Raw genomic sequence first — 125,495 nt, 5'->3', positions numbered from 1 at the left:
TGACCACCTAGCCACGCCCACCCAGCTGATCATTAGGCAGATCATATTAGTGGTCCGCGGGATTTAAAATGATGAATTTAGTGGTCCCTGAGGTCCGAAAGGTTGGGGACCCCTGGTCTAACCCACATTTTTTTACTTTATCTAGTAGTAGGTTATGGTCTACTTTATCAAATGCCTTACTGAAGTCCAAGTACATTATATCGACAGTATTCCCCTGGTCCACTAATTTTGTCACTTTGTCAAAGAATGCAATAAGATTAGTTTGGCATGATCTGTTTTTTTGTTTTTTTTTTTATTGAAAAAGTTTTCAAATACAAATTTTTCCCCCTTTTTTTCCCCCTCTCCCTCCCCCTCCCTAACCCCCCCTCCCCACCCATCCCCCCCTGTGACTTCTTCATAACAAAAAAAAAAACCTAATTCATAACAGATTACTTACTCCCTCCTCTAAATATTGACCTTTACTTACTAAAAATATTATTAATATTATGACATCCCCCTTTATCCATACATTTCAGAAAAGAGAAAAGAAAGAAAAAAAAAAGACATTATACTATAACATTATAGAATAACTTCTCCACTTTAAAACTATACGAAAAGTCCTACTTTAACATTTAATCTTCTATATATATTACTATAACATTTCAAAGACTTCCGGTTTGCTGTTCGTCGCTGCCAGACGTTCCTTTGGGATCGTCAGCTTCCACTGCCTGTCAGAGCCGCCTTCACAACGGAATGGCGGCTCGAAAAAACTCCGTTTCCATGAGGAAACGGAGATAGAGCCGGCAGGGGTGGGTAGAACTCTCTGCGGAGTCCCAAAAGTTTTTCCTTTACTTTTGGGACGGAGCGGATGAGATGCCCCGTATCCCCAGCCGCTGCTCCGGGCTTTGGGAGACCTCTGCTAATGCAGAGCCAGGCGTCAAAAGCAAGCCTGCAAATTTAACAGATTACTCAAAGAAAATGTGAGCTGGACCTGTAATACTGAACCGCAAGTATTTTACTGATTTTTTTAAAAAATTACTTAAGAGAGAGGAGGAAAAGAAAGAGGAAAAAAAGCCTTTTAAAATGGCGTCGGCTGGAGGAGAGGCTGAAAGAGAAAGTCCTTCCGTTTTCTATTATTACAATGTAGCGGAATAAATACCACTGGCTACATTTGTAGACAAAACTTCGCTCCTGTGTCTTTTTCTCTCTTTTTCCCTTGGAGACTTGATATTGTTGTTGATTGGAAAGAAGTCTTTTTTTTTTCTTGTTTTTTTTTTTTTTTTAACAAAGCCTGCCAGGGCGGAAACATGGCACTGAGACTTACAAAGTCAGATAAACAAGTAGGGGGGGGGATTCCCCCACCAACAATTTAAAGGAACAAGTCTTAACTCTTCAGTCTCAGAAACCTGATTTTAATATAATAGAATTTTTCTTAGAGGAGATTGAAAGAAGGGAGGAGATTGTGAATCAGCAACTTGAAAAATTTAAGCAGGAAATTAAAGAATTGGTGAAATCTAAGTTTGATTTTTTGGAGAAAAAATTCTCAAAAGTGGCTAATGGTTTTTCAGAATTTATGATACAGTTGGACACAAATACTAATTTACTAGAGTCTAAAATGGAAGAAATTCAAGATAAATTGGACAATAGAACTCAAAAAATTGAAAATGATTTGACAAACACTCAGGATAATAGCTTAGAAGAAAAACCTAAAATGGATGCTGATCAAAAGTCTGATAATGTAGAAAATCTGCAACTGAAGATTGAAAAAGAGATTTTAATGGTACAATATAATTTCACAGAATATGCGATAAGATTAAGAGGTTTGCAGGAAAATAATAGAGATGATTTAAGGAAAATATCTTCTGAAATTCTAGCTGGGATTCTAAAGGTTCAACCTGAGGAAGTGTTTTGTAGGATTGACAGAGTTTATCGAATAAACTCCTGGATTGCCAAGCAAAGGCAATTGCCTAGAGATGTGGTGATTTATTTTACAGATAAAGAAATTAGGAATAATATCGTGCAAAATTCCTTCAATTCTAATTTGCAATTGTATGGAAGAAAGATTTGGATTTACAAGGAACTCCCACCTAAGATATTGATGGAAAGGAAGAAATTTGGTTTTCTGGTGAATGAGTTAAAAAAGAGAAATATCCCATTTAGGTGGGACGCCCCAGTTGGTATTATATTCAGATATCAAGGAGAAAGATATCAGCTAAATACTGTTGAAAGAGCGGAAGAATTTTATCAAAATAGGTTGAAAATGAATTTAACATCTTCAGGTATAATACAGGATAAGCAGAAGGAGCTGGAAATAAAGGTAAAATATCGAATTACAGAGACTGTACCAGATGAATTGCCTTTGGATTTATCGGACACCCCAGCTGGACTATCTACAAATTTGAGAGAAGTGGCATCTAACCTTAATGTGATGACTTATCAAGGCAAGGATAAGCATGGAAACCAATTAGGGGATATACAAGGGATAAAAAAGAAACATGAGACACAAAAACAAAACCAACAAGACCAATCTACAAAGCAGAATGAAAACCGACCAGATGATATACAATTTGTAGAAAGGAAACCAGGATGGAAACCAAACCCACAAAAAGAAAAGAAAAAAAGAAAAAGGTTGCATAAAAATAGAAATTTCTAAATCAAGCAACAGTGAAGCCAGTGACTTTAAAATATGAATGATTATGTGTAAATATAGAAGAGGCGATGTATTGGTTAATATCATCCTGAGGATTGAGGCAGATCTCTGCATGGCCGTAATCTGGGGACGTGAAAAGAGCCTTAAACTGATGGATTTGAATTATCCACTTTGGAATTTCTTTTTGTGTTGATAAACATATTATAATTATCTTGAATCACAAGGCAAGAGAATTATGCTGGGGCATGCAGAAGATCGGGTTGTTACCCACTACGATGATGGGAATCAATAATCCTGATGAAACCCACAATTATTACTATATGGAATATAATTATAATGTCACTCGGGTGGTTGTTTTTACCTTTATGCATATAAGAAGATATTTACTACTGATGGGGGCAGATATGATTGAAGATCCTGAATAAACTGTTGCACCAGCAAGCTATGTTACCCGATTATGGATGTTGGTTCTACCAATCCAGTGGAAAGACCTCAAAGAAGATAATATATGGATTATAAATTTAAAGTCATTGTCTTTTCTTTTTTTTTATTTAGATATAATGGAAAATATAGACATATATTTTTAAGTAGTGTGGGCAGTGAATCAAAGATATTAAGAATTGTTGTGTATGGTAATTTTGCATGATAGTGGGTGAATAAGCTAGTTAGTAGATTGATTAGTCTAAGAAAAGGGATTTTTAAGTGATATATTTAGGGGAGTGGAGGAAATGGATAGAGTGGAATAAATGTTAAACTAGATTTTATGGGGCATGATCTGTTTTTGACAAACATATTGGCTTTTGGTTATTACTTTGTTTGCTTCTAGGTGTTCGGTGATTTGTTGCTTGATTATCTTTTCCAGAATCTTCCCTGGTATGGAGGTCAGGCTGATAGGTCTGTAGTTTCCTGGATCTATTTTTTTTCCTTTTTTGAAGATGGGAACTACATCAGCTCTTTTCCAGTCCTTTTATATTAATGACAGTTACAGTGTCCCAGGGTCTTTTGTAACCTTCTGACAAGCAAAGCCAGATTCACTTAACAACCATGTTATTAATTTAACAACTGCAGTGATTCACTTAACAACTGTGTCAAGAAAGGTCATCAAATGGGGCAAAACTCACTTAACAACTATCTTGCTTAGCAACAGAAATTTTAGGCTCAATTGTGATCATAAGTCGAGGACTACCTATATATTGTAGTAGAAGAGTATCAATCTCTTTCTCTGTCCATTCCCCAGTGAGTCACAATAAGAGAAAAGTCAGAAATCTTTAATACAGTTAAGAGTTTATTCTTTAATATCAATAAATAAGCAGCTAGAAGAATCTCTTCATTTCCTCCAAGTTGAGGAGTTTCATTTGTTTGTTTTTCCTAACAAAAAGTTTCCTTCTGTTTATGTGTGAATTAAAAAATCCAGTCCTTGGCTTGAGGTGAGTTCTAGTCATGAGAAGATGGGGAGGGGGAAACGAACATAGTGTGGTCACTAATGCGGAAAGCACTTGGGACAGTATGTGTGCATGTGCAAGGACAGGCAGGTGGCTCAAAATATACAGAAGCCAAGTCGCTGGTGAGGTTTGTGGGTTGGGTAGAGAAGCAGCTGGCAGGGAACATGGCATGGCAAATGCCAGCACTGTGGCCCACACTAGCAAAGGGGTTAAAGGGGAAGACAGACACTATTAAATAACAGAGGGCTAGAAAAGCAGAGGTTGGGCAGGAGACAAAACAGTGGGGTTTGGGAAATGGGCAGATTTGACGGTTGAGGGAATGACGTGGTTATTTCCATGATGACTCAAATGTTCACTTCTTTCCTTCTAAATTGTCTGTAAAAAGGGAGGAAGAAAACAAAGAATAAAGGTCAGAGAATGAAGAAATCAAGACACCCCCCCCCCCCACTGCAAGCAAGATGAATAACCCAGTGATGGAATTCAAAAAAATTTACTACTGGTTCTGTGGGCGTGGCTTGGTGGGCATGGCATGGCTTGGTGGGCTTGGCTTGGCGGGCATGGCAGGGGAAGGATACTGTAAAATCTCCATTCCCACCCCACTCCAGGGGAAGGTTACTGCAAAATCCCCATTTCCTCCCGATCAGCTGGGACTTGGGAGGCAGAGAATAGATGGTGGTGGGGCCAGTCAGAGGTGGTATTTACCGGTTCTCCAAACTACTCAAAGTTTCCACTACTGGTTCTCCAGAACTGGTCAGAACCTGCTGAATACCACCTCTGGAATAACCTAGAACTACTTCCTGAAAAAATTGGTCTGTGATTGGGTTGGAGAACGCAAGAGGCATTCTCCTCACTTTTCCAATAGCAAGTGGCAATCTAGCAAATAGCTATTGTTCCTGCTGCCCTTTTCTATCTCTATAAATCTTTGTGCCTTCATCTGATTATCAGACATATAATATCATAATCTAGTAGCCACATGTGTTTTCTCCATCCTGTTGGGGAAAGCCATCCCTTCTAATTGGAGAAGGCATGACAAATTCCATGGGCGCATAATCCATTACTTTGAGTTTTCTTCCTCTTCCAATCATCACAATAAACCCAAGCAAGAATGTGTACTCCTTGATATTTGTTGAGGGTAGTTTTTAAAGTGCAGTGTCTCACTTTATGAATTCCTTCCTTACAGCACTTTCTTTTCCTCCCAATCTTTTTGAGAAAAGTTTATGCCTTCTGTATATTTTTATTTCTCATTTTCTATACAATTTTTAAATGGTCCATGGTATACTTAACATCTTCTATTTCTGATTATTGCTGTCATGGAATCTAGTGAATGGTTTAAATAAATGGACTGAAATATTAGACTTCTCACTAGGTTGGAGAAAACTGCCCTGCGTGTTGTCTTAACACTGGAGAGACTCTTAAAAAGAAAACCCATAATGCTGTACCCAGTGTTATGCTTAAAAAATGAGACAAACTATAAAATACAGTAGCTTTCCCCTAGAGGTGGAGACATCTCCTGACATGAATTACCTTCCAGATGTTAATAAAAATGAACCTTTTCTGGGGATTTTTCATAGTTTAAATGGGCTGTTGTTATCACGTGGATCAATATTTTGATATGTTGTTCCAGTAGTGATGTTGATTTAAAGTTTGCTAATTATTTATATAATATTGTGGTATTTTATTGCGGACTATGCTGGGTATTGCTGAGATCTTGTGACTGGGGAGGGATGGGATGGAGGGAGGGATGGAGGGGGAGAGAGAGAGAGAAATGGATAGATAGAAATGGATAGATATAGATGATAGATAGATAAATAGATAGATAGATGATAGATAGATAGATAGATAGATAGATAGATAGATAGATAGATAGATAGATAGATAACATTATAATTAAGCCCCAGATAATTCTACTAAGAACTAATTTTACACACTGAGTGTAACTTGCTTGTTTGACCTTGGAGCCTTAGGGAGAAATCAACAGACCTGGGGATGTTCACTGTCCTGGTTTCATACATTCTAACCCCAGCATAGAAAAGCTCACCCAAAGCTCACCCATCATTTTCTCCACAGCTTTGCCCAAGCATCTTCACCCACCTCTTGAGAAAAAATTGATACTAAAAGCAGCAGGCCTACAGAAGGAGCATCCCCCTATGCTGTCCAGGAAATGTATGGCCAAGCAATGACATAAGTCAGTCATTTGCCTAAGCATGACACAAGGGCAATGAAGGCACAGCTAGGCACAGTTAGGAAGGCTGTGGAAAGCAGAAAAGACTTCTGTACAAACAAAGGTCAGTCCAAGACTATCCTGTCATTGGGCCAAACACAGTGAAGTCAGAAGCACCTTTAAAGAGGTGCCAAGGCCAAGAATGGCCAGGAAAAGCACAATGTAAAAAATGGTCTGACTAACAGAAGTACAATTTGGAATATGGCAGTTAGGGTTCATAGAATCTAACAGATAAAATGGTAAAATGGTTTGCGCTGAAAGTTACCCCCGTCTTTTTGTTTTTAAAGGACCCTATGAATTATTCAGCTGTTTCAAAACTGAACTCTAAACCACTCTAGGATTCTTTAGAAGTTTCTAAGATGTTCCTCAAGGGAAGGATCAGTAAATTCAGGCAAGTTTTCCTACGAAGTAATTTTTCTACCCTACTGAACTTCCTCTGCAACACAGGAACTGCAGAAGTCATAAGAAGTGGTGATGGCCATTCATATAAGGGTCAGTTTTAATGTCAAAAAATGCTCCCTTTTCTCCTGTAATGTTGGTACAGAAAGTAGAGAAAATAACTTTGACAGAGATATGCAAGATCCATTACTACGGCAAAAAAGGGTGAGACATATTTTAGCAATAGCACTTAGACTTATATACTGCTTCACAGTGCTTTACAGCCCTCTCTAAGCAGTGTACAGAGTTAGCATATTGCCCCCAACAATCTGGGTCCTCATTTTACTGACCTCAGAAGGATGGAAGGCTGAGTCAACCTTGAGCCGGTAAGAATTGAACTGCCGAACTGCTGGCAGCCGGCAGTCAGAAGAATTAGCCTGCAATACTGCATTCTAATCACTGTGCCACCACGGCTCTCTTTAAGTTCACAAAAGACATAATATGCAGAATCATACCCCTCTCTAATTATGTCTTTCATATAACAACTGTAGAGAGTATGGGAAATGTATTTGACAGAAATACACAATATCAGGGTGATTAGGCCATGTGTGAAAAAGGTTTTAAGTTCACAACAGACAGATATTGGAAGCAGTTCAAACACATTCCTAAATTACTGAACTATAAAAAAGAGAAGGCACAGCACAATCAGACCTGCAAGTTTCTGTTATTATGGCCAAACTTAATAAAGGTATATTTTTTTTCCTTTCTGTGGTGTTGACTTCTTGGATGTAGTCTACCTAGTGGTGGTGACGTCAATCTTGCAAATCTGATTGTGTTGTTCCTTCTTTTCTTATAGTTCAGTGAATTAAAGAGGGGTCTGTCTAAACCACTTCTGAATATTATGTCTTTTGTGAATATAAAATATGTTTCACTCCTTTTTGCCCTAGTAATAAATCTTGCATATCTCTGTCAAGGTTATTTTCCCTACTTTCTATACCAACATTACAGATACACTGGTTCAGCAGTCTTCTAAGAAATGCTTGGAATTGTAATTTTGCTTATTTGTATATATTCGCACATGAACCAAACTACCATTTCCAGAGTTTCAGTGGACAGAGATAGGAAACAATCAGCAAAACAGATTATCATTGTACCTTTCCTCCTCCTCTCTTCATCACTAATTCATTTATATTCAACATTATGTATATATGTTTCATTGGGGATGAAGCAGAAGGTGAAGGAAGAGAAGACCAAGGATACACTTTCTGATTGTTCATATATTCACATTACCTATGTCTACTATAACAACAAGCCCCAACCTTTTGGGCACCAGGGACTGGTTCCATGGAGAAAGGTTTTTCCGTGAACCGGAGGGGGTGTGGTTTTGCATGCTACTTGCATCCCGCAGATGGGTCTTCACTTGTTTGTGCAAACCAGTTGCTGGCATGCTGTGGACCAGTGTCGGTCCACAAACTGGGGGTTGGAGACCCCTGTACTATAAGGTAGAGTCAATGAGGCTGGTTAGATCAGGCGCCAACCTATTCTGTGAAGATCAGTGGATTAGACATGGTTCTCTCTGAAATATTTGAAGCTTTCTAAGTAGATATACAAAGGTTCCTTGGCAGACGTGTTAGTCCCACCATATTAAAAATGCTAAATTTGAAACCCTCTTGGAAATTCAGCCTGCTCTGTGGGCATTCAAAACATAACATTTATAGTTGATGTTTATTGAAATGGTCATGACCATTATTGCATTCCAACAGGAAGTTGAATTTGTACAACATGGAGTCTTGCACTGATCAGATTACCACCAACCAAACATTTCATGAAGAAATGGTACTCTTGGAATAATTCTCTTTCAGGGAAGGATTTTCTGTCTCTTGCCCTATGAATTTTCTGTCTCTTGCCCTCTCCCCCTATGTGGCTGGGCCCTAGTTTCCTGGACAATGTCAGCTGCAGCAAACAGACTGTCCAAGCAAAAAAGAAACATTTTCCCAGGCTCCCCACAGATATTGCCTATTTTTCTGCATAGATCAACAGACAGATATGAAGGAATTGCCAGAAAACAAACAAGGCATGCAATTGAGGGTTGTACAGTAAGATACCTGGAAGGCAGGATACAGGAGAATAGAGGGGGGAGGAGTTTATGCTACAAGATGGAAAGAAGAAGCCAGAGTTAATAGAGATTAGGAAGGAAGTTCACAAGAAGAGGAGAATATTATTAGTCTGGATGGAATGAGTAAGTAAAATAAATGAATGAATGAATGAATTATTAGCAACCCATAAAGGAGGGAGAACTCTTTAGAATAAGAGAATAAGAGATAGACAAACAACTGTTTCTTCTCTCTTTTGATATATCTTATTACATAGAACTCCCAGAGGTGCTTTTTCAAAAGGCAACTGGACTTTGTTTTTCCTTGAAGACATTTTGCTTCTCATCCAAGAAGCTTCTTCAGTTCAGAACTGATGTTGCCTTTGAAAAACCACTTTTGGGACAACCATGACCTGGATAATTAAGAATCTCCATAGACACCCAGACAGTTTCCATCTACTTCTGTACTTCCTCTGGTCCAACAGGACCTACTTTATCTTCAGATCTAAAAAGTGAAACCAAGGATCCAGAAGCAACTCCACAGCTTGACAAAAGGGACTCTGTCACTGCCTTTATCAGAATTGTAAATTCCTTGGGACTGATATCAGATGCATCTGGATGTGCTCCATGGAGTTCACCAGGAAGGAACCCAAGCGACCAAGGACCAAATCCTATATTTAAAGGTGTGTTGTACTGAATGAGTGCAGATGGGAATTCTAGACTAACAGAGAAAATATCAGAGGAAGGCAGGAATTAATTACAAAGAGAAAGATCAGAAGGAAGGGGACATCCCATTTATCTTCTCCAACTTTATGATTTTGTTTTCATGGATTCCATCTGGGAAATCCACTTCCAGTAAGAAGGAAAAGGCAAAAGACTGGGAAGATAAAGTAGGTTAGAGAGGCTTACGCTCCAGATAGTTCCGGGCAACAAATTTGAGACATTCATCCAGAAAGATGACGGGCAAGGATATCTTCAACACCATGAGCCAGTGATGCAAGTCCAAGTGTGTCAACTTGAAGATCATCTGGAAAGCACAAGAACAACAATGGAGACATCAATAAGAGAAATATGTAGGACTTCCAGCGGCTCCGTAGGACGTTGAGGACGCTCCCTGGGTGAGCGCTAGCCCCGTGACTTTGTTAGCCGCTAGAACAGCAAAAAATCAGCTGTCTAGCGGCGAAGAACCTTCCCCCCCGGGAGAAGAGGGGGAAGTGAGCAGCCAGGTGCAGGGTAGAGCTCCATAAGAGCCCTAGAATTAATTCTGGGGCTCGAAAAGTGCGAGCTCCCCAAGAACCTGGGAAAAGCTCCAAAGCCGGGACGCCTCTGCCAGAAGGCAGAGCAAAACGCCACGTCCGCTCCTGCTTTTAATTGATACAAAGAGAAAATTGAAGCAGGCAGAACAAAAACAGGAGACTACATAATTGCAAGTACTTACACTTTAATTCCTTTGAACATCGTTTCTTTTCGAGCCTATATGAGCGGAGCTGGAGTGGAAAGGGAGGGGAAGATGGCGCTGGCTCGTTAAGACAAAGAGACGAAAGTGAAACTTAAGAAGAAAGTTGTTACAGGCTTGTTAACTCATTAATGCCTACCAGTTAACAACTCCGCTTAAAAAATTTTTTGGATTTAATCCTATATCCTGGACTTTGGGAATTAAAATTTAAAGATCTTAAAGATTTTCTGATTTTTTCTCGCTGGCTATAAGAACTGTTCCTGAGACTGTGTAATTTTAAAATGGCTTCAAAGCAGACAAAATTGGTGTTGCCTAAAGCAGCGAGTGCGGGAAGTTCCCCAGCTCAAACTAGTAGGTTGCAAACCTTCTTGCCTCCGGCAGATACACAAGCTCAATTACAACCACAGCTACAACCACAAGCACAAATGTTAACACTTGAGATGTTTCAGGCAGCCATGAAAGAAATCAAAGAAGGTTTTAAAGAGGACATTGCATTTGCATTTAAAGGAGTCTCAGATCAAATGGAAGAAATGAAGGACATAATTAAGACAAGAAATCAACATATAAGGGAAGATATAGTCTTTGCACTCCAGGGACTGGCAAAACATGTTAGTTATGTAGAAGATAGAATTGATGAGGTTGCTCAAGCTAATGAGATTTTAGATGGTAAAGTTGAGGAATCACAAATTAAGATTGACAAAACAGAAGCTGAAATGTTGTTGACACAATATAAGATGATGGAATTTGCCGTGAGAATAAGAGGCTTGAAAGAAAACCCAAAGGAAAATCTGAAAGAGATCTTTGAAGATGCTCTGGCACAATTTATAGGAGTGTCCAGAGGTGAACTCGAATGGCAAATGGATCGGATCTATCGTGTTAATTCATGGGTAGCTAGAGATTATGAATATAAGATACGGGCATTTGCAGATGATTTGGTTATGACCTTAACTCATCCAGTGGAATCAGCAAAGGTTTTGATTGATATAATAAAACAGTATGGTCAAGTATCTGGGTTTAAGATAAACATTGGAAAAACAAAGATGATAGTTAAAAATATGACAGCTAATCAAAAAGAGGAGTTACAAAGGGTAACGGGATGTGAAATAGTTAAAAAAGTCAAGTATTTAGGAGTTTATATTGCATCTTCTAATGGTAAATTGTATAAGTATAATTATGAATTGATATGGCATAAAATACAAGTTGAAATGGATAATTGGAAAAAACTACAATTGTCCTTGTTGGGTAGAATAGCAGTTATAAAAATGAATGTGTTGCCTAGGTTTTTGTTCCTCTTTCAAATGATACCAATACTAAAAAAGGATGCCAACCTGGAAGAGTGGCAGAAAGGTATTAATAAGTTCGTATGGCAAGGTAAGAAACCAAGGATAAAATTGAAAATAATGCAGGACATACGAGAAAGAGGAGGACTGAAAATGCCAAATTTAAAATTGTACTATGAAGCAGCTGTTTTATCAGCAATTAGTGATTGGATTAATTTAACAAATGGAAGGATATTGAATATTGAAGGGTATGATCTGGTCTATGGTTGGCATGCTTATTTAGTGTATGAAAAAAGGGTGGACAGAGCATTTAAGAGTCATATACTGAGAAATGCTTTATTGCGTGTCTGGAAGAAATATCAATATAAGTTAAATGAAAAAATACCTATATGGACAGCACCCAGGCACGCAATAGAGAATACAAGTATAGAATGTAGACAGGATGTAATTACGTATAAAGATATTCTCATTATGGAGGGAGGTATATTAAAATTAAAATCTGTGAATGTGTTGAAAGAGGAGAAAATAATTCAAACATGGTTTCAATATGTACAATTACAAGCCAGATGGAGAAAAGACCAGAAAACTGGTGTTATACAAAGTGATGAAAATTTAATTAAACAAATTAGAGATCAAAGCCCAATGCATATAAAAAGATTGTATAATATACTGATAGAGATGGACTCGGAAACAGAGCTAGTTAAGGACTGTATGATAAAATGGGCGCAGAATTTTGAACAGCCAATAATGATGGAAACGTGGGAGAAAATATGGGTAACAAATGTGAAATTTACCAAAGCGCAAAATTTAAGGGAGAACTTTTATAAAATGTTTTATAGATGGCATCTAGATCCAAAAAAGTTATCTCGTATGTATCCGAATGTACAACCAAAATGTTGGAGATGTAATTGTGAGGATGCTACTTATTTTCACATTTGGTGGACATGTAAAAAGGTTAAAGCGTTTTGGATTAAAATCTGGTGGATTTTACAAAATATTCTTAAAAAGAGGTTGAAATTTACACCACAGCTGTTTCTTTTGGGTATAGTTACGGACTGTACAGTTATAGAGACTAAATTGATTTTGAATTTAATAACTGCAGCAAGACTGTTGGTGGCACAATATTGGAAGAAGCAAGATTTACCTACAATCCAAGAGTGGACAATGAAAGTTATAAATCTAGCGGAAATGGCAAAAATCTCGGCGTACCTGAAGAATCATTCAAATGAAAGATATTTAAGAGATTGGAGAAGGTGGATAGATTATATTCAAAACAAATATCGGAATAAGAAATTGCAGATAGGTTATGAATGATTATATAGATATTTAGTGTGTCTTTAAGTAATAAGGCTAGGCGGGTAATTAGGGAATTGAAGAAACAAGAGATGTGAAATGTCATAATTGTTTAGATTAGGATTGATTATGATTGTTGAAGTTTATATCCTGTAATTTGTTCTGGGAAGGGGAGGGGGGGAGGGGGGAGGTTGAGGTAGGGAAGGGGGGGGGAATATGTAAACTTTTTGTAAAACTTTTCAATAAAAAAAAAAAAATAAGAGAAATATGTATTTTATTCTACCTTTCCACTCATAGCCAGAATATGTATTAAAATGATGTAAATGATAGGCTACATTAGATGTAATTGGCTGAATCCTGATTAAAGATTGGATTTAATAAATGGGACTTGTTACTCCAAGCAAGTAGGAGTGTATAAATCCTTTGATGGAGGAATTCTGGAATGAATGGAAGAACACTTGAAACATCTCTTTTCAAGCTATTAAAGAAGCTTCTTCTTCTAGAGTCTAGAGTCTGACTCTGCTGCTTTCAGAAGCTACTCTTAGATGTTTCCATGTGAGTGTACATGCATGCATAGCTGGTTCACTTATTATTTTCCCCAGCAAGCAGAGGTGGCTGTGCATATGCACACATGAAGAAGCAGCCAGAAGCAGTTTCTGGAACAGCTGTAGAAGCCTGGAACAGACTTCACCAGCTAGAAGTACAGTAGAACAGTTTGTTTGTTTGTTTGTTTGTTTGTTTTATTAGATTTATATACCGCCCTACTCCCGAAGGACTCAGGGCAGTGAACAGGCACAAAATAAAATACATAGATACAAAAGTTAAAAGACATAATTAAAACCAGATTAAATAATTTAGCCCGAGACAATTAAAAAATCCCAATAATTTAAAACAGATTAAAATTTCGATTTAAAAGAATTTTAAAACAGGGGAGAAAATTAGGCCAGGCTGGCTTGCTGGAATAGGAGAATCTTAAGAGCATGGCGGAAAGTGCGTAGATCCGGGATCCTCCGTATCTCTGGGGGGAGCTCGTTCCAGATAGTGGGTGCCCCCACAGAGAAGGCTCTCCCCCTGGGGGCCGCCAGTCGACATTGTTTAGCTGACGGCACCTGGAGGAGCCCCTCTCTATGAGAGCGTACCGGCCGGTGGGAGGATGCTTGTGGTAGTAGGCCATAAATAACCAGGTCCTAAGCCATGGAGCGCTCTAAAGGTGGTGACCAAAACCTTGAAGCGCACCCGGAAGACCACCGGGAGCCAGTGCAGCTTGCGCAGGAGAGGTGTCACACGGGAGCGCCATGTTGCTCCCATAACCACCCGCGCGGCTGCACTCTGCACCAGTTGGAGCCTCCGGGTGCTCCTCAAGGGGAGCCCCATGTAGAAAGCGTTGCAGTAGTCCAGGCAGGAAGTGACGAGGGCATGAGTGACTTTGTGTAGGGAGTCCCGATCCAGAAAGGGATGCAACTGGCGAATCAGGCGAACCTGATGAAAAATCCTCCCGGTCACGGCCGTCAAGTTATTTGAATGATTTGAAAAAAGGGATTTAAAGCACACTGCTGTGCATTCTGAAGTATTTTTTTCAAAGGGTTTGCATAATCTTTTTCTTGATTTCTGTAGAATTCAGAAAGAACTGGGAGTGCAGTCCTCTAGCCATTTGGGCTATGCCATGCCTCAGATTTGAAGGCAAAAAGGTTCATAGACAGGCATGAATCTAGCACCCATCTGCTATTCCCTGAAACAGCTGGGCGTGTTGGTCATGTAGCTGTCCTCTTTAGGTGCCACATCATCCTGGAAATGATATAGTTGCTTTAAAGAGCTGAAGAAAAGTCTTGCTATATTTGTGCCTCTGCAAACTCCATGGCCCCTTTTTACTTTTGAATCCAAAAGTAAAATCCCCCAGCCCTCGCTGATCAAAAATGTGGTCACTATTACTTACAGGCAGGGGATCAACGTAAAGGATGACAAAATGCAGAGACATGGAGAGGCAGATAGATCCCAGAAGCCAGATGTTCACCCAGGGAGGCATCCGTACCAAGGACTGGTTCTCTGAAAGGCTATATAGGAGACAGAAATGGGAAATTAAATCAAAGTTATGATTTCCACTGTGTTTTTGAAATGAAAGCTCCCAGTCTTAAATAATCAGTCAGTGCAAATATATAGCGACTTGTTCTCTTTAAAAAAATTGAGTATATGAGATGTGAGCAACTTTCCTTTGACCAAAAGGTTAATTAGATAGATCTCAGCTCTGCTTGGAAGGTCCCAGTCCTGGGACTTAACAAATGGGTGTATTTGAGGATTGTGACAAAGTTAGAACACAGTATTGCAATTTGGATGCAAAATTCAATTAATCTCAGACTTCATTTTAAATCATTTTTATGACTTTGAAACATGATCAGAATGGGAGAGCTAGTGATTGGAGGCACTTGTTCTTTGCCCTCCCTTCTGAACAGTAAAACATGAATTAATTATGCAAATAAGTATATGTTTTAAATTAAGGATACTTGTCTTTGGGGCACGACAATAATTCTGCTGCAATAACTGGGAAAGCACTGCTTTTGTGCTAATTAACCTTGGCACATTTCAGCAGGCTGCCCTTCTTCTATTGTGAAGACACGTCCATGATAGATGAGATGTAGGTGACTTACAATGCTATTCTTCAGCTATTCCTTGGTTCCCTGTATTGCTGCAAAAATTATTCTGCCTTACATATTTGCAGCGGCTGGTGTTTTGCATGAAATGTAAATTAACTTGAAATATAAATTTTTGCACATTGCAAAAAAGATGAATTAAAGCTGAATCTCTAATATTCATTTTTTTTGTTGACATGGACTTTTAATTATCTTTAGAGAGTACATGAATTTGTCCTTCCCCATCATCCTGCACAATTTGGAAAGCTGGAGAAAGCGTAAGATTTGCACAAGGTGGAAACAAAGCATGGAGAAATGCTAGTGAAAAATGTGCAAGGCAGTACCATGTATATGAAGCCATCATCCTTCATTTTACCTGTTGAGTGCATTACACATCTCAATGGTGACCAAGACAGACAAAGCCATAGTCATGGGGACAGAGGACTCAAAGATCTCACAGTCCAAGCCTTCAAAGGAAGGGTGGTTATCTGTACATTGCATGAAATGGGACTAGGAGAAGAAAAGAATGGGAAAAAGTGAGATTAAGACTGAACAGGGCTTTTCTGAATTAAGAAATCCTTCATTCCTCGTACAATACTCCTGTTCTTGTCTCCCACAATTTAGAGCAATCTCTAACTCACCAACTGATGGTAAGACACTCCAGGTCCATCCTCAGCATATAAGAACCACCAGGCAGCAGCCCCAACAGTGGCCGCTCCAACGTATACTGTAGGCAAAACAAATATGGAAAAATTATTATGAGCTAAGAAAAGGCCAGTGATAGCAGAAAGGAGTATCTCCTCAAGGATGACCACATTTTTGAAAGGGGAACACAAAGTACACAAGCAGATAAAGAACTCAAAAAACATGGAGAAATAGCAACAGAAGAGACAGTGATACAAAGCGAAGAAGAAGAGAAAGAGAAAGAAAATACAGACCAAGAAGAGGGACTAATAAAAGAACAAAGACAGAAAAGTACTACTAGGAAACTAAACCCTAAATACAACTAAACAAAATGGAGGAAGGAAATGGGATCTTAAAAAGAAGAAAAATCTTTACACAACTATGAAAATTGGAAACAGAAATAATTTGTCTGCAAGAAACAATCAATGGACTTGAAACAGGTCTATTCCGATTAAGAAGGAAGAATCTTGATGGTAGAAACAATGATTAACCAAAAAAAGACATTGATAATAGCAATATACACACCAAATAACAAGCAAGAAAAATTTTACCAAGCATTACACAAGAAAATATTGGAAATGGAATATCAAAATATTTGTCTCATAGGAGACTTCAATGCAATTGTGGATGGAAAACTATATTATAAAAGCACTAAAATAGGGGGAAAAGGAAGAGAGAGATTACCTAAGACATTTTTCAAAATGACAGAAGAAATTTGTATACAGGATGTCTGGAGAGAAATAAATTTGAAAAAGACTCAGTACACATTCTATTCGAACAGACACAAATCATGGTGTAGAATTGATGTCAGGGTTCCAAGGAACACCCCCAACAAAATAAAGCTCTGAGGCCTGAGGTTCCTCAAAGTTCCAATTTATTAGAGATGTCATGTTGGCACATCTGGGAAAACCCGAATCTGAAAGCTTCCAGGTTTTCCACACCCAGATGACATTTCACAGCCCTGCCCCACACCCACAAGTTCATCACATTGTCCAATCAACTCTTCACACTCAACTGGATACAATCTTCAGGCAGTGTCCATCAGATGCAGGCAAAAGTCCTTGAATACGGAATGTTGTTATGACTAACTTTCTACCGCTCCAACAACAACCCCCTCCCAACTTCCCCAGCTAAAATATGTGGCAGTTAAGAAGCAAAAAAGAAAATTGTCTTCCAAAACTGACAATTGATATATTTTGGATGTCCACTGAATTAAAAATCAACATAATTGAGGTGGATATAGAACCTAGCATTTGGGCTGACCATAACCCAGTAAAATTGACTTGGAGAAGAGTAAATAAGAATTTTATGTGGACATTGAACGAATCCATATTAAGAGAGAAATAATTTACAGAACCTGCAGCAAAGGAAATGGAATTTTTCTTTAAAGAAAATAAACAAGAATATACTTCACTCCAGAATGTATGGGATACAGCTAAAGCATTCTTCAGAGGATTAACTATAACCTATATGGCTAAAAAGAATAAAGAGAAAAAACAACAGGGTATGATGTTAAAAGAAGAGCATAAGAAATTGGAGTTAGAACTCCAAAGAGACCCACAAAAGAAAACACTTAAAAGAAAAATGGAGATAATTAAACACAAATTGAACTTAATAGTCTCAGAAGAAATAGCCCAATAAACCAATAGGACAAACCAAAATTTTTTTGAGAATGCAGATAAACCGGGAAGTTGGCTGGCGTATAAACTGAAAAAAGAAAGAGAGAAAAAAGTGATAAATAAACTGCAAGATGAGCAGGGACACATACAATTCCAAAATGAAACAATAAAAAAATAGTCAAATATTATGAAAAGCTATATGATATAGAAAATAAATCTATGGAAAAAATAACACAATATATGGAAGAAGCTAATCTACCCAAAGTTCCAGAAAATCTTAAAAATGCACTAAATGAAAAAATAACAATGTGGGAGCTAACAGAAGCGATAAAAAGACAGAAAAATGAAAAAAAACCAGGCTCAGATGGGCTACCGGTAGAATTCTACAAATGCTTTTCAGACACATTAAGCTTACCACTGAAGGAAGTTTGTAATGAGCTATTATTTGAAGCTAAAGTACCCAATACATAGACAGAAGCGAACATTACATTAATACCAAAAGAGGATGTAGATCTGACACAGATAAAAAATTATAGACCAATATCTTTATTAAATGTGGACTATAAAATCTTTACTTCAATAATAGCAGAGAGATTGAAAAAATTGACTGAATTTATCCACCCAGATCAAAATGGTTTCTTACTAAAAAGACAAATAAAACACAATTTAAGGATTATCTTAGATACATTAGAATACTACAAAATGCACCCAGGAAAACAAATGGCACTAATCTTTTTAGACATTCGGAAAGCCTTTGATAATGTAAACTGGCAATTTATGACACATCAACTAAACTGTATGGATTTTGGAGAAAAATTTATAAATGTAATTAAGATGATACACTATAAACAAACAACCAAAGTTTAAATGGGGATTACACAGAGCATTTCAATATAAAGAAAGGAACAAGACAAGGATGTCCACTATCGCATTTACTATTTATATTCACTTTGGAAGTCTTGAACAGGAATATTAGACAAGATCCAGAAATTAAAGGAATGGAGATAAGAGAGGAAAGATATACATTACAAGCATTTGGAGACGATTTGGTACTTATTGTAGAAGAACCATTGGAGACAATTCCTAAACTATTAAAAAAGATAGAGGAGTTTGGAGAGGTAGCAGGATTGAAAATAAATAGAGAAAAAACTAAATTTATAGTCAAAAACCTTACACAAAAACAAAAAGAACAATTGGCAGAAAAAGTGGACTTGCAAATAGTTAAGAAAGTTAAATACTTGGGAATATACTTAACAGCAAGATGTGCAATGATAAAAGAAGACAACTATATAAAATTATTCAAGCAAATAAAATTAGATTTGGAAAAATGGAAAAATCTCCATCTATCAATGTTGGGAAGGATTGCTACTGTAAAAATGAATATTCTACCAAAATTGCTTTCCCTGTTCCAAACAGTACCTATAAAAATTGAAAAGAAATTCTTTGATGATTTGAATAAAGTAATCCTGAAATTTATCTGGCAAGGAAAAAAAGTGAGAATTAAATTGAAAATGTTACAAGAATCTAAAGAGAATGGAGGATTTGGATTACCAGACTGGCTTTTATATTATCAAGCATGTGTGATAACATGGCTAAAAGAATGGATAACCCTCAGGCATAAGAGATTGTTATATTTAGAAGGACATGATTTACAACTGGAATGGCACGCCTTCTTATGGTACAAGAAGAATAAAATTCACAGATACTTTCAAAATCACTATATAAGAAACTCACTATTATCTGTATGGGGAAAAATAAAACCTACGATTTATTCGAAAATTCCAGAATGGGTCTCAACAATGGAAGCCTTTACATATCCAAATCTGGTGAAGTTCGAAAAAATTGTGACATATAAAGATACTTTGGACACTGAAGGGAAATTAAAATCTAAGCAAGAGCTTGAAGACCAGGGTATTATATTATTTATTTATTTTATTTATTTATTTATTTTCAGATTTCTATACCGCCCTTCTCCTTTCGGACTCAGGGCGGTGAACAGCCAAAATAAAACATTTGTACACAAAAGTTAAAATAGATTAAAATAATTAAATAAAGTTTGGCCCATAATTATCATGGTGGGCTCAAGTGCAAATACAATCTAAATATGATAAAGACATGAAAAAGTATGGCTTTTATAAAGGACAGTCTTTGATCAGATATTGTTGAACTCTGATGAAAAATTAATTAAGAAAATATATATTTTTTTACTAAACTGGAAAATGGAGGACAAACAAGTAAAAGACACAATGACACAGTGGGTAAAAAAACGTTGGTTATAATATAGGATTAGAGAAATGGCAAAACTTATGGGAAAGGAACTATAAATTGACAATGGCAACTTCTTATAAAGAAAATTTATATAAAATCTTTTATAGATGGCACTTACCACCTGCTAGGTTAGCTAAAATGTTTAAAAATATGTCTAGCAAATGTTGGAAATGTAACCAAAAAATGGGCACATATTATCATGTGGTGGACTTGTGTTAAAGCAAAAAGATTTTGGGCAAAAATACATAAGTGGTTAGAAAAGATGATAGGAAAACATGTAGATTTTAAACCTGAACTGTTTTTATTAGGTATAACATCAGAAAAACTTGATAAGCAAAGTATATATTTAATATTGCTTGTCTTAACAGAAGCGAGGATTATATTTGCACAATATTGGAAAAATGAAGGAACACGGTGAGATGAAGAGATAATTAGGAAGATACTAGATTGTGCAGAAATGGACAGACTTACGCTGAAGATTAAACAGAAAGAAGACACAGAATGTTATCAAACATGGACTTTATTTTACCAGTGGTTGGAAAAAAGAGGTGAAGATTAAGAATGTAATCTGTATTGTTAAGTAAATTAAATAACACAGACAACACGTTGTTTATTAAGCACTAACAAAATGTAAACAACAGAAAATCAATAAAATCTAAAAAAAAAAAAAAAGATGACCGCTGAGAAACTGGAATGAAAGGGCTGGGTTGGTTTCTTCCTTGCTCTGTGATGGCATAGTAGTTAGAATGCAGTATTGCAGGCTAATTCAGCTCACTACCAGGAGTTTGATCCTCACCGACTCAAGGTTGACTCAGCCTTCCGTCCTTCCAAGGTCGGTAAAATGAGGACCCAGATTGCTGGGGGCAATATGCTAACTCTGTAAACCACTTTGAGAGTGCTGTAAAGCCCTGTGAAGCGGTATATAAGTCTATAAGTCTAAATGCTATTGCTATTATTTATTTGGTGAATGCATAGTTTGCCCTAACCTAATGGCTCTGTTTGCAAACATATAATAATAAATATGAACAGCATGCAACTGACTGAAGAATAAACCAAAGATAGCCTAATTGTACCAGGCTGGGTCATGCACAAGAGTTGTGCTTGCCTGGGATTTTGGAAATGATACAGATTGCTGAGCTATTACTGTTAGGTCACATAAGACAAGGATGAGGGTACAGACTTGAATTCACAGTTAGAATCAGGGCCGGATTTTCCTATAGGCTAACTAGGCTTCAGCCTAGGGCCTCAAGATCAAGAGGGGCCTCAAGATCAAGAGGGGCCTACATTCAAATTGTTAGCAAAATTAAAATTACACTTTCACTATAGGTGAAAGGGCCTCATAAGTGGAATAGCCTAGGGCCTCTTTTCATCTAAATCCGGCCCTGGTTAGAATATAGGGCCAAAATATATGATATAGGTCCAAAGCTAGACCAAGGCAACAGCTATGGGAGTGAAGGGAAACAATAATAAGGATATAATAAATAATGCTAGGATATGATATACTGGTATACTAGATTCTGTAACCATTAGGTTCTTGTAATACACATATGCCTTTGTATTTGTTGCAATATTTTCAGGATCAGACTCAATAAATTATATAAGAGTTAAGAGTTCAAATATATTTTCTTTTATTTACATAAGGCATTCTATATTCACTGAATATTCACAGATAGAAGCAAAGAAGAGAGTGTGTGCAGCTCCTTATATATACAATGGGTGGAGCTAGGTATGGGAGTGGTGAAATATGAATACATTAAGAAGTGAAGAATAAATTAACCCCTGATATCCCGTTCATATACTATTTACATATTAGAGAATAAGGCATTTACATGTGACAAATCCCCCTCTAAATGCCGATTCGATATGCTACATTTATTACATTCAGATTCAGAACAATATAATACATATAACTTGGAAGTCAAGTATTTATGTTGTTTAGATGGCAAAGGCTTTGTCAATATGTCAGCTAATTGTTCTGATGTCTCACAATGCACTGCTTTAATAAATCCATCTTGAGATAATTGTCTCACATGTTTAAATTTTATGTCTATATGTCTAGATCTCTGTCCAATGGCGTCAGATCTAGATATTTCAATGGCTGCTTTATTGTCTTCATGCATGACAAAAGGTAGAGCAGGTTTTTTCCAAACATCAGAAATTAGATCATTAAACCATACAAGGTTATTTGCTGCTTTAGATAGACAAACATATTCTGCTTCTGTTGTTGAAGTGGCCACTAAATCTTGTTTGCCAGTGTACCAGTAAACTGGACAACCGTTAAGGAGGAATATATAACCAGATGTACTTTTTCTGCATGAAGTGTCTCCAGCCCAATCCGCATCTGCGTAACATGTGAGGTTTGGCTCCTTGACATTATTAGGCTCTAATATCAAACAAAAATCTAAGGTATTCTTTAAATATCTTAATATCCTTTTGACAGCTTCCCAATGGTACATTGTTGGTTTGCTGACATGTCTGGACAATAAATTGAGGGGTAAAGCGATATCAGGTCTTGTCCAATTAGAAATGTAAAGAAGTGAACCTATGATTGATCTATAGAACGTGTTATCTTTGAATTCAGGGGATGATTCATCAGCATTTCTTAGGAAATCAGTTTGCATTGGAGTGTCACAGGGTTTTGCATCTTTTAGATTACATTTGTTCAAAAGTTCTATGATCTTATCTTTCTGAGAAAGCTTGAATCCCCTTCTAGTTTTACTAATTTGAACACCAAGGTACTTATTTACTTTACCTAAGGATTTCAATGAGAAATGTTCATTTAACTTTGTTACAAATGTTTCTCTTCTTTCTTTATGTTTACCTATATATAAAATGTTGTCCACATAGATCAATACAAATTCTATGTAATCATTACCCTTTTTAACAAAGAAACAATTATCAGCAGTAGTAGCATTGAATTCCATAGTTTTAAGTACTTTCACTAAACAATCATACCATCGTTTACCAGATTGTTTTAACCCATATAGACTTTTGTTTAATAACCAAATCTCATTCTTATTTGTGTATTGACTGTGAGGTGCTCTTACATATATTTCCTTATCTAATTTTGCGTGTAAATACGCAGTCTGTATGTCATACTGGAATACATCGAGATTGAGTGCTGATGCTACAACTAGAGCCGTTTTGACACTTTCAGTTCTTACTGTGGGGGAGTATGTGTCAGTATAGTCCTCTGGATATTTCTGTGCATAACCTTGTGCAACTAATCTAGCTTTGTATAGAGTATTACCTCCCTCTAAATTTTTAATTTTATATATCCACCTAGTGCCAATAATTGTTTTGTCTTTTGGTGCAATTGCAGGTGTAAATACATTTAATCCTTGTAAACTTTCCATCTCTTTTGCCATTGCTAATTCCCACTTTTCTTTTTCTTTAGGAGGAAGTTTTAACACTTCCTCATATGTGTTAGGTGTCGTAGATTCTCCATCCATATGCATTATATAATCTTTGTATTTGTTTGGCATTTGGTTTCTAGTGTTTCTAATTGTTTTCTCAGGTTTACTATTATTGTCATGCAAATATCTTGCTTCCTTTTTTGTTAATGTATCTGTCTTTATTTTGAGTTGACTGTTTGTCCATGTCTTAGTTTTGTTTCTATGTTTGTTGTCATTTTGCTTTTCTACAGTTCTTTTCTCTTGGGATTTTGTATCTGTGTTGTTGCTTGGGAATATTTCATTAAGATGTATTTTAGACCAGTTGGCCTGTTCATGAAACACAGCTGTTCTGGAAACTACAAATTTGTTATTATTATCAATGAATCTGTATCCTTTTGTACCTGTCTCATATCCCATAAATCTAAGTCTTCTAGACACATTTTCTCCCTTTCTTCTTAATTGTTTAGGTATGTGTACGTCTGCGGTGACTCCAAATATGTGCATGTGCGCTATTTTTGGTTTCCTATTATACATCACTTCATATGGTGTCTTATTTATAATGCTGGACCAGGTTCTATTTTGTGTGTAATTGGAATATTGTAGGGCTTCTGACCAGAATTGTTTGCTTAAGCCAGCATCTTCCAATGTGCATCTAATCATGGTTTGTAATGTTGAGTTCTTCCTCTCTGCAATTCCGTTCTGGAACGCGGAAAATGGACTAGATGTGTAATGTAACATTCCTTTGTCCTTCAGCCATTGGGAGAATTCCTTAGACATGAATTCACATCCCCTATCTGTCATTATTTGTTTTATTTTGATATTGTGTTGTGTTTCTACACGTTTGTAAAACTCTTTAAATTTTTGAAAGGTTTCATCTTTGTGTTTTAATGTGTAAACAAATCCATAGCGACTATAGTCATCCACAATAGTTAAGAAGTAACGTTTTTTATAAATGATTGATGGAGTTAGTGGACCAACCAGGTCCATGTGTACTAAATCAAAAATTTTGTTAGTTGACCTTGTTGATTTTCTAGGCCTGGGACTAGTTTTTAGTTTTGTAGATTTACATACTGAGCATTCCAAATAGTTTTCACAATTTTTTATTTTAACACCTTCTGCATGTTCAGTCATTTTCTGTACTACAGGAAAACTGGCATGTCCTAACTTCCTATGTAAGACATGAGCACACTCATCATGAATTGGCTTACCTATTTTTGGTTTTTTCTCATTATGTGCATCCTTGTTATCATGAGCTATTTTACATTCATCATTGTCACTGTTGCTAATGTTTCCATTATCTGGTTCAATACAATCTTCCATATTTGAATCAATGTTGTGTAACCATTTCTCCTTAGTTATTAAATAAGGTAGGCCTCCTTTAATCATTACTGTACCTATATCTGTTTTATTTTTCTCCAAAGTTGCTTTTCCTTTTGAAAACACAATATTAATATCAGAATCTCTGCTTAGTTTTATGGCACTTAATATGTTATGAGGTATCTCAGGTATCAGTAATACCCCCTCTATTTTTCCTAGACCAGGTAAGGTCACATTCCCTCTACCTAATACTTGGACCTTTTCTTGGTTAGCTACCTTTATTACAAATTTATCTTCTATAAATGAAGATAATATATTTTTATTATTAGTGGTATGATTGGTTGCTCCAGAATCAATAAGCCAATTATTATCCTCAGTTTGCTGTATGTTAGTGTTGTCTTGCTTGTTTAGTCCATTTAGTGAACCAGATTTTCTGTCCTTTGAATTATCTCTGCCCCCTCTATACTCTTTGTAATTTGGTGGGCTTCTATATCTATGTCTATCAATGGAAGACTATCTATAGGTGTATTTGTTTCTGTGTTCTGACCTATGTCTTTCTTTTGTAATTTTGGGACAATCTCTTCTATTGTGTTCCCTGGATCCACAATTGTGGCATCTGAATGTTTCATTATATCTTTCTTGGAAAGCTACTTTTCTATATGATTTGTGTTCTATGTGATTGTTAGAGCGACTCTTCCTTGAATTGTCTTCAGCTATTAACTTATTGGATAGGCTTTCTATGGATAAGTATCCTAGATTGATTGTGTCTAAATGTGACATATAATTGTTCCATGATGGGTCAAGTGAGTTGATGATAACACTTTTCATTGTTTGGTCTGAAATCACCTCCCCCCTTAAATGCAGTTCAGCTCTTATTTTGTTTAAAGATATTAAATGTTCACTTATGGAAACCCCTGGTTTTATCCTAGAAGAAAAGAAATCTTTAGACATTCTTGTGGTGGTAGCTACACTATCACTGTGAAACAAATTGAACATGCATTGAATAATTTCTGAGACAGTCAGATTTTGCTTAATGCTGTGATACATGGCAGGAGATACACTAGAAATTAATAAGAAAAATGCTCTATGGTGTAAGCAGTCTAACTTTAAAGTCCAAGGTCTTTTTGGGGGATTAGTGATGAAAAACAGTAAGTTTTCTTTCATAAAGACAACCTGGAGCTGCTGATACCATTCTTGTAAATTAATGCCATCTATTCTCAGCTTTGGGAAGTCACTGGGCAAGTTTCTGACATTATTGGGTCCATTACTTACAACCGGAGGTAGTCCGTGGTCTTGTAAATGGTGGAAATTACAAAACGGCGTGGGAATGCTCGCGACGAGTCTGCAGGGTCCTTTCGGCAACTCATGTCTTCCCGGGCCGTCTGCGTAGTCTCGCGCATGCGCGTTGCTCATTTTGTTCCTGGAGTCGTCGTGAGAGGTTCTCGTCGTTGCGGCTCGCTCGTTCAGCTCCTCCTCAGATGAATCGGTCTCTGGCTCGATCTTAGGGGTTCTGACGATGGCGTTTGTTCTTTTTCTTCTCTTGAGAGCGTTGGTGCTTGCATCGGTCGTTTTCTGGTTGACTTTTTGGTAATTTTTAGTTTTGGTCCAAATGCAGCAAAAAGCGTCTTCATTGCTGACTTTATTTGAGTATCTGTTGAATCACCTTCACTTTCTGATTCTGATTCTTCTGAGGTGTTTGATTTTTCTTTTTCGTTTTCATTATCTAGTAGTGCCTTTCGCGCCAGAAGTTTTGAATCAAGTTTTTTGATTGGCTCTGCTTCGCTCACTCTGGAGGTCTGTTGAAACCAAGATGGCTGCCATTCAAAATTTTGCGCGGGATCACCGTTTTTCTTCTTTATAGCGTTCTTTTCTGTAGTCGTATCACTTACTATTTTGGAGTCTTTTGACTTTTCGGTATCGATGTGCTTCTCTCTCGCTGCTCCGCTGTTTTTCAACATGTCTTGGAGGTTTGCGATGAGGCTTTCATCGTTTTTCTGGCTCTTTAACAGTTTTAATATTTCTGACCTGAGTTCGTTGTTTTCTATTTTAATTTCCTCTCGGTCATCATCTTCATCTATTATTTCTTCGTCTTCAGTTGTGTATTCTTCGGATTCTCTCGAAATCGCATTTGTGGACTCATCTATTATTTCTTGATCCGTTTCCATTTCTTTGCTGTATGCCCTGGTGTTGGGCCTATCTCTCTTAGACATATTTAAGTTTTTATTGAGTCAATTCAACCATCCTCTGCTACCAGCTTGTTGCAATATTTTCAGGATCAGACTCAATAAATTATATAAGAGTTAAGAGTTCAAATATATTTTCTTTTATTTACATAAGGCATTCTATATTCACTGAATATTCACAGATAGAAGCAAAGAAGAGAGTGTGTGCAGCTCCTTATATATACAATGGGTGGAGCTAGGTATGGGAGTGGTGAAATATGAATACATTAAGAAGTGAAGAATAAATTAACCCCTGATATCCCGTTCATATACTATTTACATATTAGAGAATAAGGCATTTACATGTGACAGTATTTGTATCACATATATTATGCCTTTATATTTGTATCTCCTGTAACAAACATATTCTGTTATTAGGCCTGTAATGTATCTGGTATTTGTCAAACATATGTCCCTGCCATTTGACCTGAACCCATATTAATCTTCTCCCTGTTTCTTTCTTGTGCCATCTAAGAGCATGGTACTATCTCAGTCTTAATTTATGTTGATCTGGATAGACTCCTACTTTCCAGGGCCAGGGGGCCTAAGTGGCCAATTGAGTAAACAAAGAAATGCTCAAGAAGACTAATTGGGAAGTTTCTATTCCCCCTTGCAGGGCAACAAGGAATGCACGGGCCTGGATTGGGAGGCCAGAGTTGGGTACTAAGCTGACGTCTCTGAGGGTATAAAAGGACGCCATACCTTCCCCAAGGTGTGGCTATCTCCTCGCATGCATTGTATCTGTATGTTCTGGATATAGTTCCACCCAGTATTTTGTTTTTGGCCATAAATAAAATCTGTTTTTTTTGCAAGCCTCGTCTTGAGTCTCTCTCTTTGGCATTCTGGTGACTCAAGTGTATTTTGGGACCTTACATTTCTGGCGCCCGAAGTGGGACTTGAAGGCAAAGTTTCTTCAAGGTGGCTGCATTCAGCTTCCCACAATCTGAGCTGCTTTGAGGCTTGGTGGCCTTCATTAAAGGCAGATGGAAGAAACCAGCTTGGACCAGTACCGAAGTCAAGAGCGCTCCTGGAAAAATTTATCCAGTGACTTTGATCTGGTCATTTGCTGGCAGGCTCCGATTCTGCCTGTCCTGAACGCCTAACAAAGAGGCTTGCACTGTGGGGGGGTATGGAACTGAGCTCTTCTGGGTGAGTATATATTTTTTTTTCTTGGGAAGGGGAGTGTTGCTTTGTGAGTGTGTGAATGAGACGAGGGAAATTCCTCAGAGGTTTGCCCTCGAAGCGATGTGCGGAGATCCAATCTGCGTTTCTGATTATCCGAGAGGAGATCAGCCAGAGACGATCGCTTTGAAAGGAGTGTGACTGTTGAAATAAGAATCTGTAGTGCAGGAGAGGGCTCTGACCAAACTTCGGACCCTCAGGGGAGGTCTGGGAAATCTCTTAGGGAAAAAGAGAGGGTTTGGTTAGGCTTCGCACCGACGGAAAGGTGTGGGAAATCTCCTCAGGAAGAAAGAGAGTCTAGTCAGGCTTCGAGCTGACAGAAAGGAATCCCCTGGGAAAAATGGGCAACCATGCTGGTAGCCTGTTTGGAACAAATAACTAGTAACAAGAATTGGGCCGTGTTCTCCATTTGGCTATGTTAGCCCACTGGAACATGTTACAAACAAGTTGTGAAAAAACAAAACAAAAAAAAGAGTATAAAAAAAATGAATGAAAAATGTTGTGGCAGTAAAAGTTGTCTGTAAAAAAGAAAAATGGAGTTCAAACTTGCTCATGAGAGCCCTGGCTAAATGCAAACGATGTGTATACCTCTTATACATCTTGATCTTTAAAATGGGCCAGCGATTGCTGAGAGGTCCAAGTTAGAATGAGAACACACAGAACACCCCCAGGGCAGAGGCACGTAGTAACAATCTAGTGTCTAAAGAGAGATCTATGGGTGGCAAAGAAATATTGCAATGTTATAAAGATCTTGATAATTTACCATTCTCAAAAGAGCCAAAGAAGTCTGAAAGAACTAAGAATAAAGAAGAAATTGTTTATTGTTCTTCCCACCTGGGTTTTAGCAGGTAATAAAAATGTAAAACCTGCCTAAATGGGGAGACTCATATAATTTGACTTGATCAATCTGGTGTGATTTCTGTTACAAAATTCTTGGATATGCATCTATAATAATAGTGTCACAAGTAAATGCCTTATTCTCCAATATGTAAATAGTATATGAACGGGATATCAGGGGTTAATTTATTCTTCACTTCTTAATGTATTCATACTTCACCACTCCCATATCTAGCTCCACCCATTGTATATATAAGGAGCTGCACGCACCCATTCCTTGCTTCTATCTGTGAATATTCAGTGAATATAGAATGCCTTGTGTAAATAAATAGAGATATATTTGAACTCTTAATTCTTAAATGATTTATTGAGTCTGATCCTGAAAACATTGCAACAAGCTGGTAGCAGAGGATGGTTAAATTGACTCAATAAAAACTTAAATATGTCTAAGAGAGATAGGCCCAACACCAGGGCATACAGCAAAGAAATGGAAACGGATCAAGAAATAATCGATGAGTCCACAAATGCGATTTCGAGAGAATCTGAAGAATACACCACTGAAGACGAAGAAATAATAAATGAAAATGATGACCGAGAGGAAAACAAAATAGAAAACAACGAACTCAGGTCAGAGATATTAAAACTGTTAAAAAGTCAGAAGAACGATGAAAGCCTCATCGCGAACCACCAAGATATGCTGAAAAACAGCGGAGCAGCGAGAGAGAAGCACATCGCTACTGAAAAGCCAAAAGATTCAAAAATAGTGAGTGATACGATTACAAACAAAAATGCTGTGAAGAAGAAAAACGGTGATCCCGCGCAAAATTTCGAATGGCAGCCATCTTGGTTTCAACAGACCTCCAAGGTGAGCGAAGCAGAGCCAATCAGAAAACTTGATTCAAAATTTCTGGCGCGAAAGACATTACTAGATAATGAAAATGAAAAAGAAAAGTCAAACACCTCAGAAGGATCAGAATCGGAAAGTGAAGGTGATTCAACAGACACACAAATAAAGTCAGCAATGAAAACGCTTTTTGCTGCATTTGGACCGAAACTAAAGATTACCAAAAAATCAACTAGAAAGCAAGCGAGCAAGCCAACGCCTCAAAATCTACCCGCTCCCATCCTGACGACGAGAGCACCGACGCCTGAACCCAGAGAGCCTTGCAGATACCGCCCCACACCGCAGATCGATGCGAGCACCAACGCTCTCAAGAGAAGAAAAAGAACAACCGCCATCGTCAGGACTCCCAAGATCGAGCCGGAGACCGATTCATCTGAGGAGGAGCAGAGCGAGCGAGCCGCAACGACGAGAACCTCTCACGACGACTCCAGGAATGAAATGAGCAACGCGCATGCGCAAGACTACGCAGACGGTCCAGGAAGACATGAGTTGCTGAAAGGATCGTGCAGACTCGTTGCGAGCATTCCCACGCCGTTTTGTAATTTCCAGCATTTACGAGACCACGGACTACCCCCGGTTGTAAGTAATGGACCCAATAATGTCGGAAACTTGCCCAGTGACTTCCCAAAGCTGAGAATAGATGGCATTAATTTACAAGAATGGTATCAGCAGCTCCAGGTTGTCTTTATGAAAGAAAACTTACTGTTTTTTATCACTAATCCCCCCAAAAGACCTTGGACTCTAAAGTTAGACTGCTTACACCATAGAGCATTTTTCTTATTAATTTCTAGTGTATCTCCTGCAATGTATCACAGCATTAAGCAAAATCTGACTGTCTCAGAAATTATTCAATGCATGTTCAATTTATTTCACAGTGATAGTGTAGCTACTACCACAAGAATGTCTAAAGATTTCTTTTCTTCTAGGATAAAACCAGGGGTTTCCATAAGTGAACATTTAATATCTTTAAACAAAATTAGAGCTGAACTGCATTTAAGGGGGGAGGTGATTTCAGACCAAACGATGAAAAGTGTTATCATCAACTCACTTGACCCATCATGGGATAATTATATGTCACATTTAGACACAATCAATCTAGGATACTTATCCATAGAAAGTCTATCCAATAAGTTAATAGCTGAAGACAATTCAAGGAGGAGTCGCTCTAACAACCACATAGAACACAAATCATATAGAAAGGTAGCTTTTCAAGAAAGATATCATGAAACATTTAGATGCACATTGGAAGATGCTGGCTTAAGCAAACAATTCTGGTCAGAAGCCCTACAATATTCCAATTACACACAAAATAGAACTTGGTCCAGCATTGTAAATAAGACACCATATGAAGTGATGTATAATAGGAAACCAAAATTAGCACACATGCACATATTTGGAGTCACTGCAGACGTACACATACCTAAACAATTAAGAAGAAAAGGAGAAAATGTGTCTAGAAGACTTAGATTTATGGGATATGAGACAGGTACAAAAGGATACAGATTCATTGATAATAATAACAAATTTATAGTTTCCAGAACAGCTGTGTTCCATGAACAGGCCAACTGGTCTAAAATACATCTTAATGAAATATTCCCAAGCAACAACACAGATACAAAACCCCAAGAGAAAAGAACTATAGAAAAGCAAAATGACAACAAACATAGAAACAAAACCAAAACATGGACAAACAGTCAACACAAAATAAAGACAGATACATTAACAAAAAAGGAAGCAAGATATTTGCATGATAATAATAGTAAACCTGAAAAAACAATTAGAAACACCAGAAATCAAATGCCAAATAAGTACAAGGATTATATAATGCATATGAATGGAGAATCAACGACACCTAATACATATGAGGAAGTGTTAAAACTTCCTCCTAAAGAAAAAGAAAAATGGGAATTAGCAATGACAAAAGAGATGGAAAGTTTACAAGGATTAGATGTATTTACACCTGCAATTGCACCAAAGGACAAAACTATTATTGGCACTAGGTGGATATATAAAATTAAAAATTTAGAGGGAGGCAATACTCTATACAAGGCTAGATTAGTTGCACAAGGTTATGCACAGAAATATCCCGAGGATTATACTGACACATACTCCCCCACAGTAAGAACTGAGAGTGTCAAAACAGCCCTAGTTGTAGCATCAGCACTCAATCTCGATGTATTCCAATATGACATACAGACTGCGTATTTACACGCCAAATTAGATAAGGAAATATATGTAAGAGCACCTCACAGTCAATACACGAACAAGAATGAGACTTGGTTATTAAACAAAAGTTTATACGGGTTAAAACAATCTGGTAAACGATGGTATGATTGTTTAGTAAAAGTACTTAAAACTATGGATTTCAGTGCTACTACTGCTGATAACTGTTTCTTTGTTAAAAAGGGTGATGATTACATAGAATTTGTATTGATCTATGTAGATGACATTTTGTACATAGGTAAACATAAAGAAAGAAGAGAAACATTTGTAACAAAGCTAAATGAACATTTTTCACTGAAATCTTTAGGCAAAGTAAATAAGTATCTTGGTGTTCAAATTAGTAAAACTAGAAGAGGATTCAAGCTTTCTCAGAGAGATAAGATCATAGAGCTCTTGAACAAATGTAATCTAAGCGATGCCAAACCCTGTGACACTCCTATGCAGACTGACTTTCTAAGGAATGCAGATGAATCATCCCCTGAGTTCAAAGATAACACATTCTATAGATCAATCATAGGTTCCCTTCTTTACATTTCCAATTGGACCAGACCTGATATCGCTTTACCCCTCAATTTATTGTCCAGACATGTCAGCAAACCAACAATGTACCATTGGGAAGCTGTCAAAAGGATATTAAGATATTTAAAGAATACCTTAGATTTTTGTTTGATATTAGAGCCTAATAATGTCAAGGAGCCAAACCTCACATGTTACGCAGATGCGGATTGGGCTGGAGACACTTCATGCAGAAAAAGTACATCTGGTTATATATTCCTCCTTAACGGTTGTCCAGTTTACTGGTACACTGGCAAACAAGATTTAGTGGCCACTTCAACAACAGAAGCAGAATATGTTTGTCTATCTAAAGCAGCAAATAACCTTGTATGGTTTAATGACTTAATTTCTGACATTTGGAAAAAACCCGCCTTGCCTTTTGTCATGCATGAAGATAATAAAGCGGCTATCGAAATATCTAGATCTGATGCCATTGGACAAAGTTCCAGACATATAGATATAAAATTTAAACATGTGAGACAGTTATCTCAGGATGGATTTATTAAAGCGGTGCATTGTGAGACATCAGAACAATTAGCTGACATATTAACAAAACCTTTGCCATCTAAGCAACATAAATACCTGACTTCTAAGCTATATGTTTTGTATTGTTCTGAATCTGAATGTAATTGGTGTAGCATATCGAATCGGCATTTAGAGGGGGATTTGTCACAAGTAAATGCCTTATTCTCCAATATGTAAATAGTATATGAACGGGATATCAGGGGTTAATTTATTCTTCACTTCTTAATGTATTCATACTTCACCACTCCCATATCTAGCTCCACCCATTGTATATATAAGGAGCTGCACGCACCCATTCCTTGCTTCTATCTGTGAATATTCAGTGAATATAGAATGCCTTGTGTAAATAAAGAGAGATATATTTGAACTCTTAATTCTTAAATGATTTATTGAGTCTGATCCTGAAAACATTGCAACAAATAGTATGTAGAATTGATTGTGATATCTGGCCAGCCTGCAAATTAAGTAAACATCTCGGCTTGGAGCTGTGGGAAACGGAAAGTAGTTAGGGCCCACAATCATATTTATGATTTAAACTGCTCTCTGAGTTTTCCCACTGCTTTAAGAATAAGCTATAGGTTGCCCAAGGAAATAAAATTAAAACAAAAAACAAAAAACAACCTCCACAGGTCTGGAAATGTTTGATGGTATGTGTGTGTATGTGTATGTATGTAATCATTTCCAAACCTGCAGGAGACCCTCTAACAACAGTACACAAAAAGCTATTTAGAAAATGGAGCGCATTGGCTTGTGAAAAGCTCCCTGAAATAATTTGGTTTGCATGGAGGAAGCATTAAATGAAATTTTTGTATGTGAAATTGATGTATACAAAAAGTCTGATTGCAGTACAAATGTGAATGTGTGTGTGTGAGATGTTCCGAAGCTCATAAAGTAAAGTGATCCTGAGACCTGTGAATGCCTGTGTGTTGAGGTTACAGAGAAATGCAGAGGGTTGTTTTGTTGAAAGGATGCTGAGAGATGAAAGGAGGAGAGAAGCAGGAAAAAGGGGGGCTGCGGGCTGGTTCTCTGCTGAACCAGTCTGAAAAAGGCTGGTAAAGGGTGATATCTGATACTTGCCTTTGCAGTTTCACTGTTTTTGGCTCGGAATGCAATTTTGACAAGGTGCTCTATCCTATTTGTTTGTTTATTTGTTTGCTTGCTTGTTTGTTTGTTAGCAGCACAAGTTGCTGCCTTTTTAGGAATTGTTACAGAGATGAGTTAGAAATTACAATATGTAGTAAGAGAGAGTCAGTGGCATTTTTGTCTAAAATGTTAGATCCTGCCTGTTAAGGATTTCCAGTTTGTGTTCAAGCAGTGGCAGCTATGGCAGTGTTAATGAAGGAAAGCAGAAAGTTGACTTTTGGAGGAGCCCTAGTGCCCCTCCTCAAGTGAGGATGATCTTGATTGAGAGTATGCTTGTTTTTGTTTGAATCCAGCTCAGTTTACAAGGAGATTTAGAAGGACGATCAGATATTGGTGCTGAGAAGGGGTTAATTTGTTTATAGATGGGAAGAGAAAGTGGTAGCAGGTAAGAGAAGACATTTAGGTAAGTTGGTTTGCACAGGCTTGTGAAATCAAGCTTTGAATTTCTTTGAAGCTTGAGGTGCTACTTGGAAGCCAGGATGGCAGCGGCAGAAAGAATTGAATGTTTAAGTGTTAGGTGAGAAGTACTAGTTAAAGAAAATGTGAGCAGTAGAAAGAGAAGATAGGGCTACTTTAGTGTGAGACCATTTCAATGCATTTGAGTTGATTTCATTAGACTAACTTAAGTGGGGAGACTTAGATATTTATTGGTGATAGTGGGTCACTTGACTGGATGGGTTGAGGCTTATCCAGCCATGAGAGCCACTCAGCAGTAGTCACCAAAATTAACAGATAATACCTATATTATACCTATACCTATATATACCTATATAGTAGAAGTAGAAGCTATAGACAGCAACCAAGAGACTCATTTTATTGCAAAAGTGCTTCAATTAATAATGGAGGCAGTAGGAATGTCATGTTCCATGGAATGCAAAATCATCTCTGCTGTGAACCAAATCTTTACCCTTGCCTTGCCTTGCCAAATGATGTTTGGATTACCACGTTTGGACAGAATGGGGGAAATTCCACAATATGAAACTAAAGACATGTTTGTAAAGAACTGTATACTTGGCCTCTATTCTTCTTTATCTTACCTCAGAATCAAAGGACTCCTAGCTCAAACCCTACCTCTCGATTTTGCTGTTCATAAGTTCCAGCCTGGTGATTGGGTCCTGATAAAACCTGATGTGAGGACAAACTTAGCCAAGCCTGGGACAGGTCCTACCAAGTCCTGCTGACTACTGAAACAGCAGTCCAACCTAAAGACAAAGGGTGGACCGTGTAAAAGGACCAGTGGAAGAACTTAAAGAGTGGCAAGTGATTCCTGAAGAAGACCTGCTGAGAATAAACTTTTCCAAAAACTGGTGTGGTCATTGTGGTATGAATGGGTTTTGTTTGTGATTTTTCTTGTTGCAGGAGTAGCAACTTTTTGGACTTTCCAGCCTGAGTGGTGGCCTCTCTTATTCCGTTTGAAGATCCCAACAGCAGCTGTGCAACTTCACACTCTCCAGATTGTGTTGGTCCCGTGATTGTAACTGTATCACTGAATGTTATTGTTACTCTTGTTATAATTGTGAATTTATACCCACCTGTGGGGAATAATGGGACACTGTGCTTGTGTAAATGTGCAAGGGATTGCTCCCCATAGAAACTCTATTCCTATGTATATATCTATCCTACACTGGAGAATTGAGACATTGAATCAGGTCAATCTGACTTGAACACAGTAGTCCTAGGAGATAGTGATATCATGATCTCTGAAGATATAGATATCAATTCTATATTTGATTTAATGCAATGGTTCAATATTTGGGACTAATTTTCTTATGCATAGGACTAATATGAGGAGAATATAATGCAATGATCAGTGTGAAAAATCATTTTACACATAAGGGTGTTTTCTTTGCTTATTGTTACTTTTCAGTCTGGAATTAACCTGACACAACCTAGTAACCCATTTGAAAATATACCTAGACTGAGTGGGTTATGGACGGATGTGGTAACTCTTAATTGGCATGCTCCAGATGGCTTATATTGGATAAATGGAAAATTTGCCTATGTGCAATTGCCTAGCCGATGGTATGAAGCATGTGAAATCTATTTTTCTTCCTTTTTCTACTGACAATACAACAAGGTGAAAAACTGGGTATACCTATTTATGTGGATGTAGGCCATAGAAAGATGAGTGGCCTCCAGAAATAATAGTTCAGGTATACGGACCAGCCACCTGGGCAAAAGATGGTACAGAACTCCCTTTATATGCTGAATAGAATTGTAAGGTTACAGCCAATGATTGCAATGATACCTAATACAACTGCTAGTGCTCTAAATTTCTTAGTTAAACAGCACTCTCTGTTTAAAACAACACTCTCTGTTGAAAACAGCAATATCCCAGAATAGACTTGCTGTACACTATTTCTTAGCAAAAGTAGGTGTGTATGGAAAAATTATTTCCACAAATTTTGTTTGCAAAATTGATGATTGTTAATCCTTGGAGGTTTCCTTCTTCTCCCTTGTCTCATTCCTTTAATCCAAAGAATAGTCACATGATTCCCGTGATGGAAAGCATTTCATCATTTAAATAAAAAGTGTGGAATGAAGGGAAACAATAATAAGGATATAATAAATAATGCTAGGATATGATATACTGGTATACTAGATTCTGTAACCATTAGGTTCTTGTAATACACATATGCCTTTGTATTTGTATCACATATATTATGCCTTTATATTTGTATCTCCTGTAACAAACATATTCTGTTATTAGGCCTGTAATGTATCTGGTATTTGTCAAACATATGTCCCTGCCATTTGACCTGAACCCATATTAATCTTCTCCCTGTTTCTTTCTTGTGCCATCTAAGAGCATGGTACTATCTCAGTCTTAATTTATGTTGATCTGGATAGACTCCTACTTTCCAGGGCCAGGGGGCCTAAGTGGCCAATTGAGTAAACAAAGAAATGCTCAAGAAGACTAATTGGGAAGTTTCTATTCCCCCTTGCAGGGCAACAAGGAATGCACGGGCCTGGATTGGGAGGCCAGAGTTGGGTACTAAGCTGACGTCTCTGAGGGTATAAAAGGACGCCATACCTTCCCCAAGGGGTGGCTATCTCCTCGCATGCATTGTATCTGTATGTTCTGGATATAGTTCCACCCAGTATTTTGTTTTTGGCCATAAATAAAATCTGTTTTTTTTGCAAGCCTCGTCTTGAGTCTCTCTCTTTGGCATTCTGGTGACTCAAGTGTATTTTGGGACCTTACAGGAGGAAAGCACTTACTTCCAATGGCCATGTAGCGGAAGAAGAGCCAACCGCTAATCAGGGGCTCCTTGGGGCTGCGAGGGGACTTGTTCATGATGTCCAAATCAGGGGGGTTAAAACCCAAGGCAGTGGCTGGAAGCCCATCGGTCACCAGGTTCACCCACAGCAGCTGTACAGGGATCAAGGCTTCAGGGAGACCGAGGGCGGCTGTAAGGAAGATACTGGAATGGGGAGATGCAGAGAAGAAAGATAAGCATGAGATCAAAGAAGTCTCTGGAAAGCAGGAATATTTACTACATAGTTACTCGGTATTGATTTGTCCCTTTGCAAAACCGTTTTCCAACCTAGTTTAGCTTTGAAGCTGGCCAGGTGACAGTGGGCGAAGCCCCTTACCAGACAACCTCACCCACGTTAGAGGAGATGAGGTAGCGAATGAATTGCTTCATGTTGTTGTAGATGGCCCTGCCTTCCTCCACCGCAGCCACAATAGTGGAGAAGTTATCATCTGCCAACACCATTTCAGAGGCAGTCTTGGCCACGGCAGTACCAGAACCCATGGCAATTCCAATTTCGGCTTTCTTCAGAGCTGGGGCATCATTTACACCATCACCAGTCTATCAGGAGACAGAAAGAGAAAGGAGGGGAGGAAGGAGATAGAGAGTTAACTGAGATATAAAGAAGTAAATATTGGAAAACCTCAGGTTCCAAGACTGAACCATCATCCTTGATGAGGGACATAATTGCATCACTAGGTGGTCATCCATTTCAGAAAAGAACGGGAAAAAGGCCATTAAAAACATCTTAAATGAGCAATTCCTGAAGGGAATCCCTGAAATGTTCCCTGATGCTTCCTAATGACATCATGCTCCTTCAGAGCTCTTATTAAAAGTAACAGGGCTCTGTTATTTTTATTATTTTAGCATTTATTTTAAATTTCATTTTAATTTTGTTTGATTTGATTCCTGATTCTTTGGACTGTCCAGTGGTTTGCCTCTATATACATTTTTAAAAGTTTGGTGTAGGAATGAGACACGGTCCTCTTCTGTTAATTAATCCTTAGATCAAACGAGTGAAAAGGGAGAAACATAGATCTCTTCCCTAAATAATTGCACTCAACAATGAACTAAAGGGCCACCATCAGTGAGCTGTTGGACAGTATTACTTGGTCTGTTGTGTGGATGTTTGGGTGGTTTGGGGTGGGGAATTGTGGTGGGTGGGAGTGGATTTGGGGATTATGTGTGTGGGACCTGGTCTTTGGGTGTCAAGTAAATTTCGTTGTATGTGTATACTGTGTATACACATAGAATGAAAATAAAGTTTATTCATTTATTTTATTTATTTATTTAAATAGCTGAAATGAAAAGAGACGCTCACTTGTTCACACAACAGTCAGTTGGGAAAACGATCAATTTTTTCATATAGTAAATTTCTGCAGGATCCAATCTGAACAGCACACACTCTGGTAGAGAAAAATTCCCTGAAGATGGGCTCCAGCACGAGTCCAAAAGATCAGAAGACAAAACCTCTGTTCCCAGTGACCAACCCAGATTGGATCCTGCAACATTATCCTGGGACACATATCACACCTTCAATCATGATAGCAAATTTCATTTGGGATTTTATTCTTTTTAATGAACATCAGGCTACAAAAATTTAAACAATCATACAACTTTTATAGGTAGTTCTTGATTTGCAACCATTCTTTTAGCAACCATTTGAAGATGCAACAGCACTGAAAACAGTGACTTATGACTGGTCCTTGCACTTCTGACCATCACAGCATCCCCATGGTCGTCCCAAAGGTGCTTTTTCAAAAGGTAACTGGAGTTTCTGGTTTGGCTTTGAAGACGTTTCGCTTCCCATCCAAGAAGCTTCTTCAGCTCTTATCCAAGAAGCTTCTTCAGAGCTGAAGAAGCTTCTTGGATGAGAAGCGAAACATCTTCAAAGAAAAACCAGAAAGTCCAGTTGCCTCTTGAAAAAGCACCTTTGGGGCAACCATGACCTGGATGACTGAGAATCTCCATAGACATCCCCATGGTCATGTGATCACAATTTGGGTGTTTGGCAACTAGCGTATATTTACAACAGTTGCAGCATCCCGGGGTCACATGATCACTATTTGCAGATTCCAGCTGACTTCCAAGAAGCAAAATCAACAGGGGATGCAGGTTTTGCTTAATGGCCATGTGATTCACTTAACTGCAGTGATTTGCTTAACAACCATGGCAATAAAGGTCGTAAAATCAGGTGAAACTCACTTAACAACCACCTTACTTAACAATGGAAATTCTGGTCCCAATTGCGGTCGTAAGTCAAGGGACTACCTGTACTAAATTTCCCTAGCACCCATTCAGTCATCCAGACCTAATGGTGGGTAGTTCCCTGCCCACATATATTCCCATCTATTCACCATGGCAGTGATCTCATCAAAGCTCTGCAGGAACTCCACGATCTTTGACTTGTGTGTGGGCTCAACCCGTGCAAAGCAGCAAGCTCTTTGGCAGGCTTCCCGTTGTTCAGCAGAGGGCAAGTCGTCGAACTCCCGGCCGGTGTAGGCCCTGCCGGTCACTTCTTCATTTTCGCTGAAGATGCCGATGCGGCGACAGATGGCAATAGCAGTACCTTTGTTGTCACCGGTGATCATGATAACGCGGATGCCAGCTTCACGGCACAGTTCAATGGATCCTGTGACTTCTTTGCGGGGGGGATCCAACATTCCTACGCAACCCACAAAGGTCAGGTCATTCTGTGAGGGTCAGAAAAAAGATTATGAGCCAGCCTGTGGAATATCCTTTACCCACATATCCTTTCGCTAGATAAACTCCATCTGGTCTTTATATCAAGTTTATACCATGTCAAAGGCGGGAACATTTGCAATGAAGATAAAGAATAGAATAGAATAGAATAGAATAGAATAGAATAGAATAGAATAGAATAGAATAGAATAGAATAGAATAGAATAGAATAGAATAGAATAGAATAGAATAGAAGAGTTGGAAGGGACCTTGGAGGTCTTCTAGTCCAACCCCCTGCTTAGGCAGGAAACCCTACACCACTTCAGGCAAATGGTTATCCAACATCATCTTAAAAACTTCCAGTGTTGGAGCATTCACAACTCAGAGGCGGGTTTCAAAACCCGTCGCTACCGATTCGCTTGTGGGCGTGCTCGTGGGCACCTCCCGCCACCGCTGCTACCAGTTCGCCCGATCTGGGGTGAACCGGTAGCAACCCACCACTGTTACAACTTCTGGAGGCCAGTTGTTTCACTGATTAATTGTTCTAACTGTCAGGAAATTTCTTCTTAGTTCTAAGTTGCTTCTCTCCTTGATTAGTTTCCACCCATTGCTTTTTATTCTACCCTCAGGTGCTTTGGAGAATAGTTTGACTCCCTCTTCTTTGTGACAACTAAAGGTTCAAGCTGAATTCTCTGATCACCTTTTCAAAGAGCTGTGAAAACATGGATCTTCAAAGAGGCATCTGGGAATTCTTGAAGATTTTGTAACCCAAATGGTGACACATCATGACTGTGTGGTTTATGTTACTGATTTTTTAATAGTATAATTTATGTTTTCATTTGTAAACTATAGAGTTTCTTTGAAAACGGAGCAATTTAGAAGCTCAAGTAATGAATAAATAAAATGTTTCATTGATCTATTAAAACATGGTGGCTTGAGGGGAGAATTGGATTGAAATCTCCACAGAGACAAAGCTTGCGATGATGGGAAGCTTCTCCTAGACTAACCTAACTTACAGTCCACTTGTGCATATAGGAGGGAGAAGAGTTTTATATGCTAACTCAAGTTTCTTGAAGAAATAAAGAAAATAAAATAGAGAATTAATACCGGTAGGAGATAAACTAGGAACAGAGAAAAGTAAAAAGTGGCTGGTTCCCGCTTTATTGTTCATACAATGCGCTGAACCAAAATGTCAATTCCTTATTTTGGTGCCTTATATCACCTAGTTTGACTTAAAAAACAGGATGTATGTTTCAGTGGCTTGCATGAACTAGGTAATGGTGATTTATTCAGTAAACCATGGTTAAACAAACCATGGTTTAACATATGGTTGCATGAGCACATTGCTTATATGTCCAACACCTGGCATGCTTGGCCTGTTGTCCTTCAGAGTTCTCAAGAAGCAGAGGTTGAGATGAAGGAACTGCTCTTATGTGACTAAACATAAACCAATTATCTTCCATTTTTGCCACCAGGACTTCAGTGTAAGTTTAAGGGTCATGGACACAGGCCATTCCCACACTCCATAATCAAGCTATATAGTATCTAAAGTCAATCAAGGGTTGTTTTTTTTCAGCCACAAAGCATGCATTTCCCTTTATACACACTTGCACATGTTAAAAATTTAATGATAACCCATACATTTAAATTATTATATTGTCTTAACATGTATTTACTGAGCTTTATACTTCATACTGCCCTGAAAATACTGTTTAATTCAGTTTCATCATTTCTTTTGCAAGAGATCCTTGCCCCTGGAAACTAATCTGGGAGTTTTTGCTACCCTTTGAAAACTCTCAGATCAGCTTTCGGGGCAGAGATCTCATACGAAAGAAAAGATGAAAATATTAAACAGTATTTCAGGGCAGTATGAAATATAAAGCTCAGTAAATACACTTTAAGACAATATAGTAATTTAGGCTAAAATGATCACATAATTTTCAAAGTAAACAGTATTTAGAATATCATAAAAATGTTGTATCCAACCTTGGCAACTTTAAGACTTGTGGACTTCAATTCTCGGAATTGAAATCTCCAAGTCTTAAAGTTGCCAAGGTTGGATACCCCTGCTCTATAGCTTTCATTAATAACCTACTACTACTGTTAAGTTTTAAGGGATGTGGTGGCTCAGTGGCTAAGACACTGAGCTTGTCGATCAGAAGGTTGGCAGTTCAGCGGTTCAAATCCCTAGCGCCGAATAACAGAGTGAGCTCCCGTTACTTGTCCCAGCTTCTGCCAACCTAGCAGTTTGAAAGCATGTAAAAAATGCAAGTAGAAAAATAGGGATCACTTTCGTGGGAAGCTAACAGCGCTCCATGCACCTTCGGCTGTCAGCCCTGGAGGCCACCTTTCTCTTTAGATCTTCAGGGCTGCAACATTTCGTACATAGGCCTGTTGTGGGAAACTGGGAGGGGGTTGCTTGGAGTGGGTAGAGATAGATAGCCATAACAACATTCTTTTCTCTGGGAGTCAAGGACGTTCAGCCTGCACCTGGAGAGGTGTGACTGGGAAACATCTCCAGTTGGGACAGTGGATTGATTGGACCATGTGATGGACATGTGGGTGCAGGGGAAGGGACTTTGACTTTCCTTTGGGTGGGGAAAACCCAGGGGCTTTCAGATTCGGGTTTTCCCAGATGTGCCAATATGACATCTCTAATAAAATGGAACTTTGAGGAATTGCCTGCTTCAGAGTCTTACTTGGGGGTGTTACTTGGAACCCTGACATCGGCGTTTAGACATGCTGACCACATGACCACAAAGACGTCTTCTGACAGTGCTGGCTCTTTGGCTTAGAAACGGAGATGAGCACCACCCCTAGAGCTGGAAATGACTAGCACACATGTGCGGGAGAACCTTTACTGTTAAGTTTTACCTCATATTCAATAAATCTGGTGGAATCTTCTAAATACATGTCTTCTTTCTTTGGTGGGATGTCACGAGTGGCCAATGCCAAGCAACGGAGAGTATCCCGTCCTGTGCCCCACTCTTTGATGACTCCCAATATGTGGTCCTTAACAGTGGCAGTGAGGGGAACACGTGTGATGCCCATGCGAACATAGTTACAACGATCAATCACACCCTCAGGGGCACCCTGTGAAGACACAACAAAAGTAACAAGCATTGTTACTCGTGGGGAAAGTGGATAGAATAGCAAACAATGTGACTACATAACTGTCTGGATCAGGTCATAAAACTTTAGTATAGAAGTTCTCTTTCCTTTATAGTGGTAGATAAAGTAATCTGAAGGTCCATCACGGAACTGTATGACTGCTGAAGGAGGTTCAGATAACTGAAAGACTATCCATTATTTCCCCCTTTCCCTCCAATAGGAGATAACTTACAAATAAGAACAAAACTCCATACATATAAAACTAGCTACAAAAAAGAAGAGAAGACATGGTCTTCTCCCTGATATGATGGTCCATGGAAAGATTCTGGATGCCAAGCTAAGTTCCACCTAAACAGTTACCATTTGTATATATCAGGTAGTCCTCAACTTACACTACAATTGAGCACAAAATTTCTGTTGCTAAGTGAGACAGTTGTTAAGTAGATTTTGCCCCATTTTCAACCTTTCTTGCCACCATTGTTCAGTGAATCACTGCAATCGTTAAGTTAGTAACACAGTTGTTAAGTGAATCTGGCTTCCCCATTAATTTTGTTTGTCAGAAAGTCGCAAAATGTGATCACATGACTCTGGGACACGGCAACTGTCATAAATATGAACCACTTGCCAGCCATCCAAATTCTGATCATGTGACCAAGGGTATGCTGCAACCATCATAAGTGTGAAAAAGGTCGTAAATCACTTTTTTCAGTGCCATTGTACCTGTCAGCGTTCCAGCGCTGACATATCAAAGGAGAGGAGAAGCTTGAACTTTTGCCTACTTAATTCCTTTGAAGATTCTGTTCCCTCGGAGATGGGAGGAGGGGGGGACATTCCTGTGATCTGACGGAGATGGGATGAGGAGAGTGGCTTGGAAGATAGCCAATGAGATGTAGAGAATTTGGGATCAGAAAGGGAGGGCTTGGGGGGGCAAAGGTCAGTGCTGACCGCGAAAGAGCCAGGGACAGAGAACTATGCTCAATAAAGGGAAAATTTCCTCAAAGATCGGCAGTTTGGAAATTCATTTATTTTGAGATAGCATCGAAACCTGACAGAAACTTTGAACGGTCACTAAATTGTTTATATATATATACATTTTTCTTCAGTAAACATAAAAATTCAATATCTACATGAACAGTGTGTTGTCTGGGTACAGTTAGTTTTGAAAAATAATAGTAATAAAAACAATAATATTCATAGCATTGATAATAATCACATAATAGTATTTGCTTATCCATACTAATAGATCTTCATTATATAGTTACTCATTCTCTTAAACTTTTAAGTTTCTAACTTCTGTTTCTGTCAGCTAACCATTAGTAAAACGAGTCCTATGTTAAAAAATATTCTGTTTCTTCCTTCTCCTTTATTTTGAGTGTTAATCTTTCCATCTCTGCGCATTCTAATATTTTTTATTACACTTTCATCAGTAGGGATCTCTTCATTTTTCCACTGTTGTGCAAAAACAATTCTCGCTGCTGTTAACACATGTAAAGTTAAATATGTATTCCCTTTTATTGTACTTTTCTGGTAAAATACCCAACAAGAATATTTCTGGTTTTAAATCTATATGTTGCTTTACCATTTTTTCTAACCATGCATGTACTTTTGTCCAATATTTTTTTGCCTTTGGATATGTCCACCACATATGATAGTACGAACCCAGTATATGATTAATTGTTGTAAATCAAGGACTGTCTTTGGAAAAATCAACTAGAAAAAATTAATTAAATTTAGAATAGAGGTCACTGAGATGGCACACAGAGAAGCGTACTACCAACCTTGACAAACATTTTGTTACCAACAGCAGCCCTGGAAGCTTTGGCTGGAGAGCAATAGACAGACATGGACTTCCTGTCACGAGAGAACTCTAGGGTGAATTCCTTCTTCATGAGTTGTTTGATCACCTGAATAAATTGCAAAGCAGAGGGAGAAAAAGAGAGTTAAACCTTACTTCACTTCAGAAGCCAGAAAAACCACAGCAAATGAATGAGATGAATCCAAACAATTGGTCCTCCAAATATACTCGGCTTGGTTTCCAATATTAGCTCAACACAAATGTGAGAATAATCATCTTTTTTGAGCCTCAGAAGAGACATAAATACAACAGGAAAAGGCCATCAGAGGATGGCTTTTAAGATTGCAAGTAAACAAATATATTGTTCAGTACCACAACAAGCAAAACAAATTATTTAATTAGGTATCAGCTTCCAGGTGATGCTACATAAGTCTACAGCAGCTAAAATAGCAAAAGGCTACTGGTAATAACTAAGCCACCAATAATTTGGAACAATTTGGAATTGTAAGCCACCCAGAATTATCTATTGAGGTGGATGGCTGTAGAAATTTAATCAATAAAACAATACAGATTTATTATAAGCATCATCTTTCATAGACTATAATTTAGTTCATCAAACCCACTCCTATTATTTCAATTACTTTCAGTTATTTTTACTTATAAACCATTCTGTATCTGCTGGTCTATTTTACATTAAACAATATACTCCTTTTTTAAAAATCCTTACTTATATTTCATTTCATCTTTACTTACATCATTTACTTACATCATTTACTAACATTTCAAGTTTATTTCTTAATTTAAATTAATTCCTTTGTTTTTTTCAATCTTTGGCACACATTTCTTTACCCTCAGCAGGTGTTTCTCTCCAATCCATAAATCCCCAGACAACAAAATATAAACCTTTCTATCTTTCACATTGCATCTACTGATCTGTTTTACATTATAAAATATATTTCTTTTTTTAACTCCTTACATACATTTCATTTCATCTTTACTTACATCATTTACTAACATTTCAATTTTATGTCTTAATTTCAATTGAGTATTCCCTTTTACAATAATCTATATATTTATTCCAATTTGTTTCTTACATACAATTTCTACTACTAATGCCATTCCCTTAAATCAACCATGTCACTGCTTTAATTCCCTTTCTACCTTTTTTTTCTTCCCCTTTTAACCATTTTCTTTTAAACTCTACAGAATTCCACTTCTTAATATTTTCCTCCCTTTCTCCCATTCTCTTATTTCTTTCTTCTTCTTCTTCTTTTTGTATTTATTGTATCTTCCTTCCTGCATCCTTTCTCTAGTTTTTAACTTCATTACCCTTTTAATTCTCCCCCTCACTCTTTTCCCATTTCCTTCTCTTTTCTTCTTTTTTGAGAGATATTCCCCCCCATCTATTTTTATTTTATCACTGTTGATCTCAGTGTAATCATCTATATTTTTCCTTCAATTATTTTCTTTCCAACATTATATTCTTGCTTCTCACTTATCTTTTCTCTTTCTTTCTTTTTGTATTCTATCCAATCCTCCGCTTCTCTATTTCCCTTAAATGCTTCTCACACCTTTTGTAACATCTCCCTCAGCTACTCATACTCATACTCCCAATTCTTCATATTGTCAATTTAAGAAGAAATAATTTTTAAATTTATTATTATTTTAGCTTATATCTAGTTCAAATTCAAGTCCATTTGATGTCTTTTTTTTTCTTTTTTCTTTCCAAGTAGTGTCCAATTCAAATAGTCATTTGAGCCATTCCAGTTTGATATTTTATTCTGTCAACTTCTTTTTGTAATCTTGCTCCAGCTGTTTAAACAAATACTCCTTAAAAGGCTTCTCACGATGATTTGATTATTTATTACAATACTTCTTTCCCACCAGCAGATGTCTCTCTCCAATCCACAAATCCCCAGGCAAAAGTATCAATTGTAAATCCACATAAGTAGTACTTCCTGTTCTTCAATTAATTCATTTTGTTGTTAAAAAATGCTTTCTCTCAATTTCCTTTTCCTTATACGTATTATTCTTAATTTCTTCCAAGTACAATTCTAAATCCAGGTGGTTAGGTCTCCTTTTAGGGCTTTTGTTTTTAAAGTTCCTCTTTATTTTTTTTCCCCTTCACTTTAAATTCCCAAATGCCAATTAGCCGCTTATTTTGGGTTGGGACCTCTTTTAAGGTTTAAAATTTTTTTCTTCTTACCTGTGAGTTGGCCAATCACTCACTTGGTAACAATACTCTGTTTCATCACCACTCCTGCTCAATTCTTAGTCCGGTTGCCCCAGCTTGTAGCGGCCGTTTCAATGGCCACCACCACCGCTGCCAGGTCAAAGAGCTGCCCCTGACCTTTCGAGGAACTTGCCTGTTCCTCTTGGTCTTCCGAGGCACCTCTCTCTCTCCCCCATCCCTACAAGATGGATCCGGTCTGAAGACCTCCCGACAGCAGTTTGTCAGTTTGGGATTCACGAAGCTCAACGGAGCTTCGCTATTTCCCAACCAGTATTGCCGCAACGCTTCCGGTTTCAGCATCAAACCCACTCCTGTGATGTCCACTACATGGCAGAATTGGCAAATTACAAAAAAGGGGGGAGAAATGGTACATGGATGAGTTATATCTCCAGAGAATCAGCTTCCTTTTTCACCCCACAACAAGCCCCTAACACAAACACATTTCTACTGTTGTGTTCCTCCTGTGCTCCACTGAACAGTGCCTCTGCATTCCAAACCTGTTCCACAGCAGACCATGGGGTAATCTGGAGAACCTCAATATAAACAATGAATATTGTGGTATGAAAACACATTGCATGAACTTTACAGTGGAGGTGAACATGGCACCACTCAGTGACCAAGCAATATAGGACTTTATGTTCCACTGCCTCACTGATGTCTGACTCTGGAGGCTCCGGAGGCAGCACATAACTCCCAGATGGCCCTGGCCCCCTCTCTGCCTCCGACGCAGAGCCCCCAACCGAGCCTTCCCCAGACTCCAGGACTGGCCCATGTTCCTCCCCAACCTCCTCACTGTCCGACTCTGCTGCCAGTTCTGCAGGCCACCGGCGGACCACAACACCTCCCTAAATCTTCACAGTATTTATCCGATAGTAACACAGTGTGCTTTAATCTGGCAAGTTTCTGCCTATAGGCAAACAACAAACTACTTTGAGAAGTTAATCATGGCAGTCTTGGTTCCCTGTGCCTGGCACTCTAATGAGAGTCAGTTCCTGGAAGGAGCATGTACTTACTGAGTTGCAGGCATTGGCACGGTCTACCTTGCTGAGATTTCGTACGTCTGTGTTGAAAACATTCATCTTTTCAACCAAGCAGGTAAGGGCAGTTTCAGTGGCCTCACCAACCTTCTCATATACACCTTTGGACTGGGAAAGGGAAGAATCAGAAATATGAATTAGGTATACCAAATTCTGATCATGAAATGCTTGGGGTGTATCAAGATTCAGCCTTGGGAAGGGCAGTATAGTTGGGAGCAAGAATGATTAATTTAATGTCATTTGAGAAAACATCTCAGACTTGACCCTCCCTAATTCTCATGGAGAAAAAGAGAGGGTTGGGGAGAGAGTATTCAGACTCGCAATGTTCTATTACTGTAACCATATAATAAAATCAATTAGCATTCATAACTTTGGTTTTCTAGTCTGGTCTTCCTCAAGGGACTAACTCTTATCATTCTCAGGGCTGTTCTGCAGGCTTATAACTAGTCTCTGATATTGTTGCTGTTGTTTGTGCCTTCAAGTTAGTCTTTACTGCTGGCAACTATATGAATAGGTCCCTGCAGATATTTGGGAACTTTTTCAGAAGTGACTTGCTGTTGCCTTCTTCCTAAGGCAGAGACTAGCCCCAAGTCACCCAGGTGGCTTTGTGCCTAAGGCATCAAACTGACTCTCTGTCTCCAGTCTTAGCTGCCTAAAATAATGACCACTGGTGCACGTAGCACAATTTTATCAGCCCTGTGAGAAAAGAAACCAGCAGTAATGAATTTTGTAAGTCTCTTGCCCTCAACATCTGACAACACCTCCAGAAATACAAAAGTGAGGAGGAAGTTTGGACCTCCTTTTATTAGAGGCTTCCCTACATTTAAGATTTAACAGTCATTTTCTCAGCTCCAATGAACCTGCCAACTCTAATTTGGAGAAGGAAATTAGAGAACTTTGGAATCTATTCCCGCTGAAACATTGTCCAGTACAATTCCTCTGGATGCCAGGTCAAAATCTTTATATTGCCTTTTAAGAGTTTTTAGACTCCACAGAGGGTTTTTTTCACCCTTTTTGCCTCTGGTTTTATTAGTTTAATGATGAATTTGTTGGTTTTGTTTTATTTTGGAAGTTTTGGTGAAAGGGGCCACACATGTCTCTTATTGAACAATTGGTGAGAAGTGGATGATGAAGCCAAAGAGAAGCATTCACCTCGTTGAAATCCAGCGAAGAGTCATTGCAAAGAGCACAAATCGTGGCCAGCTCAACAAGACCATCATATTGTCCAGCTTTGACTAGTTTGTCATTCTTAAATCTGCATGTGCAAAAGAGTAAAAATGTATTTGTTTTATTGATATAAGCACATTTATATGGCCGCCGATCTCAAAAAAAATGACTGGCAGCATACAACCAAAAGATAAAACAATAAACATGTAGAAACAGTCATTATTTAAAAGTTTAAAATGCATGAAGCACACAAATTATCAGATTAGTAATGGGATTCCTCCAGAGATAATGACATAGCCAGGTCTTGAGAGACTTCTGAAAAAGAAGTAAGGATAGAGCTGACTTCAGTTCAGGGGTGAGAATGTTCCAGAAGGTGGGTGCCACAGCAGAAAAGGCCTGCCTCCTCATGCCCACCAAGTATAACAGATGGGACCCACAGTATGCCTCTTCTGCCCAATCTCATGTGAAGGGCAGATGTAATTGGGGAGTGGTGGTCCTTCAAAAAACCCAACCCTATGCAATGAAGGGCTTTAAAAGTCAAAAACAGAACCTTGAATCAGACCCAGAAGCAAATTGACAACCAGTGCAGCCTGTGAAGCAGAGATGTAACATGTCCTATCCTAGAAACACATGTAACTGCTGATGGAAAACCCATGTTAGTTAGCCAGTGCAACAGTACCACAGAAACCATGTTTCAAGTATTATAAAGTCCATCCTGTGTGGCCCTCACTGCCCACATTGCTGCATTTTGCACCAGCTGAAGCTTCTGGATACTCTTCAAGGGCAGCCCCATGTAGCATGCATTACAATACTCCAATTGGGAGGTGACTAGGTCATGAGTGACAGTGAGCAGAGCCCCCACCCCCACCCCAAATCCAGGAACAGATTCAACTGGCACATAACACAAACCTGTGCGAAGGCCCTCTTAGACATGAATGCCACCTACTTTTTAAGCAAGTTGCGAGTCCAGGAGGACATCAGATTGCGCACAGGGCCTATCTGGGGCAGTGCACCCTATCCAGCACCAACTGACAGGGCCCCAAACTCAAATCCACTCAGTCTTGCCAAAATTCAGCTGAACCTGTTGCTTCCCACCCTATAGCCTCCAGGCACTGGGATAGGACGCCCATGGCATTGCTTAATTCAGCAGGGGCAAAGATTGTTAGGAAATGATTATTACCTACCTTGTTGGGTTGGCAATATATAAACCATCAATATAGCTTTAAGACTGCTGTATTGCATCATACTGTGTCCTGATTGGTTAGCTCTGTAGCCAATGTCCTTAAGAGGGAGCTAGAAACATGGTTTGTTTCTCTTTGCTGTTCTTGCTCTCTGATATCTCTGTATGCTACTGTTTGCAAATCAAGAAGAACTGTTTATTGTGAATGACTACGATGACTGGTAAGAAGACTTTGTTATTGGATTATCCCTGGACTGTCGTTTTGCTATCTCCTGCTTTAGATGTGTATGACCTGGACTGTTTATTGGACTGTGCCTTACTATTTCCTGAAAGTAAATACAACTCAGTGTATCTGTGTGTTGACTGTGTTTATTCGTAACTACTCTCAATCGCTTTCATGTGCACACCCTTGCTATTCAAGGGTTACTCTGCGAATTCCTTAACAAAGATATATAATTGGAAGGAGCATAGATTGTTTCTGTGAATTATGGGAGAAGCAAAACAACAGCTAAGAAATCAAAGCATCTGATTTTTTTTCTGGAAGAATAAATATCACATTAAGACAGAATATGATTTGTTTGGTTTTGATTTATTATTTTGGTTGAAACTAGCCATTATAATTTCAAACCATAATAACCAATAAATTATGTGTTGGTGAATCCAATCACTTCAACTTAACAAAACCATAGTTGAAGCAAAATATTATTTAGCATTATGTAAAAACTAAAGTATTGGCTTTGGTTTTTAAAAAATCAGTGTCTATTTTTCTCTCTATATATATATATATACAGGCTTAGGCTAAACTTTTGGCTTTATTTAGAGTTCACATTTGTACTTACATTTCTCCTTCTGGGGCGTAGGTGGAACCAGTGATATTGAATTCATTCAAGATACAAAAATCTCCCTCTATTTTGTCCACAACAAACATCTAGAGAAAAAGAGGGAGGGAGGGAGGGAGGGAGGGAGGGAGGGAGGGAGGGAGGGAGGAAGGAAGGAAGGAAGGAAGGAAGGAAGGAAGGAAGGAAGGAAGGAAGGAAGGAAGGAAGGAAGGAAGGAAGGAAGGGACAGGATTTCAATAAGGATGAAGATGAGATGCCCAAAAGAGACTTTAGATGAGAAAAGTGCTGGCATCCACCTTCAGCTCACCTTGCAAACAGACATTTGGTTGGTAGTCAGGGTGCCAGTTTTGTCGGAACAGATGACAGAGGTGCAGCCCAAGGTCTCCACTGAGGGCAGGCTTCTGACAATGGCATTTTTCTTGGCCATACGGCGAGTCCCCAGAGCTAGACAGGTTGTGATGACAGCGGGAAGGCCTGAAGAGGAAGAAGAGGAAGGAACAAAAAGATAAGCTTGGGGAATTCATGTCACGTTCAAACAAATCAGCTCGGATGACCCCTTTGGCTCTTACTACCCATAATTATACTTCTGTTTCAGATATCATTGGGAAAGTCACATTATTAGATTCCAGTTTGTGACAAAGAATGCTAAGGCTTTAATGAGAACTGTAATAGTGTGTCATAGCCCAATAGTACAGGAAATACTTTGGATCTGAACAGTCTCTGAAATCTGAGTGACATTGTAGTAGAAGGACTGAAAAAAGATCTTAATTCTGTTCTCTGTGTTGAAAGGCCTAGAGATACAACATTACTGTAGTCAGTTCACCAGAAAACCTAGCTGGGGGGGTGGGGGGTGGGGGGGTAGACAAATTTGCATTTTAAGAAACAGCCTCCTCCCCAGGTGGACCGGGGTCTAACGAACAAACCAAAGTACCAGAAAGCAAATCTGCAAGATGATTGTCTGTAACTCCTTTAACATCCAGGATGCTCTGTGCTATCTCAGTTGATTTGGCTTTTCTACTGGTTGTCCTTGACTTACACAATTGAGCCCAAATTTTTTGTTGCTGAGTGAGACATTTGTTAAGTGTGGTTTGCCCCATTTTACGATCTTTCTTGCCACAGTTGTTAAATGATTTTGCAGTTGTTAAGTTAGTCACATGGTTGTTAAGTGAATCTGGCTTCCCCATTGACTTGGCTTGTCAGAAGGTCACAAAAGGTGATCACATGATCAACATGCAATAAATGACGGTTTGCACAAAGTGTAAATCCAGTCACGGATAACTTAAGGCTTTGTGACAGTATGGGTTAATATCTAAAGGGCTGGACTCCAACTCCTTCAGACCCTTTTCAGAGTTCAGTGCACCATATGTTCAGAACAGAACAAAATGAAAGCACAAAAATATGATGGCAGCAAAAGCTATTTTAAAAAAGAAAGAAATTTCTCATTAAGCCTGGACAGGTGGTTATGGGAACGTGGAATGGCCTCAACTGACCTTCTGGGATGGCAGCCACAGCGAGGGCAACAGCAATCTTGAAGTAGTAGATGGCACCGCGGATCCAGGAACCACCATGTATGGGGTCGTTGAAATGCCCAATGTTGATGAGCCAGACAGCCACACAGATGAGGGAAATGACTTTGGACAGCTGCTCACCAAACTCATCCAGTTTCTGCTGTAATGGTGTCTTCTCTTGCTCTGTGGCTGCCATTTCATCGCGGATCTTACCAATCTCAGTGCTCACGCCTGTGGCGATGACGATACCAACAGCTTTGCCAGCACCAATGTTGGTACCCTGGAGTGGGTTTGAAGACGAAGGGGAATAAGAACAAAACGGATTAAAATCAACAAAGGAAAGAGGCACTCAATAAATAATGGGTGGGGAATACTAAGTTATTTTAGATAAAGAAGACTGTAAGTATGGCTGTGTACAACTTAGATAAGCACATTGTTTTCTTTCTTAAAAATCCAAGGTCTCCAGTCATCATGGCAGTAAAGAACATGTCTGTGCTACATCTATAGCATGTTCATTCTCTAACTGCAAAAAAATGGTTGGAACTATTGTTTAGTAGAGGAGTCCCTAACCCCTGGTCCATGGACCAGGACCGGTCTGCAGCATGCCAGAAACCAGGCCACACAAACAAGTGAAACCCCACCCACAGGATGCAGGTAGCACATGAAACCACACCCCCTCCAGTCCGCAAAAAAACCTCTCTAGACAGAACCAGTCCCTGGTGCCCAAAAGGTTGGGGGCCATTGGTTTAGGAAATTGCTGAAACTTCTGCTAGGGATCATGGCAGCCACAAAACTCTAATCCTATCCCATCACCCATTCCAAGAACCATGTGCACACCTTCTGGGGTGAGGTTTTAGCATGCTGCTAAATTCTTAATGAAGAAGCAAAAATAAGCAAATAGCACATTTCCTTAACTTGCGGAATTAGCTCTTGCAAAGGTAAAAGGAAAAAGAAAAAGGATGACCAACAGATTCAGTTACAGCAGAGATTACTGAATCATTGGAGGACCTGAAGGACTAGCTTGGGGACAGATCATCTTGGATAAAATCTTTCTGTGTGGTCACTCAGAGTCAACACTGAGTTGATGGCATATAGTCAATAATTTGATTATCTTACACTTGTCGTGTCTCCCTAGTTGTATCTGACTTGCAATCATATTCAAATTTTTGGCTATATCATATCACTCTTTTTGACAGTCATATGTTATTAATAGGAAGTATAAAATTATGGAATTTATAAGCCTATTGTTTTGCCCCAATCTCCCCAGTTACCTATAGGTGACATAAAAGTGCAATGTAATATTAGCCAATTTGCATTGTTGCTTGAAAGAGCAAGGGAAAGCAAATAAAATGATGTCAGATTGTCCCAAAAGTGATTTTTTCAAAAGGCAACTGACTTTGCTGTTTCCTTGAAGATGTTTCCCTTCTCATCCAAGAAACTTCTTCAGCAGCTCTGAGCTGAACAAACTTCTTGGATGAAAAGCAAAATGTCTTCAGGGAAGAAACAAAGTCCAGTTGCCTTTTGAAAAAGCACTTTTGGGACAACCATGACCTGGATGACTGAGAATCTCCATAGACCCGTGATGGCGAACCTATGGCACGCGTGCCACAGGTGGCATGAGGAGCCATATTAGTGGGCACGCCAGCTCAGCTCTGGGGCGCATGCAGCTGGCTGTTTCCTGCCTCTGGAGGGCCTGGGGGGGGGGTGGGGAAGGCCCGTTTTTCTTTCTTACCTGGCTCCAGATCCTTTCTATGCATCTGGGAAGGGCAAAAACAGCCTTTCCCACTCCCTTGGAGGCCCTACGGAGGCTGAAAGGGCCCATTTCCCGACTCCCAGTGGGACAGGAAGTGACTTTTTTCCTGTCCCCAGCCTCCAGAGACTCCTAGAGAGGCTCCTAGAGACTCCTAGAGTGGCTTCTAGAGACTCCTAGAGAGGTTCTGGAGGCTGGGGACAGCAAAAAATGTCACTTCCTGTCCCACCGAGAGTTGGGAAATGGGCCCTTTCAGCCTCCGTAGGGCCTCCAAGGGAGTGGGAAAGGCTGTTTTCGCCCTTCCCAGATGCATAGAGAGGATCTGGAACCAGGTAAGAAAGAAAAACGGGCCTACCAGGCCATCATGTGCCAGGAGCGGGGGTGGGGTTGCGTGCGCATGTGCGTAGGCACTTGCGCGTGCAACCCTCCCCCGCCCCCCCCTCTCCTGGCACGCGATGGCAAAAAGGTTAGCCATCACTGCCATAGACATTCAACTGATTCTTTATCCCACTGTGTAACCAAATAAAGACAATTTGGATCAAAAAGATGCATCAGGAGGCTTTACATCTTCAGCCCTGTCAGTAATACTCACAGAAAACAGCATGTTCTTTTTGTCCTGATTTACAGCCCGGGGATCTGGGACAGGATCAGTATGTTTGATCACAGAGACAGATTCACCTGGGTGGAGATATAAAGGGTCAGACCACTTGCTTCATACACAACAGGGTCAAGATGGCTTGACTGAATGCAAGCATTATATATTGCATAGATCAGTGTTTCTCAGTCTTGGGTACTTTAAGTGTTATGTATATAGTTTTGGCGGGAAAGTGGAGAAACTATCTGAAGACTTTGGTGTCCGGAGCCGGCAACCCAAGGAATTGAGAACAACTGAAGAAGTCAACGCCCCCGGAGAAATCCAGGAGGTTCCATTGGCGGAGTGGGGAGAAACAAGAGGTCCCTCCGACCCGCTCGACGCCACACCACAGACTGAACTGTGCATGTCTACTAGGGTCTGGACACGCTCTGGTCACCTGCATGATTTTGTATGTAAATGTGTATCCCAAGTGCCTTCTGGGAGGGGAGGGGTGTTATGTATATAGTTTTGGCGGGAAAGTTTGAATGTAATTGCTCTCAACTGATTGGCTGATTGCCAGGACTGTAGAGTATATAAAGGGAGCTGTTTCCCTGGGTCAGTTGCTGGATTCACACCATGAAGTAAGGTTCTGTTGTTATTCATGACCTGGCTTCTGTGTCCTCATTCACCCTACTTAACATTAAGTTATGTGGACTTCAATTCCAGAATTCCTCAGGCAGCAAGCTGGCTAGTAAATTCTGGGAGTTGAAGTCTACATATCTTTAATTAGCCAAGGTTGAACAACACTGGCATAGATCTTACCCAAATCTACCTATACTAGGGGTGTCAAACTCAAGGCCCGGGGGCTGGATCCAGCCTGCAGGGTGTTTGGAACAGCAAAGGACCAGCCCATGGTGTCTCCACCAGCAAAAATGTTTTCGCTGGCAGAGGGGTGCAGGAAGCCATAGCAGCTGAAAATGGAGCTCACAAGGGCTGCGTGCAGCCCTCCTGGGCTCCGTTTTCACTGGCAGATGGTTGCAGGAGGCCATTGCAGCCAGAAACAGAGCTTGGGAGCCCGTTTTCACTGGCAGAGCACTTGGGCCACCAAAGACGCCCCTGACACGAGTGACGTTGAGCTGGCCACGCCCACCCTGACCATGCCCACCCCAGCCCCCCAAGGTCAAACACAACCCTGATGCAGCCCTCAATGAAATCGAGTTTGACACCCCTGACCTATACCAATGATTTTCCAAGGCACGTTTTCCCAACCACAGATTTATCCATAGAGTCTATGATCTCTATATAGTCCTATCCTTCCCCTTTACAAAGTGGTTTAAAATATAGGTTTTTCTCCAGCTCTTCTCTGATTGGCTGAGATTTAAAAGCATAGCCTCTGTTATTATTCCCTCTTTCTCCCTTTCTTTTTACTTTTTCCCCCATTGTCTTATGGGCAGAATTTACTTATTGCTAATATTGTGTATGAGTTCCTTACCTGTCAGAATAGACTGGTCCACACGCAGAGTGGTGGATTTGATAGAAATTATACGGATATCAGCTGGGACTTTGTCACCAACTGGGGAACAAAAAAAGAATAACCTCCAGTTTTAGCCACAGAACAGTCACTATTGTTTGATGTAAAAAAATAAAACACCTGCTATTGACTATATGTTAAGCCATGGCTAAGTAAACCACATTTTTCTGAATTAATTGAATTTTCTGGGCTAGCATAACTTAACCGGGTCAAATAAAAATCTAATGTCAAAATCAATATACTAAGCTTGGGTAATTTTTAATCTTAGGTTGTTTCTTCAGATTTAGCATGTGAAAAATCCAATCCATTTGGATAATTTATAGAACAGTATACTATGTAAACTCAGAAAATAGGTTAATTCCCTAACCAGATTTTGTATATAGTATACAGTATGTCCAACTACTGGGTCACAAAGTAACCCTACTGAATTTGCACAAAGAATTGATTTCAGCCTGTTTATGTGTTATGTGAACCCAGCCACAACCAGAATCATCACATCATAGATGTCCAGTAGATGCTGCAGTGATGTCACTCACTTCATGATGTCATTGTGCAAAGGCCATAATTTGTGTCAGTCATATTATCATGCAAATGGCCTATAGTTTCTAAAGTGTGACAATTGTATGGTGACATCATTAAGCATCTGATGTCAATTGCTCAACCTACGGTACAAGTGATTGCACTAGGAACTAAGATAAGGAAGCTGTACAAGGTTTTCCTCCACTGTGAACCAAGGTATGGGCAGCCCTTCCTGTAGGCAAAACAAAGAGCTTGTCTCAGGCCGTGATGGATTCAGTTCCTTTCTGTCAAAGAAGGTTTATTCCAGGCTACGTGTCTGCCTTAGCTAGACAACTGTCCTCAGATGAAATTCAATTTTCAATCCAGATGGTTTCTAAGGCATGTAAACTACTTTATCTTTTGCTTCAGACAGCAGAATGTCTTGGGTCAGAAAGGCTAGAGGTCCATTGACCCAAGTTCTACATTAAGGAAAGAAAAGTGATGGCATCCACTGGAGGGCAGTAGAAGACAGTGTCAAATCTGAACACTTTATGGACAGGAGACCATTGAACAACTCAGTTAACCAGGATCATCAGAGTGGGTTTTTTTCCAGTCTAGATCAGTGTTTCTCAACCTTTGCAGCTTTAAAATATGTAGACTCAACTCCCAGAATTTTCCAATCAGCAATTCTAGGAGTTAAAGTCCACATATATAAAATTGTTAAGGTTGAGAAACATTGGTCTAAAGTCAAAGAACATTATTTATATGGAACTGAAGGTAGCTTGAATGAGAAAAAATTCTTACTGGGGTCAAATTTGAAGCAGGAATTTCATTGGATGAAATTTGCCATATTTATTTATTTATTTATTTATTTATTTATTTATTTATTTATTTATTTATTTATTTATTTATTTTTAAATTTGTATACCGCCCTTCTCCCTGAGGACTCAGGGCAGTGAACAGCCAAGTAAAAGCATAAACTACAAACATTAAAATACAATTAAAAAGATATATATAAATTTGGCCCCATGATTAAAAACAATAACAAACAATTAAAAACATTTTAAAAAGTGTTAGGCCAGCCCGGCTTGCTGGAAAAAGAAGGTTTTGAGGGCACGGCGGAAGGCACCGAGGTCTTGGATTCTCCTTATCTCTGGGGGCAGCTGATTCCAGAGGGTAGGTGCCCCCACAGAGAAGGCCCTCCCCCTGGGGGTCACCAGCCTACATTGTTTGGCTGATGGCACCCCGAGGAGGCCCTCTCTGTGGGAGTGCACAGGTCGATGGGAGGCCATCGGTAGCAGCAGGCGGTCTCGAAGATAACTAGGTCCTATGCCATGGAGCGCTTTAAAGGTGATAACCAACACCTTGAAGCACACCCGGAAGACCACTGGGAGCCAGTGCAGCTCATGCAGGAGAGGTGTTGTATGGGAGCACCATGCGGCTCCCGTGACTACCCGTGTGGCCGCATTCTGGACCAGTTGGAGCCTCCGGGTGCTCTTCAAGGGGAGCCCCATGTAGAGAGCATTGCAGTAGTCCAGGCGAGAGGTGACGAGGGCATGAGTGACTGTGCACAGGGAATCCCGATCAAGAAAGGGCCGCAACTGGCGGATCAGGCGAACCTGACCAAAAGTCCCCCTGGCAATATATTAAATCTCTCTGGTTTTTTTTTTCTACACCACTACAATTCAGAAATAAATATACTACTATTTATCTCCTAGGATTTTTTTTCAACCATGTTGCCCAAGGCAACAATGATAAAACAAATGTCTGAATAGTCCTGAGAAGCAAAATCTCTTTTTAGCATTTTAAAAAGATTCTCTGCTCAGCCAATGGTTAACTTTGCTTTATGCTGGTCTATGACTGTAATGAAGTTTTCATTTGGCTTGGTTAAGCTTTGTTCACAGAAAAAACGAATTAAGGCCGCAAAACATTTAATTCTTGCCTTCATTCTGGAGTCCTCCATTTTTTACAAGCATATTGACCATGAAGAACCAGACAGTGTGGAGAAGGATTTTAATAGCAGAATTCTATATATGTTTGTTTGTAAATAAATGCCATAGAATTCTGTGAGGTTGCCACCCAAGTAAATGGCTTAAGTAATTTAAACCTCTCATAATATGGTAGTTTTGTATTATGTATATATTATATACATATATATAACTGTATATATGTATTATACAGTTTTAAAAACATTTTTCTCCTTGCAGTTTGGAGCTTTTCTGTCAGACCTGCTTTTCCTAAGAAATATTTTTATTAATTCAGCAAGCAACCCATCAGTTAAATTTCAAAATTATATTGTTACACATAGTTATAATTACATTCAGATCATTGATCAGTTTTTGCTGGTATTTTTAATATCAGTTTTGGCTTCTTATCTCCATTAATTGAGTAGAGATAGATGAATTCATTAAAAAGTATCATCACATTGGTTTGTTTATTGTTACATGGTTATCTTGCAGAAAATCTTATTTCTTTAGGAAACATGCTTGAGGTACAATGTAAGTACAATGTAAGTGTAAATGCAATCAATTGGAGCAATTGAAATCAGAAGAGTGAAAATTTTCAACTGCATTTGTGTAAATCTCTCCCATTTAGCACTTAAATATGGTTTTAGAGGTTTAATTCCTGTGGTGACAAAATTGCTCTGAGAAAAATCCAATTTTTCCCTGCTCAATCAGAAATAATTTTGGGGTTCTCCAGTTCCCTTGGCCCCATTCCCCTTCAAAATGTTCCCTGGTTTTCTTTTTTTAAATTAAGTCATTTGCCCACACTCAGCCCAGGTGGGCTTCCTCAGTCTCTCACCTCACTATTCTCCCCACAAAATCCCTCCCAGCAAAGCTATTTAACAAACGCAAACCAGGGTTGGGTTCTACTTACCTTTACTACCGGTTCGTATCGCACCCACTCGCGATACGAACCTGTAGTAAAGGTAAGTAGAACCCACCCCTGAGCCATTTATGAGACTCTGCTCAGTTACCAGATACCTATTCATACCTATTGCATATGGAGCTTAAACTAATAAATATTGCTCAGAAATGCAGGGGAAAACCTTCAAAAATCCCTGTTTTCCTCAGAAGTGCACGATCGTCAAGGATATGCTTCAGATGGACTTCCGGTGGTACCGCTGATGTTGCTGGACGCTCTCTCTCGAAGCGCCAGCCCTGTGATCTTGTAAAGCCACCCTGACAGCGCAAATCAGCTGTCTGGCGGCTGGAAAACCTTTCCCCTGGGAGAAGAGGGAAAGGAGAGCAATCGGATGGGGGTAGAGCTCCCCGAAAGCCCCTGAAATAGTTTTGGGGGCTTGGAGGGTGAGAGCTCCCCAGGAAGTCCGGTGAAACTCCGAGATCCAGGGCGCTTCTGCTTTAAGCAGAAAAAAACATTGCAACCACTTCTGCAATCTTTACTGAGATCTAAGTTGATCATCTATGCAGACGGAGTGAAGACAGGAGAGCAGACAATTGCAAGTAACAAACTCTTAATTCCACGCTTAAATTGCTACTTTTTGAAGCTGCTTAAAGGAGTGAGGAAAATGGCGCTTGTGCTTATTAGGGTGTGAAAGTGAAAGTTAACTCTTGATAAAGCTGTTAACACCCAGCATTGTTCAAGGTGGATGGACAAAAAAAAATGGCTGGCTTTTTTGAAAGTGATGAAGGCTCACTATTACAAACATCAGTAAAAACACAAATACTGATTGCGGATCTTTTTAAAGAAATTTTAGAATCATTTACCTCCGTGTTGATGGAAAGAATGGAAGGGTTTTTCAACAAGGATTTTATTCAAGTTCAAAACAAAGTTGCAAGTGAAGATACTGTAGCGGTATTTCAGTTGCCAAATAATAGTGAGTTGCTGAATGAAGAGGTGGAAGAAACAATCCAGTTTAATGTGCCTTTGGAAAATGGAATGGATGTTTTTCAAATTAAGAAGGAAAGGCTGAGAGGTTTGAAGGAGTGTAACCAGGAAATATTGAGAGAGATTTCTCCAGAGGCTTTGATACAGTCAACTGGAAAATTGTCAGGAGGCGTTGGGATTTCTAATATAAGAAGGTGGATTCGAAGTGGAACTTTACAACTTTTTTACAAAAATGGACTCTCAATCACAGTTAAAGAGGTGTGTTTACTGAAAGGAATTACTTTGCGAAGAGAACAAGATTGTAAGGTACAGCAACTTCAGTTGAAAATTCAAGAACTTATAAAAATAAAAGAAGGCAGAGGAATAAGACTGAAGAAGAAGGTTCGCAAAAAAGTTAGGAAAAAATGGAGATGGAAAAATTACAATCTTTTTGTCTGGGGAGGATAGTAGTAGTGAAAATGAATGACTATACCTGTATCTAGGGATATGATTTGTTTGGAAAAGTTATGTTATAGTGAAAATGAATGATTTACTTATATCTAGGGACATGATTTGTCTTGAAAAGTTATATTAAGTAATGTTATGTTTGAATTGTTATGAGCTACTGACCAAATTTTCATTTTTGTTTTGAAGTATATTAATACTAAAATGTAGAGAATAAGATGAATAAGTTTATGCAAAGTTATTAACTAAGGAATGTTTTCAGGAAGAATCAATATAAATTTATGGGGTAAAAAGTAAAAGTAAGGTTTTTATAATATAATTTATTTGAGATTGGTTAAAATATTTTGTTAATGTGTTAATATATGTAAGGGTTGGAGATGTGATGGTTAATTATAATTGAGCACTGATTGTGCAGTGCTGGAAGAAAGAAGACTTGTTTATTATTGAAGAACGGACAAGAACGAAGTTGGATTGATTATTTTCAAGCAATAACTGGTTTAAATAGTTATATTCAGATATGAACAAGGGGAGTTAAAGTGCAAAAGGGAGATAAACCTATAGATAGTTAGCTTATGTTTTTGTTTTTGTTTATATGTTTGTTAAATGCTATATCCTGTATTTGCTTTGGGAAGTCGGGGGGGGGGGAGGGTTGGGGCAGTAGGGGGGAGGAGGGAAGGGAAAATATGTGTAAACTTTTTAAAAACTTTTTAATTAAAAAAAAAAAAAGGATATGCTTCAGGTATGTCAGGATTGAAGAATGTAGGATGCAGATGGGGTGGAAGTTATATTTTTGCCCTGCTTCTAAGGTAGCCAGAGGCAGAATCCCAGTGTGGGTTTCTCCTTTGCCTGTCCCTCTTTCATCTGACAAGGCACAGTAACCCTAGATGTCCAAATGCACCGAAGCTCACTTTTCCACCAGCGCATTAAGTGTCTCTCTCTCTCCCTCCTTGCCTGCTTCATCACATTCCCAAAGCATCACCAGCTGCCTGCCAGTGTCCATACAAGGAGAAGCTGGTTGCTGGGCACTATCCATTGCTCCATTTCCTTCTCTTCTTCAAGGAGATGGAGGGGTCACAACTTCCCTAGGCAGGGAGGGGAACTCAGGGCCAGGCCAGACTAGGAGAAAGGTGGCAACAACTATGTTCCTACATCCCCCTAACTGATGCCAAAGTTGCTTGGCCAGCAGCATTTAAAAGAAAATTAAAAGAAAAAAGCATGACCAAGGAACTGGGCTGTCACAAGTAAATGCCTTATTCTCCAATATGTAAATAGTATATGAACGGGATATCAGGGGTTAATTTATTCTTCACTTCTTAATGTATTCATACTTCACCACTCCCATATCTAGCTCCACCCATTGTATATATAAGGAGCTGCACGCACCCATTCCTTGCTTCTATCTGTGAATATTCAGTGAATATAGAATGCCTTGTGTAAATAAAGAGAGATATATTTGAACTCTTAATTCTTAAATGATTTATTGAGTCTGATCCTGAAAACATTGCAACAAGCTGGTAGCAGAGGATGGTTAAATTGACTCAATAAAAACTTAAATATATCTAAGAGAGATAGGCCCAACACCAGGGCATACAGCAAAGAAATGGAAACGGATCAAGAAATAATCGATGAGTCCACAAATGCGATTTCGAGAGAATCTGAAGAATACACCACTGAAGACGAAGAAATAATAAATGAAAATGATGACCGAGAGGAAAACAAAATAGAAAACAACGAACTCAGGTCAGAGATATTAAAACTGTTAAAAAGCCAGAAGAACGATGAAAGCCTCATCGCGAACCTCCAAGATATGCTGAAAAACAGCGGAGCAGCGAGAGAGAAGCACATCGCTACTGAAAAGCCAAAAGATTCAAAAATAGTGAGTGATACGATTACAGACAAAAATGCTGTGAAGAAGAAAAACGGTGATCCCGCGCAAAATTTCAAATGGCAGCCATCTTGGTTTCAACAGACCTCCAGGGTGAGCGAAGCAGAGCCAATCAGAAAACTTGATTCAAAATTTCTGGCGCGAAAGACATTACTAGATAATGAAAATGAAAAAGAAAAGTCAAACACCTCAGAAGGATCAGAATCGGAAAGTGAAGGTGATTCAACAGACACACAAATAAAGTCAGCAATGAAAACGCTTTTTGCTGCATTTGGACCGAAACTAAAGATTACCAAAAAATCAACTAGAAAGCAAGCGAGCAAGCCAACGCCTCAAAATCTACCCGCTCCCATCCTGACGACGAGAGCACCGACGCCTGAACCCAGAGAGCCCTGCAGATACCGCCCCACACCGCAGATCGATGCGAGCACCAACGCTCTCAAGAGAAGAAAAAGAACAACCGCCATCGTCAGGACTCCCAAGATCGAGCCGGAGACCGATTCATCTGAGGAGGAGCAGAGCGAGCGAGCCGCAACGACGAGAACCTCTCACGACGACTCCAGGAATGAAATGAGCAACGCGCATGCGCAAGACTACGCAGACGGTCCAGGAAGACATGAGTTGCTGAAAGGATCGTGCAGACTCGTTGCGAGCATTCCCACGCCGTTTTGTAATTTCCAGCATTTACGAGACCACGGACTACCCTCAGTTGTAAGTAATGGACCCAATAATGTCAGAAACTTGCCCAGTGACTTCCCAAAGCTGAGAATAGATGGCATTAATTTACAAGAATGGTATCAGCAGCTCCAGGTTGTCTTTATGAAAGAAAACTTACTGTTTTTTATCACTAATCCCCCAAAAAGACCTTGGACTCTAAAGTTAGACTGCTTACACCATAGAGCATTTTTCTTATTAATTTCTAGTGTATCTCCTGCAATGTATCACAGCATTAAGCAAAATCTGACTGTCTCAGAAATTATTCAATGCATGTTCAATTTATTTCACAGTGATAGTGTAGCTACTACCACAAGAATGTCTAAAGATTTCTTTTCTTCTAGGATAAAACCAGGGGTTTCCATAAGTGAACATTTAATATCTTTAAACAAAATTAGAGCTGAACTGCATTTAAGGGGGGAGGTGATTTCAGACCAAACGATGAAAAGTGTTATCATCAACTCACTTGACCCATCATGGGATAATTATATGTCACATTTAGACACAATCAATCTAGGATACTTATCCATAGAAAGTCTATCCAATAAGTTAATAGCTGAAGACAATTCAAGGAGGAGTCGCTCTAACAACCACATAGAACACAAATCATATAGAAAGGTAGCTTTTCAAGAAAGATATCATGAAACATTTAGATGCACATTGGAAGATGCTGGCTTAAGCAAACAATTCTGGTCAGAAGCCCTACAATATTCCAATTACACACAAAATAGAACTTGGTCCAGCATTGTAAATAAGACACCATATGAAGTGATGTATAATAGGAAACCAAAATTAGCACACATGCACATATTTGGAGTCACTGCAGACGTACACATACCTAAACAATTAAGAAGAAAAGGAGAAAATGTGTCTAGAAGACTTAGATTTATGGGATATGAGACAGGTACAAAAGGATACAGATTCATTGATAATAATAACAAATTTATAGTTTCCAGAACAGCTGTGTTCCATGAACAGGCCAACTGGTCTAAAATACATCTTAATGAAATATTCCCAAGCAACAACACAGATACAAAACCCCAAGAGAAAAGAACTATAGAAAAGCAAAATGACAACAAACATAGAAACAAAACCAAAACATGGACAAACAGTCAACACAAAATAAAGACAGATACATTAACAAAAAAGGAAGCAAGATATTTGCATGATAATAATAGTAAACCTGAAAAAACAATTAGAAACACCAGAAATCAAATGCCAAATAAGTACAAGGATTATATAATGCATATGAATGGAGAATCAACGACACCTAATACATATGAGGAAGTGTTAAAACTTCCTCCTAAAGAAAAAGAAAAATGGGAATTAGCAATGACAAAAGAGATGGAAAGTTTACAAGGATTAGATGTATTTACACCTGCAATTGCACCAAAGGACAAAACTATTATTGGCACTAGGTGGATATATAAAATTAAAAATTTAGAGGGAGGCAATACTCTATACAAGGCTAGATTAGTTGCACAAGGTTATGCACAGAAATATCCCGAGGATTATACTGACACATACTCCCCCACAGTAAGAACTGAGAGTGTCAAAACAGCCCTAGTTGTAGCATCAGCACTCAATCTCGATGTATTCCAATATGACATACAGACTGCGTATTTACACGCCAAATTAGATAAGGAAATATATGTAAGAGCACCTCACAGTCAATACACGAACAAGAATGAGACTTGGTTATTAAACAAAAGTTTATACGGGTTAAAACAATCTGGTAAACGATGGTATGATTGTTTAGTAAAAGTACTTAAAACTATGGATTTCAGTGCTACTACTGTTGATAACTGTTTCTTTGTTAAAAAGGGTGATGATTACATAGAATTTGTATTGATCTATGTAGATGACATTTTGTACATAGGTAAACATAAAGAAAGAAGAGAAACATTTGTAACAAAGCTAAATGAACATTTTTCACTGAAATCTTTAGGCAAAGTAAATAAGTATCTTGGTGTTCAAATTAGTAAAACTAGAAGAGGATTCAAGCTTTCTCAGAGAGATAAGATCATAGAGCTCTTGAACAAATGTAATCTAAGCGATGCCAAACCCTGTGACACTCCTATGCAGACTGACTTTCTAAGGAATGCAGATGAATCATCCCCTGAGTTCAAAGATAACACATTCTATAGATCAATCATAGGTTCCCTTCTTTACATTTCCAATTGGACCAGACCTGATATCGCTTTACCCCTCAATTTATTGTCCAGACATGTCAGCAAACCAACAATGTACCATTGGGAAGCTGTCAAAAGGATATTAAGATATTTAAAGAATACCTTAGATTTTTGTTTGATATTAGAGCCTAATAATGTCAAGGAGCCAAACCTCACATGTTACGCAGATGCGGATTGGGCTGGAGACACTTCATGCAGAAAAAGTACATCTGGTTATATATTCCTCCTTAACGGTTGTCCAGTTTACTGGTACACTGGCAAACAAGATTTAGTGGCCACTTCAACAACAGAAGCAGAATATGTTTGTCTATCTAAAGCAGCAAATAACCTTGTATGGTTTAATGACTTAATTTCTGACATTTGGAAAAAACCCGCCTTGCCTTTTGTCATGCATGAAGATAATAAAGCGGCTATCGAAATATCTAGATCTGATGCCATTGGACAAAGGTCCAGACATATAGATATAAAATTTAAACATGTGAGACAGTTATCTCAGGATGGATTTATTAAAGCGGTGCATTGTGAGACATCAGAACAATTAGCTGACATATTAACAAAACCTTTGCCATCTAAGCAACATAAATACCTGACTTCTAAGCTATATGTTTTGTATTGTTCTGAATCTGAATGTAATTGGTGTAGCATATCGAATCGGCATTTAGAGGGGGATTTGTCACAAGTAAATGCCTTATTCTCCAATATGTAAATAGTATATGAACGGGATATCAGGGGTTAATTTATTCTTCACTTCTTAATGTATTCATACTTCACCACTCCCATATCTAGCTCCACCCATTGTATATATAAGGAGCTGCACGCACCCATTCCTTGCTTCTATCTGTGAATATTCAGTGAATATAGAATGCCTTGTGTAAATAAAGAGAGATATATTTGAACTCTTAATTCTTAAATGATTTATTGAGTCTGATCCTGAAAACATTGCAACATGGCCTTTCAATATTAAAAAGAATGAGACATGGAGAGATTGAGAGTTTCTAGACCTTCTCTGTAGAGGGAAACATTTACCTCTAAGTTTTTGGAAGCTGACTTTGATGACAAAATATTTTGTGCATCCACATGCACACATGAATTGTTTTATTTATTTATTTTTTTATTTATTTTATTGCAATTTATATGCCGCCCTTCTCCCAAAGGACTCAGGGCGGCTTACAAGATAAAAATTCAACAATATGAATTAAATATAAATTAAAATCCAATTTAAATTAATTAAAATTATTACAATGTAAAACCCCCCCTCAACGGGTCAGTCCATTTGATGAAAAAGCCACGTCTTCAGTTCGCGGCAGAAGGAGAGGAGGTCAGGGGCTGTCCTAAGCAAACCGTGGGCAAACCGTTCCAGAGGGTTGGCGCTCCCACAGAGACACGGTCTCCCCCTGGGGGCCGCCAGCCGACATTGTCTGACTGACGGCACCCTGAAGAGGCCCGCTCTGTGAGAGCACACAGGATGATGGGAGGATGGCAGAAGATGGTCCTGCAAGTACCCCGGGCCTAAGCCATGTAGGGCTTTATAGGTGAGCACCAGCACCTTGAAACGAACCCGGAGGACCACCGGCAGCCAGTGCAGGTGTTACACGGGAGTAACGAGAGGCTCCCGTAACAACCTGCGCGGCCACATTCTGGACTAGTTGAAGCCTCCGGGTGCATCCCAAGGGCAGCCCCATGTAGAGGGCATTACAGTAATCCAACCGAGAAGTAACAAGGGCATGAGTGACTGTGGCGAGGGCATCCCGGTCTAGGAAAGGGCGCAACTGGTGCACCAGGCGTACCTGTGCGAAAGCCCCCCTGGTTACATCTGTCAAGTGATCTTCTAAAGACAGCCATGAATCCAGGAGGACACCCAGATTGCAAACCCTTTCAGGGGGAGTAAGTACCTCCCCTCCTATCACGAGTGACGGAACCACTAGATCCCGAGATGCCGGCATCCACAGCCACTTGGTCTTGGATGGGTTGAGTCTGAGTCTGTTTCTTCCCATCCAGGCCCACACCGCTTCCAGGCAGTGGGACATCACAGAAAGGGCATCCCCAGGGTGGTCTGGGGTGGAGATATAAAGCTGAGTATCATCAGCATATTGATGATACCTCACCCCAAAACCACGAATGATCTCACCCAGCAGCTTCATATAGATGTTAAAGAGCAGGGGGGAGAGAACCGACCCCTGAGGCACCCCACATGTGAGGGGCCTCGGGGAGGATCTCTGTCCCCCTGCCCATACAAACTGCGAGCGACCTGAGAGGTAGGAGGACAACCACCGTAAAACAGTGCCTCCTATCCCCAGCCCCCTGAGTCGCTGCAGCAGGATACCATGGTCGATGGTATCAAAAGCCGCTGAGAGGTCAAGTAGGACCAGGATGGAGGAACAGCCCCCATCCCGGGCCCACCAGAGATCATTCACCAGGGCGACCAATGCAGTTTCCGTGCTGTGACCGTGCCTGAAACCTGATTGGTACGGGTCAAGGTAGTCCGTTTCCTCCAGGAATTGAGGGAGTTGCTGTGCCACCATGGACTCGACAACCTTCGCTATAAAGCAAAGGTTGGAGACTGGACGATAGTTGTTAAGGGAGTCCGGATCCAGGGTAGGCTTCTTAAGGAGGGGTCGAACCACCGCCTCTTTAAGTGCGGCAGGGAAGACCCCTTCCTTTAAAGAAGCATTGACAACAGCCTGGATCCAGCCTCCAGTCACCTCTCTGGCTGCAGAAACAAGCCAGGAGGGACAAGGGTCCAATAAACACGTGGAGGCACCGAGCCGACCCACAATCCTGTCCACTTCATCCACTGAAACAGGCTCAAACCCAACCCAGATGTTACCTTCAAGACAAGCCCTTGTCTCCTCGATAGACTCTGCCCAGTCACAGTCCAACCCAGTCCGGATCTGAGCGATTTTATCTTGCAGAAACTGTACGAAATCCTCAGCTCTGCCCTGCAAGGGGTCCTCCCTCGCTCCATGATTGAAAAGAGAGCGGGTCACTCTAAACAGGGCTGCTGGGCGGTTTTCTGCAGATGCAATGAGAGCGGTGAAATAATGGCGTTTCGCCGCTTCCATCGCCACAAGATAAGACCTAATATGGGTTCTTAACTGTGTTCGGTCAGATTCCGACCGGGAGGATCTCCAACTGCCCTCTAGGCGTCTTTTCCGATGCTTCATTTCCCTAAGCTCCACGGTAAACCATGGAGCCACCCGGGAGCCACCCGGGATCTGCATCGGGTCAGAGGCCGCAAAGGCAAAGGCTACGCACTGTTACTCATGTGCTGGTCACCTCCCGTCTTGACTACTGCAACGCTCTCTACCTAGGGCTGCCCTTGAAAACCACTCGAAGGCTTCAGCTGGTGCAGAATGCGGCCGCGCGGGTTGTGATGGGAGCGTCCCGACACTCCCATGTTACACCCCTCCTGCGTGACTTGCATTGGTTACCGGTTGCCCTTCGGGTGAGGTTCAAGGTGCTGGTTATTACCTACAAAGCCCTTCATGGCCTAGGCCCGGGATATTTTTCGGATCCCCTGCAACCAGCGACAATTCTCAATCGCCCGGTGTGTTCCCACAGACAGGGCCTCTTCAGGGTGCCGTCGGCTAGACAGTGTTAGCTGGCGACCCCCAGGGGGAGAGCTTTCTCTGTGGGCGCACCCACCCTCTGGAACCAGCTTCCTTTGGAGCTCCAGATGGCCCCTGACCTTCGCTTGTTCTGCCGCAATTTGAAGACCTGGTTGTTCCGCAGTCTGGACTGATGGGGGTGGGGGGGGGGGTGTTAATGAATTTTAAATTGTTTTAAATTGGGATTTTAATTTTATATTGGCAGGAATTGTGCATTTTACCATTGTGAGCCGCCCTGAGTCCTCGGAGATAGGGCGGCATATAAATTGCATAAAATAAATAAAAATAAATAAAATAAAGGTGCGATTCGATCCAAGGCCCCCGCCACAGCCTGTTCCAGGCCACCACCAGGGCCTCGGACGAATCATGGGTTAAGGAGGCGGGAAATGACCCAAGCTCCATCAGGAACCTTTCAGGGTCCATCAGGCGCCTGGGGCAGAACCATCTCACAGGTTCCGCCTCCCAGTGGCAGGGTCTGGCGGAGAGAAAGTCCAGCCTGAGGAGGGAATGATAGGTCCATGACAGGGGGTAGATGGATAAGTCCCCCTTACCCCGATCATTTATCCACTGTCCAGAGAGAAAAATCAGGACGAGTGTGTGTCCTCCTTTATGAGTTGGGCCCTGTACAACCTGAGTTAGGTCCATGGCCGTCATGGAGGTCATGAACTCCCGCACTAGCTCAGATGTCTCCCCAACCGATGGCAAGTTGAAATCTCCCACAGCCAAAAGGCTGGGGAGTTCAACCACCAACTCGGCCAAGACATCTAGTAGTGCGGGCAGAGCTGAGGCTACGCAGCTGGGAGATAGGTACGTAACCAACAGACCCGACTGAACTCCAGGGTCCCACTTCAAAAGGAGCGATTCACACCCGCCTATCTGAGGAACAGTGACCTCCCTGGGGCTGAGACTCTCCCTAATAACTACTGCCACCTCCCCACCCCTACCCTGGAGTCGCGGCTGGTGAAGCACACGGAAGCCTGGGGGACATAAATCAGAGAGAGGGACACCTCCCTCCAGCCCTAACCAGGTCTCCGTGATGCAGGCCAGGTCCGCATCCTCCTCTTCAACAAGATCTCGCACGAGGAGGGCCTTGTTCATCACGGACCTGGCATTCAAGTACACCAGCTGGAGTCCAGGGCTCCGCACTCCTACACCCCTGGGGGAGCAGGGGGAGCCAAGGGGGCAGGAGCGCACCACCGCTTGGACACAGTGGCGACGCTCTCCATATCCCCTCTTCTCATATCCCCTGCCTCTCTCAACCATCACAGGGATTGGAAGACCCTCTCTCTACCGAGCCTCTTCTTTCCCTCCCCCTGCCCCCACAACCGTCAGACGGGCCAGGTTGCTGAACTGTAAGAGCCGCCCCCGGCTCATTCCTCGCCACCCACCTCCCAGGTCCCCTTAAAATTTGGTTAAAAACTCTAATTAAAAAGCCCCTCAGACCCCGCTTTGAAGCATGCCACCACTCGGGGTTCCAAAACCCATCCTTGAGGTAGGCCTTTGATAGATAGGAAGGCCACGTCCGCGAGAGGGGGGCATCTCACAGCGAGAGGAGGTCCACCGAAGTATAAGCCAGTTGAAAAATATCGGAGGCAGATGAAAGGCGACTATGGGCGCCGGAGATGGTAAAGCAGGAGAGGGCAAATGCAGTGCAACTGGGCGTAGGAAAAACCGGAAAGTCCACCACTCTCTCACAGCAATGGAAAGTCAGATCAACTGCGATGATTTTATCCGGGGGAATTAGCCGCAGCCGCCCTCTCACGACGACTAGGCAGCAGAAAAGCCACCAGCGGAGTCATGAATCATTCCCCCGGTAATGAAGCAGCAGTAGTTATCCAGGACTCCCAGCACCCACGCTTGTAGCCCGCTGTCCCTCTCCGCAGCGCCGAGACCGATGGGAAGCGATGGAAAGGAGGCTGAGATGTAACAATGCAGCAACAGAGAAAAGGAGATCAGATGGCAATATAATAAGGAGGGTATAATAAGGAGGATGATACGAGGTCCCAAAGCAGCTGAAGCTGGCAAAAATAGACTGGCCTAAATCAGAGTCAGGGCAGCAGTCAGGGGAGGCCACTAAAAAAAGGGGGGGAGGGACCACGAGGAGGAGACAAAGATGGAAAAATTGCCAATTCCCCTCCGGCCAACTCCCAGCACCCCCAGTATTTACCCCAATAAATATCAAATTATTGATATTTGAGCTGGAGTTTTACTTTCCTGTTGGATTTTTAACTCTCCAGGACAAATTGGGGAGGGATAGGATCAGGGTGGGGGGCAGAGGTCCTATTTTAAAGGGAATGGTCCAAATAGAAGGGCTTTAGTTTCTAAAATGAGAGGGGAGGGGCTTGTAGTGGCCTGCCAACTGTTAGCAGCCAGCATATTGCCTGTTCAGTCACAATGATAAGATGTCTTGCGTTCTCCTTAAATTAACAAATCCTTTCAAAATTTACACTTAAATGTATGGACTCAAAAGAGCAAAAACTTTTTCCCTTCACACTTTGTCCTATTTGCTACACATAAGTGGGAGAATATGAATTTTATGTAAAGTCTGTCCTTTTTTTGGCAATGCAGTGTTTCTCTTTTCTAGGCACACAGAATTAACCACTCTGATCCCCTTTGTATGAATGTGTGACAAAAAGGAAAGCAAGAAAGAGGCTACAAGACCTTGTTAGGGAGACTGCTCAATCACATGGATGGATGGGTGGCTGCCCTTTATATTTTGGAAACACTTGTGCAACTGGCCACAGAGTAAATGATCTCTGAATTAAATTAATTTTAAAAGAAGGAGGGAATAATCTGGCTGCTGGCCCAGCTCTGAGGGCAGCTGTTATCCAGTAAGTGCAGCTGAAAGGGATTCCTCAGGGCTTTCACTGCTCCACCTCCAGCTCTCACTCTCCATGGGGACTGTCTGTTCCCAAAACATCCCTCTTGCCTCTATTCCAGGGTCAAGCCCAAGGAGTAAACAAGCTCCATGATGGTGGGGTCTTATTCAGATTTTGCTGAAGCAGCATCTCCAGAACTTCCTGTGGATTTGAGGCTGAAGGAAAACACTATCTAACCCAAATGAAAATAGCCACTCTTCTCCTGACTTGTGGGAAATGGCTGCTCCAGTGTGACCCAACAGGGTACCTCCTGGAGTGGCAGGAAAAGTAGGGAGAAGTAGGTGCCACATCTGGATTGGGATTCTCAGCCTTGCACAAATGTCACTGGAAGGAGAGGATGGCAAAAGCAGACTTCTAAGTGTGTAAACAGACAGGAGGAGAAAACGCTGGCTTTAAATGAGGTTTGCAGCAATATATTGTCACAAGAGGAAAAAATAACCTAGAGTGGGTGGTCATTAATCCAATTTCTAACATGAAGTATTTAGAAATAGACATTGTCAGAACGTTTCTTTTTCACCTACTGGAAAATCAAAACAAGTTCAGTTTAATTCATTCTTGGTTGATATTCACTCAATTAATTTGATAAATTCTGAAATTTCCCTGAGAGAATTAGACCTCAATTTAACCTTTTCTCTTGGAACAGAAGTATTCTTGCCTTCACTGAGGGCATTTTCCTAGGGCTAAATTAAATTGCTGCTCAATCCTGCCAAGCTTCAATCTGCCTAAACTGCCTGTTTCAAGTCACTGCAGTCACCTTATTTCCTTCCAAAGATTATGGATAACAAAAACCAGACAGATTTGACCTACCTAGAAGCAAATTTTGAACAGCATTAGAATAAGAGTTAAATTCTACTTCAATGCAGGGGTGGGTTCTAAATTTTTTTTACTACCGGTTCTGTGGGCATGGCTTATTTTGTGGGTGTGGCTTGGGGGGTAATGTGACTGGGTGGGCGTGGCCAACTTTTTTTTTTACTTTTACTTTTAAAAGCATTTTTTCTACAACCTTAAGAGGTTGCAGAAAACAATGCTTTTAGAAGCTTCTGACAATCAGGCAAATCTGCTGGGATCATCAGAAGCTTTTAAAGGGATTTTTTTTTTCCTACAACCTCCTCGGAGGTTTGGGCAACCCGTCCTTTTTTTGGGGGGGGGATCTTTCCAAAGAAAAGGAATGCAGATATGGCAGGTTTAAAGAGCCCTCCGCTGCAAAGCCAGAGGCATCCCCTGGAAGTCCCAGTCATCGGAGATCCTGGCTCCCCACCCCAAACAAGCCAATCCACAGGCTCGGATTCCCATCCACCCCACTCTCCCTGCGAGCCACACAAAACGCGCGTGGAGCATCGGAATCCCCAACTCGCGCCTGGTTTTGCAAAAGCCCAGTTGGATAGGACCCCCCCCGTGCCCACCCTCCCCACTCCCTCCGCCGGTTCCCTGGCGGTGTAGGCAGCAGCCCCGGGTGGGGAAAGGAGGCGCCGGCCATGAGGCCGCTTTGCAAAGGTGCACCTGCGCGGCGCCTCCTGCGCTCTCACCTGTTGGATCTGCCCGGACACCATCACCACCGCTGCAGCCACTGGAGCCCGTCCGGCGCTGGCGGGGAACTTTTTCAAACTTGGCCTGGCCCCGCGGAGGAAATGCGGCGCGCATCTCACACCCTCTGCTGGCTCTCCGATCTGGTCGGAGCCCGGGAAGCCCCCGTGGAAAACTCGCCATCTTTGCCCTGCCCTCGCAGGTAGACCCAGGGCCCTAGGAAGGTCGTGGGGATGCTGGGCCCCACGCGCCCAGGCGAGTCGTGTTTGGCGCCGTGGGCGCATTGTGGGGATGGCGGCCTCTGGGGCAAGTTTCACCTTCTGCTCTGCTCCCATGTGTCTGGGGCGGATGGCTTATCCCTCGGTCGAGCCGGCTAAGAGGCAACGTTCCTCCTCCTGCCATCCTCGAGCTCAGCTCCGGGCAGTGTCCAGCCAGCCATACCTGGCTTCTCCCTGCGGCAGCCCACGTCGATCCCAGACAGCGGAACTTCGGGGCCTTTCCTCATGGTGGTGGTGATGAGGCAGGCAGGCAGCCGGGTGCACGGGAGCGACTGGCGGCAGCGTTCCTGGCTGGCAAAGGACGAAGTCCCGGGGCTGCATGCAGGCAATGACGGTGGGCGGGGTAAGTGACCGGCGACCGGGCTGGGAACTGGTTCAGGGGCGTGGCCAGCCAATCTTATTACCGGTTCTCCGAACTATTAAAAAATTTTACTACCAGTTCTTGCGAACCGGTGTGAACCGGGAGCATCCCACCACTGCTTCAATGCCAGTATAACTAAGGGTTACTTAAGCCTGTCTTCTTTGTGCATTGGGAACAAAATGATGGCCACATCATCAGGAACCAACAGATAAAGGATATCATCAGGGTATTTTGTGTCCTGGTTAGGTGCAAGTGGAAATGACCTTTATTTCTTTCAGCTCACAGAGAATGTCTTCTATGCCACATATTCCAACTATAGTGTTAGATCGGCACAAGGCAACAGGCGAGTGTCGTTGGTGAATTCAGCACCTTTTTATTTCCAGCAACGTGTGACTGCGCTCTGTCGGCTGGGCTGCCGGAGCTCACCTTTTTAAGGAGCCCCAGGCAGACCAGCCGGCCAATGACAGCAGGTTAAATCTCCCACGGTCCAGACAGCCAATCAACGATGAGCATGAAACCTTATGCAGATTCTAGCCAATCCGTGACGAGCATGAAACCTTATGCAGATTCTAGCCAATCCGTGGCGAGCATGAAAACTTTTGTAGATTCTAGCCAATCAGTACATAACACCCCTCCCCTCCTAGAATGAACAGTGTTCAATCCCCTGCCTACATATGTGACGTAGTCCTCTAGGTAGGTGGGGCACGCCGGCTTCCTACTGGACCTGCGCAGTTCACTTGTCCCCGGGATCTTGGCTGCAGCGGTCGAGTCAGGTGTTCCTCTGGCTGCCAGGGAAGGAACCTTCTGGAGCTTCTCGGCTCGCGAGTCGAGTTCCAGCCTGGTTCCTTCGGCTTCCGAGACCGTCGCTTCCTGCTGGACGCCCTCGATCCCTGAGGAATGGTCGCGGCTCTGGTTGATGAGTAGTCCCCCTGTTGGGCCACCGAGTAGGCCTGGTTCCTGGTTGTCTGCTTCCCGGCCGGCGGTTGAGCATACTCCTCGGGGTGGAGACCTCAGGTTCTGCGATTGTTGCTCTGGCCCTCCGGTCGCAGTCCAGTCACCCTGGTTCCTCAGCTCAGTGTCCCCCAGGCAGTGTCTGAGTTGGTCGATATGCCTCCTCTAGATTTGCCCGTCCTCCAGCTCAATGCGGTATGACTTGGGGCCAGTGACAGCCATGACTCGGCCCGCCAGCCAGGTCGGGTACCCCGCATAGTTGTGTGCAAATACCCGGTCTTGTACGTTGAATGCCCACGTGGGCCGTGCGGAGTCCAGGGGGGTCTCAGGAAGGTAGTCCGGGTGGTATCGGTCAAGTTGTGACCTCAGCCTTCTTCCCATCAGCAACTCCACTGGGCTCTTGTTGGTGGTCGCATGGGGGGTGGTGTGTTGAGCGAGGAGGAACTGGTTGACTTTTTCCTGCCAATTCCCTGGGCCCATTCGGGTGAGGGTTTCCTTGGTTAGTCTCACCATTTGCTCGACCTGCCCGTTGCTTGCTGGGTGGAAAGGAGAGATGAGTACGTGCCGGATCCCTTGCTCTGCGAGGAATGCCTCCATGGTCTTGGCTGTCAGTTGTGGGCCGTTATCGGAAACCAGGACGTCGGGTAGACTGTGGGTGGCGAACAGCCATCGGAGGGCTTGGATGGTGGCTTCTGTCATGGTTGTCTGCATGATGATCACCTCTAGCCACTTGGAGAATGCATCCACGACAATCAGGAACATCTGTCCTTCTACTGGCCCTGCAAAGTCAATATGTATGAGGGACCAGGGCCCCTTGGCCGCTTCCCATTCATGAGTGGGTGCCCGTGGTGGTGCTGGTTGCGTCTGTTGTGGCCCCGCCCTCTGAGCCTGTCCCATCGGAGGAAGAAAGCTCCGAGCATGAGGAAGAGGAGTCAGCCAGGCCTCCCTCTCCAGGCCCCTCCCCTCTGGCATTGTCTCAAGTGCCGGCCGAGGGAGAGGAGACAGCTGATTCGAATCAGAGTGATGAAGAAACATCATTCCTGGACGCACGCCTCCGAAGGCGTGATAAACGTTTGCAGCAGCTTAGGAGGCGTGCTAGGGATTAGAACTGAGTCACTGGACCACACCCCAGAGACTATATAATAGAGGGTAGTGGTCAAGGATCCTTGTGACAAACAAAGCAAACCTTGGATAGTCACTAAAGCCTCGTCCAGAACTGCTGAGAGAAAGATTTAAAGTGTCGGACATTTGGACTCTTGAGTATTTATCTTTCTGTTTTACTTTGAAAATAAAGTCACTTGGCAGACGGTGTGTCTATCGCTGCCAAGTGGGAGATAAGACCTGGGTGCGTTCCAAAGTGTTTCCTTAACCCTCGACTGGCTGTGTTGGTGTGTGTGTGGGTACGGGGACAGATCAGCGTCCTCTGGCAGGGTTTGCAGGTGGCCACCCACTTGGTAATGTCCTTGTCCATCTGGGGCCACCAGATGTAGCTCTGGGCTAATGCCTTCATCCTCACGATCCCAGGGTGGCCCACGTGCAGGGTGTCCATGGCGCGCCTCCGAAGCTTTTGGGGAACGACGACCCTTTCTCCCCACAGCAAACAGCCCTTAATGGTTGATGTCGATCAACAACACTTGGGCGGTGGGTGCGGGGTCTTCCACCAATTCTGGCAGCGGGCAGTGGCTGAGAGCGTCGGTGTGGCTGATGTCTTTGCCGGGGCGGTGGATCAGCTCGTAGTCATACGCTGTGAGGAAAATGGCCCATCTGGTCATCCTCAGGGACATGTATGGCGGGGTTTGTTGGTTACCGGTGAGGAGTCCTAATAGGGGCTTATGGTCAGTTACAATCTCAAAATGCCTACCGTATACATACTCGTGGAACCGCTTGTTTCCTGCCACCACGGCCAAGGCCTCCTTATCAATTTGGCTGTAGTTGCGCTCGGCCAATGACAGGGTCTTGGAGTAGTATGCTATCGGTGCTTCCATTCCGTCTGGTAGGCGGTGGCTGAGGACCGCCCCAAATCCAAAAGGGGAGGCGTCACAGGTGATCCGAACCAGCAACGTGTGGTTATATTGGATACGCTGTCGGACGAGACAAGGTCTTTTACTGCTGCAAAAGCTTGGTCTTCCCTCTGTCCCCAGGTCCACGGTGTCGTCTTCCCCAGGAGGTTGTGGAGCGGTTCAGCAATGGTGGCCTTCTGTTGTAAAAATGTGCTGTAAAAGTTTAACAGTCCCAAGAAGGCTTGCAGTTCTGCCTTATTCTTCGGGGTGGGGGCGTTCTTAATGGCTTTCATCTTTCTGTCAGTCAGGTGGATGCCTGATCCATCTATTAGGTAGCCCAGGAACTCTACCTGCCTTACGCCAATTTTGCATTTCTTAGGGTTCACTTTGAGTCCTTTTTTCTGGAACCTCCCCAAGGTTTCCCGCATGCGTTCCATCAACTGGCCTATTGACTCCCCTGATATAAAAACATCATCGAAGTATGGCACCACCCCTGGGATCCCGTGCAGTAGCCACTCCATTAGGCACTGGAAAAGTCCTGGGGCTACGCTGACCCCAAACTGCAACCTGGTACATTTAAATGCCCCCCTGTGAGTCACTATGGTTTGTGCTTCAGCGGTGGTTTCGTCTACTGGCAGCTGCTGATAGGCCTGGGCAAGGTCCAGCTTGGAGAATATCTTCCTGCTTCCTAGGGAATGCAACAGATGTTGCACCACGGCCATTGGGTATGCACTCTGCTGGAGGGCTTTGTTCAGTGTACACTTGTAATCCACGCAGATGCAGACGGACCCATCTGGCTTCACGGGGGTGACTATGGGAGTCTCCCACATTGCGTGGTTGGTTGGCACGAGGATTCCCTGGGCAATGAGCTTGTCTAATTGTTCCTCAACCTTGAGCCGCAAAGCAAATGGTACCCTACGGGGTTTGAGCCTGATGGGGGTTACATGGGGGTCTAGGTTAAATGAAATGGGTTTCCCCGTATATTTACCTTGGCCCTTGTCGAAGACGTCTGCGAACTCTGCCAACAGCTGGTCCAGTTCGTGGGTGGTTATGCTGTGCAGTCCGGTGATGTCCAGGCCCGGGGGTTTAAACCATTCTACTCCCAGCAGTGATGGCCAGTGGTTGCTGATGACCGTGAGCAGCAGCTGGCCCTGGAACTCGTAGAACGTTACTTTGACTTCCATTCTGCCTAGTACCTCTATCCGGTTCCCTTGATAGTCATTCAGGCGGACATTTGGCAGCTTCAGGAACTTCCTGCTTGCGGCTGGGTTCAACTTCTTGATTGTTTGCCAGGATACTATTGTAAAATATGACCCTGTGTCCAGCTCCATTTTGCATGGTTCCCCTTCAATGGTCACGACTGCATGGTATTTCTCCTGCTCATATGCATCTGTGTATCCCACGGTTGTGTGATGGATTTCTCTGGGAGCTTGGTATTGGTCCTCTCTTTGTCTGCTCCATTGTTGGCCGGCTCTAGGGTTCCCTGGTCTTCCTGATGGGGCTATAAGCTTTGGCTGAAAGGTAATGGGTTGGGGCACTTTGCAGGCTTCGGCAATGTGGCCCTTTCTTTGGCATCGGCAGCATGTTGCGTCCTGGAAATGGCAAGCTGCCCTTGTGTGGAAACCTATGCAGCCCAGGCAACGTGGCTGCCTGCTCTCCGTATCCCTGGGGTTCTGCCACTTTTCTGGGTACACGCGGTGGATGGTGTCGTCTGTGTCGTCCCAGTCGTCATCGTACTCAGGGACTTCAGTTGACCAGTCGGGCTCCTGGTATGTGTGGTGCACCCCGCTGGTCTTCCTTACGTTTGCTGCTGAGTTGTCTGATGATTCTGCAGCCCTGGCCTCCTTGACAACGTCCTTGAATGAGACCCCTCTCCTTATCAACAGTTTCTTTTGTAGAGTGAGGTCCCTCATCCCCAGGATGATCCGGTCCTTCATCATTTTTGGGGGATTTATGAACTCGCATCTGGTAGCGATCTCCCGGAGGCTGGCCACAAAATCATTGACGGTTTCTCCCTCTCGTTGACGCCGGTGGTAAAACTCATTTCGGCTGACCATGGGGGCAGTGGATAGTGCGTAGTGGTCTTCCAGGGCACGTTGCAGGGTGGCCCAGGTGACGGTCTCCACATCTGCTGGGGCGATCAGCATCTGTGCCATTTTGTAGACCTTGGTGTCGCAGTAGGTCAGGAATAACGCTCACTTCCTGTTGTCCGTCCTGTTCTGGTAATCGTTGGCCTCCAGGAACATTCTGAAACGGCCCATGTATGTGTGCCAGTCTTCCGTCTGCAGGTCGAAGATTGCTGGGGCCGGTGATACTTGCGATGCCATTAGTGCAGGTGGTCGGAGGTCCTTGTTTCAAGACAGATGCGTGGTTCACGAGGAGGTTCTTAGGTCCCTTTTGTCCTTCGTCGCCAGTGTTAGATCGGCGCAAGGCAACAGGTGAGAGTTGTTAGTGAATTCAGCACCTTTTTATTTCCAGCAACGTGTGACTGCGCTCTGCCGGCTGGGCTGCCGGAGCTCGCCTTTTTAAGGAGCCCCAGGGAGACCAGTCGGCCAATGACAGCAGGTTAAATCTCCCACGGTCCAGACAGCCAATCAGCGATGAGCATGAAACCTTATGCAGATTCTAGCCAATCCGTGGCGAGCATGAAAACTTATGTAGATTCTAGCCAATCAGTACATAAAATATAGTTCTCCTTATCAAAGAATGGGTTGATCCCTGCTTGATGCTAAATATCTTTGCAACTCAATTGTTTAACAAAATAATGCTTCTTTATCATTATTCAGTCTTTGGTCCAAAGTTGAGACAGCCTGTGCAATCAATATAATACAGAAATGCTATGTCAGTGTCAATAATTGCTTCAGCTTAACAAACCCGGAAGCATTTTTAAATCCTCAGGTGGAGATCGGAGACAGAAATCTTGGCAACTGCTCTTTAGAGAAGAGTATTGCTGTTGATGATTGTTACTAGAGAATCATACTATCCTTTTCTGGAGAATATTCTGGAGAATATGTATCCTCTAACCCTTTGACTTAATTGACCTTGACCCTACTCTAGGCATCGGAGTGAGAGGAGAATACTGTCTTCTAGAGCAGTCACTCCAGAAATATCTAAGCATTTTGAATGTCACTGCTAGTGATATCTGTCATCTTCAGTTGCCTCATTTCTAATAGCTTAAGCTACTTAGGGATTTAAAGATTATGGAAGAGAACTTGTAGTATCCAAACTGACTCTGGTTCTCACTCTATGTTTAGTCTTCTTCGCCCTGGGGAATCCCCATGACCTTTAATGCTTCTTCCCCCCCCCCACCTGACACTTACCTGCCACCTCTGCAATGTCGCCAGGGACTATGTCTTTAGCCTTTATTCTCTGTACCGCCTTCCTGTCAGATCGATAGACCTTGCCCATTTCAGGTTCATACTCCTTTAGGGCCTCAATGGCATTCTCAGCATTTCGTTCCTGCAAAGAGAAAGCCCCCACTCAGAATTAAGATGCCCTATTGTTGCTTTCAATTACTGCTCAGGCCCCCTCAGTGGAGGGAAGCTCCATTCCATTCCCCCAATGCAAGAAAGCAAGCAGAAACAGATGAGCCAGGCACAGAGTAATGATCCAAACTCCCATTCCATTAAGCCTTGATATTTTGACACCCTGACATTTGCTGAAAGCACCTTCATGCTCTCAGAGATTGTCTAGGTTAGAGTACAGCAATCTCCTCATGACAGCAGTCAGATAATATTCATAAGATACATCTGAAGAACAAAATATATTAAGCCACATTGTAGTGTGTTCAGAGCATCATAGAGATACTTCACATACTAAAGAGGGCTTCACACCTTACATTAAACCACAATGTGATTTGCTTGGCTCTGGCTTAGTGTGGTTTGTGAACATACCCATTACGCTTTAAAGTTGGCAACTTTAAGATGTGTGGATTTCACGTCCTTGTGAGATGAAGTCCACACCTTTTAAATTTGCCAAGTTTGAAAAATACAACTTTAAATCATGGTTTGCTTATTTATTTATTTATTGGGTTTATCTAAGACCTTTTATTCATGAGTCCAAAGAGTCATGTACAAGGCTCCCTCCTAAATTTCCCCACAGAACAACTTCCTGAGATAGATTGGTTAAGGTAGAGAATTGGTCTAAAGTCCATAGGGAAGTTCTATAGTTGACGGGAGGACTAAATTCTCCTGATGCCAGTGCAACATCTGAATTAGCCCCTAGGGATCTGGATCTGAAGGGACAAAGGGGATTTGAGGTGTACAGAGCACTTATATTTTACCCATTAGTAACTTGCAATGGAAGAGGTGCCTTTCCCTGGGCTCGTGGTTTCCTGGGTTTTTCCTACGCAATTCCAGCAAAAAAGGCTTTTTATTTAAAGACAGCTGACAGATACATGTGCATTCACACATGTTTCAAATCACTTTTCCTTTGGAGTCTGGATCACCTCACAGACCTACATCCACCAAACCATAATGAAACAAAACATGGTTAGTTTACCTGCCAAACTCCAACAATGGCATTGGCAATCAGGATCAATAGGATGACAAATGGTTCCACAAATGCAGTGACTGTCTCTTCGCCCTCTTCAAACCATGCCAGCACCTGTAAAAAAAAAAAAACAACAGCTATGCATAGTTGGGGGGGGAGGGAGAATGTGGTTAATCTTCCACTTCTCTTTTGCTCAGATATGATCCTTGACTCCTTGTTCATTTTCCAGTCAGGAATTGTAAATCCCAGCCCCACCTCTGTTTTCTCCTTCTGAGATCCCATTTAATTTTTAATTCTCCTTGAACGTGCCATCTGAAAACAGCTGAAGCCAGCCTGTGTTTTGCATCGGCACAAAAATGAAGTGTGTCAGTCAATCTCCACGAAACCTGATAGCACCAGCACAAAGGGCTCCTGTTGCTGGTGGGGGGGGGGGGGTGCACACAAACACATGGATGCTGCACAATTGTGCAGGTAGGGGCAAGTGTGTAACTATGCACAGCTTCAGATGTGAAAGGAAGGTATGTGTTGCACACAAGTGGGATGAAGCATCTGTACAAGGTTTCACACCACCCCCTGTTGGAGAGAGAGAGAGAGAGCTGTGTCTGACAGGGTTTCTGTTGGAGGAACAGAGCATGGTGCAAATACATACCTCATGCTGTTTGATATGGGGGGGGGCATAATTGTTAGAAGGATTATAGTTGATTAACTACAAATGTGCTTTGTAATGCTTGATTGTTTCCCAAGATTATCTCCAAAGACTTTATCAGATTTCTTTCTCTTTGTTTGCAGGTCCAGCTTCAGCACTTAAAATTCAAAACAAGCATATCTCGAAACCATGGTGAAGACAGTGCTATTTCCAATGTGATCTTAATTTTATTTATACTGTCTGTCCTATTTTTCAATGATAAAACAATCCCAAAGTAGATTGTTCTTTCCTATGTTCAGAAGGCCCATAATACTTGTGTCCTACAGAGCTCTGTAGGAGAAAGAAAATAAGGAAATGGATGGAACAGTTTGGTTGATTGGCTTTTTGGTCAAGAAAATGCCAATAATCCTGGACTGTCTGAAAATGAAATGTTGAACCACAGCGACATGAGAACCAGGCTGTAAATTATGACCTTTTCTGAGACCTCCTGTTGCAGAGCCTGACCATGTGCTCTTGAAAGATCTAGTACCGTGATGGCGAACCTATGGCACACGTGCCAGAAGAGCCCTCTCTGTGGGCACGTGCGCCATCACCAGCTGCTCTTCTGGGTTCCATCACGCGCATGTGTGCCGGACAGCTGGTCCGTCGCGCATGCAAGCAGCAGGCAGCTGCTCTTCCAGGTTCCAGAGTGCGCATGCGCGCTGGCCAGCTGGTCTTCGCGTGAAGACCAGCTGGCATGTGCACAACGGAACCCGGAACAGCAGCTGGTCCATCACACATGCGCGCAGTGGGTAGCTGCTCTTCCAGGTTCCAGAGCACGCATGCGCGCCGGCTAGCTGGTCTTCACATGAAAACCACCTGGCATGTGCGCAACAGAACCTGGAACAGCAGCTGGCTGCCGCACGCATGCACACCAGCCAGTTGCTCTCTTCCAGCCGGCACTCCGGCATGCACGCACAGGCTCCAGTTTCAGCACTCGGTGCCGAAAAGGTTAGCCATCACTGATCTAGTATCACAATCTGAGGAGGTTGCATCTCAAGTGTCAAGAAACTAGGCAGAAGCACAACAGGCTACAATGAGCTTCTGGGTGCTGAAACAAGGAAAATCTCAGCTTCTCATGCTTGGGTTTGCTGTATTATAGAAATGGCAAGGAGTTTATAGTTTCTATGAACCCGAGAGCATTCATTTTTATACAGGAATGTACAGGTCAGGTATATTCTTTTTCTGGATTGAGTCAATGTATTCATTATAGTGGAAGTACAATTATAATTTAAACTTATCGAAGAACTCTGAGATGGCCAAACTTACTTCTTTGATCAGAGAAAATATAATATCTACATGTATTGCTACCTAGAAATCCATATGGACTTTTTGCATAAAAGAGGAAAAATGAGCTTATGATTATGGTTTTGATGTTTGATTAATCAATTATAGAAAGAAGGTCATGTTGTAACCATAGACTAAAAGGTAAATTTATAATTGTACTTATAACTGCTGTAAAGAAGCCACTTCTTTGCATGTTCTTTTTTTCTTTTCTCTTTTTCCTTTCTTGCACTTTTAGGTTTTTTTCTGATTTCTTTCTTTTTTTCTTATTTTATATTAATTGGTAGTAGTTTTTAGTTTGTATTGGTCTTTAGCCTCCTTTTAAAAACTTTTAATAAAATTATGTATTAAAGGGGGGGGGAAACAGTGCACATTTAGAAGACAAACTGATGCCCAAATTGTTTTCTGGGATTTTGCTCAGAAGGAAATGGTTTTGTGAATTTACAGTAAGAAACTTAATGGGCTAAATCAGATTGGATTATCATTATTCTCTCAGAGGAAGTTAAGTGTAAATGTCATTAAATAAATGATTGTAAAATATTTGAAAATGGCCAAATAAAACATGGTGCCTGCTTTTAAGCATGAAGGAGACAAAAGAAATTGCTGAACAGATAAGTTAGCTCAATATGTTTCCTGATTTGTTACACAGAAGGAAGCCAGATTTTAGCTTTGAGAAAAAGAAACAGAATGACCTGATTGGATTAAACATCCCAAATGCTGAAAAATAATTGATGTGGGAAAACACATTGAACATGCTCAGAGGCAAAGTTTTAATTTACATGTATTACCTGCCTTGCCAGTGAAAATAATTTCAGCTCTGAATCCTGACTCAATTTAAGCCTTCATTAATCCCTATCCCTGAGGTGAAAGGGAATTATTAAATATGACATTACAGTTATTTCTGAAGACTAAACTTCTGGTCCCGGTAAACGACCCAGCTTGGATCCTGCAACATTATCCTGGGACATGTATATTTGCCTTCATTTGAGAGTTATTTCTTCCCACCCACCCAATTCACCAATTTGTTGACACTGATTACCAATAGAAGGGAATGTCTGTGGCTCAGAGTTGAACTGTGGGGTCCTTGGTGTTCTCTGAGCTTGGTGGTTTGCTTGTAGACATTTCATTACCCAACGAGGCAACATCATCAGTGAGAGTGAGTGTGGGGCTTGCCTTGCTCCCTGTTTATATACAGTAGCTTGCCCACACCAGTTATAAACAGGAAGCAAACCCCACACTCACTCTCACTGATGATGTTGCCTCATTGGGTAATGAAATGTCTACAAGCAAACAACCACACTCAGAAAGTACTAAGGATGCCACTCATTACTAAACAATCTAAAATCAATCCAATAACTGCAGCACTGTTCTTTCCATTCCAATGTAGTGGAAGTTGGTGTGTTCCTAACACAGGATGGCATCCTCAGAGAGCATGTTTGCAGTCATCACTTCCCCACGATACACATTCTTTCCCATTCTGCCCCCCAGATGGTTGCCTCTCCTCTTCAACCCAGTGTGGATTTCCCAAGTTCCCTCAGTTACAAGGACAGTGTCACTTACGAAAGAGATGCAGGCTGCGAGCAGGAGAATTCGCACAAGCAAGTCTTCAAATTGTTCCACCACCAGCTCCCATATACTTTTGCCTGATAAGCAAGAAAGGGTGGGATGAAAGGCACAAAGGAGACAGAGACTGCAGAGATGGGATGGGGGAAATCAGCCTGCCTCCCCCCAATCAAGAAAGCAATGGGCTGCAAGGAAAGAGAGACGGGATAGTGGGCCTGCAGACATCTATGATAGATTTTTGAACAAGTTCCAGCAGTTACACTTGGGAAAATGGTAGGTTCTTCTATGCAAGTCTACCTATGTGTTAACAGAAACTCCATAGCAACCATTAACCTGGAGAATTGGCAATGTATACAACCATTTTTTTTCTCCTGCCTCTTCCCAATTGATCTGTCTCCCAAAAAGAGATCTTTGTTTCATACAAAAATGTTGGGTTTTTTTTTCTCCCAGTTACCAAGCAGCCTCCATTAATTGGCCAACAACATTTCAAAGAACCAAGCTATCTTTTATCACAGCTATGCCTCTTAGAAGCTTTGAATTAGTGCTAAGGCACAAGAAAGGGAAAATGAGTGCTGGGGTGATGCTTGGCAGATCAGAACATGGATCTGAATAGAACAATGTACAGTTTGGTAGAGGCAGAATTTGGCATCTGATTGGTCAAACAAAGAGCTCCATGTCTATGCCTCATGATGGAACATGGTGGAAATGATTGGGACAAACCACATGGCAATTCACAGGGTAACCTGAGATTTTATTTCTAAATAGAAAGTTTGAGGCCCAATCTGGAGACCCAATAGCCACTGAATGAGTGTTATGGTCTGTAGGAGTCATTTGGGCCATGCTAATTCAAGGTTGAAGGGGTTTTCCTTCCTAACACTTATGTGCATATTTTTTTTTAGGACTCACCTTCTTCAGCTGGGAGTTCTGGGGTTTGGAGACAACATGTTGAGAGAGGAAAAGAAAGGAAAAAAGAGAAAGAAAAGCTGGTTAGGGTTATTGCTAGTATGACTTTTGCTGAGTGGTCAAGCAAAGGTGGCAACAGAGAAGTGGTATAGGCTAAACTATTCTGGATTTACAGTTGGTTCCGCACATGGAGTTTAAAGTTAATTTTCAGTGTCATAACTCCACAGTTGAAAGAAAGAGTTATATGATCATGCTTAGGTTTAGGGAGTGATTGTGAGTTGGATATGGACACCCATGTAGAAATGAGTAAGCCTTTTACTGACTTCAATTTGTAAACCACAGACCTAAGTGATTGCAAAATTGGTTTAAGCATAGGAAACCCTTGGAGGTAGGACTTCACAAGGCGATAGGAAAGAACAGACTGGGGTTCATTTAGAGCAGTTACAAACTTGTGCATGTCCCACAAAATACCATAATCACACATTTCCAATCCCCTCTGATCAAATTCTTGTTATAAAACCACTGAGGAATCCAGAACTTTTGACCTTACCGCATGTATTTGAGGGACATTATAAAATTAGGAAATCAGACTGTCCTCTCAATCATCTGTATCTTTGGCAGCATGATATGCCCACTCCTCACAAAACAAGCCTCTCCAGATCCACCCACTCACACAGCATCACAACCAACAAACAATTACATTTTGTTCCTCAAAGACATCTCTTCTCAAATCTACTCAGCATCTAACTAGTTCACTTCACTGGCTGTGTAATATCAGTACTTCTCTTTTGTTTCAACTTCCCGGCTGCTCCTACAAGTTGCCCATCAACAATTTTGATATCTCATTCATACCAAAGGGAATTTACTGAGTTATTCTTAGCAAAGCAGCAGCAGCTGCCCTGTCCCCAGCATGACTACCTCTCCCCCAACTTTGCAATCATCAATTTTCCCTCTTGTGCTTTGCTTCTACCTTCATTCTTATTCCCCTTCCACAGCCAACTTTAGACTCTGCTAGACCATCTCTATCACCTCCTTCCTGCTTTCCAATAATTATGTAACTGTTTTTCTTTGATAATAGTTGATTCCTTCTCTTTCACCTCTACTTATTGCTTCTGTCCTTCCTTACATTTTAGAATCCATGTCCATCACTGTGCATCTTTAGTCTGATTGCCTTTGCTTTCTTTTCTTCTCATATCTATGTCGCTCTGCACATCATTTCAGCTTTCTGGCTCTCCATTTCCCCTGCCTTCTTGCATCCTGGCACCTGGCCAAGTGGGTACCAAAAGGGCTGTAATTTTAGAAAGCACTTACCATTGGGTCCATATTTTTCCAGATTCTTCTTCACCTGCTCAGGAGAGAGGCCTGTATGCTCACTTACTCCAAAGTAAGCCAGGCACTCTTCCGTTGTTTTGGCATGGGCATTTTCCATTTTTGCCCTACCACACCTGTCCACTTGTGTTTAAAGCTGCTTTCCACTTCTTCCAGCTTGGCCTGCTTCTGCTGTTCCCCTGCTGTATGTTCAATGGAGTGTCACCTGTGCCCCCGTTGAGTTCCTCCTCTTTCTCAGCAGACCATGGTCCTTGGAGCACTGTATCCAATGATGGAGGGAAAGCCCAATGACCTGTCCTTGAACAGAAGCCTTTGCCAAACTCTGAGGCTGGCACATGTCCTTATGAGGCAGCCTGAGGACCAGATCTTTGGACATTCTCCATGGGCCCCCATTGGGTGACCAGTGCTGACATCACTTCATCCACCAACTCACATATGGCCTTCTGCGGAGAGAAAGTATTTTTGCTGACTTGAAGGGAGAAGCCAGGAGGATGGTTGGCTTCGGATGGGGGGAGGAGGAGAGAGGAGGCCAAGTGTCCACAGACCCATGTGTCACTCAAATGCTTGCCTGTTCCTTTCAAGAGATCTCACCCTAGCCTCCCCCTCCTGCCTCCTACAGATTTAGGGTTTATTTCTGTCACTTGTCGTTTGTAATGAAGATACACAGAGAAGTGGACTGTCCTCATTCCCATATATGCAACTAAATCAATCTGTTTGCTGTGTCTCTCTCATTTGCATAGGCTTTAAATATTATTTAATAATCCTCACATGTGCATTTACATGTGTATCATAGGTATATAATTTTAGGTTTTTGTCTCCCTTTTTTTTCACTCCATTAAATTTTTCTTTGTTGGACCTATCATCCCTCTCTCTCAGTTTGCAATCTCTGACAGCAACCAAACAGATTCTATGACCAATTGTTGCTTTTACAAGCTGATTAATGTACATTCTATTGTAATTTCTTGCAGCAACTGACTCTTTGATGTTATTTTTTATTATACATTGTACAAAAGTTTAATATACTTATTTGATTTTAAAAACAAACATGGGTTTTTATATTTAGTTGTGTAGAATGATGAAGCAAGACATCCAATAAACTCAAATTATGTGTTCCATTACTTCAAATACAGATGTGTGCATGCAAGTATGTAGTACTTCAACACTATACATTTTCTTCATAACCATAAATGTGTTTTTTGGGGGACTTATTTTTCAGGACAATTTTATTAGCGATAATGAGTCTATACACTGTACATTCAGTCACTAAGGTGTATTTATAAGCATAGCTATTTTTATACATATTTTGATAAAAGTCCTTTATGTTACAATATCCTCTGTTTCCAGGTTGGGAAAAAAAAGGGGGGAGAGAAAGGGCAAAGGGTTAGCAATCTCTTTTCCCCTCTTTCTTTCTCTCTCACTCAGGCAAGCACATTTTATTACATAAAAATAAGTCTTACTGGGCATAACAGATGGCAAATATGACAATAATGTAACCTATTTAATATTGCATATACTTACCGCGGCAAGACTAGCATTTGCTCAAAAATGGAAGTGTAAAGAAATACCCTCAGAAGAAGAAGTAATACACAAAATTTACAGCTGTGCAGAGATGGACAGACTCACTTTAGAACTCAAAGACAAAAGTGAATCAACATACTATGAAGTCTGGAATAAATTTTATAATTGGTTAGATAAGAGGAAGAATGCCAAAAACAAGGGACAACGAATGTCTGGAAATGTATATATCAATGTATATCAATATATCAATGTATATTGAATTTGTGAATGTAATATAGGTTTATTAAATACATGCATAGTGGTTTAGGAAGTAAAATACTGCATACTTGATATATAATGAAATAGGAGATATGTAAATTTGTATATAGATCAAGGAATAGATTATTAATTTGATTTAGACGCAAATGTTAGAAACCAGAGACGTTGAGCAATGTCCATTGTTTTACTTTTGAAACTAATAAAATATTTTTTTTAAAAAAAGTCTAAAACAAGGAAGGCATTGAATTGTTAGCAGCAGTGGTGAGATCGAGGCAAATTGCGCTCAATTTTTTTTTAATCTATTCAAAAATTGCAGTTTGAGTACCTCCGTTGAAACTGGAATTATTTTGTTGTGAAACTCCATATACACTTATTATACAGCTATAAAAGAAGTATTTACAGTGTTTTATGCTTTTATTTTACATTGGGTAAGTTCCGTTTGAAAAAGGAGATTTTTTTAATCGCTCTTAGCTGCTCCATAGACATCAATATCTTATTGCCTAACCAGCCTCAGTTTTGTGTTAAGAGGGAGTCTTCCACCTTGGGTGATTTTGCAGGTCATCTGTTAACCAGAAAGCAAGAGTGAAAGTGAAAATTCAGACAGCTGAGGGGTCTTTTGGGGGGGGGAACCTTTATGTATTTTTATTTATAATGCAATTTATATGCCGCCCTATCTCCAAGGACTCAGGGCGGCTCACAACGGTAAAAATGCACAGTTCCTCATTAAAAGACAATATAAAATTAAAATTCCAATTTAAAACAATTTAAAATTCATTAAGAAACCCCCCATCAGTCCAGGCTGCGGAACAACCAGGTCTTCAAATCATGGCAGAACAAGCAAAGGTCAGGGGCCATCCAGAGCTCCAAAGGAAGTTGGTTCCAGAGGGTGGGTGCGCCCACAGAGAAAGCTCTCCCCCTGGGGGTCGCCAGCCGACACTGTCTGGCCGACGGCACCCTGAAGAGGCCCTGTCTGTGGGAACGCACTGGGCAATTGGGAATTGTCACTGGCTGCAGGGGGTCCGACAAATATCCCAGGCCTAGGCCATGAAGGGCTTTGTAGGTAATAACCAGCACCTTGAACCTCACCCAAAGGGCAACCGGTAACCAATGCAAGTCGCGCAGGAGGGGTGTAACATGGGAGTGTCGGGACACTCCCATCACAACCCGCACGGCCGCATTCTGCACCAGCTGAAGCCTTCAAGTGGTTTTCAAGGGCAGCCCTAGGTAGAGAGCGTTGCAGTAGTCAAGACGGGAGGTGACCAGCGCATGAGTAACGGTGCATAGGGCATCTTGGTCCAAGTAAGGGCGCAACTGGAGCACAAGGCGGACCTGGGCAAATGCCCCCCTGGTCACGGTCGTTACATGATCTTCCAGAGACAACCGTGAATCCAGGAGGACACCCAAGTTGCGAGCCCTATCCACAATTTATAATTGCATTATAATTTTTTGCATAAGACGCTAATAATGCCTGTTAATTAATATATGTATGGTAAAAAAATTAATTTCATGCATATGTTCTTTTAATAACTGCAGAAAAAAACATACAAAGAAGCAATTTCTTAAAAAAAACACACATTAAAAAAATAACTGCATAAACACAATCAATATTCCTTTTTCTCTCTTTTTTTTTTTGCATTGCACTTTAGAGCTGAACCCATTCGTTGCAAAGGAAGAAGGACAGAGACCTCAAACTTAGACAAAAGTTGTATCATGCAAGCTAGTTCACTGAGCATTTTAGTGCTTTTCGTGTATTTTTTTTTTTGCCTAAGTAACCTGATTCCTTTTTTTTGTAATAAATCTTCTTTTGTATTTATACGGTTGCTTAACCAGTCTCCCACCCACTCCCCTAAATGTACTTTCCTCCTTTTCATCATTCATGCTTACAGTGGCTATTAGAATGGATAATAACAGCTTTTTTTAAAAAAAAATAATACATTTTTTTCCTTTAGTGTACTGCAAATTAATACAGGCTGCCGCAATGTGAATACCGGAGGGAGGAAAAAACACGTTTCCCTTCTGTGTTTTAAGAACAGTGAAATGGGAAGGAGAATTTGGACTTTTGTTGGGCAAGTCAGAATGTGGTTGCTTTGATTTGGTTTTGGCATCATTAAAAATATTCAAGCAGTGGGGAAAAAAACCCCAAGGTTTGGCTTAGGCTAATAAACTTGAGTTTGAAACCCAGGTTGTTTGTTGTCAGCTTCTCAGCTGCAGATATGGCTTTTATGCAACGTGCAAAAAGGGGAATACAAACGTATTTTTCGGCTTTTCTGGCTTCATCCTGGTGTGTTTTTCTGTCCTGCCCATGTCTGCAATCAAACCAGGCCAAAATAAGCCATCATGGAGGGGGAAGCAAATCGAACAAGCCAAGAATATGTTGCTCGCTTTTGCACAACCTATTCTTGCTTTAGGCTTTGTGAGACATGTGAATGCAGTTCCTTCATCCTGGTATAGGCTGGTCCTTACGAAACAGCTGTCACTCCTTGGAATTGAGCCTAGCAAAACAAGCTGGTATGTAGGACGGAAAGGATTCTGGCTTAAGAGCAAGCTACGGTCAGTAGCTGGCTTCCGACAGGCCTCACATCTCCCTCTCCACCATTAGAGCCACTGATCTTTCGAGTATCATGAAGTGGCTCTTGGCAGCTCCAGACTCACCATGGTGGGTGTTTCTAACCCGTGACAATTCTGTAATATGGCAGCCAAGGCAGACTCCCGATCCCCTGGGAGGGCAAGTTACCCATGTTCCTTGCACCCCCCAGTGGCTGACAAGGCATTGCACACTTGCAGCCGGTCCTTTACGCGATAGTGTTTCCCAACTTCACTGACTTTTAAGATGTGTGGACTTCAACTCCCAGAATTCCCCAGCCAACCATGCTGGCTTTTACAAGATGGTAGAAAAGGAGCCACAGGAGCAAATGGGACGGGGGGACCTCAAATTTCTCCCCACTCCCCTCAAAAAAAGGTTGTGTGTTTTTTGTTTGTGTGTCTTAAGATGGGGGCCCTGCTCAGGCCAGAGCAAAGACTCCCCCGAGCATGTTCTGGTTGCACTCTGCTAGGACGTGGGAACTGCCAGCACCTTCCAATCCCAAGATCAAAGCATTTGTCAGATGAGAAACAAACAAACAAAACCACCCCGTGACCAACCAAAAAAAAAAATCCCGAAAGAATAAACAAAAGTCGGCTTATTCACAGCAGCAAAAGTCTTTTTGTCTCTTTTAATACAAAGGTGAAAGTCTCGTTTGTTCAGAGGGCACCCAATGCTCTCCGGGCTGCGGCGGCAGGTCCCAGAGGAGGAGTCTGTCAAACACTGCAAAATTCGGAGGCGTTGTGGATCAAAAAAGTGGAATGAATTCGCTGAGCAAAATGGAAGGTGGGTTTGTTTTTCTCCCCCCCACCCAAAAAAAATAACACACACACACGCATGCCATTCACTTGTTCCCGCGTCTTGCTCACAAGCAACTGGGAGGGGGGAAATCGATCCAGCTGTTCAGGGGTGAAATGCTACTGGTTCGCTCCGGTTGGGGCGAACTGGTAGTGACAAAAACTACTGGTTCAGGTGAACCGGTAGTAAAAAAATGCTTTAAAAAAGAAAAAAAAAAGGTTCCGATGATCGCACGGCACAGCTGTGATCGTCGGAACCTTTTTTTTTTACTTTGTTAAAGCATTTTTTTAATACTGGTTCCGGAGAATAGGTAGTAAAAAATGCTTTTAAAAAGTAAAAAAAAAAAGGTTCCGACGATCACGCGGCACAGCTCTGATCGTCAGAACCTCTTTTTTTTACTTTTTTAAAGCATTTTTTTACTACCTATTCGCCCGAACCGGTAGTAAAAAAATGCTTTAAAAAAGTTAAAAAAAAAAAAGTTGGCCATGCCCACCCAGTCACATGACCCACCACCAAGCCATGCCCACAGAACCAGTAGCAACAAATTTTACATTTCACCACTGCAACTGTTCCTTTTTCAGGTTAAAACTTCTTCCTTTCCTCTCATTCTTTTTTCGACGTGATGGGTTAAACGTGATTTGCTAAAGTCGGAAGTGCTTTGGAGTCAAAGCGAGTCTTTGCGAGGAACAAACACTGAATTTCATAAGACTGGGTTTATTTAGGACAGAGCTCTATTCCTAAGCATACAAACATCCTCCCCTACTAACTTTTTTCTCTTTTTTTATGATCAAAACGTAGGGAAAACAAAAGAGGCTGAAACTTGGAGAAAGGGAGGGGAAAAATCCCAAAACTGGAAATTCTCCTTAAAAAATCCCTTGATTTGAAATCATTCATGGCTATTTTCTTTCCTGAAACACTTTCCAACACCTGTACCAATTTACACATTAGGCATCAAAATTATCCCACCCCTGGCCCCAGCATTCATATATAATGTATTTTATTTTTTATTTTTTTAAAAAAATCTTGTCAATGATTTTAATACATCGTCTTGCCTTAAATGGTTTGCATTTTGAAATAGCTTATAACAAAAGGGCTTGTTGGGGTTTGTGTGTTTATGTATGTGGGTACACAGACACACACATACATATATATATATATATGTAGCAGCCCTCGAAGCTTGTTCCTTATTTCCACAAATGCTGCTGCCCAGATAGGTTTTCTTTTTCCCCAGTAGAAAAGAAAAATACATTTTTAAATTCCGCCCCCCCCTTTTTTTTTTTTTGCTTTTACTGATTGCTTTTACTGATTGCAGTCACAAGAAAGATCATATTTAAAGTAGGCCCAATAAAATTAAAATACAAAGACCAATTCATACTAATGGAAATCCCATAAAAAATTGATCCAACCTGGTATTTTTGTGTATGTCCCACGCACAATGCAAGGTTATAGATACTAATTCATAAATACAGAGCATTCAGAAAGTATTCATACCCCCTTCACTTTTGTCAATTTTGTTATGCTGCAGCCTGATTCTACAGTCGTTGAAATTCATCTTTTTTCTCAATAAACTACACTCAGTACCCCATAATGACAAAGTGAAAACAGAATTTTAGAAATGTCTGTAAATTTATTAAAAAGAAAAAACTGAAATATCACATTGGCATAAGTATCCAGACCCTTCACTCAGTACTTTGTTGAAGCACCTTTGGCAGCAATTACAGCCTTGAGTCTTTTTGGATATGACACAACAAGCTTTGCACACCTGGATTGGGAGATTTTCTGCCGTTCTTCCTTGCAAATCCTCTCAAACTCAGTCAGATTGGATGGCAACTGTCGGTGGACAGCCATTTTCAGGTCTCTCCAGAGATGTTCAATAGGGGCTCTGGCATGGTTTGTAATGAGTTCAGGATTGGGGGTAGAAGGGCAACCATGTGTCCTCCTTTACAGAGAGTGGTCCTCAATTTAACCTTCTCTTTTATCTGAAATTTTCCACTTCAAATTTAAAAGTGTTGGAGAAGGAAATTGCACTGACCTCCACATACTGAGACAACCCCATCCAAAATATGATTCAGGCTGGATGAATGGTTGATAAAGATGAGAGAACTTTCAGAGATGGCAACATTGACTTTTTCTCTGAGTAGAGAAAATAGAACCACATCTGTTAATGACTGGAAACCCTTTATGGACTTTTGGATGAAAACAGGAAAAAAACAAACCTGTAATTTATGGATTTGACAGTTAGAAAAGGTAGAATATGGGAAGAAAGGAGCCACGATTTAACTACAGAGATGATAAAATATAAGTCTATTTATAACTGCTACAGGGGTGGGTTCTACTTACCTTTACTACCGCAGATCGCTGATGACGACATCCAGGGCGGTGGCCGGAGCCTCCCGCTGGTTTTACTACTGGGTTTTTTTTTTTAATTTGATTTATATGCCGCCCTTCTCCAGAGACTCAGGGCGGCTTACAATGCGTTAAGCAATAGCCTTCATACTTTTGTATATTTATACAAAGTCAGCTTATTGCCCCCACAAACTGGGTCCTCATTTCACCTACCTTAGAAAGGATGGAAGGCTGAGTCAACCTTGAGCCTGGGGAGATTCGAACTGTTGCGTAATTTTAAGGATCAGACTCAATAAATGATTTAAGAATAAAGTATTCAAACATAACACTGTTTATTTACAGTAGGCATTCTATATTCTCTAAGTACTCATAGATAGAAGCAAGGAGGAGGTGCATACAACCCCTTTTATATTCACAAGGCGGAGTAAAAGGATGGGAGTGGTTACATATGAATATATTAGGAGAGGAAGAATAAATTAACCCCTAATACCCCGAGTATATACAGTTTCCCTATTAGAGAATAAGGCATTTACTTGTGACACGAACTAGCAGTAATTGCAGACACCTGGTGTTAATCACAGTGCTTCTAGTCTGCTGAGCCACCAGGCCCTTGTGAACCGGTCCAAACTGGGGGCAACCCACCACTGAACTGCTATAAAGAAAGATAGGAGCTGCTTCTTTATATCTGTTTTTACTCTGTAAAAAAAATATCTGTTTTTACTCTGTAAAAAAAGTTATCCAATAAAATTGATTTTTAAAAAGTACGATTCAAGCTTTACAATGCTCAATTTGTTCAATAGTATTTGTCTTCACACCTCCCAGTTGGTAGACATCTATTTTTAATAGGGGTGGAGGAGACAATTGACACAGGTTTACACAGATTCTGTCCCCTGTCACAGCCTTTGAAAAACTCTGTTTCGAGATAAGGAACCCGAAGAAGGGAAAGCAAAGGACTTGAAGTGCCTATCAACAGCTAATGCCTGAACAGGCGAGTGAGCCTTTTCAGGGATTCTTACTCTTCTCAGTAGGGTTAAACATGTCATTGTTGTTTTAATTCTAGTAATTATTTATAAATTTGCCTATAAATGATCACATGCAAATTTGATGCAGGCATATATCCAAGTTTGTCCCATGAAGGTGCATTTCTTCTTTTAAAGCTTTTACTAGCAGCCAAGCCAAAACTGGGGTTAAGAGAGGTAAATTTAACAAATGCCTCAGAAATCTGAGGCAGTGGGTAGGAGTCCATTTTTCCACAGTGTCTTAACTTGGGGTAACGGAAGATGGGGGAAGGGGAAGTCCTCTTTCTCCTCCTCCTCCTTCTTCTCTTCCTTCTCCTTCTTTTATAATAAAAACAACAACTTCCAGTTCTTTAGCCAATGTTGATCTTCATTCACATTCACTTCATCCCAAGAATTTGGGATGTTGTAATTTGTCAGTATAGTATACAGTATGTGCTGATCCAAGCACCGTGGCCTTTTTTTAATTAACAGATGGAAATTTTTGTCAATGCACAGATTTTCTAAGTGTTGCCCAGTCCTGCATGTAGTTCCACACTTGGGTCAAGAAAAGCCCCAATGTCTTCGGATTCCCATCATATTTTCCGGTTAGGGGGGGAATTTTTGGTTTTTTACGCCTGCGGGGTGGGGCCTGCAAGGCTGGGGGTCCCTGGGCTGCTGCATCCCCCACTTGAGTTCCAGAAGCCTGAGATGTTCCTTCCCCAGCTTCCTCTTCTTCTCCCCCACAGGCTTTCTCTTCTGGATCCCCCCTGGGGCAATCTCCTCCCTTCTCCACAGGGAACCCATAAGACTCACGGCTTTTCCGGCTTTCTTCAACATCACGGAGGAGTTGTAATGCTTGTGCCATCATGAGGCTTTCCTTTTGCTCTTGCAGCCACACTGCCTCTCTCTTACGGGGTCTGGAGCTGGTTACTCCCTGGGGGGTCCTCCCCAGGTCCGGCAATCTTCCTACTCCTCTCGACCATCTAGCTTCCTCAGGCTCCTCTCTGTCAGGTTTCGAAGTCGTCTTGAATAAATTGCATTTCAAACAAAGTCTTTGAAATAAAACTCTGTGGTCGACAGGTAAAACCCATTACCGTTTTAAAGAGACAAAGACCAAAATAATCCTGGAACAGAGTTTTTATTTACTTTGCAAAGGGCCTTTCTCTCTGGAATAGAGAAAGACAGAAATAAAACAATTTACACGAGTTTTTATAGTCTTCAGGAACATCAGAATACACGTCAATAAAGTACCTTGGGAATCAGTTTCAGATCTTACATAACATCTTATATAACATATATAGTACATAATCCACCCTGGAAATTCCCCAATTCCCAACAGAAATACCCCTCAAAAACATCAATTGCGTACTTCCTTTAATTAATGAGGGCAAGTTAACCCAGAACATATTTCCTGTAAGATAAACATCCTCTAAAAAACACAGGAATTACACACTTCCTTTCTCATGTTCTTAAATGTCAGCTAAATTATATAATCAGGTTATACAAGGTAAAACAAAGCCTTAACATGATTTTAAAATGGCGTAACTCAGGTTATGCTTTTACAGGAATAATTCTTATTTTTCTCACAATCCCCCCTTCTCCTCTTCATTATATTTTATTCCTGTAAACTATGAATATCCTGTAACAGTATAGAAACTCTTCTCCATACAATAGGTAATTTGGTCAATGCCATGTTACCACATAAAAACATTAACTTGGAGGGAACTTATATCCTTAGACAAAATCCGAAACTTCTTGTATGAAGGTGTATAATTACCAAATAGCTCAGTGCATTGTTTATATAAAAATTCCATTCTATTTGTAAGGCCAATTTATTGAGGAACTATCTCATATGTACGGTTTCACTTGGCACACACCATCTTCAAAAGATGACTTAATACATATCTCAACTTCCTCAGTGGTGTCTATTAGGGTTAGTGGTGTTTCTATAAAAGAATAACAGTGCTCGAATTCAGTATGGAAACATAGCTGCTACCATGTTATAGGGTAACTAGGCAACACAGCTAAAATCCCCATTCCTATCCACACCTGTAGAATAACAAACACTACCACAAAAAACCCCATTATTCCTAGTGAACTAGCTCCCCCAACATATTGTTCAAAGAGATAAAAGATTATTATCTTACCTCCAATTCATCAATCAATCAAGGAGAACTTACATCCACTGGATACCAAAACATAGATTTACACCAATCAATAATATCTTTCCTCAATACAATCAAAAACACAACAAGAATTATTACCACTCCTAGCCAAATACAAATCTCTTCTTCTATCCATTGGTCCCCAATCGTCTAAGGTTTGTCATCAAAAAGTCAATTTAAGAGGGTTTGCAGGTTCCGTAGCAACTGTCCTTCCATAAGGCAAAACCACCAGTCCCTTGACTCTGGAATAGCATACCCAACCTTGTTTCTTAGTCCTTACAGCCGATTCAGTAGTTAGCAGAACTTGGAACGGTCCTTTCCACACCAGCTGCAACTTCTTCTTAGTAATGGCTTTTATCGGACCCAGTCTCCACTTTTGTATTCATGTGCTTAGAAATCAAGAGGTAGATTCTGTCCTTTTTACCTTAAATGAGAAAAACACTGGGACAGTCCCTGTATATATTTTCAGAAAAAACATCCTTCAATTCTATCCTAGGCATTCCAACTTTCCCCACATATGGCAATCCAAACATCATTTCATACATAGATATCCCCAGATCTTTCCTAGGACTAGTTCCTATTCTTAATAGAGCTAAAGGCAAACACTTCATTCAAGGTAGTTGAAGCTCTAACATTAATTTTTATAACATAGATTTACTTATCTGATTAGCACATTCACCACGCCCTATAGAACTTAGCATAAACAATAAATGTAATTGCCAATCAATTCCTAATTGTTCCATAATCTTCATCACCTTGGACAATGAAATGTATACCCCTATCACTATCAATAAGATCAACCAATACATATTTAGGTATTATTCACTCCAATATGATTTAACAATCTTCTGAACACCTATCTTTACACAAAGAAAGGCTTCAACCTATCCAGTAAAATAATCCACTATTATTATTACATATATCAATAGTCACACCACCAGCATTTCAATGTAATCTACTTAGATTCATTGAAAAGGCCAAATGGTCAAATCTCTACATATTTTTTTTTACATACACAATGTATTCATTTCCATACCATTTATATAACTATTGTATACACACCCCTAGACGCATATATGCATATACATTTAATAAAATCAATAAGTGCTTGCGTTCCCCAATGGTTCCCTCATACACTCATTCAATCACATTCCACATCACAACTTTAGTAAAAATTTTCACCCCATTCTTAGTAATCCATTTCCCATTCACTTACACACCCCTTCATCCACTATTTATATAATATCAAGTTTAGAAGGATCTTCAGCTGCTTTTAAAACAGCTGTGATAAGTTCCACCTATCGCAATTCCTTTTACTAAATATCAACCCCCTTTCAATCCAGATTATCCCAAAAGTATGTAAAATACCATAAGCATAATTCAAATCAGCATAAATATTCCCTACCTCATTAATTAATATGTACAATGCTTACAATAAAGCAAAAACCTCACATGTCTGCACTGACCATTCAAACAGTAACTTTCCAGCTTCCAATATCTCAATAGTGTCTCCATTCACAACTGCATAACCATCCAGTCTCATCCCATTCTCAATTCATTTATTCATAATCACACAATTTCGTTCCACATCATCCCATCTCTCTCTCCTATTGGTCAAGAGAACCAAACTCTCTTGAGACAATTTTAAAAACCTAGCATTTGTGCACCACCTTTTAGTTCCCAGTCCACATGCGAACCAACACTCCTTTGGCTATACCATCTTCCACTACTACAGACAAGTGGAAATTTTCTCCTTAAACCAGGCAAACATAACACTGGAGCAACACTATATTATTACTTTCTTCAACTCTTCAACCTTTCTTCCAAACAACTTAGTTTAGAATTAACTATCAATAAATCAATAAAGTCTCAATAAATACTCAACTCTCCCCACTTCAGAGGAATCACACCACACCTCTATCAAAAATTAGCTAAACTATTTCCACAAGCTTCAAAGAAATGCAAAGCTTAATCTAAATTCACAAGTCTATACAGACTAACTTACAAGTAACTTCCTAGCTAACCAGACCAAAAGTTCATCTTTACCTTCTACCAGTAATTCTTCCCTCAAGGGAACATCCTTTATCTAGACAACACTAAGCTAAAATAACACAGTCAACTATTCCCCAGACTATCCAGCATCTAGAAATCCCCTTCTCAGCATTCAAAATCATTCAAAATACACAGACATAAAAACACAAAAGAGGGTAATAAAAAAAACTTCAAAAAGCAAAAGAAAATCACCTAATAGAGGTACTCCGGGTCTCTACTCCCAAAAATAATTGTTTCAAACTTTCAATGTCACTTCTCTAGAGCAGGACAGGAAATACATCTGCATAGCTGCCAATGCAGTCAGAAACAATGCAGGATCAAATCACCCATTCGCCCCTCCTTTCTCTCAGACAAACTCAGCAAAGGAAAAAAAAATGTGTAAAAGGGAAAACAAACCACACCTTCCCTCCCCCCTTTTCTACTTCTCTTGTTCAGAACAAAAAGACGGGGGAAATATAGAGAAGAAAAATACTACTCCTGTCTCCAATTAACATCGCAAATACCTCTACCTAATCCTACTTCTCCATAGGATCTCTCTCATCTCTCACTTGCTCATTCAAACACTTGCTATTACAACATAACAACAACTACAACAACAAACTCTTGCCACTCACTATTTCAATATACAAAAGGAAATTTCTCAGGGGTTCAACGCACAGGCATTCACAAATATCAGGATCACCTTACCACCCCCATTTAAGGGCTTACCACACACACTCATATTTATTCTGCAATCAGACCTTTTAGTGTATTCCAACACACACATGCCTTTTCCCTGCCAATTAGTCAGCATAAATACTTCAAGGAGCTTCATTATCATTCTCAGTATTATTATTTTACAAGACAATGAGCTCTATTGCCTAAACAACTCTCATTACACACACATACCATTTAACAACATTTGCAAACCTGGAATAAAACCTGGAAAGGTTCCATCCCTTCAGATACCCATTTCATTTTTATCCTTGACATCTTGTAGTCCATTCCTCAAGCAGTGGAAAACTTCAGGATGCGGTTTTTAATCAAAAACTTGATTTCGGGCCCTAACCACACCTGTCCTCCACAGCTCCAGCTTAAGCCAAGAAGGTCACTTAATTAGCCGGCACACACATATCACCATCACATCACATTAATCAAAGACAAAATATTCGCATTCAACCTCAGGTAAGAAGAACAATAACCCTTCCTTACCACATTCCTACAGAGTTTTCTGCCTCATCCAAGAACAAGAAAGATTTGTATACCAAGCTCACATCCCAGAAGAGACAATGCATCTCTCCCAAGCAGATTAAGACCTACCTCTGGAACAAATATCACATCCAAACATATAATACACTTTCCACAACTCAATTTCACATTCTTCAACAATGGCACATCAAAAGGTATACCCTTGACACCCTTTATCTTAATAGTTACACCTGTGGGATGCACTCCTCTAGGCAATTTACAAATAGAGGTTCTAGTCACACCCGTATCTATTAGGAACACATGATCCTCCTCTTCTGGACCCACTAATCATCCTCTTCTCAGGACAAATTCTAGCAAAATGCCTCTCCTTTACACACACAAAGCACTTTTTGCCTTCCAATCCACCAACACTAGACTTTTTCCACTGGAGTAATCCTCTCCCAATTCCAGGACACTGTCGCCACATTGCAATCGAAGTTTCACAAAACCTTTTCCTCTTCTACCTAACTCCTTTCCCTCTCCTGTCTGTTTCAACTCAGACACTATCATTCATCATTTCTTTCCTTCTTTTTCTCTTCTAGTCTTGGCCTCGTCCCTATTCACATAGACCTTTTGAGCTTCTTTCAACAGAGCAGCAATATCAGTAGTAGCTTCTGTATGTCTGGCCATGATTTCGTCACAAATTTCATTTTCATTAAGGACTCATAAGCCGGCGTTTCAGGAGAAAGACCAGTGTGCTTATCCAAATTGTCCTTAATATTTTCCAGAAACACAGACGGTGTTTCTTCCCACAACTGTTCCACCTCCAAAACTTTTGTTAGAGTTTCTTCCTTGAGGTACAGCTGTCTTAACTCCCTCCATTTGTTCCCGATCAGCTAAATTATTATTATTCCAACCAGGATCAACTAATGGAGACTTAACATCTGCAGCAACGGGCTGAACAGCCCCCACTTGGGTTTTATCCCAAAAAAAGCCATAGCTGCCTTTCGAATTTGTGACCTCTCCTCAGGGGAGAACAAATAACCCAATATATGCTGTATAATCTATAATCTTCCAGATCAGAAGATGTCAAAGACCCATTCACAAAAGCCGCAATACCATTCGGCATTCCTTTTAAAGGAAACATTCCTTTAGTTTATGAACATGTAACATGAGGAGAAGTGGATGGATTCTGTTTCACAGTTACTAACAATTCACCCAACTCCTTCTCCAGCTGCCTATATTACTGCCCTGCTGAAGTCTCTTCCTTTCTGCTCCCAGCAGCAACATCAATTCCACCCACAACTTCGATTATACAAAGGAGGGGGAGGTGGGCATGTAGCATAAGCTAAAGGATTCCAACCTTCCTCTTCTTCTTCCTTCCCATACAAAACTCTAGAACTTCTCGGGGAAGAGGGGTTAAACTACTGAACATGGAACTGAGGTTCAACATATAACAATTGAGCTTTCAACTTCTTTGTTCACCAAAACGTTCTTCAAAGCATTGATCCAATATGGGTCTGACTCCCCAAACTTACTCCACCTATAATTAGGCTGTATCAACACAAACATCAGCCAAACCTCCTTACAATAATTAATCATAGTCACCTTATCTAATACCTTTGTACAAGCTTTCAACCAATCCTCTGACCACTGTACTAACAATTTCCCTAATGAAGATATGGGGGATGGAGGGTATTTCAGTCTCAGCAGCACTTTTCCCTAGTAAAGGCCCCATACTTTCCCCAACCTGTATTACACTAATTATACACACAAATCATACAGGCCATACACACACAAACATACACAAATCCAAACCACCAAAAAGAAAACATATACTCACTCCTGGTGCACCGAAGTTTTCAGGAACGTTCCTCTCTGTCCAGGCATTCAGGTCTCCGCCTCAAGGTTCATAGAAAAGCAATTCCGGCTGGAAAGGAAATAACCCCATCTCACTGAAATCAGTGTTTGTGCGCACGTATCAGGGAGTTCCCTTCCAGACAGAATGTTTTCAGTCCCTGTTCGGGCGCCAATTGTGGTCGACAGGTAAAACCCATTACCGTTTTAAAGAGACAAAGACCAAAATAATCCTGGAACAGAGTTTTTATTTACTTTGCAAAGGGCCTTTCTCTCTGGAATAGAGAAAGACGGAAATAAAACAATTTACATGAGTTTTTATAGTCTTCAGGAACATCAGAATACACGTCAATAAAGTACCTTGGGAATCAGTTTCAGATCTTACATAACATCTTATATAACATATATAGTACATAATCCACCCTGGAAATTCCCCAATTCCCAACAGAAATACCCCTCAAAAACATCAATTGCGTACTTCCTTTAATTAATGAGGGCAAGTTAACCCAGAACATATTTCCTGTAAGATAAACATCCTCTAAAAAACACAGGAATTACACACTTCCTTTCTCATGTTCTTAAATGTCAGCTAAATTATATAATCAGGTTATACAAGGTAAAACAAAGCCTTAACATGATTTTAAAATGGCGTAACTCAGGTTATGCTTTTACAGGAATAATTCTTATTTTTCTCACAAACTCTAATTTATTAAGCACGCACATTCTATCCCCAACTCATTGCAGCCAAGTCTGGCTTCCTCAGGCAAACCCTCCTTTTCCTTTCCCCACTCCTCTATACTCATTGGCCATCTTCCCCGTCACTCTGCCCCTAATCTACTGCTCTCCTCAAAGGAATTTCCCCCCTCCCATCCCATCTCCTAGGTGATATTCTCTCCAGTGAAAATAAGTAGGTGAAGGGTCAAATGTCTCTTTCCAAATGCCTCCGCTTCTTCTTCTAATGTCAGCATTGGAGTAAGTGCAGCGTGAAATGCTGACATCCGGCCCCTCCCCCTTCATTTCTCCAGAGTGGCCTGTGTAAGACAAGCAACAAGTTAAGTACCGTTACCCCGTCGGGGGGGTGTCCCATCCCCTCCCGCCTTGCCCGGATGATCTGCATGGAATTTGGCTATAAGGCGGTCAGCCTGAATGTTTCTGCTTTTCACCCAGGAAGCCTCTGACAAGGGGTAACCCTTCCACTTAATTAAGTATTGGAGGTGTCCCCTGTGCCACCTCGAATCGAGAATTCTCTGTACCTCATAGTGAGTGTGGCCCCCAATGACCAGGGGCTCAGGGGGTCACGTGGCACTGGCCTTAAAGTTGACCCCACTACAGGTTTCAGGAGGCTACTGTGGAAAACGGGGTGTATTCTCCCTAGTAGTCAGGGCAGCTGCAGTTGTATTGTAACCGGGTTGATTACTTTTACTATAGAGAACGGTCCTATAAAGTTTGGGCCCAGTTTCCTGCTCGGTAGTCTGAGTCTCAAATACTTGGTGGAGAGGTAGACCTTCTCTCCCACTCGGAATGGTCTTTGGGGGGTTTGGTGCTTATCTACTTGTTTCTTATAGGATTGAGCCGCCTTGGCTAACACCTTCTTGACGTTCTCCCAAGTTTCTTTCAACATTTCCATCCAATCGGTCAAAGTGACTGAGGAAGGGGGCTCTCTTGGGTACGCTGGCATGGGGACGAAATCCATACTGCTCACTATCTTAAATGGGGTTAGTCCTGTGCTACTGTGGACAGCATTGTTATACGCGACCTCCGCAAAAGATAGGAGGTCCGCCCAGTTAGACTGTTGGTAGTCAACGTAGCACCTCAGGTACTGCTCTATCATGGCATTCAGTCTCTCCGCCCCCCCCATTGGTCCCCGGGTGAAACGCTGAGCTGAGGCCTTGGGATGATCCTATGGATCGTAGGAATTCCCTCCAGAATTTCGCTGTGAACTGGACACCTCGATCGGAGATGATTCTTCTGGGTACTCCATGCAGGCGGTAGATGTGTTTTACGAACAGTTTGGCCAATTGACAGGCTGAGGGTAGTCCGCTGCAGGGTATGAAATGTGCCTGTTTGGAGAATAAGTCTATTACAGTCCAGATCACTGTGTTTCCACCACTCCTCGGCAGTTCTACTATGAAGTCCATTGCAATCTCCTCCCATGGTCTTGTCGGTTCAGCTACTGGTTGCAGCAGCCTGGGAGGTCTTCCTGGTCAGGTTTTCATCGTGGCACAGATGGTACAACTTTTTACATAGCTGTCTACGTCTTTTCTCATGTGGGGCCACCAAAACTGTCTTCGTACTAAATGCAGAGTCTTTAGGAAGCCGAAATGCCCCGCTGGTTTAACATCGTGGCTCCTCTTGAGGACCAGGATGCGTAGAGTCTCTGGGACATAGAGTTTCGTCCCTTTCCATGCTAGGTCATCCCTTTTTGTCAAGAGATGTTGATTGTCTCGGAACCAGGGGTCCGTCAATGTTTCTGTTTTGAGCCTTGTTGTCAAGTCACTTGCTGGTTGGCTCTGCTGGTCGCGACGCTGCTGTCTGGTGATTACTTGACCCACTCCTTGGGTAGAGGGGATGATGGCATTCACTACCTGCTCCCGTTCACTGTTGTATTGGGGCATTCGGGAGAGGGCATCGGCCAGAAAGTTTTTCCCCCCTGGGATGTGCTTCAGCTCGAAGTTGAAACGATTGAAGTATTGCGCCCACCGGACTTGTCTGGGCGACAACCTCCGTGGGGTCCTGAGGGCCTCCAGATTCTTATGGTCAGTCCAAACTTCAAACAGTCTCTGGCCTCCTTCTAGCAGCTGTCGCCAGGTCAACAGCGCCCATCTCACTGCGAACGCTTCCTTTTCCCACGCCGCCCAACGCCTCTCTGTGTCGGTAAGTTTGTGGGATGTGTAGGCACAAGGTTGTAAGTCCCCTTGGCTGTTCTTTTGGAGTAGGACAGCCCCCACCGCCACATCGCTGGCATCTGCTTGGATGACGAAGGGTTGTTCGGGGTCAGGATGCTTTAGGATCGGTTCTTCTGCAAACATTTCTTTTAGTGTCTCGAATGCCTGTTGGCAGGCCGGGTCCCACTGTAGAGGTTGTCCTGGGCGGGGTTTTGTTGCTGGACTCCCTGTTTTCAGGAGGTCCATTAGGGGTTTGGCAATTCTTGCAAAGGAGGGGATGAATTGTCTATAGAAGTTCACAAACCCCAGGAAGCTTTGCAGTTGTCTGCGGGTGCATGGGGGTTGCCAGTTTAGGACTGATTGTACTTTGGCTGGGTCCATTTCTATCCCCTCGTTTGACACTCGGTAGCCCAAATAGTCTAGCTGTGGCTGGTGGAATTTGCATTTTGATAGTTTGACATATAGGTTCGCCTCCAGCAGTTTCTCCAGCACTTGGTGGATGAGGGGTATGTGTTCGTCTATGGTTTCCATGTAAATGAGAATGTCATCTAGGTAGACGAGTACCCCCTTATAGAGGTGCTCATGTAGGACCTCGTTTATCAATTGCATGAACACCGCTGGGGCTCCCTGTAGTCCAAATGGCATCACCTTAAATTGGAAACTCCCTAGGGGGCAGTTGAATGCTGTTTTCCACTCATCTCCTTCTCTGATGCGTATCCGGTAGCAGGCTTCGCGGAGGTCTAGTTTGATGAAAACTTTCCCTTTGGCCAGGTGGGCTAGCATGTCTTTCATGAGGTGAAGGGGATATAAGTTGTGTACGCAGACAGTGTTGATATCCCTAAAATCAACTACCAGACGCATAGAGCCATCTTTCTTCTCTTTAAAGAGGACTGGTGCCGCGACCCGTGGTTTGGCTGGCTCAATGAAACCCCTTTGTAGGTTCTTGTCTATGTAGTTCCGCATTTCTTGCATTTCACAGGGTGCCATGGCATACACTTTAGGTTTAGGTAGTTTCGCTCCAGGGATGATTTTGATGGCGCAATCGGCTTTGCGGTGGGGGGGGTAGAACGTCAGACTCGGCCTCGCTAAATATCTCTGCAAGGTCTTGGTACTCTCTTGGGATCTGTTCCGTTTCATGGGAGCTGTTGGATGTGACCCCCAGTTGTTTCACTGTACCCTTCGGGAGGGGCCCTTGTGTCGGCGCCATCTTCTTTTGCTCAGGCGGGAAGGATTGGAGTTCTTGTGTGGGGGGTGTCTCTCCTGGTTGGAGTGGCAGGGGTTGGGGCCCTTTTGCTATCCTCAATCTGCAGGTTCCCTCTTGCCACCAGATGATTGGGCCCCACTTGTCTAGCCACGAGAGTCCCAGTATGACTGGAACTGTCATTTTGGGGGCTATTATGAACCGAATCGTTTCCCAGTGATCTGCTAGCTCCAGCCTCACTGGCTCGGTCAAGTGTGTGGCATAAGTTCCCCCCACTAGGGATCCATCAACTTGCTCAAATCGGATTGGGTGGTTGAGTTTTTTAGCTCGGATCCCCAATTTTAGGACTGTGTGTAGGTTAATCAGGCACCTCGTGCAGCCCGAATCTATTAGGGCTTGGAAAGTCCTTTGGGTCCCTGTTTTTGGGGCCGTTAGGCATACGGGGAAGAGAAAAGGGTGGATGGGCCCACTCATCATTGGGTCGTCTTCACCATCGTCCTCGCTGTCATACGATTCGCGGGATTGAATTTCATCATCTGGGATCCCCCTTGTTTCAGTCAGGTGGGCAAAGATCTCTGTACCCGGGGGGAGTTTTTGTGGCGCGTTGGTGGCGTGCTTAGGCCCTCGTTCCGGTTGTGCCTTGGGCGGTGGGTCTGGCCTCGGCCTTGGGGTTCTACACGCTGCTGCCAGGTGGCCAGTTCCCCCACATCTGTAGCACCTCAGCGGGCTCTGTGGGGCGAATGGCCTCTGGGTAGGCCGTGGTGCTGTGGTTCCTTGTCTACTGTGTGGTCCCTGGTCCGTTTGGCCTCTCTCCTTGGCATCTGGTTGCTTTAACATGTCGTTGGCACGCAGCCCTCTCTCAACTTGCATCACTACCCGGAACCATACAGAGAGTCGGTTCAGGATGTCCCAATAAGCGGTCACTTGGGCGATTTGCTTATCTAGGCTTGTTCTGAAGAAATATACCAGTAGTCGCTCTGGTAAGGGAGGTAAGGTCCCAATGACTCTCCTGAATTCATGGATATGCTCTTTGATGGGCCTCCCCTTCTGCATTAGGTTCCTGAGCTCATCCTCCACATAAGGGTCTTCCTCTGCCTCCTTGAAATGGGCTCGTAGTAGTTGTAAGAACCCATCTGCATCTTGCAGTTGGGGGGCCCTGTTCTTGTAGAGGGCTGCTGACCAACTCCTTGCTTCTCCCTCCAACCCTTCTGAGATGGCACTCACTAGGGCTCTGGGAAATGGATAGAGGTGTCCATAGCGCTCGATGTAAATCTCAGCTGTGTCGAGGAATTGCGCTAGCTGGTCTGGATCCCCATCGAACTTCCCTCTGAAACGGGGTGGGTCCTCCCTCACTGCTTTATCCTCCCAGTGCGGGGCTCTGTAAGCCTGCTCTTGGTGCTGCTAGTCCTCTTCCTCATCTCTCGTTCGAGGATGGGGAGGTGATGTCCTGTCTGGGCTGCTGTGCTTGCTGTGCAAGGGGGGAACCCATGGATGCACCTTTCTTGCAACCATTCTTCAGTCTCCAGCCCCCTAATCATCTTTGTTTGCTCTTCTCTGCACTCTTTCTAGTCTTTTTTATATTGTGGCGACCAAAACTGGATCCAATATTCCAAGTGTGGTCTTCCAAGATATTATAAAGTAATACTAACACTTTATGACCTCTGACAAAGGACATTTTCTCCATCCCTTTTTTTAAAAAAGGTAACCTGCTTTTGGAGGCAACCAACGCCTTAAAGATGTTTAGAAAATTTAGTTAAAATTTAGTTGGATGCATGCCTATCCATTAAAAAAATAAAATCAAATTGAAACATGACAGATGAAAACACATATGCAGACACAATAAATTGTATGAATAACTGGAACAAGATACAACAAATGGAATTAATCAGAGGCCCACATATTGCTAGAAGAAAAACTGGGATCTAAGAACCCAAATGAGCTCTTAAACCCAAGCTGGGCCACTATAGCAAATGCACACAAACAAACAAAACATAAATTTTCTTTATAATGCCCTCAAAGGGCGCTATCCAACCACAATTATAATTGATGTGCTAAAATAAAAGTGAGCATTACACACACACTATGAAATCAACACACCACTTAAACAAGGATACATGCAAATGCATGCAAACCTCTAGACCTGCTTTAGGACCTCCTATCCTGTTGCTCAATTGTTTCTTTTTTCTAACACAATTCTTAAAATCAGTTCATTAACCCATTGTTTGGTAGAATATAATACCTAGGTTTTCCCCAGCCAACTGAAACAAAAGGCCAAAAATGTCAGCATCACTCCACTGCCATTCTCATTCCCACATGCTTCAGAAACCGACAACAATAAGTAATAATGGTATTAACTTGTAGCAATGACCAAAAAAAGCCAAATCTTCTAGCCTTTCATAATGCCTTGTTATGTACCCAGGCCTAGGACTCTAAGTACGTTAAGGCTCTTGTTTCTTATACTGATACTTATACAGTAGTGATACAAAGCCGATGAGTCACCAAACACAAGGTGTGATACAAGAATATACTTTTATTTTGGTATCAAGATATAAGGACCCTGGCTTTGAAAGCTGCCAAGGCCCAGATTACAATTTTACAGCAATTCTTATAGTCAAAGGGTAGGTCACATACACCCCTTTGCCTTTCCCCTAATAATGCATGGATAACATATAATATTTATTTATTTATTTATTTATTTATTTATTTATTTATTTATTTATCAATCAAATTTTTATACCGCCCTTCTCCCAAAGGGACTCAGGGCGATGTACAGCCAAGATAAAAACTAGCAATATAAAAGTTAAAAACAAGTTAAAATTATTAGATAGTTTGGCCAATCATCTAAAACACAATAACCCATTAAAATAATATTTTAGGCCAGCCCTGCTTGATGGAATAATAGCCTTTTAAGGGCGCGGCGGAAGGTACGGAGGTCGGGAATCCGATGAATCTCCGGGGGCAGCTCATTCCAGAGGGCAGGTGCTCCCACAGAGAAGGCACTCCCCCTAGGGGTCGCCAGACAACACTGTCTAACCGATGGCACCCTGAGGAGACCCTCTCTGTGGGAGCGTACTGGTTGGTGGGAGGCTATTGGAGGCAGAAGCCGGTCTCGTAAATATCCAGGTCCTATGCCATGGAGCGCTTTAAAGGTGGCAACCAACACCTTGAATGGCACCCGGAAGACCACTGGGAGCCAGTGCAGCTCGCACAGGAACAGTGTTACATGGGAGCACCGAGTCGCCCCCATAATCACCCGCGCGGCCGCATTCTGGACCAGCTGGAGCCTCCGGGTACTCTTCAAGGGGAGCCCCATGTAGAGAGTGTTACAGTAGTCCAGACGGGAAGTGATGAGGGCGTGAGTGACTGTGCGCAAGGCATCCCGGTCCAGAAAGGGGCGCAATTGGTGGATCAGGCGAACCTGATAAAAAGCCACCCTGGCCACAGCCGTCAGATGATCTTCTAAAGACAGCTGGGAGTCCAGGAGGACACCCAAGTTGTGAACCCTCTCTGAGGAGGCCAAGGTCTCACCCCCTATAGTCAGTGATGGAATCAACTGACTATGACGGGACGCCGGAAACCACAGCCACTCAGTCTTGGAGGGGTTGAGCCTGAGCTTGTTTCTCCCCATCCAGATCCGTACAGCCTCCAGGCACCGGGTCATCACTTCAAGGGCATCATTGGGGTGGCCCGGGGTGGAAATGTACAGCTGAGTGTCATCAGTGAAGCCACAGATGATCTCACCCAGTGGCTTCACATAAATGTTGAACAGGAGAGGCGAGAGGACCGACCCCTGCGGCACCCCACAAACTAGGAGCTTCGGGGTCGACCTCTGCCCCCCTGTCAACACAGACTGCGTACGGTCAGAAAGGAAGGAGGAGAACCACTGTAACACAGTGCCCCCCACCCCTAACCCCTCCAACCGACGCAGCATGATACCATGGTCGATGGTATCAAAAGCCGCTGAGAGATCTAATAGGACCAGGACAGAGGAACAACCCCTGTCCCGAGCCCTCCAGAGATCATCTACCAATGCGACCAATGCCGTTTCTGTGCTATACCCAGGCCTGAAGCCCGACTGGAACGGATCTAGATAGTCCGCTTCATCCAGGTACTGGGGAAGCTGTCGTGCCACCACACTCTCCACAACCTTCGCCACAAAGCGAAGGTTGGAGACTGGATGATAGTTTGATAAAACAGCCGGGTCCAGAGAAGGCTTCTTGAGGAGGGGCCTCACCACCGCCTCTTTCAAGGCGGCGGGAAAGAAACCCTCACTCAGAGAAGCGTTGACAATCCCCTGGAGCCAGCCTCGTGTAACCTCCCGGGAAGCCAGCACCAACCAGGAAGGGCACGGGTCCAATAAACATGTGGCCGCGTTCAACCTACCCAGAACCCTGTCCACGTCCTCAGGAGTCACAAGGTCAAACTCCTCCCAGCTAACATTCTCAAGACCCACCTCCATCATCCCATCCAGATCTACCCAGTCGGAGTCCAGACCCTTCGGAGTCCAGCGCCAGATAACCAATCAACCAATATTGATTGGTTATCTGGATTACGGCCCCCTAAAACTGTTATGCTTGCTATGCAAAATAGTTAAATGTCACGTCACCTGTCACTCATCCCAGGTCACGGGTATCTTGCAAAAAGTCTAGTTTCATGTGCCAGCTATGTGGTTTGGGGGTTTTTCTTATAAGCAAGCTATTCTTGTTTCCAATATCCTGGCCTAGTGGTTTGACAGGTAAGTTGCTTGTTTCTTGCCTTGCTATGACTGTGCAGCACCCCCATTCCAACCCCCCCCCCCCCCCCGGTACTATTGCAGAGAAGAATAAAAGCAGTTTAATTGTCTGTTTTAAGAGACAATTTAAGAGTAAACATTTAAGAGTAAATGTTTTTCAGAATTCATATTCCTCACTCTCATGTCCATTACGCCCACACCTGGGGCCTATCTCCACATATGACCCTTCCTCTGACCCCCAGGGCCTCATCTGTACATACATTCCATCATCTGATCCTTCAAGGACCTTGGGAAGGCCTACTTCCCAAAGTCCTCCTAAGACGATCAATTATTTTTCAATCCTTATTTGCTTTATTGACCTCATAACCAGTTGTCTGAGTAGAGGTATCACACATGGGATGAAGGCTAGTCCTGCTATCCCACATAACAACAGGAACAACTGTTTGACCCAGGCTGTTACTGGCAACCATGAAAACCACTGGTCAGTCCCTAGTAATCTCTGTCCAATCTGGGATGATTTGTCTTGCAGGTCCTTTGCAGCTTCTTTGACTACTCCTGATTTATTCATGTAGAAACAGCATTCTTCCTCCAAGAACAAACACAAACCACCTTTATCAGCTGTCAGGAGGTCTACGTTGCGCCGGTTCTGCAGGACCACTGCTGCCAAGGAGTCTATCTGGTCTTGCACTTTGACTAAAGTCTGGGCGATCTGACCTACAGTAGGCTATGTTGAAAATCCTCTGACAGCTGTTTAAACTGCACCATAGAATGAGCTAGGCCACCCACCCCTGTAGGGAATTGAAGAATGACGTCGGGCCAAATGCAGCACACTACTTCCATTTCTGGTGTCATTGTATCTTCTTCCTGGATGATCTCATTCTTGCTCTGATCTGTGTTATCTGACCCTCTTCTGAGTGGGGGAAGAGAGAAGAGGATTGTCCAATTAGAACACTGTTGCTGTCCTGCCTTTTATCTGCCTGTGTAAAACTGTATAAAAAATAAAGCTCTCTGCGAGAGCGGGGAACATATCTTGGAACAGAGCAAAAGCCTGGACCTCTGATTTACAACATCTGGCGCCTGAAGCAGGGACAGCCCTTCGCGGGAAGCAACAGCTGAAGATACTCATCATCGTCTAGATATATAGACCCCTGGTACCTTCATCCTAAGGGATCCCTAATGGTGAGTATTGGTTGCAATCTGTCTCAATATCAGAAAGGTCATGTGCGGGAACTTAGATTCCTATTGCACAAGTCTGGCATGACGATGTGCAGACTGACAAAAAGAAACTGGTAGTTGAGACAGGGAAACGTCCCTTTTATTCGGAACAGGGGATGCCTTGTTTGAGAGATATAATAAAAATAAGGCATGCTTTACATCTTGAACCTAAGGCTTCAGTGCAAATATTACATCAATGGTATCAATGTCATCAAGCAATAGAAAAATATGGCTCTGATGCTTTGGAAGGGCAACAATTAACTACAAGCCCTCCACCTGATTATAAAGTTAAAATTGTCACCCCAAAGCCATCTTTAATTGAGTCATCAGCTTCTGCTGAAGGAGATAATTCTATTGCATGCCCACGGCCACTGTACACCCCCATTAGGCAGAATTTAAAGAAACAGTTATTTATTTATTTATTTATTTATTTATTTATTTATTTATTTATTTATTTTATTAAATTTCTATACCGCCCTTCTCCCGAAGGACTCAGGGCAGTGAACAGCCAGAAGATAAAACACAGAGATACAAAAATTTAAAATAGATTAAAAACGAATTAAATAATTTGGCTGAATTTAAAATACCCCATAATTTAAACAGATTAAAATTTGTATTTAAAATTTATATTTAAAAGGGGAGAAGATTTAGGCCAGGCCAGCTTGATGAAATAAAAACATTTTAAGCGTGCGACAGAAGGTGCGCAGATCCGGGATCCTCCGTATCTCCGGGGGGAGCTCGTTCCAGATCATAGGTGCCCCCACAGAGAAGGCTCTCCCCCTAGGGGCCACCAGTCGACATTGTTTGGCCGACGGCACCCGGAGGAGCCCCTCTCTATGGGAGCGTACTGGCCAGTGGGAGGCTATTGGTGGTAGCAGGCGGTCCCGTAGATAACCAGGTCCTAAGCCATGGAGCGTTTTAAAGGTAATAACCAGAACCTTGAAGCGCACTCGGAAGACCACCGGAAGCCAGTGCAGCTCACGCAGGAGAGGTGTTACATGGGAGCTCCACGTTGCTCCCATAACCACCCGCGCGGCCGCACTCTGCGCCAGTTGGAGCCTCCGAGTGCACCTCAAGGGGAGCCCCATGTAGAGAGCGTTACAATAGTCCAGACGAGAGGTGACGAGGGCATGAGTGACTGTGTGTAGGGAGTCCCGATCTAGAAAGGGACGCAACTGGCGGATCAGGTGGACCTGATGAAAAATCCTCCCGGTCACGGCCGTCAAGTGCTCTTCTAAAGACAGCCGTGAATCCAGAAGGACGCCCAAGTTGCGAGCCCTTTCCATGGGGGCCAATGATTCGCCCCCAATAGTCAGCAATGGCACCAGCTGACTATATCGGGACGTCGGAAACCACAGCCACTCAGTCTTGGATGGGTTGAGCCTGAGCCTGTTCCTCCCCATCCAGATCCGTGCGGCCTCCAGGCACCGGGACATCACTTCAAGGGCATCGTTGGGGTGGTCCGGGGTGGAGATGTACAGCTGGGTGTTGTCAGCGTACTGATGGTACTTCACCCCGAAACCACGGATGATCTCGCCCAGCGGCTTTACATAAATGTTGAACAAAAGGGGCGAGAGGATCGATCCCTGCGGCACCCCACATATGAGGGGCCTCGGGGTAGACCTCTGCCCCCCATCAACACAGACTGCGACCGGTCAGAGAGAAAGGAGGAGAACCACCGTAGTACGGTGCCTCCCACCCCCAACTCTTCCAACCGGTGCAGCATGATACCATGGTCGATGGTATCAAAAGCCGCTGAGAGATCTAACAGGACCAAGACAGAGGAGCAACCCCTGTCCTGAGCCCTCCAGAGATCATCAACCAACGTGACCAATGCCGTTTCCGTGCTGTACCCAGGCCTGAAACCCGACTGAAACGGATCTAGATACGACGTTTCGTCCAGGTACTGGGGAAGCTGTCGCGCAACCACACTCTCAACAACCTTCGCAACAAAGCGAAGGTTGGAGACTGGACGATAATTAGCCAATACTACCGGGTCCAGGGAAGGCTTCTTGAGGAGAGGCCTCACCACCGCCTCCTTCAAGGCGGCAGGGAAGGCACCCTCACCCAATGAAGCATTTATAATCCCCTGGAGCCAGCCTTGCGTCACCTCCCAGGAAGCCAGTACTAACCAGGAGGTACATGGGTCCAACAAACATGTGGTCGCGTTCAATCTACCCAGAATCCTGTCCACGTCATCTGGGGTCACAGGATCAAACTCATCCCAGATAACATTCTCAAGACCTGCCTCTGTCTCCCTCGCTGGACCTACCCAGTCGGAGTCCAGATCTTCCCGAATCTGAGTGATTTTGTCATGCAGATATTGAACAAAATCCTCGGCTCTTCCCTCCAAGGGGTCGTCCCGTGCTTCCTGGTGGAGCAGGGAGCGGGTCACCCTAAACAGAGCGGCCGGGCGATTATCTGATGATGCAATAAGAGCAGCAAAATATGTACATTTTGCTGCTTTTATTGCCACTAGGTAATTCTTAATATGAGATCTTACCAGTGTCCGGTCGGATTCAGAAAGACTAGCCCTCCAACTACTCTCTAGGCGTCTTTTCCGGCGCTTCATCTCCCTCAGCTCCTCGGTAAACCAAGGAGCCAGGTGAGAACGGCGCCGGGTCAGAGGCCGCAAAGGCACGACTCGATCCAGAGCTCCAGCGGCCGCTCTATCCCAGGCGGCCACTAGGTCTCCAGTCGAGGCGTGTGCAAGATCCTCGGGGATTGGCCCAAGCTCCATCTGGAACCTATCAGGTTCCATCAGGTGCCTGGGGCGGTACCATCTTACCGGTTCTGCCTCCCTGCGGCGGGGTACCGCGGTTCAAAGGTCAAGGCGAAGGAGAGAGTGATCCGACCATGACAAGGGCTCGATGACTATGTCCCCTATCTCAAGATCACTCAACCACTGTCCAGAGACAAAAACCAGGTCCAGTGTGTTTCCCCCCCTGTGCGTAGGGCCATGAATTAGCTGGGTCAGGTCCATGGCCGTCATGGAAGCCATGAACTCCCGAGCCACCTCAGATGCCTCACCCACGGACGGCAGGTTAAAATCCCCCATGACCATAAGTCTGGGGGTATCAACCACCACCGCGGCGATAACATTGAGTAGCTCGGGCAGGGCTGCAGCCACGTGGCAGGGAGCCAGGTACGTGATCAACAAGCCCATCTGAACCCCATGACCCCACTTCACAAGGAGGGACTCACAACCGGCCGTCTGAGGAACAGTGGTCTCCCTCAGCCTAAGGCCTTCTCTAATAATAACCGCTACTCCCCCACCCCTCCCCTGAGGCCTCGGCTGATGGAATGCGTGGAAGCCTGGTGGGCACATTTCTACCAGAGGGACCCCTCCCTCCGGGCCCAACCAGGTCTCTGTAATACCCGCCAGGTCCGCTCCCCCCTCCTGAATAAGATCACAAATGAGGGGGGCTTTATTTACTACAGACCTGGCGTTGCACAACATCAGTCGAAGGCCCAGGCCCTGAGGGTCTGTGCAACCTGGAAAACGAGTAGAGCTTAGACAAAAGGGGGGGAATATAGAAGAAATTGCTGATATGCTTTCTGTTTGTCCACTGGCTGCAACTTTGCAAGTTTCTTCTGAATGTGTTTATCGAGCCTTTGGAAAAGTGCTTGTTTCTGGCAAGCCTCAACAAGCCTTCTCTAACATCAGGCAAAAGGCTAATGAATCGTATCCTGGTCATTTTAAAAGAGAGTGTAAAAATCCAAGGGGGGGCATGTCTGTAACATCTCGCCCTCTTTCATCAGGGTGTTCTGTCCCCGTCTCACACGCACACACACCAACAGACGTCCAAGAGTTAAAGACCAAACCAGCCGACAAAATCCTTTTCCTTATGATAATGGAACTTGGCAGCAACCTAGTGGCTGCCTGCCAAGAGTTTATTACTACAAAGGAAAGAGATAACTTCACTCCGCTTCTGGTACATCAAAGTAAAAAGCTCAATAATTACAGAGTCAATCAAGTCCAAAGATAATCCAGCAAAGTCTATAGCAAAAGTCCGGCAATGCAGAATGGCGTGAAAGCTTTCAGCTTTGTTCGTCACAAGGTTTGACTGGCCACCACGCTCCCTTTTATACCCTGTGGGGTGTGGTCCAGTGACTCAGCCTAATCGCGGGCACGCATTTTCTTCTGTTGCGCGTGCTTATCTCTGCGACGCTGGCGTGGATCCAGCCAAGACTCATTACTCTCATTACTGTCCACCTGTGGCTGCGTGGATGTGCTTGGCCCCGGCCCTATCTCTTGCCCTTCGGCAGACACCGAAGGCATTGCCAAAGAGGAGGGTCCTGGAGAGGGAGGCCTTGCCAACTCCTCTCCTTCACTCTCGGAGTCCTCTCCTGCCGATGACACAGGCTCAGGTAACGGAGCCACAACACAGGGATCAAAACCCTGGTATATCATCGTATGGATGACATTTTAATTGGAGCGCCAAAAATACAATCTAATTGGCTTTCTGAAATACAAAATGATTTATGTGTCTATGGATTGCAAATTGCCCCAGAAAAAATACAGCTGCACGCTCCTTATCTATATTTAGGACATAAAATGTTGCAGTCTTTTTCTGCTCTGGCTTTTCCTTGTTTAAAGTTACCCAAAGTTATTTCTTTAGTAAATTTGCAACAATTGCTGGGTACTATTAATTGGGTACGCCCATATTTTTCTTTGCCTACGCATTTACTTAGTCCATTATTTGAGTTATTGACTAAAGGAAAAAAGCCAGGAGATTTAATTATAGTTCCATCTGTAGTATTTGCTACAGTTGAGAAAATTAATAACATTTTGAGTGTTATGGAGTTTGTGGATCAAATCCCTCATAGAGATTGTCAGTTATCTCTTTTAATATTTCCTACTAGTAAACTGCCCACAGGAGTATTGGCTGTTTTAGAACAGCAAAAAGTATATTGTATTGAATGGCTTTATTTGCCTCATACACCAATTCAAAATGTTTTGCCTTTTATCCAAGCTACTGCTGAACTTATAACCTTGGGGCATACTCAAGCTTGTCGAAGAAATGGGACTGATTTAAATAATATTGTTCTTCCTATTTCAAAATCGGACTTTCACTTTTATTTTCAGAATAATTTATTTCTTCAGTGTGCATTAACTGACTATGTAGGTTGTATTTCATATCATCTGCCTAAAGATCCTAGGTTTACTTGTTTAATGACTTCCTCCTTTCCTGTTCACTCATTGCTTTCTCCTTCTCCACTATTGCAAGCTCTTACTGTTTTTTCTGATGGAGGACTAACGAGAGGAGCGATTGCGTACAAAGATCCTCATGATGACATCTGGAAAGTATCTTACACTGCAGGACAGTCTTCACCTCAACGCTCAGAATTGTCTGCGGCTATCTTAGCTTTCCACACTTTTTCTCAACAGCCTTTTAATCTGATCTCTGACTCTCACTATGTGTGTCAACTTATTTTTAATCTTCCAGGTGCTTATATCACGCCCAGGATTGACTCCAATCTTATCGCTTTATTTCTCACTTTACAGCAATTACTACAAGACTGGAAGCATTTGTAATTTGTCTCTCACATACGCAGTCATTCATCCCTTCCTGGGCATCTTTCTGAAGGCAACAGTCATGCTGATGCTGCTGTTCATGTTTTACCTACTTTGTTTACAGATCCATTTATATATATATATATATATATATATATATATATATATATATATATATATATATATATATATATATATATATATATATATATTATTTATAACAAACATAGAAAAAACAAAACAAAACATAAAATCTCCATCATTCAAATACATTTACAAACAGTATGTCGATCGGTTAAAATTCTTTTGTGCTCAGTCTCTCCTCCCAAATTTCAAGTTATTTAATTTCTCTCATTTAACGGGTTTATATATATATATATATATATATATGTCTTTTTCTTTTTCGTAGGCTTTTATGTGCATATTCTTTCTAGCCAGGTTTTACCTATGTAAACTAAGTTGTTCTACAGCCCTGGTTCTGTGAAATCTCATTCACAAGTTTCTGGGCCTTTTTTCTGCTGACAAACTGCAACTCTGTGTTGCTCTCTGGGAGACTCAGATAGCTATTTCTGCCTTTTAAGGCATCATCAGTGAGCCACACCCACTTCTCAGATATCCTCCCTGTAAAGGTACAATGTGTCTTTTTCTTTTTCGTAGGCTTTTATGTGCATATTCTTTCTAGCCAGGCTTTACCTACGTAAACTAAGTTGTTCTACAGCCCTGGTTCTGTGAAATCTCATTCACAAGTTTCTGGGCCTTTTTTCTGCTGACAAACTGCAACTCTATATGCTGTGGACATTGTCATTTTATAATTTTTCAACCATAATTTTTGCCATTTTTCTAAGTCAATCCCATGCCCAAAATTTTTCCCCCATGCTAACATTGTCTCTTTAACTTGTTCTTCTTCCAATTTTACCTCTAGCAAGTATCCATATAATTTTTTAATCACATAATCATCAGAACCCATTAAAATCTTATCTAAAGTAGTCATAACATTGTAAAAACCTTCTTGTTTAACATCTTCTTCATATCTAGAGCGTATTTGCCAATAAGAAAACCAATCCATCTGAAAACCTTTTTCTTCCATTTCCTTTTTTTTTAATTTTTATTAATTTTAAAAACATACACACACAGAAAAAGACAAAATACAAATAAAACAATACACAACATATATAACATTTAAACATGATGACTTAATTCTTAAGATCGTACATCGGTATATTATGTTCCTCAATATCTATATCCACATCTCACCTTATATAATGATATTTTTTTTAAAAAAATTCTATTTTAACTCTAATATGTCTCATTTGGTGCGCAGATTGGTTCTGATCTTTTAGGATCATTTTTTTTTATTTAGTTTTCCTTTTCTCCAACCATTGATACCACTTGTGCCAAACCAGGTAGTATTCAGATTCTTCCTTTTCTTGAATTTCTTCAGTGAGTTTGTCCATCTCGGCACATTCCATTACCTTCAATATTATTTTATCTTGAGTTGGGATTTCTTCTGATTTCCAGTTTTGTGCGAAAATGATTCTCGCTGCGGTCAAAATATGTGTAATTAAATATATTGTTTCTTTTTCATAATTGTTTGTGAATATACCTAATAAATATGTTTCCGGTCTTAATGGTATTTTTTGTGCTGTTATTTTTTCCAATTGGGTTTTGATTTTATTCCAAAATTGTCTTGCTTTTGGGCATAACCACCACATGTGGTAGTATGGGAGGTACGGAGCGGGGTGTGGAGGGGCTCAGTGCGGGTAGGGAAGAGGGCGATTCCATCAGGACCGTGGTTGGGAGGGGCAGATATGGCGGGAGCAAGGGGCCATATCGTGTTATGGGGGCACGCACCCGCTGTTTGCAAGCGGTGGCGTGCCTCGGCCCCCAAGGCTCTTCTCGTTCCCCGGGTGGTCCAGAGCTGCAGAGCCCAGGCCTTAGGCTGATGCTGTGCAACGCCAGGTCCGTGGTCAATAAGGCCCCTCTCATTTGTGAGTTAATTCAGGAGGAGGGGGGAGCGGACCTGGCGGGTATTACAGAGACCTGGTTGGGCCAAGAAGGGGGGGTCCCCCTCGTAGAGATGTGCCCACCAGGTTTCCGAGCATTTCATCAGCCGAGGGCCCAGGGCAGGGGTGGGGGAGTGGCGGTTGTCATAAAGGAAGGTCTTGATCTGAGGGAGGCCACTGTACCTCAGATAGCCGGATGTGAGTCTCTTCTGGTGAAGTGGGGCCATGGGATCCAGGTGGGCCTGCTGATCACGTACCTGGCTCCCTGCCACGTGACAGCGGCCCTGCCCAAGCTTCTCAACGTTATTGCCGGAGTAGCGGTTGATACCCCCAGACTGTTGGTCATGGGGGACTTCAACCTGCCGTCTGCCGGTGAGGCGTCTGAGGTGGCTCGGGAGTTCATGGCTTCCATGACGGTCATGGACCTGACACAACTAATTCATGGCCCTACTCACATGGGCGTACACACTCTGGACTTGGTTTTTGTCTCTGGTCAGTGGTTGAATGGCCAGGATATAGGGGATACAGCTATTGAACCCCTGTCATGGTCTGACCATTCTCTCCTGAGGCTGGACTTTCTGACCGCTACACTCCACCGCAGGGAGGTGGAACCGACTAGGTGGTTCCACCCCAGGCGCCTGATGGATCCGGATAGATTCCAGAGGGAGCTTGGGCCATTTCCTGAAACTCTGGCTCACGACTCGACTGAAGAACTGGTGGCTGTCTGGGATAGGACGGCTGCCGGGGCTTTGGATTGAGTCGTGCCTTTGCGGCCTCTGACCCGGCGCCAAATCTGCCCAGCTCCTTGGTTCTCCGAGGAGCTGAGGGAGATGAAGCGCCGGAAAAGACGCCTAGAGAGTGGTTGGAGGGCCAGTTGTTCCGAATCCGACCGAACACTAGTTAGGTCTCACATTAAGACCTATTTAGTGGCGATAAAAGCGGCAAAGTGTAATTACTTTTCCGCTCTTATTGCATCGGCAGATAATCGCCCAGCTGCCTTGTTTAGAGTGACTCACTCGCTCCTACATCAGGGCGCGTGGGAGGACCCCTTGCAAGGGCAGGCTGAGGAATTTGCACAGTATCTGCATGATAAAATCGCTCAAATTCGGGAAGGCTTGGACTCTGACTGGGTAGATTCTGGCGGGGTGTCTGAGGCGGGTCTTGAGAATGTTATCTGGGACGAGTTCGATCCTGTGACTCCTGAGGACGTGGACAGGATTCTGGGGAGGTTAAACGCAACCACATGTTTATTGGACCCGTGTCCCTCCTGGCTGGTACTGGCTACCCGGGAGGTTACGCGAGGCTGGCTCCAGAGGATTATAAACGCTTCTCTGGGGGAGGGTTTCTTGCCGTCCGCCTTGAAAGAGGCGGTGGTGAGGCCCCTTCTCAAGAAGCCTTCTCTGGACCCGGCTGTTTTGGCAAATTACCGTCCTGTCTCCAACCTTCGCTTTATTGCGAAGGTTGTTGAGAGTGTGGTTGAGCAACAGCTCCCGCAGTACCTGGATGAAACCGTCTATCTAGATCCGTGCCAGTCCGGCTTCAGGCCTGGGTACAGCATGGAAACGGCATTGGTCGCGTTGGTTGATGATCTCTGGAGGGCTCGGGACAGGGGTTGCTCCTCTGTTCTGGTCCTATTAGATCTCTCAGCGGCTTTTGATACCATCGACCATGGTATCATGCTGCACTGGCTGGAGGGATTGGGGGTGGGAGGCACCGTCTTGCAGTGGTTCTCCTCCTATCTCTCTGACCGGTCGCAGTCTGTGTTGGCAGGGGGGCAGAGGTCGACCTCGAGGCGCCTTGTTTGTGGGGTGCCGCAAGGGTCGGTCCTCTCGCCACTCCTGTTCAACATTTATGTGAAGCCGCTGGGTGAGATCATCCGTGGATTTGGGGTGCGGTGTCATCTGTACGCTGAAGATACTCAGCTGTACATTTCCACCTCAAACCACCCCAATGATGCCCTTGAAGTGATGTCCCAGAGTCTGGAGGCCGTGCGGGTCTGGATGGGGAGGAAGAGGCTTCAACTCAACCCTTCCAAGACCGAGTGGCTGTGGATGCCAGCATCCCGATATAGCCAGCTGTTGCCATCGCTGGCTATTGGGGGTGAGTCATTGACCCCCACAGAGGGGGCTCTCAACTTGGGCGTCCTCCTGGACACACGGCTGTCTTTAGAAGGGCATATGACGGCCATGGCCAGGGGGACTTTTTATCATTTGCAATAGGGTAGCTGGGTTTAAGGTATTACAGACTTCTAAAGTTACTGCTGGTGCATCTAACAAGATAATCTGGTATTTAGCCTGTCTGCCACCAGTCATCCAATATGCCCCTTTCACTTCCATATCAGAATATTCATGAACTGTAACAGGGGCATAGCAACAAGGTCAGCCAATGGGAGCCAACTCTGAACTGAAAACTTCTCTCCTCTGCCTGTGTTTTTTGCCTGTAACTCTCTACCACGTTGGAAGAATCTGCTATTGGTATTGTATGTGTTATTCTGTATATAAAGAGAAGTTAATGAATCCTGCTAAATCAGTTACCTGTGTGTGCTTTCTGGATTTGATTGTTTGAAAAAAAAAAACCCTGACAGACCCTGGCACACAACCCGACTGAAGACCTGGTGGCCGCCTGGGAGAGTGCGGCCACCAGAGCTTTGGACCGCGTCATGCCTTTGCGGCCTCTGACCCGATGCCGATCTCAATTGGCTCCTTGGTTCTCCGAGGAGCTGAGAGAGATGAAGCGTTGGAAAAGACGCCTAGAGAGCATCTGGAGGACTAGTCAATCCGATTCTGACCGGACACTGGTGAGGTCTTATATCAAGACCTACCTAGTGGCGATAAAAGCGGCGAAATCTAACCATTTTTCCACTCTTATCGCATCTGCAGATAACCGCCCAGCCGCTCTGCTTAGGGTGACCCACTCCCTTCTTTGGGGGGGAGTGCGGGAAGATCCCTTGCAGGGTCGAGCTGAGGATTTTGTGCAATTCCTGCACGATAAAGTTGCTCGGATTCGGGAAGGCTTGGACTCCGACTGGATGAGTCCAGGGGAGGAGACGAGGGTAGGTCTTGAGAATATTATCTGGGAGGAGTTTGATCCTGTGGCTCCCGAGGATGTGGACAGGGTTCTGGGTAAGATTAGTGCCGCCACATGTTTATTGGACCCATGTCCCTCCTGGTTGGTACTGGTAACCTCCCGGGAGGTTACACGAGGCTGGCTCCAGGGGATTATAAATGCTTCTTTGAGTGAGGGTGTCAGCACTTCAAGCTGAGTTAGAATGTCGTGCTTAATAAATGGGAGTTTTTCATCAAAGACTTTGTTTGAAATGCAATTTATTTGAGACGACCTCGAAACCTGAAAGAGGCGGTGGTGAGGCCCCTCCTCAAGAAGCCTTCCCTGGACCCGACTGAATTAGCTAACTACCGTCCGGTCTCCAACCTTCGTTTTGTGGTGAAGGTTGTTGAGAGTGTGGTGGCACGACAGCTTCCCCGGCACCTGGATGAAGCTATCTATCTGGACCCATACCAGTCGGGCTTCAGGCAGGGGTACAGCACAGAAACGGCATTGGTCGCATTGGTGGATGATCTCTGGAGGGCTCGGGACAGGGGTTTCTTCTCTGTCCTGGTCCTATTTCATCTCTCAGCGGCTTTTGATACCATTGACCATGGTATCATGCTGCAACGGTTGAGGGGGTTAGGAATAGGAGGCACCGTCCTGCGGTGGTTCTCCTCCTTCCTCTCCGACCATTCGCAGTTTGTGTTGGCAGGGGGGCAGAGGTCGACCTCGAGGCGTCTTGCATGGGGAGTGCCGCAAGGGTCG

The 125,495-nt window shown here is 42.2% G+C and overlaps 1 protein-coding gene across 2 annotated transcripts; it reads right to left on the bottom strand.

Moving 5' to 3' along the window:
- Positions 1-3,896: 3,896 nt before the first annotated feature.
- Positions 3,897-88,716, bottom strand: ATP2A1 (ATPase sarcoplasmic/endoplasmic reticulum Ca2+ transporting 1). 2 transcript variants are annotated; one of them, XM_070944574.1, is made up of 23 exons: positions 88,374-88,716; positions 87,066-87,083; positions 86,157-86,239; positions 82,637-82,741; positions 81,457-81,595; positions 56,915-56,995; positions 55,441-55,526; positions 53,081-53,378; positions 51,898-52,064; positions 51,591-51,679; positions 49,557-49,659; positions 48,381-48,512; positions 45,118-45,243; positions 43,103-43,321; positions 39,904-40,239; positions 37,887-38,107; positions 37,512-37,714; positions 16,057-16,142; positions 15,792-15,925; positions 14,725-14,842; positions 9,672-9,789; positions 8,776-8,819; positions 3,897-4,446 (listed from the first exon to the last, which is right to left on the bottom strand). In XM_070944574.1, exons 1-22 carry the CDS (start codon positions 88,489-88,491, stop codon positions 8,815-8,817), a joined length of 2,985 nt encoding a protein of 994 aa, XP_070800675.1. In that variant the 5' UTR covers positions 88,492-88,716; the 3' UTR covers positions 3,897-4,446; positions 8,776-8,814. The 2 variants fall into 2 exon arrangements, with proteins under 2 accessions (XP_070800675.1, XP_070800674.1); XM_070944573.1 differs by lacking the exon at positions 8,776-8,819.
- Between the last annotated feature and the right edge of the window lie 36,779 nt (positions 88,717-125,495).

This window comes from Pituophis catenifer, unplaced genomic scaffold (genome assembly GCF_029215685.1).
Source record: "Pituophis catenifer annectens isolate HBS135680 unplaced genomic scaffold, rPitCat1.0.hap2 SCAF_5, whole genome shotgun sequence".
Taxonomy (NCBI): domain Eukaryota; kingdom Metazoa; phylum Chordata; class Lepidosauria; order Squamata; family Colubridae; genus Pituophis; species Pituophis catenifer.
Note: the sequence above shows the minus strand (reverse complement) of the source record. Positions and strands in the feature narration are given on the sequence as shown.

Excerpts from the sequence above, each read along its gene's own strand:
- ATP2A1 (XM_070944573.1), bottom strand. The coding sequence starts at position 88,491 with ATGGAAAATGCCCATGCCAAAACAACGGAAGAGTGCCTGGCTTACTTT. Across the intron at positions 38,108-39,903 it reads TTGATGAGATCACTGCCATG|ACTGGTGATGGTGTAAATGA; the intron begins GTGAATAGATGG and ends GTCTCCTGATAG. Across the intron at positions 37,715-37,886 it reads AACGTGGGTGAGGTTGTCTG|TATCTTCCTTACAGCCGCCC; the intron begins GTAAGGGGCTTC and ends TCCCCATTCCAG.